The 117,603-nt window shown below is 42.6% G+C and overlaps 1 protein-coding gene and 2 pseudogenes across 1 annotated transcript; 1 reads left to right on the top strand and 2 right to left on the bottom strand.

The window, feature by feature from the left end:
* The first annotated feature begins 15,546 nt into the window (after positions 1–15,546).
* On the top strand, positions 15,547–78,767 carry LOC139545830 (serine protease HTRA1-like; annotated as a pseudogene).
* Positions 78,768–81,634: 2,867 nt separating this feature from the next.
* On the bottom strand, positions 81,635–86,623 carry LOC139545140 (TM2 domain-containing protein 2-like). The gene is made up of 4 exons (XM_071352569.1): positions 86,005–86,623; positions 85,695–85,782; positions 85,388–85,503; positions 81,635–83,249 (listed from the first exon to the last, which is right to left on the bottom strand). Exons 1-4 carry the CDS (start codon positions 86,268–86,270, stop codon positions 83,036–83,038), a joined length of 684 nt encoding a protein of 227 aa, XP_071208670.1. The 5' UTR covers positions 86,271–86,623; the 3' UTR covers positions 81,635–83,035.
* An 8,384-nt stretch (positions 86,624–95,007) lies between these two features.
* On the bottom strand, positions 95,008–102,696 carry LOC139545139 (T-box transcription factor TBX3-like; annotated as a pseudogene).
* Positions 102,697–117,603: the final 14,907 nt, after the last annotated feature.

Raw genomic sequence — 117,603 nt, 5'->3', positions numbered from 1 at the left:
GGAACACTCAAACTCCCCAGTCAGGTAAGCAGCATCGCACACAAACATCTGACAGCCTCCACAGCCCAACCTTACTGGGAACTACGACACACATTTAGCAAAGTAGGGACGCTCTTTAACTGTTGATAAAATAAGAGTACTCAATATACTGTAAGTACAGGATGTCATTCATTTAGATGTTCAACTTGTAAAACAACAGTTATCATCAGCATATGGAAACTGACGACATGACAAATCAATATGTACAGTACACCTTCTGTGTGCTCCAAATTACTTGTATTACTCCCACGTTTGCGAGACGATAGCTTGTGAGAGGGGGAAAACAGGAATTGAAGACTACCATGCACCAAGGAACAGAAATATGGTTTAACCTCGCCATGCTGTGCACATTTCAGAGATAGACAGCAAATGGTTTTCACCTACAGTACACTACAGTAAGTAGCCTCCTGCACAACCTCCAATCTCCTCTCTCCTTCCACCCAAATTACTGAACGAGGGCAGGGCTAACATGAGAATATAGATGCCCTGGGAGTGAACAGTTTCCTGTGGAAAGTTTGATTAGGAACCTGTGTTTCATCTGCAGTAGAATGCCCACCTTCAGCCCCTTCAGCCCTGTCTGTCAGAGAGCTGCTGTGTGACAAGTATGTTCTCCCCTCTGCTCTACATCCAGCCAAAAGAGCCCAGTATCGATCCCCCAAATGCAACACTGCCACTGCGGTGCACACCACACTCCCTCCTGACTCCAAACACCTTTCAGAATACCAATTCCGAAGCCCTTTACTTTTTGGATGCACAAGTCTGTAACCTGCCTGCCTCAAATTGCATCAGAATCAATGGAGGTTTTATCCCTTCGGGCAGTCTTGCAGCCTCTTATTTCAGTACAAGGACTGTCAGTCAGAGGGAGGGACAGAAATAAGGCCACTTCTGGAGAGGGATTTGTTCCTGCTTTTAACTCCGCGTGTCTTTCCTCCCAGGGCAACCCACAATTGAAGTAGATTACTACAGAGCTCCTCAATAACTCCCTCAAGCCAGCACACTGAGGCCGCCCGTCTGCCTGCCCGTCTGTCTGCCCACCTGCCCGTCTGTCTGTCTGCCTGCCCGCTTGCCCGTCTGTCTGCCCGCCTGCCTCTCCATCTGTCTGTCTGCCCATCTGTCTGCCAATGTTTTATCAGGATTGTCTCATTTTTCTTACATCTATTACTGTCTGCCTTGCTGCCTTTCATAAGTCCTAGAAAGGCCACACATTCACGATGTTACCAAGAACCCGAGGGTCACTCTGACAGAGCTCAAGAGTTTCTCTGTGGAGATGGAAGAACCTTCCAGAAAGACAAACATCTCTGCAGCACTCCACCAATCAGGCCTTTATGGTAGAGTGGCCAGACGGAAGCCACTCCTCAGTAAAAGGCACATGACAGCCCAAAAGGAGTTTGCCAAAAGGCACCTAGGACTCTCAGACCATGAGAAATAAGATTATCTGGTCTGATAAAACCAAGATTGAACTCTTTGGCCTGAACACCAAGCGTCACATCTAGAGGAAACCTGGTACCATCCCTACGGTGAAGTATGGTGGTGGCAGCATCATGCTGTGGGGATGTTTTTCAGCGGCAGGGACTGGGAGACTAGTCAGGATCGAGGCAAAGATGAACGGAGCAAAGTACAGAGAGATCCTTGATAAAAACCTGCTCCAGAGTGCTCAGGACCTCAGACTGGGACGGCGGTTCACCTTCCAACAGGACAACGCCCCTAAGCACACAGCCAAGACAACGCAGGAGCGGCTTCAGGGAGAGTCTTGGATTGTCCTTGAGTGGCCCAGCCAGAGCCCAGACTTTAACCCAATCAAACATCTCTGGAGAGACCTAAAAATAGCTGTGCAGCGACGCTCTCCATTCAACCTGACAGAGCTTGAGAGGATCTGCAGAGAACAATGGGAGAAACTCCGCAAATACAGGTGTGCCAAGCTTGTAGCATCATACCGAAGAAGACTCGAGGCTGTAATTGCTGCCAAAGGTGCTTCAACAAAGTACTGAGTAACTTTGCGAATGCACTGTAAGCCTATTTAATAGATTTAAATAACACAAGAAACATGAACAGACCAGATAGAAATAGTCTCACCAGTTGAAAGTACTCTGATCTCGTTGTTTCATTTAATTTAGTGTGTGCAGGGAACTCGCACCGGGGCCCAGGGGAGAAATAACATATTTTCATTTAATCTAGGACCCAATGAGTTATTTTTCAGTGCAGGTGACATTTCAAAAGCCATCTCCCTCAAAGTTCCAAGTTCAGCCATCAACTCTTGCCCTTATGAAGAGAGATTGGTCGACAATTAGTTGAAAATGTCAGCTAGCCTTCCAATACCAGCTGTGTACATTTATCTTGAGAATTTCCATTGGAGCCAATGTCCCTAAACTGAATGGCACATGCAGTGAATGGGGGAACTGCACTGACAGCGTGACAGGGCCTTATATAGTATTCTAGTCAAGCTTATTCAACCATCCAGTGAGGCCTGGCAAGCACAGGACCAATGCAAGCCAAGCCAACCAATCACTTAATCCATGCCATTTGGTCTTAATCCAAGCAACATGTAGAATCAGGCTGCTTTTCAAAAGGAGAAAGGCTGAAGAGATTTTGATCCACATAAGTCTAACAAGTTAACAGTGAACGCAATGTTTGTGACAAAATCCTTTAAAGACCTGTATTTTCTATCCATAACCTAATGAAAACATACCTGTATACTGAACAAAAATATAAATGTAAAGTGTTGTTGTTTCATGAGCTGAAATAAAAGATCCAAGAAATGTTCCAAATACATTACACAAAAAGCTTATATCTCTCAAATTTTGTTCACAAATTTGTTTACATTCCTGTTAGTGAACATTTATCCTTTGCCAATATAATCCATCCACCTGACAGGTGTGGCATATCAAGAAGCTGATTAAACAGCATGATCATTACACAGATGCACCTTGTGCTGGATACAATAAAAGGCCACTCTAAAATATGCAGTTTTGTCACCCAACACAATGCCACAGAGTTTTGAGGGAGTGTGCAATTGGCATGCTGACTGCAGGAATGTCCACCAGAGGTGTTGCCAGAGAATCAAATGTTAATTTCTCTACCATAATCCGCCTCCAATATCGTTTTAGAGAATTTGGCAGTACATCCAACCGGCATCACAACTCTAGACCATGTGTAACCATGCCAGCCCAGGAACTCCACATCCGGCTTAGTCACCTGCGGGATCGTCTGAGACCAGTCACCTGGACAGCTGATGAAACTGAGGAGTATTTCTGTCTGTAATAAAGCCCTTTTGTGGGGAAAAACCCATTTGGATTGGCTGGGCCTGGCTTCCCAGTGGGTGGGCCTTGCTCCCAAGTGGGTGGGCTTATGCCCTCCCAGGCCCACCCATGGCTGTGTGCCTGCCCAGTCATGTGAAATCCATAGTTTGGGGCCTAATTGTAACGGCTGTCGTCTTCCTCCTCGTCAGAGGAGGAGAAGTTTGAAGGATCAGAGGACCAATGCGCAGCGTGGTAATTGTTCATCTTATTTAATGAAGTGAACAACTCAAAATACAAAAACAACAAAGTGAAAACCGAAACAGTTCTATCTGGTGCAGACACACAAAGACTGAAAACAACCACCCACAAAACCCAACAGAAAACAGGCTACCTAAATATGGTTCCCAATCAGGGACAACGATTGACAGCTGCCTCTGATTGAGAACCATATCAGGCCAAACACAGAAAACCAACACAGAAATAGAAAACATAGATTACCCATCCAACTCACGCCCTGACCACACTAAAACAAAGAAAATACAAAAGAACTATGGTCAGAACGTGACACTAATTCATTTTATTTATATTTATATTGACTATTTCTATATGAACTCTAACTCAGTAAAATCGTTGAAATTGCATGTTGCATTTATATTTTTGTTCAGTGTAGTTACCAAAAATCTCTAGTAGCTCCAATTCCAAATAGCAAAATGCTCCAGTAAATGGTTGCTCTTTAAGGTGGCCTCTGCTGTTGAAATCGTCAATCTAATAATTACAAGTGAACATCAAAATTACTTTGTGGCAGCAATCAAATGCAACTTCTACGTGTTTCTAGAAGACCAATCAAAAGCACGATGCAATCTCTGCAAACGTCAGGAAAACGGCCTCTAAAAGGCACATAATCGACAGCGCCTTTGATTGAATCCCGGCTAACCACACAGACATGTGGATTAGACTTCAGATGAAAAAAAGAGACACGGCAGTACAGTTTAACATTCAACTGCCATATAGAATTTATGAAACAGTCTGTTTCTTCCAAACAATAATAATGAACACTATCATTTAAATAGTCTTGGAATTTGATGTGACATAGATGTGTGAAAACGACTGTACTCAAGAGATGCGGCACCCGTCGAAACATCTCCATAACACTTCTGACAGGTTGCATCTCAAATTACACTCTTATTTTTATATAGTGTACTACTTTTGAATCTGGTCAAAAGTAGTGTACTATATAGGGAATAGGGTGCTATTTGGGACACATCCTAATTCTGCTCTCAGACTGACCTGAAGTATTGTTGCATTTCAGAACTGAAACCGTCGGTGATAACCAAATTGTATTCTGAGCCGTGTTCTCAGAGGACATGGAGGACCAGGATTGCATTCATGACTAGTGGTCTACATCCCAAATGGTACCTTATTCTATACACTATGTAGTGCACTACTTTTCACCAGGACCCTTTGGGCTCTGGTCAAGAGTAGTGCACTATTATAGGGAATAGGGTGCATTTTTGGGACACATCCATGGTGTAAGTGAACACGTTTGTGCATACTACCCTTTAAAATGTGTTTGCAGCGGCATCTGATATCCTTCAAGAATGAGAAAGGGTGTATGTTTCACCCAGTTTGGTTTATGTATTGCATTCTGAAATATTGTTATCCCTTGTTTTATTTTAGTATAACCTTGCAGTCCCCCAGCACAGACAAGAGGATTGCATTTCCAAATAACATTGTTTTGTGTTGTAGCATAACGTCTGTTCTGTGAATACAAAGATAAGGTGTTTGCATGGTTTGGTATATTTTTTTGCCAAATGCATAGTCTCACTGCAGGTAGAGGGCCTATTCTATCAGCATAATGGTTGGTCCTTTCGTACTCAGTGCAAATTCAATTCCCTGGCAGACCAATCCAGTAATAAAGTAATATCTAATCGGTTATGCATCATCACTTGCAAGACTCTATTGAATGTATTTCAGAGAATTCCCCATTGTATAGCAAAATGGCTCTTACGAATAATTGCTTCCATTTCTAACAGATTTAATACATACAAATAGTTGAATAGCATGGTTCCTCTTGAGTTATGGGTACATTAGAATGGCTCCCTTTCCCATTTGATCCCCAGGCAGTAATCAGCTAGTAGAGAGCTAGCTCCCATAGGGAACATGAAGGACATGAAGGACAGTCCTCTCTTTCTTCATAGTCAGACCTATCCTATCCTCTCTGGCAGCTTACACCTCTTAAAGCCTGTTGAAGATGTAGTGTATTAATCATTGTTCAATGATGTTGCCCATCGCCAGTGTTTACTGTAGTGGGGGATATGTGAGAGTGTACTTCTGAACTTGTTGGGCTCTTTGTAGTTTCTTTCTAGACACTTAGTTGAAGACTTTGTCTTCATCCCAAATGGCACCCTATTCCCTATACAGTGCACTACTAAAATAAGGATTAGGGTGCCATTTGGGCTGGAGAGTTACAGTTGAATACTTTGAGTTGCTGTGGGGTTTGTGTCAGAAAAGTATGTACTGTATGTAATGTAACCTCTAACAGCTGAATGAGATATGCATTCCATAATGATTGCTTTATGTTTTCAAATTGAAATTAATGAGGGATGTATGACATCAATCTGCATGGTTGTTTTTACTTGCACAAAATATAGCTGGATCGCCCCGTCCTGCCCCTAAGGCTCCACCGCCCTGCAGCGCCCCAACCCAACACACCCCACTCAGCTTTAGGATCTTTGAAACATTCATTATTGGTTTCAAGTGCATTAGACCAAGGCTAAAAAGTATGAAAAGTATGTATGTAATGTAACCTCTAACAGCTGAATGAGATATGCTTTCCATAATGATTTCTTTATGTTTTCAAATTGAAATTAATGAGGGATGTATGACATCAATCTGCATGGTTGTTCAAATTAGACAACCTTAGCTGCAGCTGCCATTTATCAAACGAACAATGGTAATTAGTGTAATTGGCTAATTTAGTTTGGATAAAATATCTGATAAATATTACTCACAATTCAAAGGAGTTTAATCTAGATTTCTAACAAGTCATGGCAGGGGTGCAACTTCCGTTTTAAAAGTGTGGGGGGACATAACCTTGCGGGGGGTCTGGGGGTCATCCCTCAGAATTTTTGGGGCAATCTGTTTCCTACATTTCTACACAGTCAAATATGAACATTTTGGGGTCCCTTTTATTAATAATAAGAATATAATATGTTTCTAAACACTTCTACATGAATGTGGGTGCTAACATAATTATGGATAATCCTGAATGAATCGTGAATAATGACAAGTGAGAAAGTTAGACGCACAAATATAACCTCCCCTGTTATTGTAATGGTGAGAAGTTAGCATGTCTTGGGGATATGATATTTGTGCGTCTAAGTTTCTTACTCATTCAGGATTATTATTCACGATTCATTCAGGATTATCTGTAATCATGGTAGCATGCACATTAATGTAGAATTGTTTAGAAACAATCTATTCCTATTTACAATAAAAATGACAATAGATGATTTACCATTAATTTATATTTGGCACACAATCATCTTTAACAACCAAAACAAACAGCAAATGCATCCAACAAATGTGTAGAGTCACGAGCTCCATGGTCTGCAGTCATGCTATGAATGTAAATACTGTTTACTACTTTAATACATATATAAGTGAATTTGTCACAATACTTTTTCTCCCCTAAAATGGGGGGGGGACTATGTACAAAAGGTGCTCTAATTTCTAAATGGTTCACCCTTAATGGACGACAATACCCTCAAATGAAATTGTATCTTCATAGTCATTGTTTGATTTGAAATCCACGCTTTTGAAGTACAGAGCCAAAAGAAGAAAAAATGCTTCACTGACCCAATAATTACAGAGGGCACTGTAATTCATATCAAAGGCCTAACAGTACTCTAGATCTTTTATATAGCTGGATCACCCCGTCCTGCCCCTAAGGCTCCACCGCCCTGCAGCGCCCCAACCCAACACACCCCGCTCAGCTTTAGGATCTTAGTGAAACATTCATTATTGGTTTCAAGTGCATTAGGCCAAGGCTAGAGTGACAACCAACAGTTCGGCAGACCCCCAGGGCCAGGGATGAGCAGTCCAGCCGCTAGGGATTGCCTAAATAGGTACCTCCCCAGACGTGGGCATGTTTTCCAAACAGACTCATGTTGCCGTACAGTTTTCCATATAAGGAATCAAGACCTTCTGAAAGTTGCACATTATACCTTTAATCTTGTAATATATCTAATCTAGTGAGACATAACTTTACATTTCTGACATCCAATGTGACATTGTCGGAGGATAACCAACCTTATTTTTAATGGCAATGCATTTCTTAGCCGCTATAAATGCTAGGTTACACAGTTTCTTCTGATATCAGTCTCCACTATCAACATTTCCAAGCAAACAAAAACAGGGAGAAAAGAGAATCTGTAGACATGCTGAGATAAAGAACATACTCTTTGCCAGAATTCAGCCAGCCTTCACAAGCGCATTCCATATGCAAATATGTTTTGTTTTACACCTCCAGCAGAGGAATTACATTTCAGAGTGCATGATATTCAGTTTCACTGGCATATAGTACATTCTATTAAATGGTCTTAAACTGTAGTAATTTATGTCTGAGATTTTATGAACATGACTGGGCATTCAAACATATCTGTATCCATTCATCACCATCAATAGTGTCTCCCAGGTCTTCCTCACATTTTTGTTTTACATGTTTTGTCTCATCGGGAAAAGTCTCTATCAACCCTTGATACCATTTGGAAATCAGATGTAGAGGTTTATCAGACTGCCTTAAAATAGTTTCAATCTTTGAAGCTTCTGGCTTGTCCAGTGTTTGCTGCACAAAGACAATAAAGTGTTGCATCTGCAAAAGTTTTTCAGCTCCATCAGAGAATGCTGTTCCCTGATTACCTGACCCTCCTGAGACTCCAGTCACCATCTGATCCTGCTCAGATGAGGCACGACAAAGAATTACCTTGGTGTACATTTATACATTATATTACCCAAGAATAGAATCAATAGTTCAATAATTGAAATTACCATTATTTCCAGATCCCAGTCTGTAGCTCACCCATCAACTTTTTCATTTATTTAAAATTTTATTTAACTAGGCAAGTCATTTAAAAACAAATTCTTATTTACAATGACGGCCTACACCAGCCAAACACAGACAATGGTGGGCCAATTGTGCTCCGCCCTATGGGACTCCTAATCACAGCCGGTTGTGACACAGCCTGGATTTGAGTCAGGGTGTCTGTAGTGACACCTCTAGCACTAAGATGCAGTGCCTTAGACCGCTGCGCCACTCGGGAGCCCAAAATATTAACTCAAGATGGAACTGTGTATCCATTCACTGGTTGTTATAATATACTGTAAAACTCCCCAGAGCTCCGTAGACTGGTCTTCCCTGGCTGTTTGACCTTGCTGCGACACCATCTGATCCTGCTAAGACATGATGAGCATAGTGTTCTGTACCGACTGTGCACCATGACAGTGAAGCCTGTAGAGCTGTTTATACCATGTCAGTGTGAAAAGAAGGGAATTACCTAGAGAAACTGACAGATCAATAATGTTACATTGCTGTACTAACTATAAAAAAACTCATATTGAGCTGTCAAAAAAACGTCCGAATATTGGTCTTCAATCGTTTGGCCACTGGTTTCATTGTTTGATTCAGGTTTAGACTAGTGTGATTGATGCAAAAATAAGCTAGCTAACGTTAGCCAATGTTTGGCTAGCTCTAATGGTACATCAACTGGCGAAAACAAGCCAAGTTAATTTACTTCTGTTGAAACGGGACAAAACAAAGGTTACAAAACATTTTAGTACACACAACAGCTGATAGATACTGCTAATAGACAGAAAGCTAGAGGATAGATCTGAACTGGCTGTGGTAGCTCATTCACTACAGACAGAACTTTAGTCAAAAGGGGATGAAACATGTAGCTAATGCATTAGCTAACATTTCATGTCAGTTACACTACAAACTCAGTACTGTGAACAAATACTTTTTCTCTGTTAAGTCAAATAGCAGTTACCTTGCCAGCTACATCAGTCAAATAAAGAGTAGCCAGTTTCTGCTCTGCTTGCTTTTACAACTCGGCGAAAAAGCACAACAGACACAGACAACAGCTGCCTCTGTTCACACGGTCGGTGGTGTCTAAGTCACAACAATAGACAAACATAGTGTGCTTAAACTAAGAACACACAAATTATTGTATTTTTCTTGTCTATATTGAATACATCATTTAAACATTTAAACAACAACCCCTAGGCTAATGACTTCTCCAAAAGCTAATTGGAGTCAGGGGTCAGCTAACCTGGAGTCCAATCAATGAGACAAGATTGGAGATGTTGGTTAGAGCTGCCCTGCCCTATAAAAACAGTTTGCTATTCACAAGAAGAATTGCCTGATGTGAAACATGCCTTGAACTAAAGAGATCTCAGAAGACCTAGGATTAAGAATTGTTGACTTGCATAAAGCTGGAAAGGGTTACAAAAGTATCTCTAAAAGCCTTGATGTTCATCAGTCCATGGTAAAACAAATTGTCTATAAATTGAGAAAGTTCAGCACTGTTGCTACTCTCCCTAGGAGTGGCCATCCTGCAAAGATGACTGCAAGAGCAAAGCGCAGAATGCTCAATGAGGTTAAGAAGAATCCTAGCGTGTCAGCTAAAGACTTACAGAAATCTCTGGAACATGCTAACATCTCTGTTGACAAGTCTACAATATGTAAAACACTAAACAAGAATGGTGTTCATGGGAGGACACCACGGAAGAAGCCAATGCTGTCCAAAAAAAACATTGCTGCAATTCTGAAGTTTGCCAAAGTACACCTGGATGTTCCACAGGGTTACTGGCAAAATATTCTGTGGACAGATTAAATTACAGTTGAGCTGTTTGGAAGGAACACACAACACTATATGTGGAGAAAAAAGGCACAGCACACCAACATCAAAACCTCATCCCAACTGTAAAGTATGATGGAGGGAGCATCATGGATTGGGGCTGCTTTGCTGCCTCAGGGCCTGGACAGCTTTCTATCATTGACGGAAAAATTAATTCCCAAGTGTATCAAGACATTTTGTAGGAGAATGTAAGGCTATCTGTCCGACAATTGAAGCTCAACAGAAGTTGGGTGATGCAACAAAGACAACGACCCAAAACACAGAAGTAAATCAACAACAGAATGGCTTCAACAGAAGAAAATACGCCTTCTGGAGTGGCCCAGTCATAGTCCTGACCTCAACCCGATTCAGATGCTGTGACATGACCTCAGGAGAGCAGTTAACACCAGACACCCCAAGAATATTGCTGAACTGAAACAGTTTTGTAAAGAGGAGTGGTCCAAAATTCCTCCTGCCCGTTGAGCAGGTCTGATCTGTAACTACAGAAAATGTTTGGTTGAGGTTATTGCTGCCAAAGGACGGTCAACCAGTTATTAAATCCAAGGGTTCACATACTTTTCCCACCCTGCACTGTGAATGTGTCACGCCCTGATCTGTTTCACCTGTCTTTGTGATTGTCTCCACCCACTTCCAGGTGTTACCCGTTTTCCCCATTAGTCCCTGGGTATTTATTCCGGTGTTCCCTGTTTGTCTGTTGCCAGTTCGTCCTGTCTTGTCAAGTCAACCAGCGTGTTTTTCCGTGTGTCTGCTTTTCTTATCTCTCTTTTGCTAGTCCTCCCGGGTTTGACCCTTGCCTGCCATGACTCTGAACCCGCCTGCCTGACCATACTGCCTGCCCTGACCTCGAGCCTGTCTGCCACTCTGTACCTCCTGGACTCTGACCTTGTTAATTATATGTTGCCTGTCCACGACCATTCTCATGCCTGCCCCTTGGATTATAATAAATATCAGAGACTCGAACCATCTGCCTCCATGTCTGCATCTGGATCTCGCCCTGTGCCCTTATAGAATGTTTACACGGTGTGTTCAATAAAGACATGAAAATGTATAATTGTGTGTTATTAGTTTAAGTAGACTCTGTTTGTCTATTGTTTTGACCTAGATGAAGATCAGATCAAATGTTATGACCAATTTATGCAGAAATCCAGGTATTTCCAAAGGGTTCCCATACTTTTTCTTGCCACTGTAAATCCAGCCGGTTGATAACGCCAAACAGCCTACCTGACCACTCTGAGGCGTCTGCATGGTTCTAAAGCACACCGACACCACTTTTTGTATCACAGTGCAATGATAAAACTGGGTGGGACAAAAATGCAATTTCAGAATGTGTAGGGGTCATGTTCCCACGTTCCCATTGAAAGTTGTGGCCCTGAGGCATGGTGTTCCCTTGTTGGTTCTCTCTGCCAATTTCAACATTCATCTTGTTTCTGACACATCGGTTTGTGTAATGACAATAACCCTATATAGGATAAGATGAATATAAACTTTTCTGATGTCAAACCTAAATAAATTGTGAAATAGTATCTTAGGATCCTGAGATTACCGATGGATGTTGGACTTCATAGCCTCATCTACACTGATTGATCTAGACTTCTCACATTTCCTAGAAACCAAAGAGAGGTAAATTAACACAGAGAAACCAAAGGGTTGATTGGTTCCCCTAACCTGTATTCAGATCCATAACAACAGATCACTGGAAGTCTGAACATCAAAAGTGCTTAGCCTGCATATTTCCTCAGATAGATACTCCTACTCTATAGATGTACATCAATGAGAACGACTCACTAAAAAAGAGAAACACTTGTTTTGCCTTTGTCACACCCTGATCTGTTTCACCTGTCGTTGTGATTGTCTCCACCCCTCTCCAGGTGTCGCCCATCTTCCCCATTATCCCCTGTATTTATACCTGTGTTCTCTGTTGGTCTGTTGCCAGTTTGTCTTGTTTGTTCAAGTCAACCAGCGGTTTGTGGCAAGCGCCTGCTTTTTCATGTCTCTCTTTTCTCGCCCTCCTGGTTTTGACCCTTGCCTGTCCTGTCTCTGAGCCCACCTGCCTGACCACTCTGCCTGCCCCTGAACCTGCCTGCCGACCTGTGCCTTTGTCCCCCTCTGGATTACTGACCTCTGCCTGACCCTGAGCCTGCCTGCCGCCCGGTACCGTTGCCCCACCTCTGGTTTACTGACCCCTGCCTTGACCTGTCTATTGCCTTCCCCTGTTGGAAAATTAAAATATTGTTTATTCGACATGGTCTGCATCTGGGTCTTACCTTCATACCTGATAGTACGAACTGGCCATGACTGACCCAAAAGACCCGGACAAGCTGCGCAACTCCATCTCCTCCCAAATAGCCTCCATTGGTAGGCACAAGGAATTGCATCGTGGGCTGATTGAGGGGGTCCAAACATTGGCTGAGTGCCATGACCAAGCATGGGACATGCTGCTGGAGCAATTCCGCGGGTTGTCTGGGGGGCAGCCTGCCACTGTGGTAACCCCACCGCCCCTCAGCAACTTGGTAGTTAACAGCGCCGCCCCACCGGCCCCTCCACCTTCCCGGGAACCCCGGTTACCTCCTCTGGAACACTTTAACATCTCTTGGGTATGTGGTACCGTCCCACCTCTTCAACAGCCAGTGAAACTGCTGGGCGCCAAATTCAAATACAGAAATACTCATTATAAAAATTCAGAAAACAAAACATATTTTACATAGGTTTAAAGATGAACGTCTTGTGAATCCAACCACGGTGTCAGATTTTAAAAATGCTTTACGGCGAAAGCATACCTTACGATTATTTGAGAACATAGCCCACTAGACAATTCATTACAAACAGTAACCAGCCAAGTAGAACAGAGTCAGAGTCAGAAATAGAGATAAAAATGAATCCCTTACCTTTGATGATATTCATATGGTTGCACTCAGCAGACATTCATTTACTCAATAAATGTTTATTTTGTTCGATAAAGTCTCTTTATATACAAAAACCTCAGTTTTGTTCACGCGTTTTCTTCAGTAATCCACAGGCTCAAACGCAGTCAAAACAGGAAGACAAATAAAATCCAAATTGTATCCGTAAAGTTCATAGAAACATGTCAAACGATGTTTATATTCAATCCTCAGGTTGTTTTTAGCCTAAATAATCGATAATATTTCAACCGGACAATCACGTCGTCAATTTAAAAGGTAAACAATAATTGCTCTCTCTCTGTCGAGCGCATGAAAAAGCTTTGTGACACTTTAGCGTCCAGTCATTCCGAATGCTCTTATTCCCTCATTTTCAGAATACAAGCCTGAAACTATTTCTAAAGACTGTTGACATCTAGTGGAAGGCATAGAAACTGCAGTTTGAGTCCTAAGTCAATGGATACTGTAATGGCATTGAGTAGAAAACTATTAAAAATAAATAAAAAATACTTCCTTCCTTATATGCATATAATATCTTCTGGGCCCGAGAAGCAGGCAGTTTACATTGGGCATGGATTTCATCCAAAATTCAGAATGCTGCCCCCTACCCTAGTGAAGTTAATGGAGAGCCAAGCGCCTGTCGGGCATTTCTAGCTCAGTGTGTCCTCATTTTCGAGCTTCAGCCCTCCTCCTTTCCCTCGGATCACTCCAAAATAGCCTACCTCATCACGCTGATGTCTGGAAGGGCTCTCACCTGGGCTACCGCTGTATGGGAACAGCAGCCAGCCAAATGCGCGAGGCTGGAGGGGATCGTGGGAGAGGTGAGGACGGTCTTTGATGCCCCGTTCTCGGGAGAGAAGCTGCCCGGAAGCTAATCCAGCTCCGGCAGGACACCCGAACTGTGGCCGACTATGCAGCGGATTTCTGTATGTTGGCAGCGGAGAGTGCGTGGAACCCGGAAGCACTGTTCGACATATTCCTTCATGGCGTCTCTGAGGAGGTTAACTTCTTTGGTGTAGGGGGCAGTATTTTCACGTCCGGATGAAAAGCGTGCCCAGAGTAAATGGCCTGCTACTCAGCCATAAAAGCTAGCATATGCATATTATGCATATTATGGATTTGGATAGAAAACACTCTGAAGTTTCTAAAACTGTTTGAATGATGTCTGTGAGTATAACAGAACTCATATGGCAGGCAAAAACCTGAGGAAAAAATCCAACCAGGAAGTGGGAAATCTGAGGTTGGTCGATTTTCAACTCCTATTGAAGATACAGTGGGATATTGGTAATGTTGGCTTCCACTAGATGTCAACAGTCTTTAGAACCTTGTCTGATGCTTCTACTGTGAGGTGGGGCCGAATGAGAGGGGATTGAGTAAGGTCTACCATGACCTGAACATGCGCTGACCATGAGCGTTCATCTGAGAGCGAGCTCTGTTCCATCGCACTTCTGAAGTCAAAGGAATTCTCCGGTTGGAACATTATTGAAGAATTATGTTAAAAACATCGTAAAGATTGATTCAATACTTCGTTTGTCATGTTTTTACGGACTGTAAAATAACTTTTTTAACTTTTCGTCCGTACTTTCCGCTGGACTTGCCCGCGCGTTGTGAGTTTGGAAAGTGTACTGAACGCTAGAACATCAAGGAGGAATTTGGACATAAATGATGGACATTATCGAACAAAACAAACATTTATTGTGGAACTGGGATTCCTGGGAGTGCATTCTGATGAAGATCATCAAAGGTAAGGGAATGTTTATAATGTTATTTCTGACTTCTGTTGACTGCACAATATGGCGGATATATTGTTGAAAAAATAGCGCGATTTTTCAAAACGCATCAGGTGTCCTTTGATTAGTTCCTGCGCGCGAGAGATGTAGCTCAACATTTTATTTCTCTGTAGTATTGAATAGGTTACCGTCCGGTTGAAATATTATAGATTATGTATGTTAAAAATAACCTGAGGATTGATTATAAAAAACGTTTGACATGTTTCTACGAACATTACGGATACTTTTTGGAATTTTCGTCTGCCTTTCAGGATCGGAACGAGCCTGTGGTTTTCTGAACATAACGCGCAAACCAAATGGCGGTTTTTGGTTATAAAACTAATCTTTATCGAACAAAAATAACATTTATTGTGTAACTGGGAGTCTCGTGAGTGCAAACATCCGAAGATTATCAAAGGTAAGCGATTCATTTTATTGCTTTTCTGACTTTCGTGACCAAGCTAATTTGAGGCTAGCTGTTATTACTGTTTTGTCTAGTGATTGATAAACTCACAAACGTTTAGATTGCTTTCCCCGTAAAGCATATTTTCAAAATCTGACACAATAGGTGGATTAACAACAAGCTAACCTGTGTTTTGGTATATTTCACTTGTGATTTCATGATTATAAATATTTTTAGTATTTTTTTTAAATTTGGCGCTCTGCAATTTAGCGGTTGTTTACGAAAATGATCCCGCTAAAGGGATCCGTGTGGCAAGAAGTTAAGGACGAGCTTGCGGCTCGGGAGTTACCCACAGATGTTGACTCCCTCATCGCTTTGTGCATCCGCATCGATGGGCGATTGCGGGAACGATGGATGGAGAGTATATTCGATTACACTCGCATGTCCAGGGATTCCACCTCGCCTCCGAGTCATCTCTGAAGTCCCCGACGGTCCCGTGGCCGAGTGCACCCAAGATTTCCCGACCTTCCTCGAGAGTCACCTTGTCGGAGGGAATAGCGGGATTTCTTATAAGCTTCCGGGTTAGAGTCCTGCTCCTTGAAAGAGGCAGCTCTAGCCTTTAGCTCAGTGCGAATGTTACCTGTAATCCATGGCTTCTGGTTGGGGTATGTACGTACGGTCACTATGGGAACGACATCATCAATGCACTTATTGATTTTATTTTATTTGGATCTCTTTTAGTCCCCATTTGGACTAATCTTCCAAGAGTCCTTAAAACAATTGATGAAGCCAATGACTCATGTGGTGTACTCATCAATGCCATCGGAGGAATCCCGGGACATATTCCAGTCTCTCCTAGCAAAACAGTCCTGTAGCTTAGCATCTGCTTCATCTGACCACTTTTCTATTGATCTAGTCACTGGTGCTTCCTGCTTTAATTTTTGCTTGTAAGCAGGAATCAGGAGGATAGAATTATGGTCCATTTTGCCAAATGGAGGGCGAGGGAGAGCTTTGTATGTGTCTCTGTGTGTGGAGTAAAGGTGGTCCAGAGTTTTTTTCCTCTGGTTGCACAATTATGCTGATAGAAATTTGGTAAAACGGATTTAAGTTTCCCTGCATTAAAGTCCCCGGCTACTAGGAGCGGGGGTGAGCGTTTTCTTGTTTGCTTATGGCGGAATACAGCTCATTCATTGCTGTCTTAGTGCCAGCCTCTGACTGTGGTGGTATGTAAACAGCTACGAAAAATACAGATGAAAACTCTCTAGGTAGGTAGTGTGGTCTATAGTTTATCATGAGATACTTTACCTCAGGCGAGCAATAGCTCGAGACTTCCTTAGATATGGTGTACCAGCTGTTATTTATAAAAATGCATAGTCCGCTACCCCTTGTCTTACCAAATGGCTGCTATTTGCATTGACCCCATTTAGTTTATTGTTTTTGTGCACTGACTTTCTTTCACTGGCTCTATGCACACTCACTGGATTCTACCCATACACACTACACTGACACTCCAACACACACACTCTCACACAGACACTTTCACACTCTTCACATACTCTGATGCTACTATCCTGATTGCTTAGTCACTTTTACCCCTACCTACATGTACATATTACCTCAATTGCCTAAACTACCTCATACCCCTTCCTGCACATTGACTCGGTCCCGGTACTTCTTGTTTATATCCTTGTTATTGTTATTTGATTGTGTTACTATTCTATTTTGCACATTTTAACTTTGCATTATTGGGAAAGGGCTTGTAAGTAAACATTTCATGGTAAAGACTATACCTGTTGTATTCAGCGCGTGTTACAAATAAAATTTGATTAGACTTTTTATTGTGTTGTGTGTGGGAGGGATGGAGGGAGGGAGGGATAAACATCACATATGTGATTACATATTACACCTGATCAGAAGATCAATACAAAATCACTATCTATCCCTCCAAGGATAATTTGACTGTTTGCCTCTCACTGAGCTTTGGAATGGATTAACCAAGCCAAATGAATTCCCAAGATAAAATCAGCATTGATTATAAAAACCATCAGCTATTTTCCTATTTAACTGTCTTGAACCCCCTTGTTATTCCGTCAGTGAATGCACTGTTGCCATTTACCTGCACGGAAATATGAATGAGCAAACAATGAATGTGACAAAATGTGAAATTCTCCAGACCCTATCCAAGGTCTCATTTCACAAGCAGCTGGTGCTGTGGAGGGAGCATGAGGAGGGAAGCGAAGATAGTCTATCAACAGCCTTTGGGAGGAGGGTTACAGGGATTTGTCTCCAAAGGAATTTATCTGAATTCAGTCAGGATAAATCTGATGGAAGCTTTATCCCCCCTCAGATTGTATCTAAGTGCCAAAAACCCAATGGTTGAGTCAATTTAATCTCAAGTATCAGAGCATTATTTAAACCAAGCAACTCAGAATTAATAAAGCCCAGAAGGAATTACCCCAGCCCTTGATTGTGACGAGAGCTCGTTCGGGTCACTTTTCACCAACAATATTCCTGCACTCAATCACTGCACCAATGATCCATAAGTAGTAGCTGCTAGAAGTCTGTCACTCTAAAATGAATCTCCAATGCTAATATATGTTTGATCAACCTTTGTAGAACACTCCATCATCTGAAAGTGAGAATGATGTACTTCTTTAGATGTATGCCTACTGTATTTACACAAGTGCAATAAAAAAGGCTGTTGGCTAAACTGTGAAACCATACAATAACATTTTAATTCACTGGACACAAGTGAGGGAAAAGCAGCTTTGGCCTTCAGTGTTCAGAGTAACAACCCCCTGGGCATACGGTTAGATTGTGTTTTGACATTAACTCAGTATTACGCCCTAAAGCTAAACTAAACATGTCAACGTCAGAATGTGCATAACATAATTATCATTAAAAACATTTTGACAGCTTCTACTTTGCCAGCAAGAAAATCCATCAACGAGTAAAAACAGCAGTTGCATTTTGATGGCCACGTGGGAAATCTGCATCGAGCAGTGATTCCCCAGACTCAGTTCTAATGAGAGGCCTGTTCAGCTCTTAACTGAGCTTGATCTGCATAACCGTTTGTAAATTGAAGTTGTTTTTTGGTGTGATTTCGTATTCCTTCGCCAAATAGCCAACCGTTTTCCCGATCTACATATTGATTTATGTCTGGGGTGAGCAGGTTAATTAAATGTGTAAATAGTGAGGCAGCAACATAATATTGAGCATAGAGGACAGAGAGAAGAGAGGAGTCGGTCCTTTAGATGTTAAAATAGCAAATCGGTACGGCATAACTAGGGAACATAATCAACAACACAGGAGGATGATCTGCAATCGGATTAAGTAGCTGACATAAGGCACTTGGGCTCAATTTGAGGTTTTGTTACGCATCTGTAATGAGTTGGTGCGGTGTCCATGGACTAACACAGAGGAGAGGAGGAGACATTTCGCAGAACCACTTCCAGACAACTGACTCCTAAAATACATTCCAAATGGCACCCTATTCCCTACATAGTGCACTACTTTGACCAGGGCACATAGGGCTCAGGTCAAACGTAGTGCACTATATAGGGAATACGGGACCATTTGGGATGCAGGCCTAGCATTTTAGACAGCAGCGTTAGCAGGAAGTATTTATTTCCCCAAAGGGACCCTCCAAACAAGTCAAACCCCATTTCAAATAGTGATATATCAGTGTCAAAAGCCTAACTTATTCTCTCTGGTCCTTAAATATTAATTTATGTCAACATGAAACCAGGATATAATATTTACCACACCTGTCATTTTGAAGATTTTGAATTACTAGATGAGTCACTTTCAGCATGGTGGGCATTTAAAGGTCTGGGGTTGTCTAACTAATACAGGGCATGCAATATCAAAATAACAGCCAACCATCTATCCTTATCAGCCATGTGAGGTCTGAGACATCAACCAGATTCTGAGTCTGAAATTCAAGCACGTTCGTTGTTACTATTGCCCTCAGCAAGTCTGTGATAAAAGGGGGCTAGCCAGACAGTGACAGATATTGATGTTGAAAGTTTGAAGCTGTCTTGCATATTCTATGACATGTAACAGACACTTCAATTTAAGTAAAATGTGAGGGCTGAGAAGTTTTGCTGTTTGGACAGGAAATCTAGAAAATGGCTTTCATCTCAGATCATTCAATGAGGAATCTCTGTGAGTAAGAGATATAATAGCAAAACCTCTAATTTCAAGACTGGAAAAAACAGAACTGGTTTCAAATGCTATTTGAAATCACTCCAGGCAGGCTAAAGCTCAAATGCTCAAAGTATTTGAAAGATTTAAAATAGTATTTGAACCCAAGTCTGGTAAAAAAAAACATAATCCCTAACTCATACTGTAGTTATGGCACCCAGACAGAGAGAGTCCAGACCCCATGTGGTTACTAGTCTATACAGAGCCTGCAAGAGGTGTTACATAGTGTCCCCACCGGTAAACCAATCCCCTCATGGCAGCTGAAAAATAACTAATCAATATCACCCTTTTAATTTGTGCCAATGCAGAAATGAACATCCAGCCAGGGGGGGATTATGGCAAGTTTAAATATGGCCCTCAGCTCCCAGACGTCTTTCTTCTGCTTCAGGGAGGTTATGGCTCCGCTCCTGCCTCCTATGAAACCCTCCACCACTCACCAGCCAGCCAACTGCATTTGTTGTTCATCGTCTGGCGCCCCAAAAGAGCAAGGCTGTGTGGATCCCAAATGGCACTCTATTCCCTATATACTGCACTACATTTGACCAGAGCAATATAGGCCCTAGTCAAAAGTAATACACAATATAGGGAATATGGTGCCATTTGGGCCGCAGACCCAACAAGTCCCTGTGCATCCATCTTATTAATCAGCGGCACCAGAGACGCTCATGCTGAGCGAAGTAATAGATCCATGAATGCTGCTGATTGACCTGAGAAGATTCACTGGCTGCCGGTATTGATCCCTCGCCCAAGCCTGTGCCCAAGAATATCATTCCCCCCATCACCAGACAGCAGAAGAAGGACACTGGGGTGGTGGTGGCTCATTCCCCCATTCCCAGACAGCAAGGGGAGGACACTGGGGTGGTGGTGGCGGCTCACTGGCATCACACTTTAGGGAACACTTTGATTAGGAGATCAAACACAACATGCTAGGACCCACACACACACACTCAAGCAACACTGAACCATGCATGAACCATAGATGAGAGCACCAGCTGTTCCGGACGACTGTGTGATCTCGCTTTCCGTAGCTGATGTGAGTAAGACCTTTAAACAGGTTAACATTCGCAAGGCCGCGGAGCCAGATGGAATACCAGGACGCATACTCAGAGCATGCGCTGACCAGCTGGCAAGTGTCTTCACTGACATTTTCAACCTATCCCTGACCCAGTCTGTAATACCATATTGTTTCAAGCAGACCACTATAGTCCCCGTGCCCAAGAACGTCAAGGTAATCACCCAACCCATAGCACACACATCTACAGTATAGCCATGAAATGCTTTGAAAGGCTGGTCATGGCTCACATCAACACCATCATCCCGCACACCCTGGACCCACTCCAACTTGTATACCGCCCCAACAGATCCACAGATGAAGTAATATTTTTTGCACTCCACACTGCCCTCACCCACCTGGACAAAAATAATACCTATGTAAGAATGCTGTTCATTGAATAAAGCTGAGCATTCAACAATCACAGTCCACTCCAAGCTCATCTCTAAGCTGAGGACCCTGGGACTGAACACCTTACTCTGCAACTGGACCCTAGACTTCGACGGGCCGCCCCAGGCGGTGAGGGTAGGCAACAATACATCCACCACGCTGACATCAACACGGAGGCCCCTCAGGGGTGTGTGCTTAGTCCCCCTGTACCATGCGGTTTCAGAGGAAGGCCAAAAAAATTATCAAAGACTCCAGCCACCCAAGTCATAGACTGTTCTCTCTGCTACCGCACGGTAAGCGGTAACAGTGCACCAAGTTTGGAACAAACAAGACCCTGAATAGTTTCTACCCCTAAGCCATAACACTGCCAAACAAGACTGCTAAGTACCTAATCAAATGGCTACCCGATTGACCTGCATTGACCCTTTTTTGCACTAACTCTCTTGCACTGACTCTATGCACACACACTGGACTCTACTCACACACATACTTACACCTCAACACACACATACATTACGCCCACACACAAACAACATGCACACATGCAGTATGCATGCAACATGCACAACATGTATACTGACACCACACACACTTTCACACTCACCACATACGCTGCTGCTACTGTCTATCTATCCTGTTGCCTAGTCACTTTACCCCGACCTATATGTACATAGCTACCTCAATTAACTCATAACCCTGCATATCGACTCAGCACTGGTACTCCCTGTAATATAGCCATGTTATTTTTACTTGTTATTGTTATTTGTTAAATCACTGTGTATTTATTCCTCGTGTTATTTTTTATTTTGTATCTTTAACTCTGCATTATTGGAAAAGGACCCATAAGTAAGCATTTCACTGCTAGTCTAAACCTGTTGTTTACGAAGCATGTGACATATACAATTGTATTAGATTTTTGATTTGACATTCATTACTGACGCCACACACTTACACCCACACGCTGCTGCTAAATTCTTATTGATTTGATTTATTACTACCATTACACTGCTGTTCCCTGTATACTGATTTCCATTACCATTAGTATGCATCTATTTATCTTGCCACTGGTCACTATTACTCCTATTTGCATGTTCATATTACCATTAGTATATTGCCATATGATTTATATAGTCACTTTTCAGCATTGTTTACACTGCTATATTGTTTGCTATTATTATTTGTTATGTATCCTACTACCAGTCACTTTCTCCTAATCCCTGCCTACATGTACATCACAGGAGGTTGGTGGCATCTTTGTTGGGGAGGACTGGCTTGTGGTACTGGCTGGAGAGGAGTAAGTGGAATGGTATCAAATACATTAACTTCTCTAGGGTAGGGGGCAGCATTCGGAATTTTGGATGAAAAGCATGCCCAAATTAAACTGCCTGCTTCTCGGGCCCAGAAGATATGATATGCATATAACTGGTAGATTTATAAAAACTGTTAAAATAGTGTCTGTGAGTATAACAGAACTGATTTGGCAGGTGAAAACCTGAGAAAAATCCATTCAGGAAGTAAGATTTGTTTTGGTTTTGTAGTTTTCTATTCAATGCCATTACAGTATCCATTGACTTAGGACTCGAATTGCAGTTCCTATGCCTTCCACTAAATGTCAACAGTCTTTAGAAATTGTTTCAGGCTTGTATCCTGGAAAATGAGGGAGTAAGGGCAATCTGAATGAGTGGTCCTTAAAGTGTCACAGAGCTTTTTCATTCGCACGACCGAGAGAGTGCCTTTCATGTTTACCTTTTATATTGACGACGTTATTGTCCGGTTGAAATATTATCGATTATTTAGGCTAAAAACAACCTGAGGATTGAATATAAACATCGTTTGACATGTTTCTATGAACTTTACGGATACAATTTGGATTTTTTGTCTGCCTGTTGTGACTGCGTTTGAGCCTGTGGATTACTGAAGAAAACGTGCGAACAAAACTGAGGTTTTTGGATATAAAGAGAGACTTTATCGAACAAAAGGAACATTTATTGAGTAAATGAATGTCTTCTGAGTGCAACCATATGAAGATCATCAAAGGTAAGGGATTAATTTTATCTCTATTTCTGACTATTTCTGACTCTTCTACTTGGCTGGTTACTGTTTGTAATGATTTGTCTACTGGGCTATGTTCTCAAATAATCGTAAGGTATGCTTTCGCCGGAAAGCATTTTTAAAATCTGACACCGTGGTTGGATTCACAAGAAGTTAATCTTTAAACCTATGTAAAATATGTTTTGTTTTCTGAATTTTTATAATGAGTATTTCTGTATTTGAATTTGGCGCCCAGCAGTTTCACTGGCTGTTGAAGAGGTGGGACGCTACCGTCTCACGTACCCTAGAGAGGTTTAAACACATGGTTTCCAGGTGTTTGATGCCATTCCATTTTCTCCATTCCAGCTATTATTATGAGCCGTCCTCCCCTCAGATGCCTCCACTGACGTACATATCTACCTCAACTACTCCAGTATGCCTGCACACTGTACATGTGGTACTGCCACTGACCCTGCCAGCTTACTCTCTCCTGTATTTTATTTCTCATGTTTTTTTAAATTACATTTTCTTAGTTATACTATTTTGATATTGAATACTGCATTGTTGCGAAGGGCTCACAAGTTAAGAATTTCACTTGAAACTTGATCCGAGGAGTAAGTAGGGATTTAGACTTAATGGAAACAAGATGCCATATTTTTTTTGTGTGTTTGAAACAGCAGTCTTATGCAGCGTAGTCAGGCTAGTCAGGCTTATGCAGCGTAGTCAGTGTACCTTATCTTGAGGTAAACTTGTACCTAGAATGGGAAGAGAATCGGATCTACACTGAACAAAAATATGAACGCAACATGCAACAATTTCAAAGATTTTACTGAATTCCAGTTCATATCAGGAAATCAGTCAATTGAAATAAATAATCTAATCTATGAATTTCACATGACTGGGAAATGTTCGTTACTGATACCTTAAAAATAGGTAGGGGCGTGGATCATAAAACCAGTCAGTATCTGGTGTGACCACCATTTGCCCCCTGCAGCGCAACACATCTCCTTCACATAGAGTTGATCAGGCTGTTGAATGTGGCCTATGTAATGTTGTTCCACTCTCTTCAATGGCTGTGCGAAATTGCTGGATGTTGGCGGGAACTGGAACACGCTGTCGTACACGTCGATCCAGAGCATCCTAAACATGCTCAATGGGTGACATATCTGGTGAGTATGCAGGCTGTCACGTTCTGACCATAGTTCTTTTGGTTTTTCTTTGTTTTAGTATGGTCAGGGCGTGAGTTGGGGTGGGCAGTCTATGTTTTCTGTTTCTATGTGGGGTTTCTTGTTTGGCCTGATATGGTTCTCAATCAGAGGCAGGAGTTAGTCATTGTCTCTGATTGGGAACCATATTTAGGTAGCCTTTTTGTAGTGTGTTTGTGGGTGATTGTTCCTGTTCGTGTGTTCCTGTTTTTTCTGTGTTCACTAGTTCGGGACTGTAGCTTCGTTGGTTTTCGTTAGTTTATTGTTTTTGTTCATTCTTGAAAAGTATTCTAATAAATATGGATACGTACCACGCTGCGCATTGGTCTTCCGATCCTTCCTACTACTCCTCGTCAGAGGAGGAAGACGAGAGCCATTACACAGGCCATGGAAAATTGGGATATTTTCAGCTTCCAGGAATTGTGTACAGATCCTTGAGACATAGGGCCGTGCATTATTATGCTGAAACAAGAGGCGATGGCGTCGGATTAATGGCAAGTCAATGGGCCTCGGGATCTCGTCACGGTATCTCTGTGCATTCAAATTGCCATCAATAAAATGAAATTGTGTTTGATGTCTGTAGCTTATGCCTGCCCATACCATAACCCCACCGCCACCATGGGGCACTCTGTTCACAACGTTGACATCAGCAAACTGCTCGCCCACACAATGCCATTTTCGCTGTCTGCCATCTGCACGGTACAGTTGAACCTGGGATTCATCCATGAAAAGCACACTTCTCCAGAGTGCCAGTGGCCATCGAAGGTGAGCATTTGCCCTCTGAAGTCGGTTAGGATGCCGAACTGTAGTCAGGTCAAGACCCTGGTGAGGACTACAAGCACACAGATAAGCTTCCGTGAGACAGTTTCTGACAGTTTGTGCAGAAATTATGCAACCCTACAGTTTCATCAGCTGTCCACGTGGCTGGTCTCAGACGATCCCGCAGGTGAAGATGCCGGATGTGGAGGTCCTGGGCTGGCGTGTTTACATGTGGTAGAAGGTTGTGAGGCTGGTTGGACGTACTGCCAAATTCTCTAAAACAACGTTGGAGGTGGCTTATGGTAGAGAAATTAACATTTCATTCCTGCCAACAGCTCTGGTGGACATTCCTGCAGTCAGCATGCCAAATGCACACTCCCTCAAAACTTAAGACATCTGTGGCATTGTGCTGTGACAAAACTGCACATTTTAGATCATGTTGTTAAATTAGCATCTTGATATGCCACACCTGTCAGGTGGATGGATTATCTTGGCAATGAAGAAATTCTCACTAACAGGGATGTGAACAAATTTGTGCACAAAATTTGAGAGATTATGTTATGTTGCGCTTACAGTTTTGTTCAGTATAGATGCAAATCCCTGTAAATACATAGGTTGAAGTTTAAGATGAGTTGCATTTTCTACCACCCACTAGCTACATAGTAAAGTAAAATACACTCAAGCAAGCTAGTTGCTTGTTGCTCTATGTGCACATTGAGTGCCAGGAACATTTTTACAATTGCACAAGAAAGTGTTAGTCGCACATGTCCAGATAAGAAAGCTAGACAGTCTTCTCGCTAACCCCATTTTCTGTTTACGGAGAACAGACTGAATGCCTGGCAGAGTAGGTATTTAATGTGTAGGATTGGGAGGTACAGAACACAGGTACAGAACACATTCAGGGAATGCACCAACTGTATCTTTCATGTTCAGATGTTCATGTTCAGATATGAATAATACATTTGTATGCTTTGTGATCTACATTCTTCTAACTGAAATGTAACTAACATGTAATTATCAGTTCAGTTCAGGCAAAGTTTAGGGGAGTACTGTGGGGGAGTCATCATTTGAAATAAAAGTGTGAAAAAATTAACTGAGCATTACTATTTTTTCCTGCCTTCAAAGAACATCTAAACTCAAGGCACTCTGAACACTTCCTCAAGAATATTATATTACTTTCGGATAAAAAAAAATACAGCAGTACTACTGCTCATCAACACTGTCATAATCTGTATGCCTTGAACACCAGCTCTACGACAGAAAACCACAACAACATATGTTCAATAGCACAGTAGCACTCCAACTAGAGGGAGGAGATTCTGCAACTGACAGTGCTCAAAATAAAATATGAGGGTATATGTGAGTGGTGAGATGGAGGGTCTACTGGTTCTCCACTCCTGCCATTGCAGGGCCCTATTGGGGCCTATCGATCAAGCTCAGAGGATGAAAACGTTCCTGAAAACCTGAAACTTTTACATAAACAAATGATGCAGGTGTCACACCCTGACCTTAGTTCCTTTGTTATGTCTCTATTTTGGTTTGGTCAGGGCGTGAGTTGGGGTGGGCATTCTATGTTTTGTTCTATGTTTTCTATTTCTATATGTTTGGCCGGGTGTGGTTCTCAATCAGAGGCAGCTGTCTATCGTTGTCTCTGATTGAGAACCATACTTAGGTAGCCTTTTCCCACCTGTGTTTTGTGGGTAGTTGTTTTCTGTTTTGTGTTGTTTCACCTGACAGGACTGTTTCGTTTCTTACATTCTCTTAGTTATTTTGTTTCGTGTTCTGTTATAATAAATTAACATGGACACTTACCACGCTGCGTTTTGGTGGTCCGATCTTTCCTGTTCATCAGATGAAGAAGATCGTTACAGCAGGTCCATTGCTACTGCTACAGGATGGTACAGAGCTGTGTGTCTCAACGATACAGAAAACTCATTGCCCGATGACTCATCCTGAATTGCATTCAGCTGCTCTATCGATCGCTCCATACATCAGTCTGAACCTACCAACCTAGAAGTTGTCTGTGCTGACGTCAAAATGACGTGATTCATGATTCATCGGGCCCAACCCATCAGTTTCTGGGAAAATCAGAATGGTCAGAATGTGTTTGCATTCTCAAAGGATCAGGGAATAAAGCAAATCCAGACTCATCATGGAGTAGAAACGTTAGTGGGTGAGGCGTTTGGCCATAGCGATGTGGATGGGTAGCCAGGCAAGGAAACCTACCTGGCTACCCATCCACTACCTGTTGACTACCTGTTGAGTCTGCAGACGTGTTGCTGTGCGTTTTGCTGCCAACTTTACTTTACTTTGCTAGCTGACAACTTTACGTTTTTTTTGTTTTGTTTTTAATTACCGTTTATATTTTTTGTTTTTCCATCGCAACTTTCTTCCCTCATTCAACTTTTTCACTCCGGACGCTTTATCTGGACATGGTTCGTCAACACCTTCAACAGCCGAAGCTAAGTACTAACATTAACATGATGTCTTTTAATTGCAGTCGCCGTACTCATAATATACAGGAGAACGATCGCCTTACGGCGAGAATAGCTGTGCTACAAGCCCAGCTTCAGACGCAATCGTTAGGCAAGGGTAATTTCAGTGTAGGAAAGGAAGAAACAGCGTCTGTGCCACCAGTAAGTACAGATAGTAACGTTAGTATAAATCCCCCCGCACAGTCCCCGCAGCCGGACAACTTTCTCATGGCTTCTGGAGGGAAATGCTGTTGGAATGCTCAACCGGTGTCGCTCATTCAGCCGACAGAAACTTTCAACCGGTTCTCCCCATTATGTAGCGAGTCGGAGTCTGAGTCTGAGTTTTCTCTTGTCTCTACTCCTCCCGTTACGGGGTCTGAGACGCCGAAGGCTCCCACCATTAGCTCTGACAAATTGAAAACCCTAGTCATTGGCGACTCCATTACCCGCAGTATTAGACTTAAAGCGAATCACCCAGCGATCATACACTGTTTACCAGGGGGCAGGGCTACCGACGTTAAGGCTAATCTAAAGATGGTGCTGGCTAAAGCTAAATCTGGCGAGTGTAGAGAGTATAGAGATATTGTTATCCACGTCGGCACCAACGATGTTAGGATGAAACAGTCAGAGGTCACCAAGTGCAACATAGCTTCAGCGTGTAAATCAGCTAGAAAGATGTGTCGGCATCGAGTAATTGTCTCTGGCCCCCTCCCAGTTAGGGGGAGTGACGAGCTCTACAGCAGAGTCTCAGCACTCAATCGCTGGTTGAAAACTGTTTTCTGCCCCTCCCAAAAGATAGAATTTGTAGATAATTGGCCCTCTTTCTGGGACTCACCCACAAACAGGACCAAGCCTGACCTGCTGAGGAGTGACGGACTCCATCCTAGCTGGAGGGGTGCTCTCATCTTATCTACCAACATAGATAGGGCTCTAACTCCTCTAGCCCCACAATGAAATAGGGTGCAGGCCAGGCAGCAGGCTGTTAGCCAACCTGCCAGCTTAGTGGAGTCTGCCAATAGCACAGTCAGTGTAGTCAGCTCAGCCATACCCATTGAGACTGTGTCTGTGCCTCGACCTAGGTTGGGCAAAACTAAACATGGCGGTGTTCGCCTTAGCAATCTTATTAGGATAAAGACCTCCTCCATTCCTGCCATTATTGAAAGAGATCGTGATACCTCACATCTCAAAATAGGGTTACTTAATGTTAGATCCCTCACTTCAAAGGCAGTCATAGTCAATGAACTAATCACTGATCATAATCTTGATGTGATTGGCCTGACTGAAACATGGCTTAAGCCTGATGAATTTACTGTGTTAAATGAGGCCTCACCTCCTGGTTACACTAGTGACCATATCCCCCGTGCATCCCGCAAAGGCGGAGGTGTTGCTAACATTTACGATAGCAAATTTCAATTTACAAAAAAAAAAATGGCGTTTTCGTCTTTTGAGCTTCTAGTCATGAAATCTATGCAGCCTACTCAATCACTTTTTATAGCTACTGTTTACAGGCCTCCTGGGCCATATACAGCGTTCCTCTCTGAGTTTCCTGAATTCCTATCAGACCTTGTAGTCATAGCAGATCATATTCTAATTTTTGGTGATTTTAATATTCACATGGAGAAGTCCACAGACCCACTCCAAAAGTCTTTCGGAGCCATCATCGACTCAGTGGGTTTTGTCCAACATGTCTCTGGACCTACTCACTGCCACAGTCATACTCTGGACCTAGTTTTGTCCCATGGAATAAATGTTGTAGATCTTAATGTTTTTCCACATAATCCTGGACTATCGGACCACCATTTTATTACGTTTGCAATCGCAACAAATAATCTGCTCAGACCCCAACCAAGGAGCATCAAAAGTCGTGCTATAAATTCTCAGACAACACAAAAATTCCTTGATGCCCTTCCAGACTCCTTCTGCCTACCCAAGGACATCAGAGGACAAAAATCAGTTAACCACCTAACTGAGGAACTCAATTTAACCTTGCGCAATACCCTAGATGCAGTTGCACCCCTAAAAACGAAAAACATTTGTCATAAGAAACTAGCTCCCTGGTATACAGAAAATACCCGAGCTTTGAAGCAAGCTTCCAGGAAATTGGAACGGAAATGGCGCCACACCAAACTGGAAGTCTTCCGACTAGCTTGGAAAGACAGTACCGTGCAGTACCGAAGAGCCCTCACTGCTGCTCGATCATCCTACTTTTCCAACTTAATCGAGGAAAATAAGAACAATCCAAAATTTCTTTTTGATACTGTTGCGAAACTAACTAAAAAGCAGCATTCCCCAAGAGAGGATGGCTTTCACTTCAGCAGTAATAAATTCATGAACTTCTTTGAGGAAAAGATCATGACCATTAGAAAGCAAATTACGGACTCCTCTTTGAATCTGCGTATTCCTCCAGGGCTTAGCTGTCCTGGATCCGCACAGCTCTGCGAGGGCCTGGGATCGGGAGAGACACTTAAGTGTTTTAGTACTATATCTCTTGACACAATGATGAAAATAATCATGGCCTCTAAACCTTCAAGCTGCATACTGGATCCTATTCCTACTAAACTGCTGAAGGAGCTGCTTCCTGTGCTTGGCCCTCCTATGTTGAACATAATAAACAGCTCTCTATCCACCGGATGTGTACCAGACTCACTAAAAGTGGCAGTGATAAAGCCTCTCTTGAAAAAGCCAAACCTTGACCCGGAAAATATAAAAAACTATCGGCCTATATCGAATCTTCCATTCCTCTCAAAAATTTTAGAAAAAGCTGTTGCGCAGCAACTCACTGCCTTTCTGAAGACAAACAATGTATACGAAATGCTTCAGTCTGGTTTTAGACCCCATCATAGCACTGAGACTGCACTTGTGAAGGTGGTAAATGACCTTTTAATGGCGTCAGACCGAGGCTCTGCATCTGTCCTCGTGCTACTAGACCTTAGTGCTGCCTTTGACACCATCGATCACCATATTCTTTTGGAGAGACTGGAAACCCAAATTGGTCTACACGGACAAGTTCTGGCCTGGTTTAGATCTTACCTGTCGGAAAGATATCAGTTTGTCTCTGTGAATGGTCTGTCCTCTGACAAATCAACTGTACATTTCGGTGTTCCTCAAGGTTCCGTTTTAGGACCACTATTGTTTTCACTATATATTTTACCTCTTGGGGATGTTATTCGAAAACATAATGTTAACTTTCACTGCTATGCGGATGACACACAGCTGTACATTTCAATGAAACATGGTGAAGCCCCAAAATTGCCCTCGCTAGAAGCCTGTGTTTCAGACATAAGGAAGTGGATGGCTGACAACTTTCTACTTTTAAACTCGGACAAAACAGAGATGCTTGTTCTAGGTCCCAAGAAACAAAGAGATCTTCTGTTAAATCTGACAATTCATCTTGATGGTTGTAAAGTCGTCTCAAATAAAACTGTGAAGGACCTCGGCGTTACTCTTGACCCTGATCTCTCTTTTGACGAACACATCAAGACTGTTTCAAGGACAGCTTTTTTCCATCTACGTAACATTGCAAAAATCAGAAATTTTCTGTCCAAAAATGATGCAGAAAAATTAATCCATGCATTTGTTACTTCTAGGTTAGACTACTGCAATGCTCTACTTTCCGGCTACCCGGATAAAGCACTAAATAAACTTCAGTTAGTGCTAAATACGGCTGCTAGAATCCTGACTAGAACCAAGAAATTTGATCACATTACTCCAGTGCTAGCTTCCCTACACTGGCTTCCTGTTAAGGCAAGGGCTGATTTCAAGGTTTTACTGTTAACCTATAAAGCGTTACATGGGCTTGCTCCTACCTATCTTTCCGAGTTGGTCCTGCCGTACATACCAATACGTACGCTACGGTCACAAGACGCAGGCCTCCTAATTGTCCCTAGAATTTCTAAGCAAACAGCGGGAGGCAGGGCTTTCTCCTATAGATCTCCATTTTTATGGAACAGTCTGCCTACCCATGTGAGAGACGCAGACTCGGTCTCAACCTTTAAGTCTTTACTGAAGACTTATCTCTTCAGTAGGTCATATGGTTGAGTGTAGTCTGGCCCAGGAGTGTGAAGGTGAACGGAAAGGCTCTGGAGCAACGAACCGCCCTTGCTGTCTCTGCCAGGCCGGTTCCCCTCTCTCCACTGGGATTCTCTGCCTCTAACCCTGTTACAGGGGCTGAGTCACTGGCTTGCTGGTGCTCTTTCATGCCGTCCCTAGGAGGGGTGCGTCACTTGAGTGGGTTGAGTTACTGACGTGATCTTCCTGTCTGAGTGTGAAGGTGAACGGAAAGGCTCTGGAGCAACGAACCGCCCTTGCTGTCTCTGCCAGGCCGGTTCCCCTCTCTCCACTGGGATTCTCTGCCTCTAACCCTGTTACAGGGGCTGAGTCACTGGCTTGCTGGTGCTCTTTCATGCCGTCCCTAGGAGGGGTGCGTCACTTGAGTGGGTTGAGTTACTGACGTGATCTTCCTGTCTGGGTTGGCGCCCCCCCTTGGTTTGTGCTGTGGTGGAGACCTTTGTGGGTTATACTCGGCCTTGTCTCCGGATTGTAATGTTGGTGGTTGAGGATTTCCCTCTAGTGGTGCGGGGGCTGTGCTTTGGCAAAGTGGGTGGGGTTATATCCTTCCTGTTTGGCCCTGTCCGGGGGTTTCTTCGGATGGGGCCACAGTGTCTCCTGACCGCTCCTGTCTCAGCCTCCAGTATTTATGCTGCAGTAGTTTATGTGTCGGGGGGCTAGGGTCAGTTGGTTACCTGGAGTACTTCTCCTGTCTTATCCAGTGTCCTGTGTGAATTTAAGTATGCTCTCTCTAATTCTTTCGTTCTCTCTTTCTCTCTGAGAACCTGAGCCCTAGGACCATATGTCAGGACTACCGGGCATGATGACACCTTGCTGTCCCCAGTCCGCCTGGCCTTGCTGCTATTCCAGTTTCAACTGTTCTGCCTGCGGTTACGGAACCCCTACCTGTCCCAGACCTGCTGTTTTCAACTCTTAATGATCGGCTATGAAAAGCCAACTGAGATTTATTCCTGATTATTATTTGACCATGCTTGTCATTTATGAACATTTTGAAAATCTTGGCGCTCTCTAATTTTCTCCTTCTCTCTTTCTTTCTCTCGGAGGACCTGAGCCCTAGGACCATACGTCGGGACTACCGGCCGTGGTGACTCCTTGCTGTCCCCAGTCCGCCTGGCCTTGCTGCTATTCCAGTTTCAACTGTTCTGCCTGCGGTTATGGAACCCCTACCTGTCCCAGACCTGCTGTTTTCAACTCTTAATGATCGGCTATGAAAAGCCAACTGAGATTTATTCCTGATTATTATTTGACCATGCTTGTCATTTATGAACATTTTGAAAATCTTGGCTCTCTCTAATTTTCTCCTTCTCTCTTTCTTTCTCTCGGAGGACCTGGGCCCTAGGACCATGCGTCGGGACTGCCGCCCGTGGTGACTCCTTGCTGTCCCCAGTCCGCCTGGCCTTGCTGCTATTCCAGTTTCAGCTGTTCTGCCTGCGGTTATGGAACCGCCACCTGTCCCAGACCTGTTGTTTTTCAACTCTTGATGATCGGCTATGAAAAGCCAACTGAAAATTATTCATGATTATTATTTGACCATGCTTGTCACTTATGAACATTTTTGAACATCTTGGCATAGTTCTGTTATAATCTCCACCCGGCACAGCCAGAAGAGGACTGGCCACCCCTCATAGCCTGGTTCCTCTCTAGGTTTCTTCCTAGGTTTTGGCCTTTCTAGGGAGTTTTTCCTAGCCACCGTGCTTCTACACCTGCATTACTAGCTGTTTGGGGTTTTAGGCTGGGTGTCTGTACAGCACTTCGAGATATTAGCTGATGTACGAAGGGCTATATAAAATAAAATTGAATTGAATTGAATTGAATTGAATCCACTCATTGAAGATCTCTGAACTGATCCCTTACTTGATTTATTCCTTTCAGATCCTATTGCAGCAAAGGGCCTCAAGTAAATCAATGTTATTTGTCGCATACACATTTTAGCAGATGTTGTTGCGGGTGTTCCTAGCTCCAACAGTGCAGTATGTCACGACTTCCACCGAAGGTAGTTCCTCTCCCTGTTCGGGCGGCGCTTGGTGGTCTGCGTCGCCAGCCTACTAGCCATCACCGAACCTTTTTTCCTTTTCTGTTTGTTTTGTCTTTGGTTCTTTCACACCTGGTTTCATTTGCCTTCATTTCTGTGTGTATATATTTACCCTGTTGCCTGCCTAGGTTTGTGCGGGATTGTTTTATTTTGTGATGTAGCGCCTAGTGCCTATTTTTTTGTTTCATGCATTTACATAGAGTGTGTTATTTAGGAGCTTTCTTTGTTCCTCCTTGCGTGAGTAACGGGTGTCTCTGTTGTCGACGGCGTTGGACTTTTGGATTGTGCCATACCTGTATTTGGTGGACTTGCCTATTAAAAGTACGCATCTCAGATATCTCTGCTCTCCTGCACCTGACTCCTTCACCTACCTCCTAACGCAACATTGTCACACAGTAATATCTAACAAAACACAACAAGACACACAAATCTAAAAGTAAAAGAATGGAATAAAGAAATATTAGGACAAGCAATGGAATTTAAAAAAATAAATAAGAATATATATTTATATATATATATATATATACAGTGGGGAGAACAAGTATTTGATGCACTGCCAATCTTGCAGGTTTTCCTACTTACAAAGCATGTAGAGGTCTGTAATTTTTATCATAGGTACACTTCAACTGTGAGAGACTGATTCTAAAACAAAAATCCAGAAAATCACATTGTATGATTTTTAAGTAATTCATTTGCATTTTATTGCATGACATAAGTATTTGATCACCTACCAACCAGTAAGAATTCCGGCTCTCACAGACCTGTTAGTTTTTTTTTAAGACGCCCTCCTGTTCTCCACTCATTACCTGTATTAACTGCACCTGTTTGAACTCGTTACCTGTATAAAAGACACCTGTCCACACACTCAATCAAACAGACTCCAACCTCTCCACAATGGCCAAGACCAGAGAGCTGTTTATTTTTTTATTTATTTATTTAACCTTTATTTAACCAGGTAGGCAAATTGAGAACACGTTCTCATTTACAATTGCGACCTGGCCAAGATAAAGCAAAGCAGTTCGACACATACAACAACACATAGTTACACATGGAGTAAAACAAACATATAGTCAATAATACAGTGAAAAAAATAAGTCTATATACAATGTGAGCAAGTGAGGTGAGATAAGGGAGTTGAAGGCAAACAAATATATGTATAAATAAATAAAAATATAAAAAGGCCATGGAGGCGAAGTGAATACAACACAGCAAGTAAATAAAAACTAAAAACACTGGAATGGTTGGTTTGCAGTGGAAGAAAGCGCAAAGTAGAGACAGAAATAATGGGGTGCAAAGGAGCAAAATAAATAAATAAATACAGTAGGTAAAGAGGTAGTTGTTTGGGCTAAATTATGGATGGGCTATGTACAGGTGCAGTAATCTATGAGCTGCTCTGACAGCTGGTGCTTAAAGCTAGTGAGGGAGATAAGTGTTTCCAGTTTCAGAGATTTTTGTAGTTCGTTCCAGTCATTGGCAGCAGAGAACTGGAAGGAGAGGCGTCCAAAGGAAGAATTGGTTTTGGGGGTGACTAGAGAGATATACCTGCTGGAGCGCGTGCTACAGGTAGGTGCTGCTATGGTGACCAGCGAGCTGAGATAAGGGGGGACTTTACCTAGCAGGGTCTTGTAGATGACCTGGAACCAGTGGGTTTGGCGACGGGTATGAAGCGAGGGCCAGCCAACGAGAGTGTACAGGTCGCAGTGGTGGGTAGTATATGGGGCTTTGGTGACAAAACGGATGGCACTGTGATAGACTGCATCCAATTTATTGAGTAGGGTTTTGGAGGCTATTTTGTAAATGACATCACCGAAGTCGAGGATTGGTAGGATGGTCAGTTTTACAAGGGTATGTTTGGCAGCATGAGTAAAGGATGCTTTGTTGCGGAATAGGAAGCCAATTCTAGATTTGACTTTGGATTGGAGATGTTTGATGTGAGTCTGGAAGGAGAGTTTACAGTCTAACCAGACACCTAGGTATTTGTAGTTGTCCACATATTCTAAGTCAGAGCCGTCCAGAGTAGTGATGTTGGACAGGCGGGCAGGTGCAGGCAGCGATCGGTTGAAGAGCATGCATTTAGTTTTACTTGTATTTAAGAGCAATTGGAGGCCACGGAAGGAGAGTTGTATGGCATTGAAGCTCGCCTGGAGGGTTGTTAACACAGTGTCAAAAGAAGGGCCAGAAGTATACAGAATAGTGTCGTCTGCGTAGAGGTGGATCAGAGAATCACCAGCAGCAAGAGCGACATCATTGATGTATACAGAGAAGAGAGTCGGTCCAAGAATTGAACCCTGTGGCACCCCCATAGAGACTGCCAGAGGCCCGGACAACAGACCCTCCGATTTGACACACTGAACTCGATCAGAGAAGTAGTTGGTGAACCAGGCGAGGCAATCATTAGAGAAACCAAGGCTGTCGAGTCTGCCGATGAGGATGTGGTGATTGACAGAGTCAAAAGCCTTGGCCAGGTCAATGAATACGGCTGCACAGTATTGTTTCCTATCGATGGCGGTTAAGATATCGTTTATGACCTTGAGCGTGGCTGAGGTGCACCCATGACCAGCTCTGAAACCAGATTGCATAGCGGAGAAGGTATGGTGGGATTCGAAATGGTCGGTAATCTGTTTGTTGACTTGGCTTTCGAAGACCTTAGAAAGGCAGGGTAGGATAGATATAGGTCTGTAGCTGTTAGGGTCAAGAGTGTCCCCCCCTTTGAAGAGGGGGATAACCGCAGCTGCTTTCCAAGCTTTGGGAATCTCAGACGACACGAAAGAGAGGTTGAAGAGGCTAGTAATAGGGGTGGCCACAATTTCAGCAGATAGTTTTAGAAAGAAAGGGTCCAGATTATCTAGCCCGGCTGATTTGTAAGGGTCCAGATTTTGCAGCTCTTTTAGAACATCAGCTGACTGTATTTGGGAGAAAGAGAAATGGGGAAGGCTTGGGCGAGTAGCAGAGGGGAGGGCAGTGCTGTTGTCCGGGCTAGGGGTAGCCAGGTGGAAAGCATGGCCAGCCGTAGAAAAATGCTTATTGAAATTCTCAATTATAGTGGATTTGTCGGTGGTGACAGTGTTTCCTATCTTCAGAGCGGTTGGAAGCTGGGAGGAGGTGTTCTTATTCTCCATGGACTTTACGGTGTCCCAGAACTTTTTTGAATTTGTGTTGCAGGAAGCAAATTTCTGCTTGAAAAAGCTAGCCTTGGCTGTTCTAACTGCCTGTGTATATTGGTTTCTGGCTTCCCTGAAAAGTTGCATATCACGGGGGCTGTTCGATGCTAATGCAGAACGCCATAGGATGTTTTTCTGTTGGTTAAGGGCAGTCAGGTCAGGAGAGAACCAAGGGCTATATCTGTTCCTGGTTCTAAATTTCTTGAATGGGGCATGCTTATTCAAGATGGTGAGGAAGGCATTTTTTTTAAATGTCCAGGCATCCTCTACTGACGGGATGAGATCAATATCCTTCCAGGATACCCCGGCCAGGTCGATTAGAAAGGCCTGCTCGCTGAAGTGTTTCAGGGAGCGTTTGACAGTGATGAGTGGAGGTCGTTTGACCGCTGACCCATTACGGATGCAGGCAATGAGGCAGTGATCGCTGAGATCTTGGTTGAAAACAGCAGAGGTGTATTTGGAGGGCAAGTTTGTTAGGATGATATCTATGAGGGTACCCGTGTTTACGGAATTGGGGTGGTACCTGGTAGGTTCATTGATAATTTGTGTGAGATTGAGGGCATCAAGCTTAGATTGTAGGGTGGCTGGGGTGTTGAGCATGTTCAAATTTAGGTCGCCTAGCAGCACGAGCTCTGAAGATAGATGGGGGGCAATCAGTTCACATATAGTGTCCAGAGCACAGCTGGGAGCAGAGGGTGGTCTATAGCAGGCGGCAACGGTGAGAGACTTGTTTTTAGAGAGGTGGATTTTTAAAAGTAGAAGTTCAAATTGTTTGGGAACAGACCTGGATAGTAAAACAGAACTCTGCAGGCAATCTTTGCAGTAGATTGCAACACCGCCCCCTTTGGCCGTTCTATCTTGTCTGAAAATCTTGTAATTGGGGATGAAAATGTCTGAATTTTTGGTGGTCTTTCTAAGCCAGGATTCAGACACGGCTAAAACATCCGGGTTGGCAGAGTGTGCTAAAGCAGTGAACAAAACAAACTTAGGGAGGAGGCTTCTAATGTTAACATGCATGAAGCCAAGGCTATTACGGTTACAGAAGTCATCAAAAGAGAGCGCCTGGGGAATAGGAGTGGAGCTAGGTACTGCAGGGCCTGGATTCACCTCTACATCACCAGAGGAACAGAGGAGGAGTAGGATAAGGGTACGGCTAAAAGCTATGAGAATTGGTCGTCTAGAGCTACTAGAGCAGAGAGTAAAAGGAAGTTTCTGGGGGCGATAAAATAGCTTAAAGGAATAATGTACAGACAAAGGTATGGTAGGATGTGAATACAGTGGAGGTAAACCTAGGTATTGAGTGATGATGAGAGAGATATTGTCTCTAGAAACATCATTGAAACCAGGTGATGTCATCGCATATGTGGGTGGTGGAACTGAGAGGTTGGATATGGTATAGTGAGCAGGGCTAGAGTCTCTACAGTGAAATAAGCCAATAAACACTAACCAGAACAACAATGGACAAGGCATATTTACATTAAGGAGAGGCATGCTAAATCGAGTGATCAATAAGGGTCCAGTGAGTAGAGGTTGGTTGGGGTCACGGCGATCCAGACAGTAGGCCGGGTAGAGGCTATCGGTAGCAAGATAGCATAGGATGGAGGTCTAATTGTAGATACCTCGTGCGTTTCCGTCGGTAGGTTAGTGGGGTTCCGTGTGGTAGAGGGGATCAATCCAAATTGGCAAAATAGATATAGTGGCCCAAGAAAAAAATAATAATAATAATAATAATTGTCCGATATACTTATTCCGATAGCAGCCGATAAGACAGCTAACGATTAGCGGGCCCCAGATGAGCGTTCAGGTAACGTCGGGATGGGGGTGCCAGTTGGATAACTCCCTCGGGCAGATAACGTCGGCAGTCAGTCGTGAAGGCCCGGTGGGGCTCCGTATCTGCAGCAACAAAAAAAAAAAAAAAAAAAACGGGTCCGGATAGGTGACTGTAGCCCAGGAATGGCTGATGGAGCTCCTCAGCTAGCTCCGGAATAAATTACGTTTGCTCCGGGATCGACGTAAGCCAATAGACACACGGTTTCCAGCTAGCTAGCTGCGAAATCAGGTGCAAATGTCCAGAGCCTGCGGCTGAAATCCGGTGATGAAGTAGAAGAAAAAAAAATCCGGTGATGTGGTAGTGAAAAAGCAGTCCTATATGCTCTGGGTTGATATCGCGCTTGCAGACTGGCAGGTATTGGCCCGAGCTGAAGCTGGCTGGTGTCCGAGTTAAGGGTGAAGACCGCAGCAGTGGCTAACTGACTACTAGCTAGTAGCTAGTTATCTGGCTAGCTTCTGATTGGGGTTACGGTTCTAAAGTATAAAGAAATAGCAGATCCGTACCACATTGGGTGAGGCGGAATGTATATTCAGTTCCTAAATGGAAAGTGAAATTAAAATATATACGAAATGCATACGGAAAAAAAACGAGGACTATTTACACGGGACAAGACAAACACACGTCCGACTGCTACGCCATCTTGGAAATCTAGCTGTGTAAGGACATCGGGGATAAAATTGTAGACCTGCACAAGGCTGGGATGGGCTACAGGACAATAGGCAAGCAGCTTGGTGAGAAGGCAACAACTGTTGGCGCAATTATTAGAAAATGGAAGAAGTTCAAGATGACGGTCAATCACCCTCGGTCTGGGGCTCCATGCAAGATCTCACCTCGTGGGGCATCAATGATCATGAGGAAGGTGAGGGATCAGCCCAGAACTACACGGCAGGACCTGGTCAATGACCTGAAGAGAGCTGGGACCACAGTCTCAAAGAAAACCATTAGTAACACACTACGCCGTCATGGATTAAAATCCTGCAGCGCATGCAAGGTCCCCCTGCTCAAGCCAGCGCATGTCCAGGCACGTCTGAAGTTTGCCAATGACCATCCGGATGATCCAGAGGAGGAATGGGAGAAGGTCATGTGGTCTGATGAGACAAAAATAGCTTTTTGGTCTAAACTCCACTCGCCGTGTTTGGAGGAAGAAGAAGGATGAGTACAACCCCAAGAACACCATCCCAACCGTGAAGCATGGAGGTGGATGACTCCAACCTCAGTGTATGTAAACTTCCAAGATCAACTGTACACGAAAACTACTAAATCAGGAAGACAAGACAATGAAGACAAAATAATCCAAGGACATGCTCTCTATCTGACAGTACACAAACCACATGTTTGACTGGGTTCCATTTACTCCACTCCAGCCACAGTAAGCCTATCCTTCTGTAACTCCTCCCACCAGCCTCCTCTGGAATAGGTGTTCAAGACAATGCAATCGTCTTCAACATCCTGCTACATCCCCCTATCATGACAAATAACTTCTTTACTAACGTCTTCTGGCACATGAAGCCTTGCTTACTTCACATCACACTCGCTTACTTAAACATTTGAAGCTTCAAACATCAAACACATGCATATATTTAATCTCTTCTCCCATTCTAGCTCTACGGTAGCTGGCAGTTGAAGTCTTAATAATAACATGGAGAGATATCGCTGATGAGACCGAATGGTGTATAATGGAGTCAGGGTGTGTTTAGGTGTAATACGCAAAACTGCTGGGAATAATCCCCCCAACACAATACAACTATGAAATGGAATACATTTATATGCAAATCGGCAAGCCAGGAAAGCTAAATCTCCAGCAGGTAATAAAAGTATCTTAAACACAAAACACCTCAGTTAACTTGCTGCCTTTATCATCCAACACAGGGCTTGTGTCCCAAAAGGCACTCTATTCCCTTTGTAGTGCACTACTTGTTGACCAGGGCCCATGGGGCATAGGGTGCCATTTGGGAAGCATAGCAGTAGTTCCTCTCTCAAGGTTAATATGTACAAAAGTTTAAAAAAAATATGATCACACTCTGTTTTAATGTGATGTCATCAGAGTATTCATATAAATAACCTTTCAAAACTTTACAATTTAGTTTTTCCGGAATATGTTTTACATACAGATCCTATAATTCATATATAATTCAATAGTGTTGTACTATGTGTTCCCTGTAAGGACTATGGGACATGAACAGTATGATTCAAATTTATTCAACACGGATTACAATTTATTCAACGCAAACAACTATGGAAGAATCTTCTCTCTTGCTTGTCTTTATTTATTTTCCTGGGAAAAAAATAAAACACAAAACAGACCAGACTCTTCGGTCCTATAAAAACCTACTCTATGTAAAATAGTGTGTGCTATAGCTTGGAAAATATACAAATGTGACTTTGGGTGACAACATAAAGACATTTCTTTCCAACATGTTTCGTAACGAAAATTAAATCGACTTCATATTTTGTTTCCTTGCCACAATAATTCTGAGAATTGCAATCCTGGTTTCGTCTTAACTTTAAACCTATAAACAAGTCTCTGTGTCAATATCCCCAGAGAGAGTGGCTGCATCCCAAATGGCATCCATAGGCCTTTAGGGCTCTGGTCAAAAGTACAGTAGTGTACTATATAGGGAATACGGGTGCCATTTGGGACACACCCAGAGATGGCATCTTTTCACTCATGCTGTTGCTGCAACGGCACTCTGGGGACATGAATAGAAACCTCATTTACAGGTTATTCAAGGTTGAGGAAGATGGGTTGTTTGTTGGTGTGGTGGTGACCATATGAAGGCTCTGATATTCAACGATCAGAGACAAAGTGTCAAATCCAGCACATTTTTGTTGATCAGTCTAATTAACCTATCTTAAGGGAGCCTGCATCTCTAAATCACCTCCCATCTGTTAGAGCTGTGTAGCTGCCATAACTGGCTCTCCTCTCCACTCCCGTCTCAGCAGACATGCCAGCTATCAATCAGAAAGTGATGCTCATGCACTCACACAGTCACACACACAGCCACTCTCTCAGCTAGACTACACACCCTACATCCACACTACACTAAATCATCAGCAGAACACAGCTCCACATTCTTGATCCCTCTTTACTTGAATACATAAAGTACATCTGCCATGGTCTTTACAGTGATTTGAGGTACACTGACTCAACCTGTTGGGGGCAGTAGGTAGCTTAGCGGTTAAGAGCGTTGGGCAAGTAACCGAAAGGTCACTGGTTCAAATCCCCAAGCAGACTAGCTGACAAATCTGCCGATGTGCCAAGTCAATCTGGATAAGACTGTCTACTAACATGTAATAGGAGGACTAACTAGAGTACAAAGGACTAGAGTCTTATAAGAGATATACTTTAAGTTAAAAGAAGATGTACTGTATGTAAAGTCCCAACCTTTGTACTGGACAATGTCAAAGCTAATGCAACAACAGAGCTATTCTAATGACCAGAGCTATACGAAAACACAGGCACACAAACACACACAACAGCATCTGTGTCTAATGAGAGAAGGTCGGTGACATCTCTGTCCCTGCCACAGCCAAAAGGTGTTTGTCACAGTTGTTAAATATACTTGTTTTCTTTTAAGAGACACACACAAACACACACAACAGCATCTGTGTCTAATGAGAAGGTCGGTGACATCTCTGTCCCTGCCACAGCAGAAAGGTGTTTGTCACAGTTGTTAAATATACTTATTTTCTTTTAAAAATGTCCCACTCTGACTATCAATGGTGTGGTGATTCAGTCTGAGTTCATAACATCAACAGATAGGAGACAGATAAACTCACTGGAGCAAAACACCTTTGAGATAATGGATCTGAAGGTTTTACAATGGTTAACAGTTCCCTCACACTCTGCAACACGTGTCAAACTCATTCCACAGAGTGTCGAGTGTCTGCGGGTTTTCACTCCTCCCTTGAACTTGATTGATAAATTAAGATCACTGATTAGTGAGGAACTCCCCTCACCTGGTCGTCTCGGTCTTAATGAAAGGAAAAACCAGAAACAAGCAGATGCTAGGCCCTCGATGGAATGAGTTTGAGACCCCTGCCCTACAAGTTGGGCTGGATTTTGGAGGGATGCAAATACCTGTGAGAAATGCCTTGGTAGAGGCGTCCTCATGCTTCCCAGCCGAAACAGTTCGGAAGAGTTTGTGCAAATATTATGATGACATTTTGTGACGTTTTGTTCATTTTGGACTTCGGTAAGGGTTTTCTCGGCTGTTCGGGCACACAACATTTTATCTCGAGACAAGCCGAAGTCTACACCCCTTCGTCGGTGATTGGTCAACAGTAGGGATTCTTCAATAAAGTCTCTATTGTCATTAAACAAGCGACGACTCGTTTAAATGCGCACTTTTTCCATTTGAAAATACTGCACCCAACATCTTAGATGTAAAACTGCACAACTAAGATCTCCTCTGCAGAAACGTCAAAATGAATGACAGACTGGCTACGTCATCTCAAAATAGACAAAAATGTACTATTGCAGCTTTTTTCTTGTTTTTCAAGCGAAGGACTTTCAGGGAGTATGCGAGCACACTTGTTCAGTTTGCCAGCCGAACTGAAGCATGCTGACGCCTTAACACAACCCGTACCCCACAGCGCACAGCATGTGGGTTCTGTCTCCTCTCCTCTGCTCTCACCTCCTCCAGCCCATGCTGTGAAGCCTGGGGGCGGACACACAGTAATGCACAGTCTTGTCACTTCCTAAAGGACAAAACACATGACGGTCTGCCCTTCGTTTCGGCCCGCATTACCCGCAGGAAGTAGTTTAGGGTTTCTATAAATGTTGAAGGGGGGTGATGGACAAATCTTTTTTGCCAGCGCTGCTGACTGATATATCGCTCCGCTAATAAATGACTATTAAAGGCCTAATGTACTACTTTAGTGAAGAAAACAAAATATATATATATATTTGTTTTTTGTTTGGGGGGTGCTGCATCACCCTCAGCACCTCTACTTCTCACTGCTATGTTGGCACTGTGTGTTTTAGGGACCACCCCACCAGTAGTCGTCTGACTGCCGACATTTTCAATTGGTTGGCAAATTACATCCAGCACTCTCTGCGCCTCTCTCTCTCATGAGAGGCTCTCTATATTATTTACAACACACTCTGTGACTGGACAAATTTTCAGTACCCTTATTACACAAATAAAATCTCAACACCTCTCTTTACATTAGATCTACTCTCTGCATGTGGAGACACACCGAAAGGTACGCAGCAGGTTCTGTCAGCAGAGACCAGTAAAATACAGGTTTCTTCCCAAATGGCACCCTATTCCCAAACAGTGCACTACTTTTGACCAGGGCCCTGGTCAAAAGTAGTGCACTACATAGAGAAAAGGATTCCATTTGGGATGCACCCATAGAATCCTGAAATATTGATGAGGCAGCATCCAGAGCCTCAGTGGAGACTCATGAAGCCTGTTGTACTCTGGTTCAGAGGTCTCAGTCAGGGAATTTCTACACTGTCAGACACCGGAAGATCACCTACTGTACTGGACCTCTGCCTGTAAACCTGCTTGTTCCTCAAGTTTTAAATTGCTGTTTTGTACCACTGCACGATATGATGTCTTTCTGCAGAATGCAGACACACTTTGACAGGTGGATAGATGTGTCAGGGGTATATGGAGTCAATGTAAATGCATGCTTGGTTCCTCCTGCCACAACTTCCACAGATGTGAGGAGTGAATTAAGGCCCTTAGGCAGTCTTCATGGCAGCATGGCAGACGCTAGTTAGCAGATACTGTAAATTATGGTGCGAGTGTAGCTCGATCAAGGTCAGAGTGAAATAACAGAAATACTGATCCAGCTCCCACAAAACATACGGCTCCAGCTGATCTCAGTGCAAAATCTCTGTCTCTTGCAGATGTTGCCCATAAGGCTGTAACGGCTTTATTTAGCAAAACGTCATGTTTACAACCTCATCTATATTTATGAAGTGTCTGATGAAATCTGCTGCCATTAGAAGTAGAAAAAGACTGGAATGCAGGAGCAAAAGTTATAATTCTGAGGTTGCATGCCAAATACCAGTCTATTCACAATATAGTGCACTACTTTTGACCAGGGCCCATAGGGCTGCATCCAGCACTGTTTTTTATTTATTTATTTAACTAGGCAAGTCAGTTAAAAACAAATTCTTATTTACAATGACAGCCTACCCCAGCCAAACCTGGATGATGCTGGGCCAATTGTGACCAGCCCTATGGGACTCCCAATCACAGCCGGATGTGATGAAGCCTGGATTTGAACCAGGGACTACAGTGATGCCTATCACACTGAGATTTTATTTATTTTTCCGTTATTTTACCAGGTAAGTTGACTGAGAACACGTTCTCATTTGCAGCAACGACCTGGGGAATAGTTACAGGGGAGAGGAGGGGGATGAATGAGCCAATTGTAAACTGGGGATTATTAGGTGACCGTGATGGTTGAGGGCCAGATTGGGAATTTAGCCAGGACACCGGGGTTAACACCCCTACTCTTACAATAAGTGCCATGGGATCTTTAATGACCTCAGAGAGTCAGGACACCCGTTTAACGTCCCATCCGAAAGACGGCACCCTACACAGAGCAGTGTCCCCAATCACTGCCCTGGGGCATTGGGCTCTTTGTTTAGACCAGAGGAAAGAGTGCCTCCTACTGGCCCTCCAACACCACTTCCAGCAGCACCTGGTCTCCCATCCAGGGACTGACCAGGACCAACCCTGCTTAGCTTCAGAAGCAAGCCAGCAGTGGTATGCAGGGTGGTATGCAGTGCCTTAGACCGCTGCACCACTCAGGAGCCCATTGTCACTTGTGCATCTAGTTCACAAGCACGCTAATTCTCCTCCATTAGTACCCCATTCATGGACTAAATTGTTGGTAAATGAGACATTTTGACTGGAGCAGTCTCTCCCTTTCCCTCAGTGACATCCTAGCAATAGAATAAATCTGTCAAATTGACATGGTCTGAGGGAATTTTTCCGTTCTATTGATTCTAATTCTATGGTCCTGCCTCTTTACAAGTGATGTCCTGCCCTCCTTACAGAAATCTTCTGCCACAACCGCCAGAATGTCTTGGCATTGCAGCAAAATTAATGGGGGGGGGGGGGGGCTTCTCTTGTCCTTTTACAGCTGTCAGGGTTGCCAAGTCTCAAAGAGTAATTGCAGCTCAAAATCATTATCGCTGCCCCTTATCAAACAGCCACCAAAGTCTAGGAGCCAACAGTTCAGAACCCTTTCACATAAAATGAAGTGAAATTCAATAAGCCACGGAACAACAAAGATGAATCTTCAGTCATCCGCTTGTCAGATAAAAATGATTTCAGACATAAATTCTGCTTGTTGGAGCTCAAGGTTTTCCCTGTAAATTTACCAAAGGAAACCTACAAGTTGCTCGGCGGCCAGTATTTCTCACTGCAAGTCCATATCTTAGCCTAGTGAGATTGTTAAATTGACATACTCATATACAAAATATGTAATAAACAAAGATCATTTAAGAAGAGGACGAGTCAGGAAGGACAAAAGTCATCAGAACTATGACCGCCATAAATCAACCCTGTGATCAGGTAGACTGTGTGTGTGTCCCAAATGGCACCCTATTCCCTAAATTGTGCCATATACATTGGGCTCTGGTCAAAAGTAGTGCACTAAATAGGGGATATGGTTTGGGATGCAGATTGTGGAAGAGCATACAGCACCTGCCACTGTAAAGCTCTTAACTGTGTGTATACTCAGTGAATACTGTTTTCCATAATCATTCTTTCAGTTGTCTTTCCCTTTTGTTCTAGAACTGAGCCCTGGGGGACACCAGTAGTGAGAGTGCGTGGTGCAGACACAGATCTTCTCCACGTCACCTGGTAGGAGCGGTCTGCCAGGTAGGATGCAATCCAAGAGTATGCAGACCCTGAGACAACCAGCCCTGAGAGGGTGGAGAGGAAGATCTGAGGGTTCACAGTGTCGAAGGAAGCGGATAGATCTAGGAGAATGATAACAGAGAGAGTGTCAGCTTTGGCAGTGAGGAAAGCCTCCGTGACACAGAGGAGAGCAGTCTCGGTTGAGTGACCCGTCTTGAAATCCGTCTTGAAAGGGTTTCCTAGGGTTAGAGGCAGAAGTGGAAAAAAGGGTTTCCTCGGGTTAGAGGCAGAAGTGGAAAAGGGTTTCCTAGGGTTAGAGGCAGAAGTGGTAAAGGTTTCCTAGGGTTAGAGGCAGAAGTGGAAAAGGGTTTCCTAGGGTTAGAGGCAGAAGTGGAAAAGGGTTTCCTAGGGTTAGAGGCAGAAGTGGTAAAGGTTTCCTAGGGTTAGAGGCAGAAGTGGAAAAGGGTTTCCTAGGGTTAGAGGCAGAAGTGGAAAAGGGTTTCCTAGGGTTAGAGGCAGAAGTGGAAAAGGTTTCCTAGGGTTAGAGGCAGAAGTGGAAAAGGGTTTCCTAGGGTTAGAGGCAGAAGTGGAAAAGGGTTTCCTAAGGTTAGATGCGGAAAGGGAGGAGAGTAGGGTCAAAGAGGCAGAATCAGGAGACAGAAGGGAGATGGATTTTTTGCAAAAGGGAGAGATGATAGGATAGACGAGGAGAGAGTAGTGGAAGAGAGAGAGTGAAGATTTCAACAAGGCACATGACCATCTGGGTAGGGGCTGAGTGGGTAGGTTGGAGGAGAGGGAGACAGAAAAGGAAACAAAGTCGTGATCAGAGACCTGGAGGGGAGTTGCAGTGAGAGTGGTAGGCGAAGAGCCTCTAGTAAAGATGAGTTCAAGCATATTGCCTGCCTTGTTAGTGGGAGGGGACTATGAAAGGGTGAGGTCAAAAAAGACAAGGAGGGGAAAGAAAATTAATTGAAGGCAGACATCGGGAGGTTGAAGTCACCCAGTACGAAGAGCGGTGAGCCGTCGTCATGAAATGAGCTTATCAAGGTGTCAATCTCATTGAGGAACTCTCTAAGGGCACCTGGTGGGCGATAGATGACAACAATGTTAAGCTTGAGCGGACAAGTGACAGTGAAGGAAAGGAATTCAAATAAGGCGATGGACAAGTGAGTGAGGGAGAAAGGAGAAAATCTCCACTTAGGAGAAATTAGTAGCCCTGTCCCACCACTGCGACAACCAGATGCTCTCAGACTATGAGAGAACACATAGTCAGATGAAGAGAGTAGCAGTGTTCTCTGAGGTGATCCATCTCTCCTTTAGGGCCAAAAAGTCTAAGGACTGAAGGGCAACACAGCTTGAGATGAACTCGGTGTTCTTGACCGCGGTTCCAAACATTGCCAGAGAACAGGAATTCCACATGGGTTGTGCGTGCAGGGTACACTAAATTAGAAGGGTTGCAGCCAAGAGGTGGGGAGCATCTGTAAAGCCTACAGGGACAGGCATGAACAGGTATAGAAAACACACAAAGCTACAAAAGAGAAAAATGAAATCTGAAAATAACTAGGTAAGATACTCAAGTGAGAGAGTGGTGGGGAGCCTTCCTCTCTTTCCTTCCTCCAACTAAGCAGAACCGTCTTCGACGCTTACAGCTGCCACTGAGAAAACAGGGGCGAGTGAAGTACTAACACTAATTTCCTAGCAGAGGAGAAACTACACCCCCCTCCAATGCAGCCACTGATTACGATAACAACAAGTCACAAATTTCCCTGCCCCTTAAACCTGGTTGATGTGTCAACAATCATCTGCAAGTTATGAGCAGTCAGCAGTTCACACACCAAATAGGCTACTGGGAAGAGAGACAGCACTTAAAGTAGATGGCCCTAGCTAGCAAAAAGACAGTACTAGACAACAACAGATTAAGACAAAGATTATACGTATCATTCCTGGAGATATCAGGACTCCTCTAGCTATAGATTGAAGCAAGTGGCAACTTTTGGGTGACTGAATCCGTTGGAACGCTGTCAAAGAGGGCAGTCACGTGTGTTAGCAAAGCAGAGGTCCCGAGTTGCAGCCAGGTATGAGCCGAATCGAGGGGAAGTGGTACTCGCTAAGCATGCAACGTGACATCCATAACACATACAAATGTTCTATTCTATAGACCTTCAAGCTCAGCTGAGTCATCTGGGTTCAGATTCATACCGGGTGTCAAGGCAACGCATAGCAAATTAGTCCTGCGGTCATCACTGCTGCAGGAAGATAGAAAGAGAGAAAGAGGTTAGAGTCCCCAGATGGCTGACCAGGGGACTAGCAGGGAGCAGTAGCCTTTCCCTCATGCATGTATGCCTGTAGAGGTGTAGCCAGTAGAGGTCAAAGGCTTTCACTTCACCGCTCTGCACCTTGTCCCCAAATTCAGAAATGAAACACCAGGAGAGCAACAGAAGGAGAAGCATGACAACATGGACTACTTCTGACCCCTACTGGTGACTAGTGGCTTGAGATAACAATGTACCTAACGAGTCAGGTCTGGATCTGAAGCAAAGGCAACAACCCAGGATAATCAAATAGGCCCTAAAGCACGGCTGCCCAATTCTGGTAGTTAATTGGTAGTTAATTACACTCACCTGGTGTCCCAGGTCCCTAATTAGAAGGAGAGGATGAAAACCAGAAGTGTTTTGTCACTCAAGGACCAGGATTGGGCAGCCCTGGCCTACAGGATACAGCTATTTTGGGAAAAAGGCTTCCATGATAACTCCACAGCAGAGCTGTGTAACATACCAAATGCATTGGGAAAAAGGTTATGTAGCCGAGCGTACCAAGCTCTGATCTGAACTGTCCATTTACTAACACGGACAACCTTGGCTACTTAAACCCACTTTAAAAGTAAAAGTACCACAGCAGAAGAAAGACAGAAACTTATTTCAAAATGTTCTTGACTTTTTAAACTAGGCCACTTCTGATCAGGAAATTGCATTACAAAGGCCTCTTACAGCTTTTTAATCCACAATGTCCATAATGAGCTTATGAATTATGAGTTTTCTAGAGGAAATAATGGATTGGTATGCAGAACGAGCAGGCAGAATGACAGCAGCTATAAATGAAAAAATGACTTATGCAGTCACACTCCCCCATTTTGGAAATGTCATGTCATTTCATTCCTCTCAGATGTCAATGGGGGAATCTGCAGTTGCTACATACATTTTGGAATATATAAGTAAATGATATGTATCCACTGTTCTTAAAGAATATAATTTATAAAGGCCTCGTGAGCTTAGTTCAACTGTCGTACCTCATGAGAACCCAAAATATAAGCTTGTATTACTCCAATGTTTGTAAACAAAGTAAATGTAAACAAACACTGTATAGCCTCAAAACATGGTTACAACTGTTATCTTGCATCCATAGCTCTGTCTATAAATTTGAGAGGGGTTACATTTCTCTAGCCCCATCCCTCAGCTTTTTACCGAAACAGTGGCGGGGAAAACACTTTGTTATAGTTTCAACTGCGGATTTCTGCTTTAATGTTCTTAACTGTAACCTACCCTTTCCCAGCGTGGACACACAGTAATTATAATCATTACAAAATAATCATAAAATGTCATTCCATCCCGGTAGGCTTTTATGGCTAGTCATCTTCCAATCAGCATAAAGATAATGCGCAGTACAAGCTTTCAAACCTGTGTTAGTTTGCTTATGTAAACTGTGGATGTAGAACAGCGAAATGAGTAGGCTTTAATACACCTGACTACATCCATGGACATATTTAAGTGCCTAGAAAATCATCCTGTCAGGCCAAACTAATGTCAAATACAGTAAAATCTGTAAATTCCATTCAATTCAATTCAAACAACTTTATTTGTCCCCCTAGGGCAGGCCTGGGCAATTATTTCCCATGGAGGGCCACATCAATCAATTAAATTCATTTATAAAGCCCTTTTTACATCAGCCGATGTCACAAAGTGCTATATAGAAACCCAGCCTAAAACCCCAAACAGCAAGCAATGCAGATGTAGAAGCACGGTGGCTTTGAAAAACTCCCTAGAAAGCCAGGAACCTAGGAAGAAACCTAGAGAGGAAACAGGCTCTGAGGGGTGGCCAGTCCTCTTCTGGCTGTGCCGGGTGGAAATTATAACAGTACATGACCAAGATGTTCAAACGTTCATAGATGACCAGCAGGGTCAAATAATAATAATCACAGTGGTTGTAGAGGGTGCAACAGGTCAGCACCTCAGGAGTAGATGTCAGTTGGCTTTTCATAGCCGATCATTCAAAGTTAGAGACAGCAGGTGCGGTAGAGAGAGAGAGTCGAATATAGAATATATTTTTGCCATCACGGGCCAGAATCATATTACAGGATTATACATCATGTGTATGACTGTGTTAACAGATATATCTACTGTAAATCACTTCCAGATATGCTACTTATTTTACTTTTTTAACATGCACAGAAATAAACGACATCCATGTTCTCCTTTTGGTAGGTATTTTCATTACTAAACATGCAATGAACTACACGGAAGGAAAAGTACACTGTGCATTCAGCACCACGTACAGAACGCTTGTTAACGGGTATACACCAAAACAGAAGAAAGAGAGAGAGCTCAACATTACATTTAAACTACTCAATCAGTGTGAGGAGTGAAGTCTCTGATGGGCATTGACTAGAGCAGTGAAGTCAGGTATAGTTTCTGACGTCGCTATGCGCAGGATTGCTGAGAGGTGAAAGTCAGTAAGAGATGATCTGTGCCTTGACTTGTTATATTTCATCACTGAAAATGTATATTCACATACATAGATTGACCCAAACACTACAAACATCTTCTGAGCGTGATTCCTAATCTTTGCAAAGTTTGTTCATCGAGAGATGCATAGAACCTTGACCGAGGTAAAGACCGTTTCAGGTTGGATATTCGAAGGATATTCGCCTGTAGTTTTCCTTACGTCCACCAACAGCAGTTAGGGACATAGTGACAAATCAATTTTTTCTCATTTCAATAGATCTTTAACCATTACTCCTAAAACTTTCAAAACTGGTTGTAGCTAACCCGATGGCATAGACACACATTGCACACACTTGTTTTTGTTGATTTACATCTCGCACTATTTTAAATTATTTATTTACATTTTTGAATTTCAAAAGCTCATTGGTCATATGACCTACATGACTTCAAACAAGGTTCCGAATGTCCACTGACTACCCTTCTATATTGCACACCCTTTGGTTTGTCCATTTTCATCTCACATGATTTTACATGAATTTTTTACAATTTCAATAGTTCCTTGGTCATGTGACCTACTGACTTCAAACAAGGTTCAGAATGTCCACTCAGTGGGCCTACACATTGCACACTCTTTAGTTTGTCCATTTTCATCACACAAGATTTTACATACATTTTTCCAAATTTTACATTTCAATAGCTCCTTGGTCATGTGATCTACTGAATTCAAACAAGATTCTGAATGTCCACTGACTACCCTTCTACATTGCACAACCTTTAGTTTGTCTATTTTCATCTCAAAAGATTTTACATACATTTTTCCAAATTTCCATAGCTCAAACTAAACAAACTAAAGGGTGTGCAATGTGTAGGCCCACTGAGTGGACATTCTGAACCTTGTTTGAAGTCAGTTGGTCACATGACCAAGGAGCTATTGAAATTTTACATTTGGAAAAATGTATGTAAAATCTTGTGAGATGAAAATGGACAAACTAAAGTGTGTGCAATATAGAAGGGTAGTCAGTGTACATTCTGAACATTGTGTGATTTCAGTAGGTCACTTGACCAAGGAGCTTTTGAAATTTGGAAAAATGTATGTAAAATCTTGTGAGATGAAAATGGACAAACTAAAGGGTGCGCAATGTGTAGGCCCACTGGGAGGACATTCTCAACCTTGTTTGAAGTCAGTAGGTCACATGACCATGGAGCTATTGAAGTTAGAATGTTTGAAATATTCATGTAAAAACGTGTGAGATGAAAATGGACAAACCAACGGGTGTGCAATATAGAAGGGTAGTCAGTGGACATTCTGAACTTTGTTTGAGTCAAGTAAGTAACATGATCAAGGAGCTATTGAAATTTGAATGTAAAACAAGAAGGTACTTTGTTTACGCTCCCTAACTAATTCAACTAGGAATACAAAACGCTGCTAACATTTCCATATGTTTATTAGCTTTGGAAAGTGAATTAATGTCAAAATCGTGAAAATAAGACCTGTGCAATGTTGTGCGCAATTTTACAACATCATGACACTTATTTGGAGTCTGTGGCTCAAGTGGTTTGAAAGCTATTGAGGTTTGAAAGTGCGAATATCCGTTGAATATCCAACTTGAAACTGTCTTTAACTCGGTAGAACCTTGTCAGTGACATTGTTTTGATAAACTCAAGTTGCAGGTCAGTGGGAGCGTTATCCACATTGAAGGTGAAAGGGGAGGAAACCAACAGCATGTAATTTTCCAGCATTTTGAAATATTCAAAACAACAAGAAAAGTCACAGTTCAAAGCACGCAGAGGCGATGTATACTTCTCCTGTTGGTCATCTGATAGGGAACAGACTAGTAGTGTCGGAAGGTGGGTGAGAGTGTTGGCTTCTACTTGGCGGGTCATATTCCTATATTTCTCTACATGCTTCGTCTGGAAGTTTCGGGACAAGTTATAGTCTTTCAAGACAGCAATGCCCTCTTTGCACACTAAGCACACAGCTTTCCCTGATACCTCAATAAATAAATATTTCGATGTCCACTCTTGCTGGAACACCCTACATTCATTGTTAACTTTCCTTTTCTTTGAAAAACAAATTTAATTTGAATAACAAATACGTTTTTAAAACTTTACTATCGCAAATTCTTTATGTGATCTGAGCATGATTCCGCGGCCGTATTGCATTTGCCCAGGCCTGTCCTAGGGGAATTCCATTAGGGCTATAGCGGTGCTTCAGACACAACAAACAGAGAAAGAGATATTGCACAGTTTGATATTTCATAAACTTATTTAATACTCATTTACTTAGCCAATGCAGGCTTATCTTAGTGTTCTGCCCAACGGGCTATTTATAACATGTCATGACTTGTGTAGAGTGAGACCACTCACCACAAGACCACAATCAAAGGACTCTCCTGATAGACGAATTAGAACCGGATGAAGATAAAACTATTCTGTCCATCTGGTGCGGCCTAATGAAGAGGATATCTAGTTCCCTGTATGCCTTTTAGCACATCAATGTCATTAAAAACTAGCCCAGAATAAAACTCTTCCTGACAGAATCACCATCAGCTAGCTGTGTAGTCAATAGATCTCATCAAACAAACAATATGTTTAACCATATGTCGTCTCAGGTAGTTGTTGTAAAATACAATGTGACTTTCCTGGTCAAATAAATGCAATATATTTTTTCCTCTTAACCTTAATTTGACCAGGATGTCGACAATAAAATGTAAAATATAATGCATTGAAAGAAAGCAAGTAGGCGGCCATTACGATGCAGAAAAACGTTAGTTAACTTATTACATGTAATATACAGTGCCTTAAGGAAAGTATTACGACCATTAGACTTTTTCCACATTTTGTTAGGTTACAGCCTTATTCTAAAATGTATTAAATAATTTTTTCCCCTCGCCAATCTACCCCATAATGACAAAGCAAAAACTTTTTTTTAGAAATGTTTGATAATTTATATACTGTATACAGTTGAAGTCGGAAGTTTACATACACTTAGGTTGGAGTCATTAAAACTCGTTTTTCAACCACTCCACAAATTTCTTGTTAACTAACTATAGTTTTGGCAAGTCGGTTAGGACATCTACTTTGTGCATGACACAAGTAATTTTTCCAACAATTATTTACAAAAATATTATTTCACTTATAATTCACTGTATCACAATTCCAGTGGGTCAGAAGTTACCATGCACTAACTTGACTGTGAAGGTAAGCCTTGAACTAAATCCACAGGTACACCTCCAATTGACTGAAATTATGTCAATTAGCCTATCAGAAGCTTCTAAAGCCATGACATAATTTTCTGGAATTTCCCAAGCTTTTTAAAGACAATCTCAGTGCCTCTTTGCTTGACATCATGGGAAAATCAAAAGAAATCAGCCAAGATCTCAGAAAATACATTGTAGACCTCCACAAGTCTGGTTCATACTTGGGAGCAATTTCCAAATGCCTAAAGGTACCACGTTCATCTGCACAAACAATAGTAAGCAAGTATAAACACCATGGGACCACGCAGCCGCCATACCGCTCAGGAAGAAGACACGTTTTGTCTCCTAGAGATGAACGCACTTTGGTGCAAAAAGTGCAAATCAATCCCAGAACAACAGCAAAGGACCTTGTGAAGATGCTGGAGGAAACAGCTACAAAAGTATCTATATCCACAGTAAAACGAGTCCTATATCAAAATAACCTGAAAGGCCACTCAGCAAGGAAGAAGCCACTGCTCCAAAACCGCCATGAAAAAGCCAGACTACGGTTTGCAACTGCACATAGGGACAAAGATCATACTTTTTGGAGAAATGTCCTCTGGTCTGATGAAACAAAAATAGAACTGTTTGGCCATAATGACCATCGTTATGTTTGGAGGAAAAAAGGGGGAGGCTTGCAAGCCGAAGAACACCATCCCAACCGTGAAGCACGGGGGTGGCAGCATCATGTTGTGGGGGTGCTTTGCTGCAGGAGGGACTGGTGTACTTCACAAAATACATGGCATCATTAGCAAGGAAAATTATGTGGATATATTGAAGCAACATCTCAAGACATCAGTCAGGAAGTTAAAGCCTGGTCGCAAATGGGTCTTCCAAATGGACAATGACCCCAACCACACTTTCAAAGTTGTGGCAAAATGGCTTTAGGACAACAAAGTCAAGGTATTGGAGTGGCCATCACAAAGCCCTGACCTCAATCCTATAGAAAATGTGTGGGCAGAACTGAAAAAGCGTGTACGAGCAAGGAGGCCTACAAACCTGACTCAGTTACACCAGCTCTGTCAGGAGGAATGGGCCAAAATTCACCCAACTTATTGTGGGAAGCTTGTGGAAGGCTACCCGAAATGTTTGACCCAAGTTAAACAATTTAAAGGCAATGCTACCAAATACTAATTGAGTGTATGTAAACTTCTGACCCACTGGGAATGTGATGAAAGAAATAAAAGCTGAAATAAATCATTCTCTCTACTATTATTCTGACATTTCACATTCTTAAAATAAAGTGGTGATCCTAACTGACCTAAGACACAGAATTTTTACTGGGATTAAATGTCAGGAATTGTGAAAAACTGAGTTTAAATGTATTTGGCTAAGGTGTATGTAAACTTCCGACTTCAACTGTATATATAAAGGAAATATCACATTTACATCAGTATTCAGACCCTTTACTCAGTACTTTGTTAAAGCATCTTTGGCAGCGATTACAGCTTTGAGACTTCTTGGGTATGACGCTAAAAGCTTGGCACACCTGTATTTGGAGAGTTTCTCTCATTCTTTTCTGCAGATCCTCTCAAGTTCTGTCAGGTTGGATGGGGGACGTTGCTGCACAGCTATTTTCAGGTCTATTCAGTGATGTTCGATCGGGTTCAAGTCCGGGCTCTGACTTGTCCCGGAGCCACGCCTACGGTGTCTTGGCTGTGTGCTTAGGGTCGTTGTCCCTAAGGTTAACCTCTCTTGGGCACGTGAGACGTTAGCGTCCCACCTCTTCAACAGCCAGTGAAACTGCTGGGCGCCAAAGTCAAATACAGAAATACTCATTATAAAAATTCAGAAAGCAAAACATATTTTACATAGGTTTAAAGATTAACTTCTTGTGAATCCAACCACGGTGTCAGATTTAAAAAATGCTTTACGATTATTTGAGAACATAGCCCACTAGACAAATCATTACAGACAGTAGCCAGCCAAGTAGAACAGTTACACATGTCAGAAATAGAGATAAAATTAATCCCTTACCTTTGGTGATGTTCATATGGTTGCACTCAGCAGACATTCATTTACTCAATAAATGTTCCTTTTGTTCGATAAAGTCTCTTTATATCCAAAAACTTCCGTTTTGTTCGCGCGTTTTCTTCAGTAATCCACAGGCTCAAACGCAGTCACAACAGGAAGACATTTTTTTTTTTATTGTATCCGTAAGGTTCATAGAAACATGTCAAACAATGTTTATATTCAAACCTCCGGTTGTTTTTAGCCGAAATAACCGCTAATATTTCAACCGGACAATAACGTCTTCAATTTAAAAGGTAAACAAGAAACGCACTCTCTCGGTGGCGCGCATGAAAAAGCTCTGTGACACTTTAGGGTCCACTCATTCAGAATGCTCTTACTTCTTCATTTTTCAGAATACAAGCCTGAAACAATTTCTAAAGACTGTTGACATCTAGTGGAAGGCATAGAAACTGCAATTTGAGTCCTAAGTCAATGGATACTGTAATGGCATTGAATAGAAAACTACAAAACCCCAAAACAAACTACTTCCTGAATGGATTTTTCTCAGGTTTTCGCCTGCCAAATCAGTTCTGTTATACTCACAGACACTATTTTAACAGTTTTGGAAGCTTTAGAGGGTTTTCTATCCAAATCTACCAGTTATATGCATATCATATCTTCTGGGCCCGAGAAGCAGGCAGTTTAATTTGGGCATGCTTTTCATCCAAAATTCCGAATGCTGCCCCCTACCCTAGTGAAGTTAACGCTAAGGTTAACCTTCACCACAATCTGAGGTCCTGAGCACTCTGGAGCAGGTTTTCATCAAGAACCTCTTTGTTCTTTGCTCCGTTCATCTTTCCCTCGATCCTGACTAGTCTCCCAGTCCCTGCCGCTGAAAAGATTCCCACAGCATGATGCTGCCACCACCATGCATCACTGTAGGGATGGTGCCAGGTTTCCTCCAGACGATACACTTGGCATTCAGGCCAAAGAGTACAGTTGGTTACATCAGACCAGAGAATCTTGTTTCTTATGGTCTGAGAGTCGTTAGGTGCCTTTTGGCAAACTCCAAGAGGTCTGTCGTGTGCCCTTTACTGAGGAGTGGCTTCTGTCTGGCCACTCTACCATAAAGGCCTAATTGGTGGAGTGCTGCAGAGATGGTTGTCCTTCTGGAAGGTTCTTCCATCTCCACAGAGGAACTTTAGAGCTCTGTCAGAGTGATCAATGATCAATGTCCCTATATACCTGTAAATAGTTAAATTACGTTTTTTGAGCATCAAACAGACAAACAATTTGATAATTTAAAAACTGTTGCGTGATTGCTTTCTATTGTTAAATCACACGCCTGCCATCACACATATCATATGCTTAGCCTACTGAAAAAGTTGAGGGGAAATTAAAGTGTTGAAAGCTTCTGTACTTCAAAGGTGTACAGCTGAAGTACAGCGTGTCATAATGATTGTCCACAAAATCAAAGATGTTTCTCAGCGCATACTGAATCATTCATGTTAAAAGGACTTATTTGATCCTTGTTGTCATTGATTTATCAGAGGTTTGAAGATCATATTGATTATGTTGGACATCTTGCTAGCCAGAGAAGTTCAAATCAAGTTCAAATAGTTATGAACTTAAGACTCAACGCACGCAATTGTATGGCGAATTGAGAAATTCACACAATAAACATGATAAACAAAGAATAACTGTACTGTACAGAACTCTACACCCCATTGTAATGTATTTCTTGCATAATGCATCCCCTGCTTAGTGTTGTAGACACAAGTTAGAGGAACTTCTAAACTATCGTTGTGGCAAAGTGAAATTGAAGGGCATTGTGACAGGTTTTGTTGCCCCCCCATGTCTCAATAGAACCTTTTCAAGTATCTAGCTTTTCATGTCTCCCCCTTTTAACCATGTCTGGACATGATCAAAGTCTCTCGATTGAGTATGGGCCTTTAAAGTGGAGCTCCTCGAAGAGCATGTGTCTGTCTATATTAGTGTTTACTTACTTCAAAAAAGATGAAATTACATCAAACGATGAAAAAAAAATCTGATCAAATTGTATTCGTCACATGCTTCGTAAAACAACAGGTGTAGACTAACAGTGAAATGCTGACTTCCCAACAATGCAGAGAGAAAGAAAATGTAGATATAATAGGAAAGTAATAACACGGAATAATAAAAGTAATAAGCAACGTCTTATAATGTCTTCTGACCAATCAAAATTGTATAAGGATAGAACTAACTCCTATCCTCCATTGGGTCAATCTCCTAATTCCAACACAACCAGACAGTTGTGTGGATGATATTGTGTCTGACCATATGATGATGCAGCAAGAGACTAACAAATAGTGTAGAAGATGGGGATCTGTAAAACTCAATTCCTAAGCCTGAAGAGTTGCACCTTGCGCAGATGAAGAAGGCCTTTTTGTGCGACGGGTAGAGATGCTTCAGGAGGGCGGTCATGTGTGTTTGCGAGGCAGAGGTCCTGAGTTCAAGCCTCGGTATAAGCCGAATCAGGGAAAAGTGGTACTCGTGACACCCTTGACACCCTTTACAGCAGCACACATTCTTAAACCTCTCTTCATTATTGCTGATGGAATCAACTAAGTTAGCAAGCCTACAGTATTTTATGTACAACATCACTTTTTTCAGCTATACTTAGCTGATGTCAGTGTTATAGTACTCGAGTCCAGGAGGATTTTCATGACTCGTGACTCGACTCGGACTCGACCAGTGGAGACTCGAACTTGGACTCGACTGGTAGTGACTTTATTGTCAGGAAATCTCTCTTTGTTGAACAATTTTACATACTAGCAATATTCCCTCTAATTGTTTTCGGCACTGAGCATATTTTCAGGTCTGCTGAGCGCTAACTTGAACAATGTGAAAATTCTGAGCCTTTACCCACTTTAAGTTACAGTTTTACGTGGCCAAGTAGGCTACTGTGGCTATTTGATCATAATGTAGGCCTACCAGATTAGCCTACCATCAAAAACAATGGAGAAAATGCATCCCATAACATTTTAACATGGAAATAGCTGTTCTATCATTCAGCCTACAGTAACAGACAATGTGTGGTGTTCAATGTAGGCTTACATTCCATGAGACTTAAAAAGAAAAAACATGCAGGGCTTGACATTAACCTGTTTGTCCACTTGTCCTTCAGACAAGGTGACTTAAAATGATGTTGTGTTGTTTGATGCAAGAAACAACTTTACAAAATAAAATTCATTATCATTCCTATACCATTATTACAGGGAATCAGACAAATTATGCTACCCTCTGCCTATTGGCTACTTAGCTTATTCAAGCTTGTCTCAAAATACAACACTTCCCTTTTAAGATAAAAAAAGCTATTTTTACTTCAAAGATGTGTAGAAATGTGCACGTTTTGTGCTCTTGTAGGAAGCAATCACTCCCCCATTCTTGACACTGGGCTAATAACTCACTAACTAGCAAAGAATATGAACAAATTTACACACTTGGCTAGATGCAGCTCTTGCTTTGATCTCAAAACAAGCCCATCTACTCACAACCGCTCATACTGTAATCATACTGAGTCCAGTTCAAAGTGAATGGAACAAATCCATATATGGCAATAGTCTATTATAGGCCTACTGCAGCTCTGATTGGTTATTGCCACCGGTCTGTGTAGAGTATGTGCCTGAGTCATGCTTTACAAATGTTCAACACGAATGTAACGAAATGTAGCTTCAACAATTGTTGGACCACAGCTTTTAGCACTACCAAGGGACGTGTGACTCGACTCGTGGCTCGAGTATAAAGGACTCGGACTGGACACGACTCGGTCTTGAGGTTTAGTGACTTGACTAGATCACTGGCTGGTGGTAACTGTCTGTTTTGACTTCATCTGTTGACAAAGCAAGCCATGCTACAGTACAGTGCCTTCAGAAAGTATAAATTGCGATTTTTTTTGGTCACGGTACAGTATTTTGACACTGAAACAATTGAATTCAACTGTCCCCGATGTGAGCACTCAGCCTTGAACATGACCCACCGTGCCAGTGCCATGACTAAGCCAATTATCTCCTGCTCACAGCACAGTCACTGTAGACAGTAATAGACAGAGCCAAATTCACCTTTGTCTGGGCCCTCACATCACACACACACACACACACACACACAACTATATGGCCATTGGTTACCATGTGAAAATACAAGCGCAACCTCTGCTCATCTATAAGCCAAATTGTAAGACGAAATATTCTGTGATGTGTTTCTATGCAAAGTAAGCTTCACTCTGTCAAAATTATACATTATCTGTCAGTGCACACACACATTTTATACAGAATGTTATGTTGTAGATCACCAAGATAATCCAACATTCATGTATACATTTTAAATAAAAATATATACATTTAGTTGTAGGTGCAGAAAAGTACAGTAGCATACATGGTGTGTGTATTTGGGGGACATGAATCCAGGTCAGCTCTGACTTGTCTTAATCCTAAATCTGTCTTCAGCGGTTTATGTACATGGAAAAAGCGTAATATCTCTGGTTAACATCCTGGACCAAGCTGGCTTTTTCCCTGCGGTGCCATTTGGGTCAGCAGGATTTCCAGCAAATCTCAGATCTGTATTAGTATGATGAAGTCAGGCACAGCAAACACATCAGATGACTCACATCACCCGTTTCTCTGACGATGTCGTCAAAAGACACAAAAAAAAATAGAAAGATGAATTTAATCAAACTGAACATTATCAAGTTTCAAGTTTTAAAGTCACATGCAAAAATACAGTGAAATGCATTTCTTGTAAACTCAAAACCCAACAATGCAATAATCAATAACAATGTAATACTATTAAAAAAAAGAGAAATAAGAAGAAATATGAAGAACACAATAAGTAAGTAAGCATACTACTGTATATACAGGATCAGTTCCAATACCATATTTACAATGTGCAGGGACACGAGTGATGGAGGTAAATATGTATAGGGGTAAGATGACTAGGCATCAGGATATCAGTATTTGGTCTAAGGAAACAGGCTACGGGTAAGCTAGGTTACCTACTTAGCAACATGGGACCTTGTATTCTATAGGCCAGGGGTGTCAAACTCATTCCATGGAGGGCCTAGTGTCTGCTGGTTTTTGGTTTTACCTTTCAATTAAGACCTAGACGACCAGGTGTGGGGAGTTCCTTACCAATCAGTGACCTTCATTCATCAATCAAGTACAAGGGAGGAGCAAAAACCCACAGACACTCGAACCCTCTGTGGAATGAGTTTGACACGTGCTACAGGCCTACACAAGTAGGCATATTGCAATTACAATTTAGGCTACTCAAGAGCGTGCAAGGTAGAGCAGGGCTTGAACTTGAGCTCGAGTGTGATGCGCAGAGGCACTCCTTTCGCCATCATACATTTCCTCTTTAAAATGTAATAATGTGAAAAATATTAAAACAAAAAATGGAATATTTGTTGTCCATTTGTCAATGACAACTGAAACAGGCTATATTTATAAAAATCATAGACTGAGCTGATCTCTCTATACAGCATTGTTTTGTCTCCTAATTATGCATCTGCTCCAAGGATTATCAAATCAAATCAAATGTATTTATATAGCCCTTCTTACATCAGCTGATATCTCAAAGTGCTGTACAGAAACCCAGCCTAAAACCCCAAACAGCAAGCAATGCAGGTGTAGAAGCACGGTGGCTAGGAAAAACTCCCTAGAAAGGCCAAAACATAATAATCACAGTAGTTGTCGAGGGTGCAGCTAGTCAGCACCTCAGGAGTAGATGTCAGTTGGCTTTTCATAGCCGATCATTAAGAGTATCTCTACCGCTCCTGCGGTCTCTAGAGAGTTGAAAACAGCAGGTCTGGGACAGGTAGCACGTCCGGTGAACAGGTCAGGGTTCCATAGCCGCAGGCAGAACAGTTGAAACTGGAGCAGCAGCACGGCCAGGTGGACTGGGGACAGCAAGGAGTCATCATGCCAGGTAGTCCTGAGGCATGGTCCTAGGGCTCAGGTCCTCCGAGAGAGAGAAAGAAAGAGAGAAAGAGAGAATTAGAGAGAGCATACTTAAATTCACACAGGACACCGGATAAGACAGGAGAAGTACTCCAGATATAACAAACTGACCTTAGCCCCCCGACACATAAACTACTGCAGCATAAATACTGGAGGCTGAGACAGGAGGGGTCAGGAGACACTGTGGCCCCATCCGATGATACCCCCGGACAGGGCCAAACAGGAAGGATATAACCCCACCCACTTTGCCAAAGCACAGCCCCCACACCACTAGACAAGGCCGAGTATAGCCCACAAAGATCTTCGCCACGGCACAACCCAAGGGGGGGCGCCAACCCAGACAGGAAGATCACGTCAGTGACTCAACCCACTCAAGTGACGCACCCCTCCTAGGGACGGCATGAAAGATTACATGCTTAGAATACACCAGGTGGGTTTCGCTCCTTTTCATCAAACCCAGGACTGTGTATTTTTATTGCAGAGTAAAGGGTCTCCTACAATACACAGGACGAAGACTACCCACACCCATCTTCAGCTGCCTAGTAGATAAAACCCAGCCCTGTGCTGAATGACACTGCAGGTACCTCAGGCTAGGATAAATACATAGTCCTTGCTCATGTTAGAATATGCATATGGATGTGTATGATGGATTGATGATGTTGTTTGGTTGGTGACATTTGATAGATGGCTATTAGTGGTAAAGTGAGAGCTTTATGTGGAAAAATATAACGTAAAGTTACTGGCATTATTAATTTACTTTATTTAAGCTTTTGTATTTGTTTGCCTTTTTTAAGTCCAGATATCATGCAGCTCATACCTTGTCCTGATCAATCAAACATAATCTAATACTGATATGCCGGTCAATAACTCATGCAGAAAGGTTTAAGTAAACCCACTGAAATCATCAATCATCAATCCAAAAAAAGTTGGCCTAGGTTGTCATATGTCATCACGTGAGTTACAGTACTATAAATGTTGTTGATCATTCACACAGAAGACTGCTGTGGTGAAAGAGGGTTCTTTCTTGTGGATCTTTTCTCCAAATGCTCTACGTATACTCACGCAGCTGCATTCTAGGGAGCTTACCTGGGGGGACCGACCAGAGGACTGAACAACACAGAGGGAGCTCAACATCATCAGGCTGCCACTGGAAACATAATTACAATGACATTTCAATTGCAAAATAGACCAACTGGAAGCTGGACCTTGACATTTTCCCAACGGCACACACTGGTTGAATCAACAATGTTTCCATGGACCAAAGTGGAATAGATGTTGAATTGACGTCTGTATCTAGTGAGTTCTTTCCAAAGAAGGCACAATTGTTCAATTTAGATAAGACAGGAAGTAGGTGATATAGACAGGCGTAAGCAACAAGAACAGAAGAATTACTTGAACATTTTCATTAATTGTTACGAATGTACAGGGGCTATCAACTTTTTTGGACCATGACAAAGTTTGGATTCTCTTAGCCTCTGCACTTAATGCGCGGTTACTTCGAAAGAGACAATATCCATGTCCTGCATAGTCTGAAAAACGATAAAGCAATGGCCGATTAATTAGGGCCGATTTCAAGTTTTCATAACAATCGGTAATCTGCCTTTTTAGACGCCGATTATGGCCAATTACATTGCAATCCACGAGGAAACTGCGTGGCAGGCTGACCACCTGTTACGCAAGTGCAGCGTCAAAAGGACCTTGTGGCTGCAAGGAGACAAGTTAAGTTGCTAGCTAGCATTAAACTTATCTTATAAAAAACAATCAATCTTCACATAATCACTAGTTAACTTCACATGGTTGATGATATTACTAGGTTAACTAGCTTGTCCTGTGTTGCATATAATCAATGCGGTGCCTGTTAATTTATCATCGAATCACAGCCTACTTCAACTTCGCCAATGATGATTTAACAAAAGTGCATTGCCGAAAAAAGCACAATCTTTGCACAAATGTACCTAACCATAAACATCAATGCTTTTGTTAAAATCAATACATAGAGGTATATATTTTTAAACCTGCATATTTAGAAATTCATGTTAGCAGGCAATATTAACAAGGGAAATTGTGTCACTTCTCTTGCGTTCAGTGCAAGCAAAGTCAGGGTATATGCAACAGTTTGGGCCCCCTGGCTCGTTGCGAACTGTGAACTAATTTGCCAGAATTTTACGTAATTACGACATAACATTGAAGGTTGTGCAATGTAACAGAAATATTTAGACTTAAGGTTGCCACCCGTTCGATAAAATACGGAACGGTTCTGTATTCCACTGAAAGAATAAATGTTCTGTTTTCGAAGTTATAGTTTTCCGGATTTGACCATATTAATGACCAAAGGCTTGTATTTCTGTGTTTATTATATTATAATTAAGTCTATGATTTGATATTTGATAGAGCAGTCTGACTGAGCGGTGGTAGGCAGCAGCAGGCTCGTAAGCATTCATTCAAACAGCACTTTACTGCGTTTGCCAGCAACTCTTAGCAATGTTTGAAGCGCAGTGCTGTTTATGACTTCAAGCCTATCAACTCCCGAGATTAGGTTGGCAATACTAAAGTGCCTATAAGAACATCCAATAGTTAAAGGTATATGAAATACAAATGGTATAGAGAGAAATAGTTGACGCGTCATAATTCCTATAATAACTACAACCTAAAACTTCTTAACTGGGAATATTGAAGACCTGGGAATATTGAACCACCAGCTTTCATATGTTCTCATGTTCTGAGCAAGGAACTTAAACGTTAGCTTTTTTACATGGCACATATTGCACTTCTACTTTCTTCTCTAACACTGTGTTTTTGCATTATTTAAACCAAATTGAACACGTTTCATTATTTAGTTGAGCCTAAATAGATTTAATTTATGTATTATATTAAGTTAAAATAAAAGTTTTCATTGTTCATTTAATATGGTTGTAATTGTCATTATAACAAATATATATATAAAAATCTGCCGATTAATTGGTGTCTGCTTTTTTTGGTCCTCCAATAATCGGTATCGGTATCAGCGTTGAAAAATCATAATCGGTCGACCTCTACCCTAAATGCCTGTGAAGCCTTTTGGATTTTGTTTAAATGTATATACCCCTGTGTATAAAGTTTGTATGTGTTATTTGGTATACTATTTTGTATGATATGTTTTTGCATATTGTTTTTTAATTAACAAATATAACACAATATGCAAATGTATATATACTTCGCATCCTGAGATCTGTGATGCCTCCCGTTGACCTGCCGCCAACTGAGTCGCGGTAATACTACGATGTCCTGAAGGACAGCTGCGTCTGGAGAAGGTGACCTTGGGCGTGGAGCGTGGAGTTGACATTTGTGACGAAGGGATGACATGCGAATATCCAGAGGGAGTTCGCGGTTCATGTGTTTGCACCCTTGCAGAGCCTGTGTGTGGGAGTGATGGAAGGACTTACCCCAGTATGTGCTGCTTGAGAACTAAAAACAATCTAGCAGAACTCAGTAAAAAGCCCTCAGTCATATTGATTCAGAAAGGTCACTGTGATGCGGGTAAGTAGCCTAGTGGTGGGTTAGGGCCAAAGGAAGAAATGTTTCATAGCCCAGGGCTACATTTCTTATTTTCCAGTCAATCATACAAAGTAGCCTAAAGACATTTGTTTATGTGTTTCTGTATTTTCTCATGTGTGTTTCAGTGGCAATATGTAACTTTTTGTTGACCTGACCATCTTGAGTTATAGATCTGTCATTCTCATTGAAGCTGTAGATCTGTTCTATGTGCGCTATTTCTATGCTTCCCGTTCTTAAATTTCATTTTTGCATCTTCTACTTTCGGTTTTGTACACCAGCTTCCAACAGCTTAAAATACAATATTTTTGTTTACATAAAATATATTTCACAGCGGTTTAGATGGTACAATGATTCTCTGCACTATACGATCTTATTTTGTCACATAAACTGAAATTACGCAAACTATTAAAATTTTTGCAACTAGGAAATGGCAGAGCGATTTCTGCTTAGCGCAACTTCATTTATAAACTACTTCAAATAATTTGAATAATTAGGCTATTGGAATGGTTTTGTTATTTTGTTATAGGCCTAACAACCAAAACAAGTACTGCTATCTAAATTGGTCACATGCACAACTCATTTGGGCGTTTATAGGAGACAGATAGTGTTCCTTTTTCAGATTTGCACCTTGCACTGATAGGATGAGGGAGAAAAATAAAATATTATTCCTGAATAAGACTCTTGCAGGCTCTAAGAAGTATGTCAAATTATATACAGATATTTAGTTGCTACGCTGCTTAATATCTTGTTGAATGACTGGATTTTACAGCCCTAATTGCCTGTCAAGATGGCCCAACATGGGTATTTATGCTCTGCTGCAATGTGTAAGCCATGCTGCATGTAGCCTATGCCCTGTCTGTCAGAGATTGTAATTAGCCTATTTCAGACTAAAGTATGAAGGCTAAACTGCTGCTGCTTCTCTCTAAGGTCAAGCCATCATCTTATCTTACTGTCTACTGAGGAATACTTCACATTTCATTCGCTCTGTGATACTATTTGTAAGGAAAAGCTTGATTCCGTTTTTATTCTCCAATGGAGAAAAAACACCTCTGCCAGACCCTTGGCAGAACTTTACAACATTACATAACTGCCAACCAAGCCCACCCACTGGGCACACACGGGCTGAATCAGCTCTGTTGTACCGACGTAGAATAGACATTGAACTGACGTCCTGTGCCAAGTGGGCACCAATAAAATTGTATTTCATTGAATAAAGGAGGGCTTAACTATATTTGATTACGGTTGATTGTGTTAACATAGCGTATGATAAGGAAATACAAAGCGTGTAGGGGCAGATTAGCGTCTTCTTTACAATATGATCAGACAATCCCTGTTTCTTTCTTGCCTCATCTAGCATGCATCCAGAGCATATTAAATTGATATTTGGTCATTGTTACAGGCCTACATGGTCCATGGTCAAAAGTAGTGCACTAGATAGGGAATAGGGTGGCATTTTGGGATGAACACTATTACTTACTAGCACTGTTTGGGGTGAATTGGACACAGGCATAGTAGTCAAAGAGAGCAGAAGTGAATGATCTGGTATGGATTGGAGCATCAGTACTTTCCCAGCGATCAAGATTTTGATATCTTAATGGATCTGAGAGGATAACCAATGAAAGTTTGCTGTTCCATTCTGTAATAGCCAAGTAACAAAAGTGGTAAACATTGTGATGGTTTCATTATTTTCACCAAAACTGTTGTTATGCCTATATGAAAGAAAGAAAGCCTATATGGAAATGTCTCCATTGCAACACAATCTAGGCCTGTTACTAATAACAAGTGGTTACTTATTGTTGCTATAGCCACAGTGGAATGTGGATGGAGAAATAAAGAAATGCATCATGCATTAGATCCCCTCCTGGTTTCTGAGAAAAGCAGGTGTGCAAACCACATGGCTTCCAATTACTGTACACTTTGGAAGGTATCAGATCATGTTTAACGGACTGGGACAACAATGAGGTGATTGGACTGAGTAATCACCAAAATGAGAAGCAGCCTATACACTGTAAAACAAAAAGGTTTGTGTGTGAAAATGTTGTTGAGCAAACTCACAATCCTATTGCAGATGGTTGCGTTATTGTACTTTTTTGTGGAGGGGTTAAGATAAAGACTTCACTGCATGACAGGATTCCTCCACATGGGAGCCAGAGTTGCATACAAAACAGAGCTGTGTACCTTTGCAGCAACATTCAACACTTTACTCAGTTAAAAAAACAGAGCCTGAATTCATAGTGTCTTAGAGTATGAATGCTGGTCTAGGATCAGATGTTCCTTTTACATCACAATGAATAAGAATGGACAGGGGGGACCTGATCCTAGATCAACACACCTACTCTAAGATGCTTGATACAGTCCACACAGCCTCATATGTACACAACAGGAAAGGAAGGTGTTAACACATTATTTCATCACCTTTCCTGAGCATTTCTAAGTAATAGCACCAGCATACAAAAGTAGCCACACTGAATCTATTGACTGTTTTTGTGCTGTTTTGTGCTCACTGTACAAAAGCTGTTTTTGTTATGCTTATATCTCTGTGGGTTGTTACAGAGGTTATAGTTTAGTATTAGCCTAACAAACAGGAGTATAACTTTTTAATATGGCCTAACATATCACAGTAATGGATGGCACATTCACTAAAGTTAAATAACAACTTTGAATATAATTATATTTCAAAATGGGCAAATAAACTAGCTGAGAACCTTTTCCAAATAATATCTAGAGGAATCCATTCAAAGCGCATGTCATCTGAAATGCTATGTTTGTGATGTGTGCAGTGGACCCAGCATTTTCGTATTTTACAAGGCATTCCAAGCTCTGGCCATCTATCAGGGTTTGGCAGTGGACCCTAGGGAGACAGTATGTATGTATTTGCATATATGAATAATTTAGGGGTGAGACAGGGCTGTAACCACCAAAAACTTGCTCTGTCTAGGCCTAACTCACCTGTGCTGTCTAGACTGCCTCATTAATTAATGTTGGTGTCATGTTCTGCTGCATAATTCAACAAGTGTGGCAATAGCAGGATACCCTCGGATTAAAAATCTAAAAGTTTCGCTCTAGATTACACATATCTATACATATTTTACATTGTTTGCGAGATCATACATAATATCACTATAATCAGTGTTCATTTTCAGAAGTTGCTTTCAAATCAGAGCGTCTAATTTGTAAACATTTCAACTGTTGGGTGAATTCGGAAAGAGTAGGACACAGGGGTGAAAGTAAGACGGTAAGGCGTCCCGGTAAAATAAATAGTGGGGGTACGCCGGACCAGTAAAACGTGAGTCTATCACAATTATTACAACATGCCCAAAAAACTGTAGGCTACTACACCATTATGAAACATTACTGCATGTCAGCCACAAAAACAATTTGTGAATTGACTGGAAACCGGGTGGTATACGGTCCAAATTGCGTTGTGGTTTGAGGAGAACACTTACATTTTGTCAAGGCAGAGATGAGTGTCTTAGACGCTCGCGGACCGGTAAGAAATTAAATCTACTTTCACCCCTGGTGGGACATCATATCAACTGGGACAATGTCATCTTTTTTAATAAAAAATAAAATTATATTTAATTTTGTAATCCTGACACGTTTATTTCTTGGTGTGACAAGAGAAAACCAAAACTATTGTTACTAACCCCTTGTAGAGAACCAACATGATCAAAATCAAATCACTTCATTGGTGTGACCCTGCGAAGCACAAGGTAAGATCAGTGACATAGTTTATTTTCTGTTTTTTAATGTTAAGGTTATAAAACTGTTATAAAAAAGTTGCTAATTTTATGTTTACATTTTGTAATCCAGTCAGTTTTTAGGTGTCCTGCTTTACCAACCATAGCTAGCTAAAGTAGGACAGCATTGAGTAACTTATAGGCTTTTCCAAAAGAGGATAGAGATCCAGTTTATATTGGGGACCCCCTGTAGTTAGGTTAGGCAGGGCTCTGGTTCTTGTTGTACTATATCCTGTTAGTTGTTTTCTTGTAGTACTGTTATTAGTACTGTTTGAGTGAATTCAGAAAACATGGGACACCTTTTGCATTTCCGTCTCTGTAACTTCTTCAGACATCTATGCAACATATTAGCCCAACACATGATAACATTTCTGAAATCCTCCGATGTTTCCTAGTCACACAAAACCTAAATGAATTGTCAGTGGGCTACCATGAGGACTATAATAATGGTGTGCCAGTTTTTAACCTGCTGTCGCAGTCTCCAAATGTAAACAGAAAATATATGTTTGACTCATTGTACACAAATGGGTGTGTCATGTCTCCTGTGAATACGATATCAACATTTGTTTTTATGTGTGATAAGGTAACATTTTGATGATTTCAGAAATGTATTGTGTGTTAGGCTAATATGTTGGATAGATGTTAGTCCGAATTCACTCTATAAAATTATTACTTTTTCAATTCCACAAAAAATGAACACTTATCAAAATAAAATTATCTTTCATCTCTTTCTTGTGATGTAAGCGTCGAGAAGATGTGTTTAATCCCAGACAAAGCTTAAGTGTTCTTATAGATGCAACGGAAAGACAGTGTATTCCATTGAGCCCACTTCAGCCATTACCGAGGTGTGTTTGACGGGTCATTGAACGTTAACGGGGGAAAAAACAGGCAAAAACAAGAGTATGAAAGAGTAGCAGGAGTAAAATGAAAGCAATCAATCCAACGAGATTTAAGTGACAAGTGGTCAGTGGAGGCTGGTGGGAGGAGCTATAAGAGGACAGGCTCATTGTAATGGCTGGAATGGTATTAATGGAACGGTATCCAACATATGGAAACCACATGTTTTACACCGTTCTATTTATTCCATTCCAGCCATTACAATGAGCCTGTCCTCTTATAGCTCCTCCCACCAGCCCCCTCTATAAGTGGAAAATAGATGGCTGAAATAGATGGCTGAAATAGATAGATCCTCAGGCAGGAGGACATGCGCTTTGCTAAGGGAATAGGGCACCATTTTGGACGCAACCTCAGGCTCCCAACGGGCCCAGGTCTCTGACAGCACCAGTGGAAGGGACAGGTTCTCCAACTTTTGATAGTCATATTATGGAGAAAGTGTTCAACATTTTGGTCTGGTAGTAAAATGGCATAGAGATTAGAGAGTGTATAGTATTAACTTTGATGATGTTGTTTGGTGGTGTGAATTTTTTTTGATGTCCTGCCAGTCCAGTTCTATGTCAAAAGGAGTAACGTTACCTGTCCAAATTAGCATTTCCACAGAGATTATTTCATTGTTCTGCAATGTAAATATCAATCTCAAAATCGTGTGTCTGAATGTATTAAAGAAAACCGTGTAGTGCACAGAAGCTTTAGGAAAAGTAGCCTACATGTGAATGTGCGTGTGAGAGCAGCGTGTTGTAGCCTTCATGTGAGAACACATGCCCTATAACAGGAGGAGAAGATACTGCAGGGGAATAGCTATGGGTGGCAAGGATTTACAATTCCCCTGATGTAACAGAGAGTCATAATGAACCTTTAGGTAGAAGAGGAGAGCTAGGTGGCCTATAGAGGTAGCTCCACATGTGGTCTGCCGCCAGCCAAGCATGCTGATTTGGAGCCTGATAACCAACCTGACAAGCCATGCCAGCAAACAGGTAGAAGAATAGTGACTTACCCTGGCATGTAAGTTTACGCTATGCACTTTTGTGGTGAACACGCCATTTGTTTTGCCAAAGATGTAAGCGTTTAAGAAGCTGTAATAAAAACTTTATCTCAGAATGTGCATACCCATATGTCAGGCTCAGAGGGCTTCAGCCTACCACTTTGCCCTGCCAGGCCACTACTTTATAACTTGAAAAAGTCTGACAGATTTTATGCGTTTTTGTATTTTAAAAATGCCATATAGTAATATTATCCCAATAAATATGAAATGTTTACAGCTTTAACATACTCATGGTGTCTGGTTAGACTGTAAACTCTCCTTCCAGACCCACATCAAACATCTCCAATCCAAAGTCAAATCTAGAATTGTCTTCCTATTCCGCAACAAAGCATCCTTTACTCATGCTGCCAAACATACCCTTGTAAAACTGACCATCCTACCAATCCTCGACTTCGGTGATGTCATTTACAAAATAGCCTCCAAAACCCTACTCAATAAATTGGATGCAGTCTATCACAGTGCCATCCGTTTTGTCACCAAAGCCCCATATACTACCCACCACTGCGACCTGTACACTCTCGTTGGCTGGCCCTCGCTTCATACTCGTCGCCAAACCCACTGGTTCCAGGTCATCTACAAGACCCTGCTAGGTAAAGTCCCCCCTTATCTCAGCTCGCTGGTCACCATAGCAGCACCTACCTGTAGCACGCGCTCCAGCAGGTATATCTCTCTAGTCACCCCCAAAACCAATTCTTCCTTTGGACGCCTCTCCTTCCAGTTCTCTGCTGCCAATGACTGGAACGAACTACAAAAATCTCTGAAACTGGAAACACCTATCTCCCTCACTAGCTTTAAGCACCAGCTGTCAGAGCAGCTCATAGATTACTGCACCTGTACATAACCCATCTACAATTTAGCCCAAACAACTACCTCTTTACCTACTGTATTTATTTATTAATTTATTTTGCTCCTTTGCACCCCATTATTTCTGTCTCTACTTTGCACTTTCTTCCACTGCAAATCAACCATTCCAGTGTTTTTTTAGTTTTTATTTTACTTGCTGTGTTGTACTCACTTCGCCTCCATGGCCTTTTTATATTTTTATTTATTTATACATATATTTGTTTGCCTTCACCTCCCTTATCTCACCTCACTTGCTCACATTGTATATAGACTTATTTTTTTTCACTGTATTATTGACTATATGTTTGTTTTACTCCATGTGTAACTATGTGTTGTTGTATGTGTCGAACTGCTTTGCTTTATCTTGGCCAGGTCGCAATTGTAAATGAGAACGTGTTCTCAATTTGCCTACCTGGTTAAATAAAGGTTAAATAAAAATAAAAAATAAATAAATGTATGAAATGTATAAATCTTTCTTTCTGTCTTTCTGTATTTTTCCCCCTCAGGTGCCCTGAACAAATTCAGCTTCATTGCTGATGGGGTGGATAAGATAGCCCCAGCTGTTGTACACCTAAAGCTTTTCAAAAGGTACAAGCAGCTTGGTATTGGAGTCCTTTACACTTTCTGTCATTAATGTAATCTTCAATGCGTTCGGCAGCAACATATTGAAGTGACTCCTCTAACACAGTTACGGTCAATAATGGATTTTTTCTTTCTTAAACCCTTTAAACCCTTCGTTGGAACTGATTCCTCTGTGTTTTGGTATCATGAGAGCAACATATGATGACACATGGTTGTTGTAACTTTAGACAGCAACATGATTGGTGTCTTTATCACTCAGGTTCCCATTTTCATACCAGGAGGTCCCTGTGTCAAGTGGTTCAGAGTTCATCGTGTCAGAGAACTGCTGGATAGTCACCAAAGCCCATGTCCTCTCCTACAAGCAGAGAATCAAAGTGGAGCTGAAGAGCTGTGTTCAATAAGATGCCTCCGTCAAGGAAATGGAATCAAAATTGAGTCGAATGTGAGTCCTCTCTCTCCTCCTCCTCATTCCTAAAACGAGGCTGTTCCAACGGCCCTCTCTCTCATCCCACAGGTCCTCATGCTAAATTCTGCTTGGTATTTTCCATTGGCCTGCTGGCTTGAAATCAGTGACTAGCATTGAAAAGGCAGAGAGTTAATTAATCCTACAGAAACAGTCTGGCAGATGTTCTACAGGGGGAAAGTCAGCGAGCGAGGGCCTTTCGCCTGACTAAAATCAGATTCCACTCCTTGACATGATCAATTTGTTGTCAGGTTTTCCTGTAGGGGCTATTGGTTCTGGTCTTATAAATTCAAAGCTTCAGCCTTTTTTCTTCTTCCAGTATTCGCAAATGTTGCTGTAACTAAAACATTTGTCACCGCGATGACAGCCGCTTGTGTAAACAGCTCCTCTGTGTGGCATTATGGGATCCCTGGCCAAAACACAGTCAACTAAAACCCACTCCAGGCCAGGGCCAAAACATGCAGGGAAGACAACCATTTTGATTCAGCCCATCACTCTGCACACTATACTATAGAAGACTATAAACTTTTGTGTGGAATACAAACGCAGAGGATTAGATAGGATGGATTTGTGATGGTAGACGTTAAGCCTTTATAGGGAGTAGCAGAGCCTAAAAGTTGCCTTCAAAGTGAGGCTGTGATGGAACAAGGCTTTACTCCCTAGAAGGGCTGGCAATGGCAATAAACACTACGTGTCAGATTCCAGCAATAAAAATACTTCAACCCATGACAAGAGAAGGTAGGCAGAGATCGGATTAGTCTGGGTGTGAAGGTTAAATTGAGAGTGCCTTGTTGGCCTTACTGATGATGCAGTGCTGAAGGGACTGTCTTCTGTTAAAGGGCCAATGTATTAACAGAGCGGTCTAAAAGCCTTTCCCATTGTGTGAATCTTCACAGAATTAAAAATAACACTAGAATGTATATCCTAGTGTAGCAGTGTGATGTTGTTCCCCTAGATTACGCACCAAATTGCACACAAGGACCAATTCAAATAGGCCAGGTCAAGAGGGGATGTTAATAATTTGATAATAATAATAATAATTCAGTGTATTTTTTTTTTTTTAATTACAGCTGCATAGCTAATGTTTTTATTTGGTGTACAAACACTTTTTCATACCAATATTGTACATACAAGTGATTGTAAAAGTTTTGTATATTTTGGTTTGGCCCATCGCGGGTTATCTGTATTCCCATACCACTTTATCGTTCTCTTTTGCCTGACCCTCGGCTAGCAAGGTATGTTGTCCTTGGCTCCGAAACTGTTTAATATAAAACCGTCATAAGGTTATACAATGTACTGTTTTGCAACCATACGTTTGTTATAGTGTGGACAGTGTAGGAATTTATGTTAACAAGTTTCACAGAGCTCACTGACTGGGGTATCTGTTGTAACTTCTGAGTACTTGCGACAGTGGTTGAGTGAGTGTCCATGTGCTCGCGCAGGTGCCGGAGAGCTGTGACTGCACCAAGGGTAACGTGTGTGTTGTCTCTTCGTGTGCAGGTATGTCTTTTATTTTGTCAGAATTATGTTCTGTATAGTTTTACTTGTATATGCTGTTGTGCAGCGAGTGTGTGCACGCAGCACCTGTTAATTCCTTTTGGCGCTCTTTTGCCTGACCCTCGGCTAGCAAGGTGCCGGAGAGCTGTGACTGCACCAAGGGTAACGTGTGTGTTGTCTCTTCGTGTGCAGGGCAAATAAAAAGATTTCAACGAGCAGACCATCAGTTGTGGCAGCGTCCTAATTAAAAATACACAACGCAGAATGAACCACGCTACACTAGCATGAGGAAAAACTCAGCCATCTTGGTCAGTAAAAACATGAATTCTAGAAGTTATATGATCTCTATGTTTATCTTGTTCTGTAGAGTACACTGCCAGTCCTGCTGGGCCACTCGTCTGACCTGTGGCTGAGGGAGATTGTGGTGGCGGTGGACAGTCCCTTCTCCCTGCAGGTAAAGGGAGAGAACATGCTCAAATCTTATCCTCTTGCGTGAACAAATGAAAGAATGATTGGAACCACAGATCACAAAAACATGAAAAAGGCCAGCTGGATATAAGTTGAAATTGAAGCTTTGGTTAACCGTTATTCTCCCTGCAGAACACTGTCATGACATGAATCAGCAGGGCCCATTGGAACGGCCTGGAACTGGTACTCAAAGACTCACATGGAGTACATCCAGACGGACGTCATCATCAATGTAGGTCGTAGGCTTGCAACTCAAATGGCACCCTATTCCATGAATAGTGCACTACTTTTGACCAGAGCCTTGTTCAAAACTAGTGCATTATATAGGAAATAGGGTGCAATTTAGGATGCACATGTGAAATATGGCAGCCAAGCAGCAGTATTTGGAGCATTATATTACCGCATGTGCATCTCTTTACATTTACATTTTACATTTAAGTCATTTAGCTGACGCTCTTATCCAGAGCGACTTACAAATTGGAAAGTTCATACATATTCATCCTGGTCCCCCCGTGGGGAATGAACCCACAACCCTGGCGTTGCAAGCGCCATGCTCTACCAACTGAGCCACACGGGACCGTACTGTACATACTATACATACTGAACCTAAAAGGGTTCTTCGGCTGTCCCCTTTGAAGAACCCTTTTGGTTCCTGGTAGAAAAAGGGTACCCCCTAAAAGGGTGCTCCTATGGGGACAGGCAAAGAGCCCTTTTGGAATCTTTTTTTCTAAGAGTGTATGTCTCCATTGTCTCTCCTTGTCTCTGTTTTGAATTAAACATTGCAGTGCAATACAATGGCCATTAACTTTTGTTTACTGCTCTGTTCTTTTACACTATGGCAACTCAGGGTGACCACTTGTTGGGGGACTTACTGCTTTAGATTGTATTTGAGAGGTATGTAATATGTAATCAACATATGCTGTGTATTTTTATGTTTTCATTTAGGAAAGAGATTTGCAAAGTCATAATTCTGTTTTCTATATAGGGCTTTATGCTCAAGGTCATTATTCTATGTTTTGCTGCGACATCTCTGTTGTTTTAAAATCTGCCACAGAAATCATTCTTAGATTTTTGCAGACTTATGTTTGACTATTGATCTCAAAGCAGAAAAATACTCCTACAGTCGCCCTTGACGAAGCTTAAGGGCTTTTTTGCCCCCTTTATTATTATGTTTCCAGTCCTTGTGGAATATAAAAAGAAGACTAATACACAACATTGCAATGGTGCAGTGCATTCATATAAAACACAATTGTTCACAAATACTTACATATCAAGGTAGTGGGCTCAAGCTTTATGTTGTAAAAATACTGCTTTCCTTTCAAATTCACCAAAGGATACAAATGTCCCATTCGGTTTATTCACTCAATAAGAATTACTATGCTTAGCGTCACACATGAAAACATCAAATTATTGGAACAGCAGGAAATGACAGAACAGAACAACAGAAAATGTTTGCCATTTTCAAAGTAACTTTTCAATTAAAATGTAATATTTTAATGCTACAGTTCTGTTTATATTCAAACTTTGTTATTTTCAATTTGTACTTGTGTTTCAAGGATGGGGATGTCATCGGCATAAATACTCTGAAGGTCAGAGCAGGAATATCCTTTGCAATTCCTGCAGACAGAGTACACCAGAGTACACCTTACCGATTCATACGACAGAAAAATTAAGGGTTTGTATGACTTAATTCTTCACTACCTATTTCACTAATATACCACCTAATGTGCATTTAGTGATAGCTTTTCTCATTCAGATTTCTGATGATTTGGCACATTTCTACACAATAATTTGGTATTCTATAAAAAATGTATTGAGTGGATGCTTTAACTCTCAGCTCTGTGAGTAAACACCTGCTTTTGGTCAGAAGGTATCACCTTTCCAGGGGTGAGTCCCAATTGGCACCATATTCCACAATATAGTGCACTACTTTAAACAGAACCCAATGGGCCCTGGTCAAAGTAGTGGACTATTAGGGAATAGGGTGCTATTTAGTACACAAGCTGAGTCAAGTTTAGACAATTTCTCATTATTGGCATATAGTGCGAAGACCCATATCCCTAGTAGGCCTAATTAAAGGATTATATCATCTTAACTATGTTATTCACAGATGATAATAGTTTTGTGTATTATGTTAATAAATAGTCAATTTGAGTGGCCTACTGACCTGAATCTGACAGTTACCGGTTACATTGCACTTTTTGAAATTGTAAAGTTATGAAATTCAGATTAACAAAGCAATTTAAATGGGGTAAATAGTAAGTATTAGCATAATAAGAATACAGTAGCAATACTCACTATTAAAAGGTTTTAGACTAAACCTGAAACAAATCTGTATGATATCTGCTGCGCAGTTGGATACTTGTCTGTAGACCCATTGAGTCTTGGTCAAATGAATTATCAGCTGTGCTGTGCACAAAGGGGTTTGGAGGCATCAGGATATTTTCAAAGGAAAATATCAAGGCTGTTTTTCTAAACTCTGGTCCAGACCTCTTCTACACTCCAGCCAGCAGCCACCCACAAGCAGGTTTCTGATTACTTCCTCTTCCTGGCTTCACCCAAAATGGAGCAGGTTCGCGTTTTTTGTCCTGGAGGCAGCTCTGCAGAGTGGTCACTAGCTGGCACTGCTACAAAGGCATAAAATCTGATTTTAAACCTAACCTTGACTCTAACCTTAACCACAATGCTAACCCTAATGCCTAACCTTAAATTAAGACCAAAAAGCTAAGAAAGAATTCATGAATTGTTACAATAAAGCCAATGTTGACTTTGCAGCTGTCCTTTCTAGCAGAAATTGCTCACAATAAATGTTAACCTGCCACTATATAGGGAATAGGGTGCCATTTGGGACGCACCCTCTCTTACACCATGCAGAAAGGCCAGCCAGGGGCTTACATCTGTCTCAATGGCTGTGTGCTGTGTTGTTGTTGGTCATAACCTTAAGTAGCCCCCACAGCTATGGAACACAAACCTGCATGCAGCAGCCCTCTCAAACAAAGGCTAATAGATTTTGTTCCAGTGGTCCAATAATAAGCCAGCCTGGCTAACGCTACAGAAGTAGAGAATGGTGCTGATTTAATTATGATCTGTTGGATTTGAAGCCACCGACTTCTCTCACTCTTTCTCTCTTTCTCTTGAAAATGGCACAGCATGTACAGCTTAGTCTAAAAATCAATGCATGTTTCTCCAGGGCATGAGATGAGAAGTCAGAGAATGGTTTTGAGGTTGAGTTTTGTATAATAGAGTGCACAAGAGCACAAACAGGTCTGGGACCAGGTTAGGTGGTGTGTAGTATGTTAATTGTTGTCTCCATTGTATGTTTCACATACAGTGCTGGCATGATTAACCATGATGTTATAATCAGCATCAGCGGGCAGGACATCCAGACCACAGAGGAGGTGAGTGATGCTGTCCAGTCAGGCAGTACGCTGTCCATGGTGGTGCGGCGAGCTAACGAAGACGTCATGCTAACGGTCGTCCCTGAGAAAATGTACTGAGTGGCTGCAGGGTCGGTTCCAGGATGATATTTATGGATGAGCAGACAGAACACTTTTGGTTGTTTCTAAGGTAATATCCTGCAATCTTAGTTTAACATTGACTCACTTATCACTTTTGGGTTAGCAATGCCCTACCCTGCACCCCTCTAGAGCCGGCACTAAGTAGCTGTCCCTCTACACTCTGTATGTTGCTGGTGAATGCAAATAAATGTTTTTCATGCCATAAATGCACATACAGTGCATTTTGAAAGTATTCATACCCCTTGACTTTTCCCACATTTTGTTACGTTACAGCGTTATTCTAAAATTGATTAAATAATTCTTCCCTCATCAATCTACGCACAATACCTCATAATGACAAAGAGAAAACAGGTTTTAAATGTTTTAAATAAATGATTTATTAGCTAATATATTAAAAAATAAAAAATCCTTATTTACATAAGTATTTGAGACCCTTTGCTATGAGATTCTAAATTGAGCTCAGGTGCATCATGTTTCCATTGATCATCCTTCAGATGTTTCTACAATGATTGGAGTCCACCTGTGATAAATTCATTTGATTGGACATGATTTGGAAATACACACACCTGTCTATATAAGGTCCCACAGTTGACAGTGCATGTCAGAGCAAAAACCAAGCCATGAGGTCAAAGGAATTGTCCGTAGAGCTCCGAAACAGGATTGTGTTGAGGCGCAGATTTGGGGAAGGCTACCAAAAAATGTCTGCAGCATTGAAGGTCCCCAAGAACACAGTGGCCTCCATCATTCTTAAATGGAAGAAGTTTGGAACCACCAGGACTCTTCCAATGGCTGGAAGCCCAGCCAAACTGAGTAATCAGGGGAGAAGGACCTTGGTCAGGGAGGCGACCAAGAACCCGATGGTCACTGACAGAGCTCCAGAGATCCTCTGTGAAGATGGGAGAACCTTCCAGCAGGACAACTATCACTGCAGCACTCCACCAATCAGGCCTTTATGGTAGAGTGGCCAGACGGAAGCCACTCCTCAGTAAAAGGCACGACAGCCCGCTTGGAGTTTGTCAAAAGGCAGCTAAAGACTCTCAGGCCATGAGAAACAAGATTCTCCATTCTGATGAAACCAAGATTGAACTCTTTGGCCTGAATGCCAAGCGTCACGTCTGGTGGAAACCTGACACCATCCCTATGGTGAAGCATGCTGGTGGCAGCATCACGCTGTGAGGATATTCAGGATCGAGGGAAAGATGAACGGAGCAAAGTAGAGATCCTTGATAAGGGCCTCCCGGGTGGCGCAGTGGTCTAGGGCACTGCATCGCAGCGCTAGCTGTGCCACCAGAGTCTCTGGGTTCGCGCCTAGGCTCTGTCGCAGCCGGCCGCGACCGGGGGGTCCGTGGGGCGACGCACAATTGGCCTAGCGTCGTCCGGGTTAGGGAGGGTTTGGCCGGTAGGGATATCCTTGTCTCATCGCGCTCCAGCGACTCCTGTGGCGGGCCGGGCGCAGTGCGCGCTAACCAAGGGGGGCGGGTGCACGGTGTTTCCTCCGACACATTGGTGCGGCTGGCTTCCGGGTTGGAGGCGCGCTGTGTTAAGAAGCAGTGCGGCTTGGTTGGGTTGTGCTTCGGAGGACGCATGACTTTCGGCCTTCGTCTCTCCCGAGCCCGTACGGGAGTTGTAGCGATGAGACAAGATAGTAATTACTAGCGATTGGATACCACGAAAATTAGGGAGAAAAGGGGGTAAAATTTATTTTAAAAAATTTAAAAAAGTAGAGATCCTTGATGAAAACCTGCTCCAGAGTGCTCAGGACCTCAGACTGGGGCGAAGGTTTACCTTCCAACAGGACAATGATCCTAAGCACACAGCCAAGAAAACGCAGGAATGGCTTTGGGACAAGTCTCTGAATGTCCTTGAGTGGCCCAGACAGAGCCCGGACTAGAACCAGATCGAACATCTCTGGAGAGACCTGAAAATAGCTGTGCAGCGACGCTCCCCATCCAACCTGACAGAGCTTGAGAGGATCTGCAGAGAAGAATGGGAGAAACTCCCCAAATACAGGTGTGCCAAGCTTGTAGCGTCATACCCAAGAATACTTGAGGCTGTAATCGCTGCCAAAGGTGATTCAACAAAGTACTGAATAAAGGGTCTGGATACTTATTTAAATGTGATATTTCCATTTTTTTTTATATGCAAGAATTTCTAAAAACCTGTTTTTGCTTTGTCATTGTGGTATTGTGTATAGATGAGGGGGGGGGAGAAACTATTTCATCAATTTTAGAAGGCTGTAACGTAACAATGTGGAGAAAGTCCAGGGGTCGGGATACATTCCAAATGCACTGTATGTTAGCGATGATGTACTGCCCTAAAAATATACGTAGTTACAATATGCAACATTGTAATGGGAGTCCATAGTTGTGGCTCAGTTGGTAGAGCAAGTACTAAAATGTATGTAATCACTACTGTAAGTCACTCTGGATTAGAGCGTCTGCTAAATTAAGTTAAAAAAAAAAAATATTAAAACTGTGCTGCGCCTATTTTTCTACCAAAACTATTGAATTCAATGTGTTTAGAGAAGATATTCAGCTCTACAGTTTGTATAGGCAGTTAGAGGCAAGTACCAATTGTGTTTTTATTAATGTACAATAACATCCTTACCTCGAAGTGGTGAATGACATTTGTGGGCACTTAAACTAAAATCTTTATAGTGTTTGGCTTTGAAACCTTTTTTATTTTCTTCTGTGTACTGGAATTTTTAATAGTAGCACTATCTTGTCATCAAGTGTACAGAAAAAACACAATCGATCTGAAAAACATGGAAGCATGCACAGAAAAAAGGAACCATCTTTCCACTTGTCAGACGCAACAAATCAGATTCAAGTAGAAATACATTTAACCAACCTTGACAAACATTTTATTGAACCACAAATACTTGATGTGCAGGGATAGCACACAGACAGTTTGCGTTCCTTCTTCCGTTTTTCTCAACCTGTCATTTTACATAGTTTTGCAAGAGACATACCATAAAATTAACTGGTAGACTTTGACCATATTTACAGAAGACTGTCATTTCACATTTTTCCTATATTGAAAGGACATAGGGAAAATAAAGTTAAACATTTCAATGCATAACAAAATAATAAAAAACAATCACAGAATTGAGGGTACATACAGCATTACTCCGTCTAAATGTATTTTAATCTAATTGTTTTCATTTGGAACACTAAATCAGAACTATACAGGTACTATTATGTACATATAATGTCAAATGTGAAATTTGGGCTTTAGTTAAGTGGGGTAAATTATTAGGAATCAAGAGTGGAATTCAATCCTATAACACAACAATGGTTTGATGAGACTTGGAAAAGTCTTAAACTTATGTGACAAATACTGAATAGCTCAAATGGTTGATTTATACGCCATTACAAAGCTTCAGTGATTGGATTGAACACAAATGTTTTTAGACTCATCAGATGGTCAGACATGGTAATATCTCAGACGTTGTGCAGTTTGTGCACGTATAAATCGCATAATGAAACTTATAGCCTAGATTTAAGCTTTCATATAGATAACATAGCAACAACCCATTTCCTTTGCTTCAACAGTTCAGTGCTCTAACCTTTACAACAAAATAAAACCTACACCAGCCACACGCCAACCACGCCCCTGGTCCACATCACACATCTTTCACAAATACTCCTCTTGTTATGCCATGATGAGAGACGAAAGACTGATGAAAGACTAAAGCTGGATTGAAATTGCGGAAACAGCAGACAAGCGAATAATTGCCATCTATGGCGTGCGCAAGCATAAAGTGATACCCCGTCAGGTGACATGATTCTCTAGGAGAATCGGAGATAAAGGCCTCCGACACGTGGTCAGACTGCTCTGACCTGTAATTCACATATAAGCGATGATACTTAGTCGTCCCGCATCTCCGCAAGGCAAACCCACCTTAAAGGGATACTTTGGGATTTCGCAATAAGGCCCTTTATCTACTTCCGCAGAGTCAGATATACTTGTGGATACCATTGTTATGTCTGTGTTCAGTATGAAGGAAGTCAGAGGTAGTTTCGCGAGCCAATGCTAACATGCTAGTAGATAACCATAGACTTCAGGTCATTGCGCTAATGCTAGTTAGCATTGGCTCGCAGAACTACCTCTGACTTCCTTCATACTGGACACAGAGTCATAAAAATGGTATCCTCGAGTTAATCTGACTGAGGAAGTGGATAAAGGGCCTCTGCCAAAATCTCGAAGTATGCCTTTGAAAGGTCTTCAACCCATGCTCTCTGGTCTCAGTAGAAGGTACACCAGTTGCTGTTGTCACTGGGCATGAGGCCTCCGGTGATGAGTAGGATGAGGTCCACGAACCACCAGATGCCAAGGCCTCCTAGGGTCAGCAGCTTGCCCACGGCTGTGCCTGTATGCCCCAGGCAGAACCTGTCCACTCCAAAGCAACCCAGGAAGAATGAGTACAGCAGGGTGGTGATGAAATAGTGGCCAGTGTATCTGAAATTACAACAAGGCAGAGAGGAGAGGTGTCAATAACCGGAAGAAAAGACAATTAGACAATTAGGAGCCAATTAAAATTATTCTGATCAGATGGGACACAGCTTATGTCAGAATTGACCAAAATTGACTTTACGTATCAGGTTAGGAAAATGTACGCAGCAGGTAAGGATAATTAATATAGTGGGTTATGATAATTTAAAAAGGTTAGGAAAGGGGTTAGGGTTAGCTAAAATGCCCCACAAAAAACAACTGTCAATTTGACATAAGCGGTATCCCATCCAGCCATGGGCCATTAAAAGTGTAACATGATGTAAAGGAATGTGTCCTATTGGTTTGTAAATACTGCTCTCTAGTGGTAAATCCATGTTAGCTTCCAAAACAATTTCCAAGTCCAGGACAGGTAAGTATATACACTGCTCAAAAAAAATTAAGGGAACACTAAAATAACACATCCTAGATCTGAATGAATGAAATATTCTTATTAAATACTTTTTTCGTTACATAGTTGAATGTGCTGACAACAAAATCACACAAAAATGATCAATGGAAATCAAATTTATCAACCCTTGGAGGTCTGGATTTGGAGTCACACTCAAAATTAAAGTGGAAAACCACACTACAGGCTGATCCAACTTTGATGTAATGTCTTTAAAACAAGTCAAAATGGGGCTCAGTAGTGTGTGTGGCCTCCACGTGCCTGTATGACCTCCCTACAACGCCTGGGCATGCTCCTGATGAGGTGGCGGATGGTCTCCTGAGGGATCTCCTCCCAGACCTGGACTAAAGCATCCGCCAACTCCTGGACTGTCTGTGGTGCAACGTGGCGTTGGTGGATGGAGCGAGACATGATGTCCCAGATGTGCTCAATTGGATTCAGGTCTGGGGAACGGGCGGGCCAGTCCATAGCATCAATGCCTTCCTCTTGCAGGAACTGCTGACACACTCCAGCCACATGAGGTCTAGCATTGTCTTGCATTAGGAGGAACCCAGCATATGGTCTCACAAGGGGTCTGAGGATCTCATCTCGGTACCTAATGGCAGTCAGGCTACCTCTGGCGAGCACATGGAGGGCTGTGCGGCCCCCCACACCATGACTGACCCACCGCCAAACCGGTCATGCTGGAGGATGTTGCAGGCAGCAGAACGTTCTCCACGGCGTCTCCAGACTCTGTCACGTCTGTCACATGTGCTCAGTGTGAACCTGCTTTCATCTGTGAAGAGCACAGGGCGCCAGTGGCGAATTTACCAATCTTGGTGTTCTCTGGCAAATGCCAAACGTCCTGCATGGTGTTGGGCTGTAAGCACAACCCCCACCTGTGGACATCGGGCCCTCATACCACCCTCATGGAGTCTGTTTCTGACCGTTTGAGCAGACACATGCACATTTGTGGCCTGCTGGAGGTCATTTTGCAGGGCTCTGGCAGTGTTCTACCTGCTCCTCCTTGCACAAAGGCGGAGGTAGCGGTCCTGCTGCTGGGTTGTTGCCCTCCTACGGCCTCCACGTCTCCTGATGTACTGGCCTGTCTCCTGGTAGCGCCTCCATGCTCTGGACACTACGCTGACAGACACAGCAAACCTTCTTGCCACAGCTCGCATTGATGTGCCATCCTGGATGAGCTGCACTACCTGAGCCACTTGTGTGGGTTGTAGACTCCGTCTCATGCTACCACTAGAGTGAAAGCACCGGCAGCATTCAAAAGTGACCAAAACATCAGCCAGGAAGCATAGGAACTGAGAAGTGGTCTGTGGTCACCACCTGCAGAACCACTCCTTTATTGGGGGTGTCTTGCTAATTGCCTATAATTTCCACCTTTTGTCTATTCCATTTGCACAACAGCATGTGAAATTTATTGTCAATCAGTGTTGCTTCCTAAGTGGACAGTTTGATTTCACAGAAGTGTGATTGACTTGGAGTTACATTGTGTTGTTTAAGTGTTCCCTTTATTTTTTTGAGCAGTGTATATAGTATTGACCTCCAAGCAGGTATTTCAAACCTGTTGAATGCTAGTGAAGTCAGGCATGGTGTATATCCGTACCGTAAACTGGGATTGACTATTGTCATATAACAACAATCAATGATGCATGAGCTTGTCAGAAACTGCAGAGTCAAGTACAGTAGCTAGATTCTCCCTTACTTGATGCAGGGCTCATTCCCTCTCAGGAACTCCCTTGGTCCAGCACATTCAATGTCATCCAGTGCCGTGCAGATGACTGGTGTGTGATTCACGTCTTTGTGTACCTGCCCCCCAAACTAAATAAAGGTGGTGATTTAGTAAAACGACAGATGAGATGACACAATAAAGTCTACACATGAAATAGCAAGAATCTGACCTGAATGTTCAACTATGCTCGTAATCTATCTGTGTATGACTAGTTATCAAATTATCATAATGTAAGGCCACAGAGCGGGGTGGGGGGCCTATCCACTACGGTTTGACATACCTTCCAACAACCGTGTCCCATCTCCAGAATGGCAGTAGAGTTCTGTGCATGGTCCACTGGATCTTGACAGTGGATGAACTCCTCTGGTCTTCACATGCACAGAAAAAGGTGAAATTACGTATTTATTCTGTGTATTTTGTGTAGCACGTGAAGAACTGTATATGGGCGTTTAGAAAACAGGCAGGGTGAACAGTGCCCTAAGCCCCTCCGAAAAATAAAAGCAAGAGGGTGACACATCAATTTTGAGAGGGCAGTCTGAAAGCAAATTGATGTTGCACTGTTGTTATTGAAACACAAATAAAATACTTACAGATAGCTACAGAGGACAACTGGTGACGGAGGCCTGTATTCATACAGTTCAGTATAATTCACGCGTTCAACTGGTATGATGTGATACGTCGTCACGTTATCTTGCGGCTGCTCACTGGAACTGAATGCAGCTGTTGTTGCCCTCTGTCCGGGTGAGTCTGATGAATTCTGGGAGTATATTCCTTCCAAACATTGCAAAAGCAACACTGACAATAGCAAGAGAACTTGCCCGCACATCAGAATGTAATTAAGTGAAATCCTAGCCATCTTCTCAACTTTGGTTGAACTGCGGCTATGTTATAGCTAGCTAGCGTGCTAGATTGTTGGCTACATTAGATTGGAAAAATCGTCCGTTAGAAAGCAATGACTAGCTTGCTGGCTAGCTAACAGAACGAAGATAATATCTGATCGCAATCTAACAGTTTCCTGTCGAATAGGTTGGCTAATACAGATTGAATTTATTAGTGTTTCACATCATACCGATATATCCGTAGCGTATTTCAAAGATGAGAACAATGAAAAGTCTCGTTGTTTTGTTATTTCCTCCAGCTGAAGAGAAACAGGATGTGACCCGAATCTTATAATTGTTCTACTTTTTTTACGGCAGTGAACTCTAACGCAACTCAATGCCAATGCCGCCATCTATTGTGGTGGAGTGAGACATGCATGAGCGTGTGCGCTCCAAAATGCTAGTAGCCTACCTTTGTACCTTTAAAATATTTCCTAAAGTAAGACGTTCCAAATTACACAAATAAACATTTTAGAAATCAAATATATCTATATGTGTATATGTGTATATGCCTATATCAGATCAACCTCTACACACTAAAACATGTGGGTTCCTCAAGGGTTCTTTGGGAAGGGTGGTGGTTCTATGTGGAACCATACTGACCCAAAGAACCCTTTGAGCCCTTTAATGGTTATTCACATTTCAAAAAAGGGTTATTTCCTGATTATGTGATAAGTAAAATGTAGGGGCGGTGGCTCATTATAATATTTTGGGGCGTTGTTTGTGCACAGCTCTTTTTGTGCAGCCATCAGTGAGAGTGTCATTCCAGTTTCTCTAATCTGTTGTGTTATGCTTTTTCATGTTATATATGATTATGGCCAATGATGGTGTTTTGTGAAAGACTTATGTATGGCCTTGTTGAGGATGGTTTATTAAATCAGTAGTTCTCAATTCTCTCCTCAGGGATCCCCAGCTGTTCCAGAGATAGCACATCTGATTCAACTTATTAATAAACATAATAATGAAACCTATGGGATTTTAACAATACAATGTAGCTATTACTGTGTGATCACGTGCTCTCGCAGCCGATGTGAGTAAGACCTTTAAACAGGTCAACATTCACAAGGCCGCAGGGCCAGACGGATTACCAGGACGTGTACTCCGAGTATGCGCTGACCAACTGGCAAGTGTCTTCACTGACATTTTCAACCTCTCCCTGTCTGAGTCTGTAATACCAACATGTTTCAAGCAGCCCACCATAGTCCCTGTGCCCAAGAACACTAAGGTAACCTGCCTAAATGACTACTGACCCGTAGCACTCACGTCTGAAGCCATGAAATGCTTTGAAAGGCTGGTCATGGCTCCATCAACACCATTATCCCAGAAACCCTAGACCCACTCCAATTTGCATACCGCCCCAACAGATGATGCAATCTCTATTGCACACTGCCCTTTCACACCCGGACAAAAGGAACGCCTATGTGAGAATGCTATTCATTAACCACAGCTCAGCGTTCAACACCATAGTGCCCTCAAAGCTCATCACTAAGCTAAGGACCCTGTGACTAAACACCTCCCTCTGCAACTGGATGCTGGACTTCCTGACGGGCTGCCCCCAGGTGGTAAGGGTAGGTAACAACACATCCGCCACGCTGATCCTCAACACGGGGACCCCTCAGGGGTGCGTTCTCAGTCCGCCCCTGTACTCCCTGTTCACTCATGACTGCACGGCCAGGCACGACTCCAACACCATCATTAAGTTTGCCGATGACACAACAGTGGTAGGCCTGATCACTGACAACAATGAGACAGCCTATAGGGAGGAGGTCAGAAACCTGACCGTGTGGTACAAGGACACCAACCTCTCCCTCAACATGATCAAGACAAAGGAGATGATTGTGGACTACAGGAAAAGGAGGACCGAGCAAGCCTCCATTCTCATTGACAGGGCTCTAGTGGAGCAGGTTGAGAGCTTCAAGTTCCTTGGCGTTCACATCACCAACAAACTAACATGGTCCAAGCACACCAAGACAGTCGTAAAGAGGGCAAGATAAAAACCTATTCCCCCTCAGGAGACTGAAAAGATTTGGCATGGGTCCTCAGATCCTCAAAAGGTTCTACAGCTGCACCATCGAGAGCATCCTGACTGGTTGCATCACTGCCTGCTATGGCAACTGCTCGGCCTCCGACCACAAGGCACTACAGAGGATAGTTTGTACGGCCCAGTGCATCACTGGGGCCAAGCTTCCTGCCATCCAGGACCTCCATACCAGACGGTGTCAGAGGAAGGCACTAAAAATTGTCAAAGACTCCAGCCACCCTAGTCATAGACTGTTCTCTCTGCTACTGCATGGCAAACGGTACTGGAGCGCCAAGTCTAGTTCCAAGAGGCTTCTAAACAGCTTCTACCCCCAAGACTCCTGAACACCTAATCAAATGGCTACCCAGACTATTCACATTCCCCCCCCCCCCCCCCCTCTACGCTGCTGCTACTCTCTGTTATTATCTATGCATAGTCACTTTAATAACTCTACCTACATGTACATATTACCTCAATTACCTTGACTATCCGGTGCCCCCGCACATTGACTCTGTATCAGTACCCCCTGTATATAGCCTTTCTATTGTTATTTTACTGCTGCTCTTTAATTATTTGTTATTTTTATCTTTTACTTTTTTTTAGGTATTTTCTTAAAACTACATTGTTGGTTAGGGGCTTGTAAGTAAGCATTTCACTGTAACTGTTGTATTCGACGCATGTGACAAATAAAATGTTATTTGTTTTGATTAAAGCAGAATTTAAAAAACTGTATGGTTCTATAAAAAACCTTTGAGTTTGAGAATATTTATTTAGAGAGCCATTCTCCATAAAGGTTCTATAAAGAACCAAAAAAAAAAGGTTCATAGTCCCAAAAAGGGTTGTAACCTTTTGTTGGTAGTATATAGAACTTGAGGAAATGTTTTTTTATAGCAGGGTTTCCAAAACTCGGTCCTGCCCACATTTAAATCAGCTGTTTAGTGCTAGGGTAAAAACCAAAACGTGCACCCAGCAGTGGTGGAAAAAGTACCCAATTGTCATACTTGAGTAAAAGTATAGATACGTTAATAACAAGTTACTCATGTAAAAGTCACCCAGTAAAATACTATTTGAGTAAAAGTCTAAAAGTATTTGGTTTTAAATATACTTAAGTATCAACAATACATTTAATTGCTAAAATATACTGTCATGACCTGACTAGATCATAAAATAACAATTGTCCAGACAGAAGGTTGAGTTTACGAATTGACGGTTTATTAACCCTACTTTACACAGGCTACTGTTTGGCCGTAGCCCACGCCAAATAAATGAAAGATAACCACAAGCCAACCGTGACCTTCTCTTGTGAAGGCCAGACATAAGAGAGAGAACAAAGGCTAAACCTGGTCTTAACTTCCAATGCTCCATCCCCCTGCCCAACCCCCCTCCACGCCACTCCGCCAACCGCCAGGATGCCCGGCATCAGAACATTCCAGGCATTCCCGTGATTGGCAGATAGCAGGTTGATTGGCATGTCGGACCCCGCGAACACTGGGTACTGGTAAGTACAACACAACCACCTACTAACCTAACACATAACACACAGCTGTCTGTGCGGGTCGCTACACAGCCCCCCCACCACAAAGTCCCTCGACCCCGAGGGAACAAACAAAGTCTCTGAAGCGACCCGGAGGTCTCCTTTGCCTGCGTGGCCATGATGGTCGCAGAGTGCCCCTCTGGGAACCAGGGGATGAAGGCAGGGATATGGGGGACAAGGAAGCGGGAACGGGTAATACAGTCCGTGGCTCTTGGGAACCACGCGGTGACACAGGGAGGGAGACAGGGGGAGTGGGCTGTCTGGAGCCTTGTCTGCGGCACCTGGGGGTGGGTGCCTGGAGAATGTCATTGCCAGAGAGGGGAATTGTGGGGGTCCCTGGGGTTTGGGGTGAAGAGGCCCCTCTGTATGGGGCTAACCTGTCCCGGTGCAGTGCCACCTTTCTCCCCCTGGGAGGAAGCTGCACCCGGTAAACAACCTCCCCTACCCTCTCCAGGACACTGCAGGGTCCCACCCAGTGACTTCCAACTTGGGGCATCTGCCTTTTTTCCTTAGGGGGCTGTAGACCCAGACCAGCTCCCCAGCCACAAAGTGCCTTCCCGTGGTGTGCACGTCATAGTTCCTCTTCTGCCTCACACCTGCATTCACCAGCTGCTCTCTGGCGAAGGTGTGGGCTGTCTCCAGGCGGTCCTGGAGTCTCCGGGCATACTCCGGCCCCGGGGGAACATGAGGGTTATCCAGGGGCCGACCAAACGCCATCTCCGCAGGGGTGCGGATCTCTCTCCCCAGCATGAGGAGGGCAGGCGTGCAGGAGGTGGAGTCTTGAACAGCAGAGTGGCATGCCATGAGGACCATAGGCAAGTGTTTGTCCCAGTCACGCTGGTGTTTGGCAGAAACGATGGCCAGCTGCTGTCTAAGCGTTTTGTTGAAGCGCTCCACAAGGCCATTACTTTGAGGATGGAGAGGAGTAGTGCGGGTCTTGTGTATACCCAGCCTCTCACACATGGTGGCGAACACACGGGACTCAAAGTTTCTGCCTTGGACGTTGTGGATGGACTCCGCGGCTCCAAACCTGCTGAACATCCCTGCTGTCAGTGCGTCGACGATGGTCTCTGCCTCCTGGTCAGGCAGAGCATAAGCCTCGGGCCATTTTGTAAAATAGTCCATGGCCGTGAGCACCCAGCGGTTTCCACTGTCTGTGGTGGGAACGGCCCAACTACATCCACTCCCACCCTCTCCATGGGAGCCCCCACTGGGAACTGTTGGAGCTGAGCATGAGAGCGGCCTGGGGGGCCCTTTCTCGCTGTGCAGTTGTCACAGCGGCGGCAAAAGTCCTCCACATCCCTCTTGTGCTGCCCCCAGTAAAAGCCCTGACGGAGGCGGCGCAGTGTTTTTGTGACCCCAAAGTGTCCAGTCCCCACCCCCCCATGATTACTCTGGAGCACAGCCTCCCGCAGTCCTTTCGGGACCACCACCTGCCACCTCTCCTCTCCCGTAGCTGACTCCTTCCATGCACGCCATCAGCCAGCCGCAGTCGCTCAAACTTTGACCACAACCCTTTGGTCGCGAGTGAGAGCGCTGTCACCTCTTCCCACGGTGGCCTCACCTGCGCCTCTACCCACTGTAGCACTGGCTGTAGGTCTGTGTCCCGTCCCTGCTGCTGCCCCCATTCAGCCACGTCGACAGTCTGCAGCTCACAGCAGACAGACCCGCTCGCCCGACACACTGTGGCACAGACCCCCTCCTCTGCACACAGCTCTCTCCCGTCCCTCTTCTCGGCGGCAGCCGTCTGCAGTACAGGGCCGACGGGACATGGCGTCGACGTTGGAGTGGCGTGCCCCTGCCCTGTGCACCACTGTGAAGTCATACGGCTGAAGCTCCTCCAACCAGCGAGCCACCTGCCCCTCTGGCTCTCTGAAAGACATGAGCCACTGGAGAGCAGAGTGGTCAGTCCTTACAGTAAAGGGCAGGCCACCCAGGTAGTACTTGAAGTGTTTGACGGAAGCCACAACAGCCAAGAGCTCCCGCCGGGTGACACAGTAGCGGCGCTCATGTTTGTCAAATGTTTTGCTGAAGTACGCCACCACTCTCTCCCCCTCTGGCCCCACCTGGGCCAGCACCCCACCCATGCCCACATTGTTCGCGTCTGTGTCCAGGATAAAGGGCAAGGTGAGGTCAGGGGGGGCGAGCACGGGGGCCTCGATCAGTGCAAGTTTGAGGGTGTTGAACGCCTCCTCACACTCCACTGTCCAAGTGAAAGCCTTGTCCTTCGGCAGCAGGCGGTTCAGGGGAGCAACGACGCTTGAGAAGCACCGTACAAACCTCCTGTAGTACGAGGCCAGGCCCAGGAAGCTCTTCAGCTGACGCTGGTCGGTGGGTGTGGGCCAGTCTCTGACAGCCCCTACCTTGTCCTCCATGGTGCTGATCCCCTCCTTCCCCACTCGGTGGCCCAAGAAGGACACCTCTCTCCTCATGAAGTGGCACTTCTCGGGGTGGAGCTTCAGACCTGCGGCAGCCACCCTCTCCAGCACAGGCCGTAGCGCCCCCAGGGCTGACTGGAAGGAGCTGCCATGGGCCAGGATGTCATAGAGGTATACCAGACACTGCTGTCGGGGGATGCCATCCAGCACCCTGTCCATCAAACGCTCAAAAGTATCTGGAGCGTTGCACAGGCCAAAGCACAGGACCTTGAACTGCCAGTGTCCTCTGTTAGTGGAGAACGCAGTTTTGGCTCTGGCCTCTGGGGAGAGAGGCACCTGCCAGTAGCCACTGCGGAGGTCTAGTGAGGAGAACCAGGAGGACCACCTAACCAGGTCCAGCGACTCATCGATACATGGTATGGGGTATGAGTCCTTCCTGGTTACTTCATTCAGCCGCCTGTAGTCCGCACAGAACCTCAGCTTGCCCCCCTTCTTCGGAACCATGATGACTGGCGCCGCCCAGTGGCTGTCTGAGGGCTCAATGAAGTCTGCCCGCTGCATCTCCAAAACAGCCTTGTCTGCCGCCTCCTGGCGTGCCAGCGGGATACGGCGGGGACGCATCTTCATGGGCCGAGCATCACCTGTGTCGATCTCATGCTGCACCAGATGAGTCTGACCCACCTCTTCCTCACTCAGCGCAAAGCTGTCTCTGAATTCAAACAGCAACTGCCACAACCGTTCCTGCTGCTCGGGGTCAAGACCAACACAGTTCCTCCCCCATATCTCCCTCACTGCAGACAGTGTCCTCTCCTCTCCCATCTGGGGTAGCTGGGCTGGGGGGGGTGCGGCCCGGGCTCACAGAGGGCTGTGTCGTGGAGGTAGCTGGGGGAATGTAACACACCGCCGTAGGTGACAGGGTGGCTGGGGAAAAGTCACACACAGATGTGGGGGAGGGGGGGCAGCCATAAGTCTCTGCTGCTTTAACTGTTGGAGTAAAGGGTTTGTTGGGTTGAGTGAATGTGACATTAGGGGGGGCCATGGTGACTTCCGGCCCTCCCTGGAAGCTCAGTGTGCCCCTATTCGTAAACTCAATCCCACTTCTGACACCAATGTAATGACCTGACTAGATCATAAAGGAACAATTGTCCAGACAGAGGATTGAGTTTACGAATTGACGGTTTATTAACCCTACTTTACACAGGCTACTGTTTGTAGCCCACGCCAAATAAATGAAAGATAACCACAAGCCAACCGTGACCTTCTCTTGTGAAGGCCAGACATAAGAGAGAGAACAAAGGCTAAACCTGGTCTTAACTTCCAATGCTCCATCCCCCTGCCCAACCCCCCTCCACGCCACTCCGCCAACCGCCAGGATGCCCGGCATCAGAACATTCCAGGCATTCCCGTGATTGGCAGATAGCAGGTTGATTGGCATGTCGGACCCCGCGAACACTGGGTACTGGTAAGTACAACACAACCACCTACTAGCCTAACACATAACACACAGCTGTCTGTGCGGGTCGCTACAATACTTAAGTATCGAAAGTAAAAGTATAAATAATTTCAAATTCTTTATATTAAGCAAAGCAGGCGGCACCATGTTCTTATTTTAAAATGTACGCATAGCCAGGAGCACACTCCGACACTCAGACATTATTTACAAAAGATGCATTTGTGTTTCGTGAGTCCGCCAGACCATAGGCAGTAGGGATGACCACGTGTTCTCTTGATAAGTGAGTGAATTTCCAAATTATCCTGTTCTGCTCAGCGTTCAAACTGCAAGAAGTACTTTAGATTGTCAGGGAAAATGTATGGAATAAAAAGTACTATATTTTCTTTAAGAATCTAGTGAAGTAAAAGTAAACGTTGTCAAAAATATAAATAGTAAAGTAAAGTACAGATACCATAAAAAAACTACTTAAGTAGTACTTTAAAGTATTTTTACCTAAGTACTTTACACCACTGGCACCCAGGGGGGGGGGGGGGTTTAACAATACAATGTAGCTATTAAACCAGAATTAAAAAATCCTGTATGGTTCTTTAAAGAACCTTTTGAGATTGAGAACGGTTATTTATGAAGCCATTTTCCATAAATGTTCTATAAAGAACCATAAAAAGTGTCATAGTCCCAAAAAGGGTTGTAACCTTTTGTTGGTAGTATATAGAACTTGAGGAAATGTTTTTTATAGCAGGGTTTCCCAAACTCGGTCCTGCCCACATTTAAATCAGCTGTGTAGTGCTAGGGTAGTGATGCAACCAGGGCCCCCCAGGATCGAGTTTGGGAAACCCTGCCTTTTTAGCACCATACAGGTTCCATTTAGAACCTTATGAGCCCGGTTCTTTATAGAATCTTCAATAAAAGGTTCCATATACCAGCAAAAGGGTTCCGCTGTGGTTACAAGCCAAATTACCCGTATTTGGCACTATATATAACAATTTGTTTAAAGAGATAACGGAACGATATATCCAACAATATCATTTATCATCTAATGAAGAACAATAAGAACAAATACATATCTTTGGAACAACATTTTTTTGATAAGTATTCAAATGAAAGTAGCCAACATTGAGATAAACAAATTAAATAATTTTGCAAAGTAGGTATCATTTTCAAGTGTTCAAAACGTACACAGTACGGATGTAGCCAATTAATGTATAACCTTTTTCGTTTTAAATAATATGAAACTTTTAAAACATAAAGTGCATAGATATGAACATCCATTCAAAAACTTCCTCAATCATTAAAACATAAATAGACTGTTAAACAGAATACTTTTATTTCGTTTAACATTATTTTGTGGAGTTCATAAAACGCATTCAAGTGCAGTTATTCAAATTAACAAACATGCAAAGAGCTATAGGCCTATGTCTGATAAACCAATAATTGGTTGTAATAATTTATAGGTATACAATATTCTCCCTAAAAATATTGTGACAATGTTTTGGATCTACAAAAACATGTAATGGTTATTTTGACAATATTGTCTTCATAAAATATTGAAACTGCAAATTATATTGGTAATTGACACACCATTGACTTTTCAATGTTTAACAAGTCAGCAAAAATATTCCTCCAGAAAAATGGGAATGAATAGAAGACGAATTTCTCCAATTTCTCAAAGACTTCTGAGCCGAAATAAATCATATTTACATTTGAAACTACACTCGTTCTTTGGTTGGAAAATATAGAGGTTCAAAACTGTTTCTATAGAAGTAATTGGCTGAGTGAAAACATTGGAGATTTATAGCAGATAAACTTTAGTGCCATCAACAAACAAATTACAGTAACAACACACAAGCGCAACCATATTCCACAGACGTAAACAATCAGGGGCGAAAATCTGATATCAACCTTGGAGGGGACAATTACATTCAATTTTCTCAAGAGCAATTCCTGAGGGGGACACCAAAAATAGTGCTGTAACACATAGCATACGTTGTTATATGTTAAATGTATATTGAGGAACCATAATTCCTACAACTGGATAATTGATAGGTACAGTAGTTAACTGAAGGGTTTTCCCAACTTGTTCAAATGTTTAAATCATTATAATTCTACTACTAATAATAGTTATAGCAGTGCTCCTTACCAGTCCAGTATGTATGCAGGTATTCGTACTTACAAACAGCAATATCAAGAAAGGTCAGTAGCTGACAATGGTACTGTACACTGTATGGGTGTAGTTTTCATAAATACAATGAACATGGTGAGATCACATCTAAAAGAATCTCCATTGAGAACCATCACAAAGTTGGTCTCCGTATTGAATTGACCTTTTAATTTGAGTTTTTCTGATACATTTATATAGTCATTAAATATGTGAACCTGGCCTGAGTCTACTACAATATCTTTGCAAGAACAAAAAGCTTAAAATAAGTACAGTTCTAAAAGCAAAATAACTACTTCAATGAAAAACCCAAATAAATCAAACAAAATATCCTTCAGTCAGTGTCTCAACTCTTCAAACAGCAGCTATGGACAAGTATGTCGCACAAAGTATGCAATTTTAAATTAAATAACATGAAATAAATAATTTGTAAGTGTACTGAAAACTACTAAACAAAAGAACAAATATCAATTACACCAGGGGTTCTCAAACAGGGGTCCATGGACTAATTGCAAGGGGTCCGTGAAATAAAAAAGTGTAATGAATGTAGTCAGTACCACAAGGTTTCCAGTAAGTTTACATATAATATAGAGGGGGTGGAGGTCCCTGAGGACCGCTCAAAACCTTGCCTGCCTTGCCTCAAAATATGCAGGGGTTCCAGTACCCCAAAAAGGTTGAGAACCACTGCTATACACACTACTGAACAAAAGAACCGAGCATATGTTTGCGGGTTTCCTCAACAACACATCAGTTGCCACTTTCGCAATGCCCTCGCCTGTTGTCTCCGACACCCTGTATAGCCCAATAAACTCCTTGTGAGGGACATGGTCATGGTCAACATAACGCAGACAGACATTCTCCTGTTCAGCACCAGAGACATCTTGAGTACCATCAACAATTAATGAAAATTGTACAATCGGAAGAGACCTAATCTCAGCTGCAATGCCTCGAATGACTATTGGCCATGATGTTCAGAATTTCATTCTGTGCTTTGGGGCCTGTGTACATTGTGGTACGCTCTGTTAACCACTTCAGTAAAATGGGATCATCCTCTTCTGCCCTAAGTTTCAAAATCTGGTATAAATTCCCACTGTCATCCGTGTGGCCTCTAAAGGCTTGTCCCTGTCTTACTACATGCCGCACCGAACTAACAATTTTCATCAAGCAATGCCTTGCGTCATCCTGCTGTTTACCCCACGCGCTGGATAACTGGACACTGATTGGATTTAGCTGGTGTGCTGTTACAATTACAAAGTGGCGTTGGGTTTGGCAGTTTTGATGTGCTGTGAATTTTTCAATGGCTTTTCTCCAGTTCCTAAATCCTGCACTAATGAAGGCAGCATCTGCTCTTTGGCCAAAAGATGGCTGGCTTGAAAACCCTTGGCTACAGTGAAAACACAACACTCCTTTTATTGATGGATTATAATGTAGCCAGGGGAAATCGCGAAACCATCTCTCTTGAAACGTCAACACTCTGTTGGCAAGAGTTTGCGGTTCTATAAATTGTGGGTGTGGCTGATATGGTTTTGTGCCATCACTGTGGTAACTGGACAATGCTGTGCCACTGTCCCCTATACTGGTGCTGCTGGCAACAAGGGTGACACTTGGTCCTGCCGTGGCTGTGACACTGTCCTCTGAAGTCTCTCTCCCTGGCTCTTTCCCTTTCACCACCCTAACTGACTCACAGTCTGTCTCCTAGAAAATAAATAAGGTGTTTGCCGTACTCCTAACTACCGGTACCCAAAACTACACAATTAATCACAACAGCAATACCATTGCCGTAAACAAATCTTAGTTTAGTCACCACTTTAAGTTGAGAGTGGGGGTATCCATGGCATTTTCCAATTATGTCCCTATTTTACAAGTCAAAAAAATTGAGAACCTTTCATAATGTTGCCAAACAAAGACTCAACAAACTTACCTGAGACTCCCTGTCTCTGCCAATCTGTCCCTTGTAATAAATATCATTTATTATAACACAAGCATATTGCTATTACGTTGTTATAACTAACTTCTTTCCAAACAGGGTTTCTCACAAACTCATAAGCAGATACTGAGACCCACACACACCCAGAGACAGATGGCTGACACAGACCTTTCATAAACACTGATAAGAAAAGGGTGCTTGGTACTGCATTTCACGAGATACTAAGACACACACATACCCAAGGACAGAGGGCTGACGTAAACCTTTCATAAACACTGATAAGACAGGAACATCTACGCACACACAAAATCTCCTCTTCAGTCTGAACATTTTACAGAGACACACAGAAATGTCAAAATAGGAACATCTACGCACACACCTAATCTCCTGTTTTAGCTGAACATTTCTGAAGACAAAGAACTCTACTCAGAGCCAATGGGACAGTGATACTAGCCTGAAGGGGACCTCGCCCAACTCATCAGGACCAACCAGAGGACCAGAACTTCCAGACTCAACCTACTTTCTGTGCTGTATAAAATGTCTATGCACTCTGTTATCTGGGCTTTTTCGGATAGTTCCATTTGAGCTTGATGAATGAGTCCGTGCACGCTATTTCAGATATCTTTACCTCTGAATAAATTGCTTTTAATTAAACCTTATCCACCCTGTCCAGAGTCTCTACTTCGTCTCAGTTCTCCAGTAAACTTGTGATATCAACACCCTGCATATCTGTCCCCAGCTCTGCTGTCTGTGTGCCATCTGTTGCCTGCTCTGCCTAATGACATCATTGTGAAACATTTCCATTAGCATTTCACTTCTTTCTTATGAACATTTTATCAACTAGTCTTTGAGATATTAGGCTACTAGAGTTCTTACTATGCGTTTTGGTGTACTGACAAATACTCTGATGTCCGTCTTCTTACTTTTTTCTGCCATTTTTCTACCTGGCTGGCTGGCCTAGCTGCACACACACACATTTACACAACACATGCTGCAACCTTTTGTAATTTTAATAGTTTGTTTCATATTGGCTGGCTTCCAACAATAGCTGCATTTGTAAAGCTAGCGAGCACCAATTCCGTTTCTGTGTGTTTGCTATAATCTTTGCTACCTGGTTAAATAAAGGTGAAATAAAATAAAAAAAGTTCACTAGCGACAATTTATCTTTTGCAACGAGACCATTATATATATTTAAGACAATGGTAGAAGAGAGTGTAGTTCTGTTCTGTTCAGTTTGGACTTCAGTTTATCGCTAACCTTATCACAGGGACGTCGAAGCACTACAGCTGCATGCTGATCTTGGATCAGTGTGAACCCTGCCAACATAAAAATAAATAAATAACATTGCTATGGACCTGCTATGGATTGACTGGATTAACCTCACGTCAGTTAAGTACATGTCCCTTTCGGACAGTAGATACGAACCCTCGATTACCTTGCCAGCTAAAGAACTGGCAGTGGATCAAACCATTGTGAGGCAAAGGGCGGGGGGGGTCGCAATCTTTTGAAACTTAAAAACGCGCTATTAAGTGTCTATAATCAGCACACGTGCTTTCATTGCGTATTATTAATATTATTGAAATTACATAGTTATGTTTACAGTGATATATTGGGGGGGACAAATCATATTTTTCCCAAGATGGGGGGGTCGTGTCCCCCCCGTCCCCCCTGGGATTTCCGCCTATGTAAACAATGTTATACATTCTGCATTATAATCCTTTTTTAAATGCATTTTGGTTTGATATCAAACATTTCAATCTTCATTCGTATGCAATAAAGAAAAATCTCATAATTTTAATCAGTTTGTTAGATTTATGCCCTAGGAAGATAAGTCTCTGTCTAGGAGTCTATGCCACCGACCAACTGTTGCATACATTGAAGCTGATCCATGCCATCCTTGCTGGATACGCTTTTTGCCGGTGGCGCACAATAACCAAGTGGCAAGGAATCGATGTTGACCTCTGACGTAGGCCTACAGTTCAATCTGGCAGCAATCGGACTATTTCCAAAAATGTAACAATTCACGTCTCTATCAGTCATAAGATGAATTGATGTCAGTGGTGTCGAACAGTTGTTTGGTACGCTATTGGGAATGGAGTAGGGTCTGAACCGAGTACGAGGGCGCACTGGGGTCGATGCTGTGGTGGAGTGAGGAGCCGCTGCTGCCAAATAGGAGTAGGGGTAGGGGGAAATACCACCAATTGGCGAAACGGTGAGGCCCTGCATGGGAAATGAAGAAAGAGCGGTTAGAGCTAGCAAAATGTACTGTTATTTGCATAATAAGGACTTAAATTAGCCTACTTAATTTACGTGCGTCATGGGCACACATATAAAGGCAGCCAATTGAGTATCGTTGCTGGATTAATAAATGACTGGCATACCTGTGATGCCATAGCATGCTGCTGAAAGTTCACGGGTAATCCTGACGTTCCTGACACTCTTTGTAAAGAAGATGCCAGGATACCAGCCGTGCCCATGGCGCACACTCCGCCAGATGACACAGCTGCCAGCCTGTGACCCATGGCTGCTACACTGGAGAAAGTTCTCCCCTTCATGTTGACATGGGCAGCGGGGTGTAGGAGACATTGTGCGACACCCAAGGGGTTGATGATATATCTTGTTAAATCCGGTGGATAAGAATAGCAGTGAAGAAAATTACTGCATTCTAGGCCTGTGATGTGAGCTCTTTGGTCCGTTTCCACGGTTAGAGGCTGGAATGACTCCGTTGCATTCGGCTCCTCTGCTCTAAAGCAACGTGTCCTACCGCCAGTTATGGCATTTATATGGTCCTGTTTTGGATTATCTGGGTCTGTTTCGGCGCCGAATGAGTCCGCTAAAACTCTGTCCGTTTTGCAGTGCGCTGTGATAATATTTGGACCAGGTTTCAGTTTCTCTGTGGCAGTTGAGATTTTTCGCAAGTCTTGTCCAACGTAATGCCCATCCTTGCTTTCTTGACTGCTTTCGTTGGCACTTTCGCAAACATCTAACATGATTATAAAAATACAATGTTGTTTGTAAACTGAGAACAAGTTGAGGCTAAACAATTCTTATAGTAAGAATTAAAGCAACATTTTTAGCTATTCATTTCGTTATCATACAAACCGGTTGATTTTGAGTTTCCTGCGCTTTTCAGTGGAGCCTCATCCAAAGAGTCACAAGAGATGTCATTGTCTTCTTGCATTTGCGTCTCATTGGACCTTTGTGTATTAATCCCCAGTTGTTTCCTACTCAAAAAATAACATATTTCAGTTTTGACAATTAAGAGTTTATAAAATTATTTATTATTTTAATTTACGTTTTGTCGTTTTTTTTTGTCTCACCTTTTTTCTCTTCTCCCATTGCCAGTGTCACGGAATCCTTTGGCGAAAGGATTGTTATCAATTTTCAGTTGTGTAATCTGAAAATATAGAAATGACTGTAATGTTTCTAAACATTAGACCAGTAATTTATCACATTTTAACACTAATAATCAGAGTCTCTTGGGCTAATTACAGGGATAGCTCAGGAATAGTTTCAAACAAAATATTTTTTTCACAAGAAGTTCGTAAAGGTTTTATAAGCTGTTAGTTAACCTTATTAAAATATTGCACATTTAGAACAATACATTTGACAACATAAAATCTACATTTCATTGCTTGCCAGATATTGAGCCTTGGGTAACTAATCCGCAATAGAGTAGGCTATTTAGCAATAAGTCAGTAATTAATTTAGGCCACAACATAAACTCTTTACAAACTCTTTATGGGTCATTTATGTCATGCGTTTAATTTCCATTTTCCTGAGGTCTACCAATACGAAAAATATAATGTCATTCTGAAACTTGCTTTATAAAATTACGAAGGGCCTACCTTATCGTTTTGATATGCAGTTACAGCGATGAATTCTGTCTCAGAAAATACATAGGTCATGAACGTGCTATATGGCAGTTGGAGGATTGCGTTGGCCCTCACAACGTGAAACCTAACCTGGTATTTGTGCATTGAGTTAAGAATCGTCTGCAATTGGAGACAAAATACATTTTAAAGAATACATTAGGCCTAGTCATCAACTGGAACTTTACGCAGTTCAATAAAAAATAGTATATTTCAGTTATATTGTAGCTAATGTAACAATACATTAAATGAGTCAAACTACACATGCAAATACTACATTATTAACACAAAACGCATATTTGGAACGTACAAACCCATGCTTGTCCAAGATGTTGTTTGTCAATTTTAGTTTGTGAAAATTGACCACTTTTGACATCCATTGCTCGCCAGAAGCGGGACTGTCTGGGTGTATGTACATCCTCTTTGGCATTTAAGGATCTGCCTTTCCTGACACCATCCAATGTGAGTTGTGAAACCTGTACCTGCACTCGTCGGCCGCCACAATATCCATCAGCAAAATATATTTTGCCATTTTGTTCAAGCCAGTACATCTGGCTTTGAACGCTGGAAACATGCGCCTGGAGTAAAGGGAACACACATCGATTTCAAATCATCCTACAGTCCTCTAAATTAAAAACGATCAACGTTATAATCTACATGGTTATTGATGATATGTCATAACATTTACCTTCCTGATTTTGTTATGACCATTTCAGTGCCGAATTTGTGGAATTGTGTCCAAAGCTCCCTCGCCTCCAAGTTAACCTTTGGATCATCCTCGGTGGCATTCTCTGTCCCCCCCGTTTTAGGAGGCCTGAGCTTGGCAGACTGGGTGGCAGCATGGTGTTCCAGCGAGGATAAGCGGAGGATCGTTTCGGCATTGCCTAGATCCAGCGTGGGGTGCCTTTGCGCAACAGGCAAGGGAAGAGACCTGTGGGAAGTTAGCGCAATGACAGGGAAAAACGGAGGTTGTCGGGCCAGCATTGTGTCGATGGTGATATCCGAAGCAGTGTTTGGTAAAAACGGTTGGAATGCCATACCCCCCTGTCCAACTGGATCTCTCATTCAAAAATAATTCTGCCTCTTTATTTCAAGTTGTTTCAAGGTATAGGACAACCGATGTCTTCCTTCGTTTCTTAAATACACACGTTTGATATTTGGGCGAGGCTATATCTAGTCTGTGACATTTTTCTCAAGTTTATTTCAAGCTGGTATTTCGTTGCCATTTCATCGTAATGAAATGTAAAAGTTACTATTATCAGAATAAAAACTAGCATAGGTCTAGCCCTATAGCCAACTATTTCGAATTTCAGTGCAGCCAATTTTATTTGTCACGTTTGTGTAGAAATTAAATCCGGAGAAATGTTACCGGTTGATTGCATTTCATAATTGACTATCTCCATCTTTCATTGCAATAAATTCTCTTCTATTCTTATTCACGAGTTCTATTACCAGAAAAAAAACTGATAGAGGCAATATCCCATCAAAGACCCGCGTGCGCCTGGCTCATGGTCTTCCTTCCGAACTATGCGAATATGTTGCACCGTCCGAGCAAGAGTTGATTGGCTCTTTGACACCTTGGACCAATCGTATATTCCATTATGGGTGTGTTTTTACGGGTCAGGTGACGAGTTCAGTAAGCAGTATTGTAACCTGGGGTGTTGGGTCGACATGCGATCCTGTCTCTGCCACCTCACTGGTGATCAAAAGACAACTTTGCAAGAGCCAATAAGTCGGACGGAGTGTTAGTGCGCAATCAAGAATTTAGTGCGCATAATTGCAGCAAGGAGCTGTCCACGTGCGTGTGGTGCTGAAATCCACATCTCAGCAATAATTTGACTGAGTAGGCTTATTGTCTGATCCACATTGCCTTGCTGAGATGAAAAACAACATAGGCTACATCTAAGAAAATCAGTGATTGGGGCGGCAGGAAGCTAGGTGGTTTTAAGAGCGTTGGACCGATATGTCGCTGGATTGACTCTACGAGCCGACTAGGTGAAACATCTGTCGATGTGCCCTTGAGCAAGGCACTTAACCCGAATTTCTCCTGTAAGTCACTCTGGATAGGTGCGTCTGCTAAATTAATAAAACTTATTATAATAAAAGGTAAATGTGCTATGCAAACATAGTAGACAGTAGCATACAGTATGTTTCCAGATTATCAGCTAAAATGCTGGAGAATGTCTGATTATTAACGTGTTTAGGTATTTAGGCTAATCCATTAACTATAAGCATGACTTTCGTTTTGAATGATTAGAACCATAAAGATATTTCATAATGAAAGTTTAGGGCATACTTGACAACTATTATCCACTATAGGCTAATTTTTAAGAATTAATTCTACAGGATTGGCAATTGATCAAAATGCCTGGCTACAATTCAAAACCAGTCTCATCATCAAGTAGCCTATGTTTATTTATTTCTCAAATCAAATGTTCAGACAGTGATCATTTTAACAAATATGTCTGATGGCCAGACAACTCTTATTTCAAAGTCAATAACTCTGTCTACCTCGTCTTCTGCTGCCACTTTTTTAAAGTGTTTCAATAGACATTTTTCATTTTATAGACCAAGACCACATTTAACTGCTGCACAATCAAGGAAATACCAGTGACCATCCTAAATGCTGGCATTCCTATTAAAACACATTCCCTTGTGCTTCAATCTTCCCACACTATTCCTGTGCCCCATGGTTTCCTGGACCCACACTGTGACAGCCTTGTGATATGAGAACCGTGCTGCATGGGGACAGTCTGCAGCCAGGGCCTCTGCTCTGCACAGCTAGAAGGTCTGCCAGCGATTGTCCAGGCTGGATTAGTCTCTGGATTTAGTTACAGAGCTTTTTATTGCTCAATGGTCCATGGCAGGCTAGGAACGTACCAGTGAAACCCTTCGGTGAGTGAGAGCGGCAGGTTCATGACACAACGTCTCAGACAGGCGTTAAACCTCCAGTGTCATTAGTTTGATTTCACCAAGGCTGGCTATGTCAATTTCCTTTCTGCAATTTTGTGTGAATTAATACAAGGCATAATGCTTATGCTACTACGCTATAGATTGCTTTCATCTTTAAAATGCAAGTAAGGCAGTCACTGTATACAGCACAGTGCTGTAGAGCTGACACAGTGATCCAGTGAACAAAACCAAGGGATCACTATGGCAACCCAACTGATGTTTGACCATTCTGATACCCAGGGGCTTGCTGTGAATTCAGGAGATACAACAACATGTGACCTATGATAAAATCCTGAGCTAGGCATGCGTCTAATTCTGGGGTTACACTAGATATGTAGCAGCGCCGGAACTGATGATGACTCAATCTTTTTCTGGCAGGAGAGCAAGGGGAAAACCCTGCCTGTCCATCAGCAAACTTCAAAGGCTCAGTGAGTAATCTGAAACAGGCCAGAGAATGAGAGCAAACAAGACGCCTGGCTGTTATTTGTAGGCTTGGCCACAAGCTGCGTGTGAAACCTGTCACAGGATAAACCGCAGAGTTCTATTGGGTCACTGCCCAGCGACATCCTCTCCCCGCAAAACGTCTACATTATGCCCCTGTTAGGACATGAGGGACATAAGGGGTCCAGACTCTGGGACACCACTTGCTGAGGGGTGCTTGGGGAAGCACTTGCCCAGAAGTAGATTTTAGCCTTGTTGTCACCCAACACTAACTATCATCAACACAGACTGCACTGGTATCACTGTATAGTGGAAACAGTGTACACCTGCTATACAGTCTCAGGGAGTTTCCAAAATGGAGACACCCCTACCCCTGGTTCAAACCGTGCCAACCAGTTTTTTGTCGTCAGGGCCCAATTCATCTCTCATGGACAGATCTACGTAAATATAACTGGTACCGAAGAATCTGTCAGGAAGGAATGGGATGCGTGGGAGTTACTCTTGAGTCATTTAGCAGATGCTCTTATCCAGAACGACTTACAGTTGGGATAACGAGCAGCAGTAGTTCCGGTGTTTGGGTTTCTCGTCACTGGTTATCTGGACAAATCATGATTTCGCAGATGTTAATATCTTTCAAATTTTCGGAAAGGGAGGGGACATTCGGCCCGTAACTTTCAAAGAGATTGGGTGGAGCTCCTCATTCTGGTTCCACTACTAGTTCTATCATCTCTTTATCTCTTCTCATGTATGGGCCCAGAACTTAATCCAGCAGCTGACCAATTACATGATACTGTAGTTGTGGATTAACTGAGATTAGGGCCCAATGTACCATCCTCTACTGGAGGTTCCCTGACCTCTTGGGCACTGGGAGCATGAAGAGCATCCTTATCACTGTTCAAATAACAGGAAGCAAAGATGTTATGGTGACAGGCATCGTCCCTCTCCTATGCACCAAAGTGACTTCAACATTTATCTGATATCTTAGTCTTATAGAGTGAGCTTGTCAGAGGAGTGGGTTGGTTATTAGGTGACACACCACAGCACATTCAAAGTCTGAACAAATAGTACCACAGTCTACACTGGAATTGATGGTGTGCGGATTCAGAATTGCATTCTGTACAATGCAAATCAATAATTTTGCCAAATTATTTTATTAACTTATTGTTCAGGCAGGAATACATTTCCTTGGCAGATATTAAAGGTCCAATGCAGCCGTTTTTATCAAATAATTTCTGGGTAACAATTAAGGACATTACTGTGATTTTCTTTCTTTTTTAAATGGTCAAAAATGTAAAAAAAATCACTTCTAGTAAAGAGCAATTTCTCAAGTAAAATTCTTGATAGGACTGTCAGAGAGTTGTCTGAGTGTGGAGGGGAAAACTGAAAACTAACTGTTATTGACAGAGCGGTTTGGAAATCTCTTTCTTATTGGTCTATTAACTAATTTACCACCTGGTGATATTACCAGGCAGGCCAAAACTACATCCCACCAAAACAGGCTGAAATTACAGGCAGCCTTTTTAATCAGCTCTTACACTAAAAGGTGAGTCACTTGGCCATGGTCACTGGAAGCTCTCCAAACCACTGTGGCCATCCTGTCTCCCTAACACCTCTGATGTTTGGACAGTTGAACGTTGATGAATGGTCTAACAGTAGCAGGTCAGTGTGACTGAACATATTTGGACTTTGGAGGTAAAAGAAATGTGGTTAAACAGAGGAGAAGAGGTGCTAAAGGAGAGAGTCCCGAGTAACGTACCAAATGGCACCCTATTCCCTATGGGCCCTGGTCAAAAGTAGTGCATCAAATCAAATGTTATTATTATGTAGGGAATAGGGTGCCATTTGGGATGACGCCCTGGGGTACATAGGTATCAAATGCACAGCAGCCGAGTGGTGAGGTGATGGGGAGACTGTATGGAGACCAATGTGAAGGGAGTGGTTATATAAGGGTCTGGTGATCAGACCTTTCTTATTTTGTACATTATTTATGGCCTCACGGTCAGATAATCTCGTGGGCAGATTCTGCGTGTAAACCGAGAGAATCTGCCAGGACTGAAGGGATGCGTGAGGTCCGAGCAGCATTAGTTCAATTCTAGATTTTTTTTGTCACTGGTTATTTGGATGTATCAGGTTTGGGACTAAGGTGGTGCTTAAACTGTTTTGCTTTGAGTGCTTTGTGTATGTGCCCACACGGAGACAATCTGGCTTGGGACGCACAAATATCATACCCCCCCCCCAAAATGCTAACCTCCCATGTCATTGTTATGGTGTGAAGTTAGCATGTCTTGGGGGTATGATATTTGTACGCCTTTAACTTTCTCACTCATCATTAATCACGATTCATTCAGGCATATCTGTAACCATGGTAGCATCCACATGAATGTAGAAGTGTTTAGAAACATATTATATTCTTATTTACAATAAAAGGGACTCCAAAATGACACAATATATTATTGACCATACATTTTTATTGGAGACAAAATAATGTGAAACACAAGCAAAACAAACAGCAAATGCATCCAACAAGTTTGTAGAGTCACAAGCTTGATGTGGTCATTGCGTGCTATGAGTATTGGACCAAATACTAAATGTTTGACTACTTTAATACACGTGAATTTGTGCCAATACTTTTGTTCCCCTTAAATGGGGGACTATGTACAAAAAGTGCTGTAATTTCTAAACGGTTCACGCGACATGGATAAAAAATACCCTCAAATTAAAGCTGATAGTCTGCACTTTAACCTCATAGTTAATGTATTATTTCAAATACAACGTGCTGGAGTATAGAGCCAAAGCAACAACAAAATTGTCACTGTCCCAATACTTTTGGAGCTCACTGTATGTAGCTATGGCCTTGAACAATAATACCACTATTATCTGTTTTCAACAGAATCAACATCAAAAGCTAAAAAGCTATTATCACTAAAACATTATTAAATAAAGTGAAACATTGTGTTTCAACAAAGCATTGGAAATTGAACTTTTAGCGTGGCTGCCTGTCACCATTCCCTGTGGACGACTGGCACAGATAGACTGGGGTGGTGTCCCAAATGGCACCCTATTCCCTATGTAGTGCACTACTTTTGACTAGGGCCCATAGGGTCCTTGTCACACCCTATTTGGACTGTTGATGTTCACAGTTTCTCTAGGATCAATAGGTCTCATAAACATCAAGGCAAACCTCTATAGGGCTTGAGTCCCGCTTCGGGTTATTTATAGGGCTTGAGTCCCGCTTCGGGTTATTTATAGGGCTTGACCATTTGGTTATTTGTTCATGTTTATTCGTTTGAGGATGTAGTTTGAAATTCAGAGCTGATATAGGATCCTACTGGTTCCCTGATACACTGGGGGAAATAGTTTTGTACATGAAATGAATATGTCATCATAGTTCTGAGACTCAATGAGCCTCCTATTAGACTCCTATTAGACTGAACAAATATAAAAGCAACATGCAACAATTTCAATGATTTTACTGAGTTACAGTTCATATAAGGAAATCAGTCAATTGAAATATATTTGTCAATGGATTTCACATGACTGGGAAGGTGCGCAGCCCTGGGTGGGCCTGGGAGGGCATAGTCCCACCCACTGGGAGCCATGCCCAGCCATTCATAATGAGTTTTTCTCCACAAAAGGGCTTTATTACAGACAGAAATACTCGTCAGTTTCATCAGCTGTTCTAGTGGCTGGTCTCAGACAATCAAACAGGTGAAGAAGCCGGATGTAGAGGTCCTGGCTGGAGTGGTTACACGTGGTCTGCGGGTTGTGTGGCCTGTGTGGCCTGGAGGCGGCTTATGGTAGAGAAATGAACATTCAATTCTCTGGCAACAGCTCTAGTGGACATTCCTGCAGCTCCTTCAAAATTTGAGACATCTGTGGCATTGTGTTGTGTGACAAAACTGCGCATTTTAGAGTGTCCTTTTATTGTCCCCAGCACAAGGTGCAACTGTGTAATGATCATACTGTTTAATCAGCTTCTTGATATGCCACACCTGTCAGGTGGATGGATTATCTTGGCAAAGGATAAATGCTCACTAACAACGATGTAAACAAATTTGTGCATACAATTTGAGAGAAATTTGCTATTTTTGTGAATGGAAAATTTCTAGGATCTTTTATTTCAGCTCATGAAACATGGGACCAACACTTTACATGTTTATATTTTTGTTTAGTATAATTAGACTATCCTGACCCTATCCTGACCCATGGGGCATCTGAGTTTCTGTCATACTGTCCTGCCTTCTGAGATGGATAGCTGGCCTCCTGGGATTGGGTATATTGTAAAAGTAACACACAAAACAGCACATTAAAAGTACTGTATTGACATTTCTGTGATGAAAATGGGGCTACTCTTCAAGATTAGCAAAGGACTGCCAGACTCAGTAAACTGTGATTGGAAGTCCTGCAGTTTCAGCACCTTTATAGAATTGAACATCAGTCCAGATAATGAATGTAGAGAAAGGTAAATGAAGAAGAATAAAATGAAGAATAGGCTACGTTATGCATTTATCTTCCTTTGCGCTGTATCCCTCAGGCCTTTTGTAATGGATGGCGCTGCCACAGGTCTGTACCTTGGAGATGGTATGGAGGTATCTGCTGTAATAAATTATGTCAGTGACAGAGAGGTGCTTGCACATCGCACATAAGACTGAAACATCTGAAGTAAACACTTAAAAAAATGTAAGACTCCAACTCTCTCAACTTACAGCATTAGCAAAGTTTTTAACAGTTTGAAATAACTTCCTCAAATCATAGTTTGATGTTTTCCCCCCTATGAATTATCTACGTCAATATGGCGTTGTGTTTAGCTGGAGCTGTTACCACGAAGAGTATGGTGTTGTCCTGTCCTGTCTGGGAGAATATGAGAAAGGCGCCTCCATTCACCAGGCTACTCAATTCAGCCCCCCCCCACCCCCACCCCAACACACACACGTGCAGCACATACACATACAGAGGTTTCCGGTTGAACGATGTAGTAAGAAGATACACACACACACACACACAAACATACAAACACACATTCTACAGTTCCCTAGAGGAGGTCGCTTGAAGGCAAACTCATCAATACTCAGACAAGGAGACTATTTCACAGGTACAGCTCCCTTTAACTGCAAGCCCTCAATCTGTCAGCCACCTCTCAATAAGCTAATAGTTCTAATGTGTGAAAATGTATTTCTATGGACCTGCTACCTCCTCCTTCTTCAACCCTTTTTCATTCACTTTCCTCTTCCACTCAGCTTCAAAGGATTTATAGCCTTGTTGTTATTGAAATGGATTCTTCCCAATAATAAAACCTTTGGTTTGTGTAAAGTTTGTGGTCCAAGTGTATTTGCTGAATAGTGATTTTCATTCACAAGCCTTGGCGCATACATTTTAGATGTGAAAGGTGGATATAAAGATATACTGTGCAGCCTTTGAGTTCAGTAGACAGGGCTACTCTCAGCACAAGAGGCTCATCATTTGTCTTAAGAATTAAAGCTTAGCCTTAATTAACACTGCTTTGGTGATCAGCCAAAGTGTCTTAAGAGTACTGCACACTGGCAACCATTATATCCCGAGTAAATTCTGTTGTGCTTTAAAGCAAAAATAAGATTTTGTTGGATAGTGAACTCCCAGTAAATGGAAACCACTTTATATACTTAATGAATAACAGAGGAATGAGCAGCTGTGGCAAGATGTAAGTGGTTGCTGTTGACAACCCCTGTGGATTTAACCTAAAACTCAGTCGGTAATTTGTGACCTTATCCTTTAGCTCAAAAGAAAAACTGTACAATGAGGCTTAGTCGGTTTATTGATGACCCTTTTCCTTCCTGTGTGGGGGGGAGTGGATGAAAATATTTTAAAAGTATTTAATGAACATAGGCAAATTTGTTAAAGGTGATTTGTAACAACAAAAAATTATATATACATGTCTATATATATATACACTGCTCAAAAAAATAAAGGGAACACTTAAACAACACACTGTAACTCCAAGTCAATCACACTTCTGTGAAATCAAACTGTCCACTTAGGAAGCAACACTGATTGACAATAAATTTCACATGCTGTTGTGCAAATGGAATAGACAAAAGGTGGAAATTATAGGCAATTAGCAAGACACCCCCAATAAAGGAATGGTTCTGCAGGTGGTGACCACAGACCACTTCTCAGTTCCTATGCTTCCTGGCTGATGTTTTGGTCACTTTTGAATGCTGGCGGTGCTTTCACTCTAGTGGTAGCATGAGACGGAGTCTACAACCCACACAAGTGGCTCAGGTAGTGCAGTTCATCCAGGATGGCACATCAATGCGAGCTGTGGCAAAAAGGTTTGCTGTGTCTGTCAGTGAAGTGTCCAGAGCATGGAGGCGCTACCAGGAGACAGGCCAGTACATCAGGAGACGTGGAGGAGGCCGTAGGAGGGCAACAACCCAGCAGCAGGACCGCTACCTCCGCCTTTGTGCAAGGAGGTGCACTGCCAGAGCCCTGCAAAATGACCTCCAGCAGGCCACAAATGTGCATGTGTCTGCTCAAACGGTCAGAAACAGACTCCATGAGGGTGGTATGAGGGCCCGACGTCCACAGGTGGGGGTTGTGCTTACAGCCCAACACCGTGCAGGACGTTTGGCATTTGCCAGAGAACACCAAGATTGGCAAATTCGCCACTGGCGCCCTGTGCTCTTCACAGATGAAAGCAGGTTCACACTGAGCACATGAGCACATGTGACAGACGTGACAGAGTCTGGAGACGCCGTGGAGAACGTTCTGCTGCCTGCAACATCCTCCAGCATGACCGGTTTGGCGGTGGGTCAGTCATGGTGTGGGGTGGCATTTCTTTGTGGCGCCGCACAGCCCTCCATGTGCTCGCCAGCGGTAGCCTGACTGCCATTAGGTACCGAGATGAGATCCTCAGACCCCTTGTGAGACCATATGCTGACACATGCACATTTGTGGCCTGCTGGAGGTCATTTTGCAGGGCTCTGGCAGTGCACCTCCTTGCACAAAGGCGGAGGTAGCGGTCCTGCTGCTGGGTTGTTGCCCTCCTACGGCCTCCTCCACGTCTCCTGATGTACTGGCCTGTCTCCTGGTAGCGCCTCCATGCTCTGGACACTACGCTGACAGACACAGCAAACCTTTTTGCCACAGCTCGCATTGATGTGCCATCCTGGATGAACTGCACTACCTGAGCCACTTGTGTGGGTTGTAGACTCCGTCTCATGCTACCACTAGAGTGAAAGCACCGCCAGCATTCAAAAGTGACCAAAACATCAGCCAGGAAGTATAGGAACTGAGAAGTGGTCTGTGGTCACCACCTGCAGAACCATTCCTTTATTGGGGGTGTCTTGCTAATTGCCTATAATTTCCACCTTTTGTCTATTCCATTTGCACAACAACATGTGAAATTTATTGTCAATCAGTGTTGCTTCCTAAGTGGACAGTTTGATTTCACAGAAGTGTGATTGACTTGGAGTTACATTGTGTTGTTTAAGTGTTCCCTTTATTTTTTTGAGCAGTGTATATATAAACACACTTCCATTCAAAAGTTTGGGGTCACTTAGAAATGTCCTTGTTTTTAAAGAAAAGCTAAATTTTTGGTCCATTAAAATAACATCAAATTGATCATAAATACAGTGTTGACATTGTTAATGTTTTAAATGACTATTGTAGCTGGAACCGGCTGATTTTTTCTGGAATATCTACATAGGCGTACAGAGGCCCATTATAAGCAACCATCACTCCTGTGTTCCAATGGCAAGTTGTGTTAGCTAATCCAAGTTTTTAATTTTAAAAGGCTAACTGATCATTAGAAAACCCTTTTGCAATTAGGTTAGCACAGCTGAAAACTGTCCTGATTAAAGAAGCAATAAAACTGGCCTTCTTTAGACTAGTTGAGTATCTGGAGCATCAGCATTTGTGGGTTCGATTACAGGCTCAAAATGGCCAGAAACAAAGACCTTTCTTCTGAAACTCGTCAGTTTAATCTTTCTCTGAGAAATGAAGGGTATTCCATGCGAGAAATTGCCAAGAAACTGAAGATCTCGTCCAACGCTGTGCATTACTCCCTTCACAGAACAGTGCAAGCTGGCTCTAACCAGAATAGAAAGAGGAGTGGGAGGCCCCGGTGCACAACTGAGCAAGAGGACAAGTACATTAGAGTATCTAGTTTGAGAAACAGACGCCTCACAAGTTCTCAACTGGCAGCTTTATTAAATAGTTCCCGCAAAACACCCGTCTCAACGTCAACCGTGAAGAGATGCTGATGCTCCAGATGCTCAACTAGTCTAAAGAAGGCTTTATTGCTGTTTTATTGCTTCTTTAAATCAGCATAATAGCTGTGCTAACCTAATTGCAAAAGGGTTTTCTAATGATCAATTAGCCTTTCAAAATGATAAACTTGGATTAGCTAACACAACGTGCCATTGGAACACAGGAGTGATGGTTGCTGTGTCACACCCTGATCTGGTTCACCTGTCCTTGTGATTCTCTCCACCCCCTCCAGGTGTCACTTATTATCCCCGGTGTATATATCCCTGTGTTTCTTGTCTCTCTGTGCCAGTTCGTCTTGTTTGTCAAGTCAACCAGCATTTTTCCTTGCTCCTATTTTTCCCAGTCTCTGTTTGTTCTAGTCCTCCTGGTTTCAACCCTTGCCTGTACTGACTCCGAACCCGCATGCCTGACCACTCTGCCTGTTCTGACTACCAGCCTGCCTATCCCCCTGTACTGTTTTTGGACTCGGATCTGGTTTCTGACCCCTGCCTGGCCTGACCTCGAGACTGCCTATCGTCTGGTACTGTTTGGACTCTGACCTGGATTATGAACTCTCGCCTGTCCCTGACCTACCTTTGCCTACTCCCTTTGTTATAATAAATATCAGAGCTCTACCATCTGCCTCCTGTGTCTGCATTTGGGTCTCGCCTTGTGCCCTTATATGCTGATAATGGGCCTCTGTACGCCTATGTAGATAATCCATCAAAAATCAGCCGTTTCCAGCTACAATAGTCATCTACAACATTAGCAATGTCTACCTGTATTTCTGATCTATTTGATGTGATTTTAATGTACAAATAAATTAGCTTTTCTTTCAAAAACAAGGAAATGTATTAGTAACCCCAAACTTTTGAATGGTACACACACACACACACACACACACACACACACACACACACACACACACACACACACACACACACACACACACACACACACACACACACACACACACACACACACACACACATAATCCTCAAAGGCTGCCCTCATCATTTGTTCTCCCAACATCCTCTTGAGGAGATTGGCCACTCGAAAATAAAAAAAAATCTCCAAATCCCTCCATCAGGCCTTTTAATTAGGGGTAGGTAAGTAGGCAGAGTAGATACGTGCTTTGTTCTTGTTACTGACATATCCTGTCGTGGAAATTCACCACCATGTCATGGAAAATACCACCAGGGAGACTTCATCTTAAATGAAACATCCTTTATTATCAGCGTGCTGGAGAGGTTCCAACCAACTCAATGCACCATAGTACACATGTCAATCAGGAGCTCTCCTGGGGCAGTCCCAGCAGTTGTCTTATTTACGGCTATACACAGACAAGTTATATTTGCATGATTAAGCGTAATTAATTCATAAATAGCATTTTGTTTCATTCATGTGACCGACCAATACTGGTTCATAACATGTGACAGACCAATACGATGCTTGTTCTCTCTAAGCTGAGACCTTGAAACTAAGATATATTTTGTTCTCAAAACAAAGGTCTGGACGTACTGCCAAATTGCAGCTACTGATAGTGAGGATTTGTTCAGTCAGTCACTTGCATGAACACAGAAAACGGTTATTAGAAAAGCACAGAGATTAAAAATGCCCAGCACAATAAAAATGCCCAGCACAATCATTATTTTGCATTACCTCTGAATGAAAGAGGCCACTCTCTCCACACCTTGGTCCCTCTTCCCTAACATTCTCAGAGTTTGACATTCTCTTGGGATATATAATGTTGATCCTTCTCTGAAAAAGAAGACCCTCAAGGTACTGCGTTTCATCAATGTAGCAGGAAGTAAAAGAGTAATTATTGAATTGCAGTGGTAAATGCTGTCCCTTGACTTTGGCGCCATGTAAAAACACTTTCAAATGCCAAAAACATGACACATAATACATTTTCCATTTTATTTACCTGTTATTTAATAAGAAAACATATGTAAGTCCTTTATACTGCAAAACATCTATTTGTATGCGTTGTGGACACTATAAAATTGGTTTTCCCACTGGTGATGTGTAGAGACTTAGAGATAACTATCTATTATTTTGAAAGCCAGACAGTGAACAGAAATATGCCATATATTGTATAGATCAATAAAAACAAAGAAGGCTATTAAAATAAAATAAAATGTACTAGTATGTGTATCCCTCAGTTTTATGTCATTGGTGTTACCATTTTGAAAATCACTGATTACTAAGATATACAAAGTGTTTCAATCCCCTGTCCCACACACACAACTACTCAATACAGTGCCCACACAAAATCCTTAGTGCCATGCCAGTTTTAAACCAAGGATAACTAACTCTTTCTTGTATTATTGTCCTTTAATGGAAAGTTTGACAATTTACGTTTTTTTTCTTGGCTATGATAATGCTGAAATTCAAGTGACCTTGGTCTTGTTTTGGTTCTGGAGAGTGTCTTGAAAATTCAATGACACAGATGTACAAGAACATAACACCGTACCCTCTAAACCTGATGGATAATTTCCCATCCATTACCATTTCAGGTTACAAATGATGGAAGGACATCAATATACTGAATGCTATGTTCATGGTTCAGCGTGTCTGCGTTGTTGAATAGCTCACTGAATGAAGAGCATCTCATTTGAATTGATTTCGGGAAATTTGAGGAACTGTATACAACTGTAACATTTTTATAAAGAGATAAATCATAACATGTAACACTGTGTATTCTTTCTTTGAAAATAAGGACAACATCTCATTCCAGCTCATTCTCTCGTGGCAGATGATTGCCTATGGTTGTTTCAATATACCATATTGAATACTAAGTTGTTACCGGTAAACACCATGCAGACCAATGAGTATACTATGACGGATTTAGTGTTTCCCAATAGTTTATAAGGTCACTGTGACTGTGAAATATTGACTTATGTGCCTGGATAACAAATCCCTAATAGAGGATAGTTTGGAAATTATAGTTTCAATTAAGACGATGTGCTTTCCTTATTGTCAGCACAAACAGCTATAAGGAATAAGAAGCACACGAAAGGCCACCCGACACTATGGGTGCGTCCAAAATGGCACCATTTTCCTTATATAGAGCAGTACTTTTGACTAAGTAGTGCACTATAGAGACTTCGGAGCCATTTGGGATGGACACTATCTGTTGTCCTAGAGACGGGCCTGACAATATTTTCTCAGGCCCTTTGATTTGAATAGCGTGAATATTTATGTTCAATAGGTGTTTGGCTGTTCCTAATGTGTGCAGTCTGCAGGAAGATAAAGAGGACAGTTATTGCCAGGATAAATGGCTATGGATTATAGGAAGCTTGTCCTGCCAAAGGAAGCATTAAGGGTTAAGGGCTCTTCATTATCAAATCAAATTTATTTATAAAGCCCTTCTTACATCAGCTGATATCTCAAAGTGCTGTACATAAACCCAGCCTAAAACCCCAAACAGCAAGCAATGCAGGTGTAGAAGCACGGTGGCTAGGATAAACTCCCTAGACAGGCCAAAACATAGGAAGAAACCTAGAGAGGAACCAGGCTATGAGGGGTGGCCAGTCCTCTTCTGGCTGTGCCGGGTGGAGATTATAACAGAACATGGCCAAGATGTTCAAATGTTCATAAATGACCAGCATGGTCAAATAATAATAATCACAGTAGTTGTCGAGGGTGCAGCAAGTCAGCACCTCAGGAGTAAATGTCAGTTGGCTTTTCATAGCCGATCATTAAGAGTATCTCTACCGCTCCTGCTGTCTCTAGAGAGTTGAAAACAGCAGGTCTGGGACAGGTAGCACGTCCGGTGAACAGGTCAGGGTTCCATAGCCGCAGGCAGAACAGTTGAAACTGGAGCAGCAGCACGGCCAGGTGGACTGGGGACAGCAAGGAGTCATCATGCCAGGTAGTCCTGAGGCATGGTCCTTGGGCTCAGGTCCTCCGAGAGAGAGAAAGAAAGAGAGAATTAGAGAGAGCATACTTAAATTCACACAGGACACCGGATAAGACAGGAGAAGTACTCCAGATATAACAAACTAACCCTAGCCCCCCGACACATAAACTACTGCAGCATAAATACTGGAGGCTGAGACAGGAGGGGTCAGGAGACACTGTGGCCCCATCCGATGATACCCCCGGATAGGGCCAAACAGGAAGGATATAACCCCACCCACTTTGCCAAAGCACAGCCCCCACACCACTAGAGGGATATCTTCAACCACCAACTTACCATCCTGAGACAAGGCCGAGTATAGCCCACAAAGATCTCCGCAACGGCACAACCCAAGGGGGGGCGCCAACCCAGACAGGGAGATCACGTCAGTGACTCAACCCACTCAAGTGACGCACCACTCCTAGGGACGGCATGAAAGAGCACCAGTA

The sequence above is a fragment of the Salvelinus alpinus genome, chromosome 19, assembly GCF_045679555.1.
Source record: "Salvelinus alpinus chromosome 19, SLU_Salpinus.1, whole genome shotgun sequence".
In the NCBI taxonomy this organism is placed as follows: domain Eukaryota; kingdom Metazoa; phylum Chordata; class Actinopteri; order Salmoniformes; family Salmonidae; genus Salvelinus; species Salvelinus alpinus.
Note: the sequence above shows the minus strand (reverse complement) of the source record. Positions and strands in the feature narration are given on the sequence as shown.

Bases quoted from the DNA above. Each gene is read 5' to 3' on its own strand.
- LOC139545140 (XM_071352569.1), bottom strand. From the start codon at position 86,270: ATGGCTAGGATTTCACTTAATTACATTCTGATGTGCGGGCAAGTTCTC. The intron at 85,783-86,004 runs GTAAGTATTTTA...GTGCATGTGAAG, and splicing joins GTTGTCCTCTGTAGCTATCT to ACCAGAGGAGTTCATCCACT. The intron at 85,504-85,694 runs GTATGTCAAACC...ACCTTTATTTAG, and splicing joins TGGGACACGGTTGTTGGAAG to TTTGGGGGGCAGGTACACAA.